Source organism: Salarias fasciatus, chromosome 12 (assembly GCF_902148845.1).
Source record: "Salarias fasciatus chromosome 12, fSalaFa1.1, whole genome shotgun sequence".
In the NCBI taxonomy this organism is placed as follows: Eukaryota; Metazoa; Chordata; class Actinopteri; order Blenniiformes; family Blenniidae; genus Salarias; species Salarias fasciatus.
This window is the reverse complement of record NC_043756.1, coordinates 11,445,809-11,589,987: the sequence shown is the minus strand read 5'-3', so window position 1 is coordinate 11,589,987 and position 144,179 is coordinate 11,445,809. Positions and strand designations below refer to the sequence as shown.

The window sequence follows — 144,179 nt, the reverse complement described above, 5'->3', positions numbered from 1 at the left end:
AAGAAAAGAATACCTGGACTGAAACACATAAATTCTTCTTATCTGAGCCGTCTGGCAAGATGAAAAAACCCAAATGATGGTAAAACTCCACACGCATCAACAACCAGTCCGCGATGAAAAAATAATAACAGTAACCTGATTTGTGAATGTAAAAAGTGCAAGCGCACACAGTATAGTCAGTATGTTGGAAGCTTTGAATTGTCATTGTGAGGATTAATAAAGAATGAGCTTCTTTAATGTTTCGCCTGAGTGAGCTCATAAAAGCCGACACGTAGCGAAGGAGGAGACGGAATACAAATAAACCTGGGACCAATAAATGTCACTACTTTCCTTTTGTGTTTGCAAGGCATGCAGGAAATAGGAAGACTTTTGTGTCCACGCGAGAAAGACAGGAGAAAGAGGCAGGGAAACTAATTTTTCACAAGCTCGGCAAAGGGCATTGTAAAATGCTCTCAATTTGTCACACACATTTCGCCGTGTGCTTTCAGAGAGCGGCGGGGAAAAAAAAGGTTGTGTTTTCATGTAAGGTCTGTGCTTTATCTGATCCCCAGCTCATCGCCAAAAAGAAAAAAAAAAAAAAAAAACTAAGATTGTACAATTACTGGAATGAAGTTTTGTGAAAGTGCAAACTGCTTTTCTGGAGCCACAGTCTGTCTGCTCAGCTGCACCTTCGCCATCAACTTATTCACACCGTCCGATTCACCTCCCTGCACGCGTTGCTGATTCAGTACCTTCACGTAACACTTCTGCACCTCTCTTGTGTACATGTTGAATGAGATGTGGATCGAGGAATGCATTCACTTTTTTTTTTTCTTTTTTTGCAAGGACATCTGTAATTGACAGCGCTTCCTCTGACGAGTCCATGTTAAAAAAAAATAAAATAAAATAAAGTCATCAGCCTTGCAGCAGGTTCACAAAAAGCTAGTTAGTGCGGTGAAGCATTGAGGGAGAGTTCCACATCAAATCTGTCTGGAGAGCAGAAGTGAAGTGTAGTTTTTGCTGTATTTGAAAAGATTTTTCAGGCACTTTTGTATTTATTTTTCTGATAACTTTTTACTTCCAGTCGACACAGATTTATGTACTTTTCACTTCTTGGATCCTGAAAAAAAAAAACCTTGAAAACCACTGAAGGGTGATTCCAATTCACTATAAAATCAAGATCAAAGCAGTTGACTCTCACTGTTATTGATACTTTGGCTGCATTTGCACTGCAAATCTTGATGTTCAATATTCTATCAAACTGATTCTCACGATTACACTTGCCAGAAACATCAGAGACACTGCGCGTGCGTACCTTTAGTGTTCACAAACTTCAGGCTAGATCTAAGCAAAGCGCAAACTACTAAGCCAAAAAAAAAAGATGATGACGTATGTTTGACTCTAATGTCGAGGTGCTTGAGAATTTCACCAAACATTCCCAAGATCTTTAGGTATAGAAACATAAAAGCTCCATAATGGCCTCTTATGCACATTAGCATTAGTGCTATGAATAGATCACTGAGATCTGGTATTGAAACTTTGAACTAAAGCTTCATTAACATGAATTCAAATGCATTATGCAACAAAGAGCGGAGGGAGATCACTGTGCTGGATGTTCCTGTAGTCAGAGAACTTCCACTGCTTCCATTGCACCTTCTGCCTTTTCACTATTTGGAGACTCAGTTTTAAGAAAATCTGATCAGCCTGGTTACACGGCGGCCACACTGGCACATCTCCGATACATGTTTGAGTTATCTCCTCATATGATACAGGGCTTTATCTGATCTCAAAATGTTGGAAATCACGCATCTTTTTCCTGCTTAAACTGTCCACAAGCAAATCAGATCGGTGCCACATTGGTAAATTTTTTTTGTAAGCGTTTTGCAACATTCAATCTGTATTTTGCATTAGAAAAAAAAAACAACCTGATTACCATGCTTTTCATTTTTCAATGTTTCTTTGAAAAATGTCAGAACGTAAGGCATGTTGGCAGAAATGAGACTGCGCAGCAAGTTCACTTTCCTGGGTTTTCTGTCTCACCACCAACTTAGCAGCTGTTGAAACCGGACGAAACACACACATGGAGAGAACATGCAAACTCCACATGGAAAAGCCCCATCAGTGTTTGAACCCTCGATGAATACACACGTTTGCCTTGTCGTCATATTGAGAGAGCTTTGTGAAGATCTATAGCACAACTATAAGACTAATGCACAGAGAAAGGTCAGAGCATATCTAAAGGATGATTTGTTCAACCATTGATCAATACTGCTTTCATTTTCTCTCTCTCTTTTTTTTTTTTTTTTTTTACACTCATATCCACAGTGTGTGCTCGATAGCGCAGCCTGGTCTGGAAAAGCCAACCGATCCTCTGAAGCTCTTCAGTTCTCACACGCAGGTGTACACGTGTTCCTCACTCTGTCACGTCTGCTCCCCAAAGCAAAAGGGACCATCAGAGGAAAACAGAAGACTCACGCTGAGCCCTTGAGCTGAAGGGCCCCGGGCCAGAAAGCAACTTAAATCAATTCCATTTGACTAGGTGCCACAGCATGCACTACATCATTATAATTCCATTAACGCAGGGATGGATTTTCAATGAATGTAACTGCAGGCAAATGGTCAGGTATAATTGTGTGAAATGAAATACAGCATAGGTTTGGTTAATGGGTGTGGATTACATTCTTTTATTCTTTTTTTTTTTTTTCCTCTCTCCACCCAGTTCCCTGATAAGGACTTTGCCTCATCCTAATGTTCTGGTCTTGATCTGTTGCTTTTTTTTTCTTTTGAAAGCATTTTGAAACTGCTTTTGGCATGATGAGCCTAAACTCTTTCACACTTTATTATATCAGCTTTGACTCAGCGGGCAAGGATAAGACCACCATGCAGTTGCCTGATTTAACCCTTAAACACTAATAAATACAATATACATCAATTAGTCACAGCTCGGTGTGGTTAAGCATCAAATCAGGTGTATTTTTAATCCTTATGTTGCCCTTTTCATTTTTATTGGACACACAGTTGTGTATCCAGTACTGTTGAGCAGACTTTTATCCCGATTCCATCTGCTACTGATGACGGCAAGAGGAGAAATAGTGTGATTTTAAAGACCGGGAATAAAACATCTATCAGGAAGGCAGCAAAAACAGCAGGATTTACTGCATGACTGCAGCAGTTTAAAGCCTCACAAGTCAACCTTTACTGTACGAGTCAAAGATATCGGGATTTTTATTTCCAACTTTAGTTTTCCTGAGCAGTTCACACCACCTCAAAAACAGTGTCATTAAATACAATAGTTGGATTTTATTTGGCAGTGTGAGGTAAATTCCCACTTTTAAAGCTACTTTCTCATGTTTAGTTTCAACATCCGAAGCAGCTAGACGGCCGCATTGTCAAACTTTCCTGGTTTTTGAGTTGGAATTGTTTGGACATTGTTTTTTTGTTTTGTTTTTTTTTCATCTTTGTCCCTTTTGGTTTTTGCAATCAGTGATCACAGTGGGCTCAGAGTAAACCGGTCCTGAAGCCGCCTCGGACTTTGTGTCGGACACTGTGCTGCATCTTTAATACAGTGCTAGCGGGGGGACTCATCAAATATTTGTGTCTCTCCTCGTCCAGCAACGCTGTGCTTACACCGACCGAATGACTCAGTGTCCCCCGCGTCCCCCGCTCAGAAAGTTGTCCCCGCGCTGAATGGATGCTGCAGACGTCTGCGGTGACAGAAAGTCAGTGATGAAGGTCAACAATCCATCAGGCTGGGGGGAGGAAAAGAGAAAAAAAAAAAAAAAGAAAAAGAAAATGGCTGGGGTCACTGAATGAACATTTAAAATGATGAATGTATGTGGCAGATGAACATAAATCCTGGGAAACTGCTGACCAAATGTTTTCTTTTGTAACGTCAATATTGTCTGCCCACATATAACAGATGAAATAAGCCACAACACAGCCGAGCAAAATTGAATCACCCCAAATTCGACTAACCTTGCAGAGCAAGTCAATAGAAAACGTGCCGGGATACCTGAAAAGAAACAGAAGAGAAAACAGAAGTGTATTTCTGCAAAACATTCACGTTTAATTTTTTTTTTTTTTTTTTTTTTTGGCTTATTTGTGTATACACACATGCATAGTTTTTATGTATTTACAGAGTTACAGTAATAGTTAAAACGTGTTTGGATTTTCAGCTGTGAAGCCATTGTGCCTGCCAGCGGAGGAACGGAGCAACAACTGTGTCCGTTTATGTTGAGCAAGGGGAAATCAAGGGGAGATTTATGAGCATAATAATGAATCCTATGCCTGCTTTAATTACAACAGTCCTGCACTCTTTGAAGTACGTTGCAGCTGGAAATCATTTGCCTTGTGTCTAAATGCTTTACAACGTACAGATAAACATGAATCAAATATTCAATGTGCATGTTCTGAAGGCTTTATAATTTATTTTCTCATATTTGTCAGCATCGGCATTAACAAATTGCAGGGAAAAGGAGCCTAATTGCCGGCTTTTGCTGCGTATTACTGAGAAAATTTTGACTTCACTTTGACTTTCATTGTATGTTAGCGAAATTGAAGGAGAACAGGGAGCTTAACTAGCTCCGTGAGAAACATTACGCGATTAGCAGTCCCTGAGTCGCAGGCACAGGTGATGCTAATGTATTTCATGAATGAATTTTGAACGTCAACCAAGCATCACTGGAGAGGCGAAGAAGCACAGACCGCAGATGCTTCTCACCCATGTTGCCCATGATGCACCTGTCCCCGCCGTATGTCAAGAGCGCCAACCACTGCAGACCGACCCAAACAAGGCGAATCCATCAAAATCAGTGCCAAAGCAGGTGTGTGACAGTTCCACCTGTGTTTCACCCCACATTCGTTTCTCGTTCTCTCACTTAGATAAAGAGTCTGATCTCTGGCAGACTAAAAACGATCCGTCAGTTCCTGGCAGGATGAGACTCTCTAAAGAATCAGACTCCCACAGCATCCACCTGTTCTCTCCAGGTAATCCAGATAAGGGAGCAGATCCGACACGGTTGGTTGATAATGGTGGTTTTGGCATTTTTTTTCTCTTTTATTTTGGAATTTCAAATTTTTTATTTCATTGCCCGAGGAATCTAAACTCTAACACCAAGATGTGCTTTTTATAGGTTACTCAGTAATTTGTCTCATTTAAATGAAAGTAGCTGCCGTCAGCTGTTGCTCAAGATGAAAATAAATTGTCCTTAAATATTTCATCTTACACATGTGCAGTTTTGGATTTGCTTCTGTCTGCATTCTTCACCAAATGCAGTTTGTATTTTAAAAATGTGCTTCTACATGAAGCTACAAGGCCCTGGAGAATCTCATCAAGCACAATGAAGAAGACATTTTTTTTTTGTTAGTAGGAAAATGAAATAGATTTACAGTATACAGTATACAGATTTTTAGGTATACAAATCAAAAATACATGCTGACTGTAAGATTACAGCATAAGACCAGTCCATGGAACATTTGGCGGCATTTAAATATGCATGGATTATATCATTTCATATTAGCACACACATTATGCACATTATGCATGAGATGTCAGGTCACTTCCTGACATGTGGTTGCATGTATGTTGCAAAACCAGCATGAGTCACTCTGTCAAATCCTACAGTCGTATAATCCTTACAGTATTCTCTGCCTGGAAGTCTTGCCTGGAAGCTATTTAAGAAAATTAATCGAAATAGGCATTGTTCCACTGGCTAACGAGATGAGAGTGTAAATTGCATCAAAATTAAAAGTTATTGTGGCAATAAGTTCAAGTAATATTTTAAAACATTTTCTTTATGTTCTCTATTAATATTTTAGTTGTTTAGAAACTAAATTTCACAAAAACTCAGTTGACAGACCCCGCATTTTTAATATTGTGACGATCTTAAAGTTTAAGGACATTTGAGTGCTGAACTCCTGGATATAAGACACGGAACAAAAAGCCTCAGCGAGGCCTGATAGATCACACAGTGATTGATGATCAGCTCAGTTTGTTTGGACTGAGAAAGTGCAAGAAGCATTTCAGCTGGCACCCTGAAGTGGAACCTGCTTCCCTGTTTATTCTTTTGTTGTGCGTTATTTTTGCTTTATATATTTCTCTCGCTCTCTCTTTTTTTTTTTTTTTCTTTTTTAGTTTTTATATTTTTTTTTGTCAGGAAGATTTTGTTGTTGTGGAACAAGGTCAGAGCCCCTAGGGAAACATGTTAAGTGAGCTGAGAAGAGCCAGAGTGAGCTTGATGGATGTTTGGCAGGTTTAGAGTGGAGCTCCTTAAGACCTCCTCTCACACACAGACACACACACACACACACACTGCACAATGCCTCTTTGACTGGCGTGCACTGCTTTTTTTTCAGGAGGTGGCCCAGGGTTGGAAGGCCTGCTGTATGGCATCAATCAAGAGCGTTCATGTGAAATTAGTGAGACCACAGGGGATGGCTTAATTTCTCTTAATGGTGTTACACTGGAATAAATGTGCTGCATCGTCCTGGGCTTATTGAAACGGTGGGGAACTTCCACCACAGTCACTGCGCAACACTGGCCTCTATCGGCAGCGCGAAGAAGAGAACCCAAGTGAAAACTACATTATTAAAAATAACAAATCCCCCCGTGTCTCTCCGTCTTTTCATCCCGCTGTATGTGTGCATGAGCTTGTGTTTGTGCGCGCCTGCCATTTACATTTGTTTGCGAACATGTCGCCGCCGACACACGTCTGTTCCCTTTGTGGCTCCGTTTGTTAATGTCACTCAAGACAGCCAAATTGAAGGTGCCATTGTTAGAGCCAGAGGGCATCGGGAGTGCATTCGACAGCTTGACAGCTCTCATTAGCGTATTAGACACAAACAGTGGCACAGATGCTCCCGGTCAGTCCTTGGTCAGCCTGGAGCCTTGCTGAACGGACCACTGACAGGTGGCTTTGTGGCGGTCCGTCTCATGGCTGACAGGGTGGCGACGCAGGAGCTCATCTTCTGTGGACTGCTGGGATCACCAAGGATGGGAGAGACTTGACAGACATGGATACTGGCGGATGATAGTGACGTGAACTGTGTGAATGATGAAGGGCTTTTCATGCACATGTATGTGTTTATTTATTTGATGAAACGATGCAAGTGGAGGAAATAAAAGGAGAAATACACTTGTACAATTTATCATCATAATTAGCTGCAATATCTGCAAATTCAAGAGAATTTATTTTTGCTTGTTCTATTATTATGACAGACTGTCGGAGTAAACATTAATATATGTGTACTTGCTGAGGCTCAACCTCATTAATTCTCACAACTTCACCCTGACACACATGGCCATTCATGATTTGTTTTCATTCATTTCAGGCCTGTTTAAATGAATCACTGACTACACTGACACTATGTTAATACATTTCTGTATACACACAGCCAAGAAGTCTCAACAATATGAACAAGTTGGGTCATATTCAGGTCTGTACAACACCAATTATTCACAAACACACACACACACACACACACACACACACACACACGCACTCACACAAAGTGACAGTCCTCCTGCCCAGCAGTTTCCTTCCGAGTCAAATCTTCATGTTTTACTGTAACTGTTGTCATTTGTTACAGCACAAAGCTCAAAGGTTCAGTTCTCACTTTCACCGCTCACTCGCGAAAAAAAAAAAAAGAAGAAGAAGAAAAAAAAATCTATGCCAGAGGCACAAAAGTTCTGTTAAACTGAATGAAAGTTGAATGATTTTTTTTCGCCCAACACACCTTTTGAAGTTCCTGCGGCGCCTCGGGGGTAAAAGAGAGTGGAGCTTACAAGTAATATAGTCGGTGATAATCCTGTACAGGCAAATAGTTTTAAAAAAATGGAGGAAGACCCATTGAAAAATAGCTAAACTGTGAGGAAGAGTGACCTTGCTAGAAAAGTTTTTTTCTTCTTCTTCACTTTCCAGGTAACAGAGTCATCTTTTTGCATAACTGTGCTTATTAAAAAGGTCTAGTCAGCTCAGCAGAAAGAAGTGAGGTAAGAGAAATCTGTCCTCAATGCTTCAAGAGGCAAGTACATGTGGTCACTTTAAGCTCTTTTCACTTCAATGAGTTCCCTTAAAGGGTTAACTTCAACCTGTTTGTTACAGGAAACACTCTATAATGCTTTCGAATAGAAGATTGTAGTTTGATTTTCTTTTTTCCAAAGTTGAAGTTTGAAGATGATGGACCACATGTATCAACCAACTCAATAATAATGGAATAATTCAGCTGAAATCAAACCAAGGAACGTATTTTTACGCTCTCTTGATGAGGAAAAGCCTCCATCAACCTACAGGTTTTATATGAGAAGATCGAGCGTGGTGCATCTTTTAGTGTAGCTGTAAATAAATTGCTGACATGTGGAAAACAGAATATGCAATATTGCTTGAGGCGGCTTCACACCTCACATAGCCTTCAAGAATGGACCTCATAAAGAGCTTGCTCTAACTGGACTGCTGCATGCTGGGGGGACAGACCAAAAAAAAAAAAAAAAAAAAAAAGACAAAATTTGTCATGTTTACCTCGAGTCTCCAGAGTAATTCTCCATCTAATTCTTTTTCCAGGCCGGCAGGTTTAATGTAGAATCCAATCATGGCTGTTCATTTTCTTTCATAAGAGGAGCAATGGCAAACAGAGTGGAGGAGGGAATGTAAGCCTTGTTTGTGATAATGAAGTGCATTAAAATAATGGCCTGCTGCCGAGAAACAGAGATGTCATGTGAACACAAATCAAAATAAGGATGCTTGCTGCTGGAGAGGCCTTACCCTGAATGTTCAGGGCCATAGGTTGGCATTCTCAAGGGGGCTAGGTCAGCTCCAAGACTGCGCAATTTCCCCTTAATCCACTTTGAAGATTAATGTCAAACCGTGCTCTGAACTCCCGCACTGACCCAGCTGCAGGCTGTGAGTCTGTATGGAGGTGGGTTTTACTGTCTGCATGCTTAAGTGAGCCTCTGCATTTACAGTAGGCATATAGGATTCCCTCTGATGGAGTGAAATCCCAGGACATGCTCAGGTGGAACGGCGGAGAGTGAAAAGCACGCTCCCTCAGAAGCACACAGAAGACGACAAGACGCGAGTGGAAGCTGCACATGGGTGCACAATCAGGCTTCAAGAATAGATGGAGCTCAATGCAACACCTGGCGAAGGGCTGTTTTGTCACTGCTCGTGAGAGCAGAGATACATTTCTGAATCTAAAAAAGACCCCCTCAGCAGTCACTCGTCGGCTCATCGCACAACCTTGCAAATTGGCTTTTGTGGACATTAGTGATGCAAAGTGCCTTAAACTCAGAAATTAATTCTGCCAAAATGAACCGTCCTTATAAATTAACGCAATCTATTACTTCCCAGCTCCCTTTTGGAGCATTACTGCACGTATAGACAAGGAGAGGGATGTTGTTTACTTTGGCAGTGGCGCTCACGATTCATCATCACACCATAGCAGAGTGTGTAATACCTACAAACAGCATTTACCTACAGAAAACTCCAGGTCATCTGACATTCTGATATACGTTTAGCCTGGCTGCAATGGCTTCGTGGTTGAGCTGTGATAATGTAGCTGTGCACTGTAATTATGCACATAGTCGACTATATTATTATGCACAGTCATGTACATGCTTGATTAAAGGTTTGTTTACAGATATGACTGAGCCGGCGTCTCGCTGAATGCTAATGGGCAGACTTAACAGACAATGTGAGTTATTATTTAAGATGGCAGCCGTGAGTATTTGTGCACACAGAATGTTTGCGCTGCTCTGTTTCAGCGTAAGGATCGCACATGGCTATTGACAGAACACTTTGGCAAAAAGCAGCCTTGCTCATAAGCCTGGCAAAAATCAATAGCAAGAAATTAAGACGGTCAACAAGCAGAACAAACACGGGACTGCCAGGACAAATGAATCAGAGGATATGAACGCAGAGTGGATTTCGAGAAATGTAACACCAACTTTCTTCGACAAGTATGGAAGAACATCAATATTTATAGTGGGATCTGCTGGCGTTGTTTGCAGTGCGCGGGCACCGGTCCCCGGGACGATTCCCACTGCCTCATTGCTTTTTAACAGATTGTGCTGACAATGAGGGGGCAGACGCGAGGCGGCGGGCCAGGTGACGACCCTGGACTGATGGATGCGGCAGCTGCGGGGGATTGGTAACCAGCTTGCAGTGGGCGACTGTTTTACAGCAGACAGAGCTGGAGATTCCTCGTGACGGTGCAGGACAACAGACTGTCATTAACTGACTGCACTAAAAGAAATCAGTCTCTTTGGACTGAGATATGATCAGTGTAACACAATTAAACACAATTTCTCATATAAATGATGAGACTCCACACATCAGTGCTGAGTTTTGAAGTAAGATCTTTATAACTCAAAGCATTATGGGAGGATGCTTGAATTAAGGACAAGGATTTTCTTTTCTTTTCATTCACACAAAAAAAAATCTAAGTGGTTTCATGTAAAAACTAAAATATCTGAGACCCACTTTGCTCTTTTCACAGAAATACAGAATTTTCAAAAGTATTCCCAAGGTGGATGTGCACAAGGATGTGTACGAATTCAAAAGACTCCGCTTTTTATCAACAACTAATGTAAGTTCCTCAGCGAGGAATCATGTATTTTTCAGCTCATTCATAACAAATGACATTTTTCTCCTCTCTCCGCAATAAATTTCTGTCTGCGTTCAGAAAATGTTTTCAGGCTATCTGATGTAGACGATAATAAACTGATTCATACATAAAATTAATATAGTCTGTTTTTCAGCATGTGAAAATAATTTTGGGTTTTTTTTTTTTTTCAACCACACAGATAGTTTTTAATTAGAAGAAGTGATTTCTCGTAATATAATTTCTGCTTTACAAGCCATTATCTCAAAATTCCCAAAATGTGTGAGATATTTATAGAGATGCCATAAGTACGTAATGTTTCATATGATATTATAACATGTCATAGGAAACAGTTACAATGTACATTAGAAAATGTACTTAATCTGTAATTATCATGTCAAGAACTGTAATGTCCTTTCTTTAAATCAAAAACTATCGAATACACTTGCTGTCCTTAGTCTTGTCAGTGACTCATCTTTGAGTCTGCTACTAAAAATAAGTCCTATCGTTTCACCTCAGCCTACTGTTGTTCTTGTTTGATTGATTGACCAAACATTGACAAAAAAATGTAATGTATACTGTACAGACAGTTCCAGTTGCACATCAGGAGCCACAGCAAGACCTCAGACAACTGTGTCTGAATTCAAGAGTCTGAATGAAGTCAGAGAAGACAAAGATCACCAACATTTACATCCACGCACAATCAGTGCATAAAGAAACAGGCTGATTTGCCCTGATGACCACTTGTTATGATATGTCCTGACTCCCACGCAGAGCACAGCACCACCTCTGATCTGTTCACGCTCTGTAAGGAAAGCATTTTGACATTCAGATGACTGCTCAAAATACTCGCTTTATTTTTTCTCTTAACATACCCCGAAGGGGAAGGAACCCTCCAACCCCTGAGTCTGGACCTTCTCAAGGTTTCCTCCTGGCAATAAATAACTTCTTTTTTTTTCTCACTTGCATTCATCAATTTTTTTTTTTTGTGGGTGTTTTTTCCATTTGTTTTGATCTAAATATATGTTTAGCTCTATGAGACAACTCTGTTGTAATTGGTGCTAAATAGAAAAAGGAGGGGAGGAAGTGAACTGAATTTAAAGCTAATGCTATTTTGTTACAAAGTAGCGAGATGCAGCTATAGCATGGTGGTTCTCCTTCTAATGACAGAGGATGAAAGCAAATATAAATAATTCCACATTTAGCATTCAAACCACATTCGTTCTTGCTCTTGCTCTTGCCAAGAGTTAGAGGGGAAAATCGATTGTGATAGCGCTGAGCTAATGTGTCGCTTGACTTGACATCAGTGAACTAATTTCTAGAAACATTAGGCAAAAGGAATATGATAACACTAAATGTCAGAGCAGCGCCTTTGCTTGAGGTTTGACGAGAGACATTTCTACTACCAGGCAGTTTGATTATATTCCACCCTGAACCAGGAGAATACAAGAGATATTCTTCTCTGTTGACAACATCTCAAGAGAGTAAAAGTCTCTGTCAAAGCAAACACAGACAGGGAGAGCATGGTTTGCCCCTTCACATTGTCACGGAATTTTCTTTTAAGTTTTACCACATTTCTTTCAAAGCCGAGCGGCTGACAAATAGACCGACATCTGCCCCTCAGCAACACTTTCACTGAGCACTTTCCTCTCGGACCATTTCTGACTTCTCAGAGGAGATATGACACGCAACAAGACTGTCTTGTCTTCAATAAACAGCTATGTGTAAAGTATTTCTATATCTAGTTTTGATTCCACTGTATATCCAACTCACATATATCCTGCTAAATCCCCGATTAATCTAAAATATCACTATTTATTAAATACATGAGTCAATCCCACCACCCCCTTTGTCAAAAAGCAGCAGGTCTCATCGATAAAGCGTTATCTATCTGCACTTCAGAAGTATTACTTGTTAATATATGCTGATCTGAAAGAAACTGGAGTCTTAAGTTCCGTCATAGTTGAAGTCTGTCGAAAGTGAAAAGCAGCAAATTGACTCTTGTCTGAGAAACGATGATTCAGCATTCAGTGCGAAGCAGTTTGCTCCTTCTGATGATGAAGTGGTTTTCAGACTTCTTTTCAATAATTCACCCTTAAATAAATGGATTTTGGGATTAGGATGAATGCTAAATATTTTGGGGGCGCAAAAGTCATAGAATAGAATAGAATAGAATAGAATAGAATAGAATAGAATAGAATAGAATGGAATAGGGGTTGCTCGGTGCAGCCTATAGTAAATGGGTCTGTGTTCAAATTGTGTGTGTGTGTGTGTGTGTGTGTGTGTGTGTGTGTGTGTGTGTGTGTGTGTGTGTGTGTGTTTTCTCCAGGTGTGTTCAGAAGCATGTCTGTGTCTCTGTTTGTCCTGTGACGAACTGGTGTGACCTGTCCAGGTGTATCCTGCCCTCACCCTTAGTTAGCTGGGATTTTCTCCAGTGGTCTGCAGCCGTGAAGATGGAAGATGGTTGTATGGAGAATAGAATGGGATAGGATACAATACAACAGAATAGAAAAGAATGTTTGAAATAAGTATATCTGGTCAGTTCATGTCAGTTACCTGAACAACTGCATCAAACTTGTATTGTATCCTTTAGGAAACTGGTCTATACACAGTATATGCTTTTTTAATTTGCATCTGTCTTCATTCAATTCAGTTAATTTTCATATAAATGTTAAAGTGCTTTGAAAGTTAAACAAAGAATGTGAAACACTGAAACATGTCCTTTTATAATGATTTGCTATGATTATTATCATTATTATTATTGTTATGATTTTAAAGAATTAACCCAATGTGAGTGGCAAGATGAGAGAAATCTGTTAAATTTCCTGTAAAACTCAACTTGTAGTCACTTGACATACTTAATCATATAACGCAAAAGAATAGAAGGAATGTTTCACTGTGACTTCAAACCTCATGTTTACAGTCTGTAAGGCAGGGGTGGGGAACCCTGGTCCTGGAGGGCCGCAAACCTACATGTTTTCCATGTCTCCCTGCTTCAACACAGCTGATTGCAATGAGGCTCGTTATCTGGCTTTTATTTCGTTTATTTATTTCTCGTATTGTATTAATTTTTTTACACTGAAAGAAACTCCACTTTGCAATTACGTTGTGTGGCAGAGCCAGAGTGGAAGCAAGGGGGCGGTCGCCCCAGGGCCCACAAGGTCATAGGGCCCCGTTTCATGTGATATGTTCACATTTACTCGTAAATAAATTATTATAGTAAAATGTGCAGTGTGTGCGAGAAGGTATACACATATGATTGTGGGCTCCAGTTTCCCAATTCTTACATTACGACTGTCCATGAATGCATCAGAGCTGTAAGCCAGCGCTGATTGGCTGTGCGGCATGAACAAGTTTTCTCTTTTGCACTTGATCTGAACTCTTTGGAGGGAAATTAAACAGTATGCTAAAGACTATGCTAGCCGCTAGCGGTACTACCCAAAACCTAACATCGGAGCCATTGGTGAGTCAGTGAAACCTTCAAAAGTATTATCTTTATCAGAATGCTGTGGTCTTAAACACCTGCCTATTTGAATGTGCCTTGTGTTGCTCTCAACTATAAGAGACCGCCGAGTCTATTTTTTCTAATATACGTGAATTCCAAAAGATATAGATAGCTGTGTCCATATCTATCTGAATAGATTGTGTAATTTTAAACCAGCTGTGTTCATTTTATATTAAGCTGTATCAAAGATGGAACAGATTTAGCCATTGAGCTTTTAATTTGATTTTTCAGCACCATGGACAGCGGACGCTCTGACACCTGTCAGGCTGCATTTGTGGGTGTGTGGGTGTGTGTGTGTGTTCGTGCGTATGTGTATTTGTTCTTCAGAAGGAGTTTGTGAACTGATTTGTGACTTTATTCTGCTTTCTGAGGCATATAGGTTTGCTTGGCTCAATAAAAGTGGGCATTAGTGTGTTGTTTGATGGTAGGATGAGGTATTGTTTGAATGGTAAAATTACTATCATAAGGGCCTGTCGAGAATGCTCCGCCCCCTCTGTACTGAGACCCACGCTCTGCCTCTGGCAGTGCTGCATACAATGACATAAGCCTATAATTGAAACGACATTTCCCAGAAGGCAAAGCGTCATTCTCACTCTCCCACAATCCTTTGCGCTGTCCTGCCGCTCACGGAAACAAGAAGGTCGCAGTTAGCAGCAGTAAACTCAAGCGGGAGAGAAATTAGACCGCAATCATGCTGGGACAAGCTGTGAGGCGCTTCACGACGTCTGCTATCCGTTCCTCACACTATGCTGAAGGACCAGGCAAGGTGAGCGGACATCTTTTCTTATCGAGGTTATTTTAGAATGAGTTTTCCATGACGGGGCCTGGTCTGTGCAGCCGACGCTAGCTGCACTTGGAGGTCACGTCCGTCCCTTGACAGCTATCTGATTGTACCGCAGCTGAACTCAGAGACACTTTTATATTTTATTGTTTAATGACGCTGCACGGCAGACTTGAGTCTTCACTTAATGTTTTTCAACCGACAGCTTCAGTAAGTCCTGCGTGTCAGTGTTAGCCAGGTTAGCTAATCATTAGCCGGGAGAGGTAGCCCGGAAGCAGAGCTGCCAGACTCAAACTCAAACTTAAGTTGATCTAACTAATAAGAAAAACTAGATAAACGGGTTCAAATGATTCCAATGTTGGTATAGTAGCATATACTTGAACATTCACGGCGATTTGGATACGAGTTATGTGTTTATGTTGCAGTAATGTAGGCTAGCTGCGGTGGTTTAAGGTCAGAGTTGTTTTTTATGACATCCGAGAGAGGGGTCAAACATCAGAGGATCTAACACAAGATCACTTGTAATATACGTACATCCTAATATATTTATATTGATGCGAACACAGGGATATTTTCCAGGGTCATTCTGATGTTACTTGTCTGCAAAGGGTGTTTATTGATGCTTCATTAACTCTAGACTTAAGACAAAATACAAGTTTATCCTCAGCGTAATCTTATCTTGACATTCAACATATGGCCTTTCTAAAAGTGCAAATTTAGTTTGTTATAATTCAAATTTGGGATTGGATTAATCGCTTTCAAACAACAAGCTACACTTTAAAGATTGAATAATGCAATAGTTTACGTTAAATGTATTGACTGCTTGACATCTGGACTCCTCTTTCTGCAAGGGCTGTTACAGTCCTGTAAGTGTAAACATTGAATTACATATTGTAGTGTAAATGATGAAAATTTTAAATCCTTCATTTGAAAATTGAAGGGAAAAAAATCAAATCTACACCTCTTACTGGCTCGATTATTACACATCCCCTGTCACACCATATTCTCTACATCGTCACTACACTTTTTTAGGTAAAATTGTGATAGCTATGAAGCAATCTAAAAAAAAAGCAACTTGAATTAAATCGGGTTACAGTGATTTTGTATTTACCATACAAAAATTGTAGACATATCTGTTTGGAAAAATCATGCTGTCAGGGGAAGGTCCCAGTCTTGACAACAGACAGTTAATGGTAGATTATCTATTGTTGTTGTAAGTTTTTGCAGTCTTGGGTTGGAATTTTGTTGTCTGAATGAAGTTCACTGCATCATCATCCTTGTCTTTCAACAGAACCTGCCATTCTCTGTGGATAACAAGTGGCGTCTGCTGGGCATGATGGTCTTGTTCTTCGGAAGTGGCTTTGCATTCCCCTTCATTGTCGTCAGACATCAGATTCTGAAGAAGTAAAATGCTCCAGCGATTCCTTCAAGGTAATTACATCTGCCATTTTTATCTAGCATATCTGCTTTCATTAAAATGTCAGTGCGATGTGGCATTTACATCAGCCTTGATTTGTGTCGTGGTCTCGGCCAATCAGAGGCCTTCGCAGCACCTCTTGAGCCTTTTTTCTTTGTGACTTGTTTTAAATAAATTACCGGCATGTCTGTGAGTGACAGTAACAAATGTCATGTGGGTTCACGTTCCTACTCTGTTGTGTAGATAAGGTAACACTTTACCAAGTTAATGTGACAGTTTATTGCCGACTTTGATGTGTATCTAGATGGGAGCCGGTCAGTGTTGTTGTCACATTTATCTTTGCTGGTGTTTCTTTATAAATTGCTTTTCATACATCAGATGTTTGCAAGTCATCCCATCACTTTTTGCTCTCTCTTGTTCTTTCCACAGGCTGTCAGCTGGAACATATTTATCTGTGCAGAAGAATGGGAATCACTTAATTTTCTTTGTAAATAAAGCCTCCTTAAGTACAAAGATGCCTCCTATCATTTATTTTATCACTTATTGGTTTTACTTTTTTTTTTTTAGAAAGCCGGCTTTCAATTATACAATGAACTTCTTAAAAAAAATTCTTGAGAATTTTGTCATTTACAGTTTCAAATATAAAATCTGAAAAAGAGCATCATTTTCGAAACACTGTAAATGTGACACGTGTTACTTTCCACGAATAGTCATAGACGTATGGTTGACCTGTTGGTGTTAAGAGAATGTTGTATGTGGAAGTTACTGTAAATGAAAGCTCTGCTGTCAGAATCATGAGGAATTAGCTGGAAGTGGGCGATTGAGAATCAGAACGAGAGGGCTTGCAGTGAATAATCCCCTCCTCTTAGAACTCTTCTGATGGGTATTGTTCTTCCTCTCTATCGCTGCAATTGGACTATATTGAATAACCTTTTCAGTTCAATTAACCCTGTGCTCGAGGCTATAATTATCCAAGGACAAAGTATTAAAAAAGGTGGCGTTGCTGCTCAGTGGGTGAAAAGGGATAATGTAAAAGTTAAAGAGGGTTTCCATGCACCTTCCTTCAGGTCTGCCTCTTGCCCGAAGTCATTTTCAGAACCAGGCGAAGGTTAGTTTTTCGTTTGCACGTACTGTGTAGCAAAGAGCGGCCCTAATGATATGAAGGGAGACATGCAGGGACGAGCTGTAAGCATAAGAAACAAGCGGCTGCGTAGCCTTTGTACCCCTGTCTCCCTGATTTTCACACACGACTCAAAGCAAATTGTAAACCTGTCAGGCGCTTTTGTGGTCTCTTGCATTTGTAATGACGTTATACTGTCTGAGCCTCTGGGCTTTCTCGCCTGGAATAGCATTCAGGTCTCGTCGTTCTCGCTAGGTGGTGATAAAGTTATCAGAGATTTAATGGGGTCAACAAGTGGGAACTGATGTTTCATGCGTGTATTGCATTTTTTCGCTCTTTGACCTTTGTTTGGTAGCTCAAGGACAGAGCCCCCACCACCCCCCGTCTCTCCCAGTGAATTAATATGGTACGTCCCATTATTACACAACTAGATCAGCTCCAACTCCTGTCAAAACACCACGACTGATAGTAGTTTGGCCTTGTAGTGCTCAAGTTTGATTGAATACCTTTTAGATTTGGTTGTTCTTCCTGTGTGTGCGTGGGTTTACTCAGGTTACGCACTCTCTGCCTCCAGTACCGAGAGAGCCGTACAGAAAATGGATGAAAGGAGGAAGTCCTTACGACATTTTTGTTCTTGTTGATAGTATTTCAGTCGCTCTGCCATCTGCCAGTTCAAGCACTCCACCCTAATCACCTTTAAATAATGATTTGTTCTCAGGATGGTTCTTGAGAAGTTGCTTCAAGTATAATTGCCTGATCCTGCTAATTGATGTCCTTCAGCTCCTCACCCCAGCCGTGCTTCAGATCGACTCAGAAAGTGCACCTCAAAGATGAATTCGCTCTGCTCACAGAGATTTCAAGCACCCGAGTGCCATTTCGAGATGAACAAGCCTCGGTGAAGTGATGCTCCATGCGAAGTCTTTTTTTTGACTATATAAACAACCCGAAAGGTGGGGTTAGCATCAATTCTCCTCGCATCCAGCAAGGCTGCGAAGTGACTGCCGCAACTTTTTCACACTTATTTCTGTCCTGAAAACAGCAAATCATTCTGTCCAGTGAGTGTCTTCGATGCCGTCGTGATACAGCAGTAAAAACTTGACAGCGCTGCTTCTAAGCTCTGAACTCAGACAGTGTGGCACGGAATGAATTGAACTGCCAGCAGCTACTTTAAATTTTACAAATGGTTCACTTCAGTGCTACAGTACGCTCTGGCACTCAAGAGTGCTACTTCGAGAATGTCCCCAACATTTGGGCCCTTTGGCAGAAAAAAAAAAAAAAAAAAAAAAACATTGAGAGATGTGCATTTGCTCCCACTGAGTGCACGAATTTAGACTCGCACTGACACTTAATGCGCTCCGGTCTCGGTGGACCGCCACATTATCTGGCCATCCAAGAGTGAAAAAACATGTACTAAGCAGAGGGACATTTTTGAAAATACAGTAGTTATAAATGATCTATTCTCTGCCATTATGCACTCAAACAGGAGCTTTTAAGAATCCTAGCTGATGCCAGCCTCCAACAATGAGGACCAATTAGACACAATGGTCCTATCTGGACAGGGACCAAGCTGCAGTGCAGTCCTGGCGACACATGAAAAGTGCATCAGGGTGTGCTGGCACGGGCCGTGTTGCGGGAGGGGTCCCATTGTGTCCACCGTTGTCGACATCACACGTTTTTAGACGGGCTCGCCATATCTCGGCCGTGTGGCACTTTGAGTGGCTGCAGGAAGAGAGCAGGGGGAGACGGAAAAAGAATACATTACGGGGGGGATTATGCAGCGAGCGTGCCAAGTCTCCTGCAGGAGTTTGTCATGGTGCATTTAGTATGTAACTATAATAGATAGGGGTAGTGCAGTTATGTGTATGCTTTACGGTTTGCTTAAGTTCACACTGTCATTATGGGCAATGCGTTGTAAATTCAGTGTAGTTGCATTTTAATCCCTTTCTCTCCCGAGCATGCATGCATTCATTAAAACAAAGCATAGCCATTACAGATTAAGTCCATTCCGGAGCGTTGCAGTTGTTGAAATCATGCAGATGTCTCCCCATAAAATGGGATCAGTTACCTGCAATTACTGCACTGAAATAACTACAAAGGTGAAAGCCTTTAACTGTACATACAGAGAGGACACGGCTGCAACATTAAAGCTTTTTATCCAACACACTAATATAGTTTTATGTGTTCTTGCAGATATGCAAATCATATTATTTGCAGTATTTGTGGACATTCATTGCAGCCTCTGTAGACTCTTCTGCATCTCACGTGTGGAATCTAATTATAGGCTCATTTGCACTTCAGAGCAGACGATAGTGGGGCTTTGCTTGGTGTACAGCATGACAACCATCTAATAAAAAGCCTTCTATTGAATCCCCTCACTAACTGTTACATTTCACACCCAGCCGCAGTCGTGTAGTCAAACAATTTGGAGCAGTTATCCGGTGTGAGGGGACTCAAAAGTGATTGATAGTTATATAAACGTTTACTTTAAATGAGAGTGGGCGTCTGACAAAGACTCTGCAGACTAAATTACCCCTCTGCTTGAGCTAGATGATTTCTAATCAGCTCTCATAAACATCCTGTGCAGCAGGGTTTTCCTGGACTGGCAATCACAGTATTCCAAAGACAACTGCAGGTTGTCTCAGTATGACCCACCAATCACATCAGTATCAAAAAACTAGAGGTCAACGCTACGGTCTCAGGTTGCTCAATGGCACTCTGATGCTTCACCGTCAGTCAAGAAAGTTTCAAGGACGAGCTCCCGAGATTTCCTCCACCTCCTCTGTTTACTGCGCTTCACCTCAAAGATGCTGACTGGTGGAGAAGCAGGGAACTGTCAGAGCAGGAAGATGAAGTGTACGTGCGCCTCCCACTTCCTCAGAGTGGAGCTCCACCGCTTCAGCTGGGAGCTCTGCACAATTAGTCTACAACCTCCAGGGGACGGACGCTCATAGGAGACGAATGCTTACAAAATCCAGAATCAACGCGCATGTGCATGTTTTAGTGTGTCACAGAGAAAACAGTGAGGATTTTACAGTTTCACGGACAATATAAATCCAGAGTGAGCGGATATAAAAGTGTTGCTACATTTTATTTCCCAAAAAGACAAATTGCCGCCTGCTTCCATTATATTAATTTATCCTTCAATGCAATATAACTTTAATGCAACACGACTGCCTTAAGGAGAGAGAGAGTGTTTACCGTGGCTCAAAATTCAAAAGAGGAAAGATTAATCATCCTTTTTCTTTTTTTTTTTTTTCTTTTTTTTTGCACACTCAGTTTGATATGAAACTATTGCAAGCAGAGACCTGGCAGAGATCCCTGTCAAGATCAGGAACTGGCATAATCTCTCTCTATCCCCTCCAGCCCTCGTTAGATCCCAGAACAGACTTCTGTTCAATAATGTAACGTTACACACTGCCACAGTTAATAGCAGCGAGTTTCATGGCGAAAAAGTTTTCATTTTAAATAATCATGCCCACTTCAGTGCGCGCTCTCCCACTTCCAGCCTTATGTTAATCGCTCTGAAGGGTCGGCTGTAGATGGATGTGATTTTTTTCCCCTCTCTTACCTCATGCAATATACAGCGCATTTTGAAGGTAGCACTGTTCTCCCTGAATGAAATGCGTTTATTTTTTCTATCTTTCACCTCGCCGCTTGTCAGTTATAAAACACTTCTCTGCACATAGAAAATCCCAGTTGGCAGGTTCTGAGAATTTTTTATTTTTTTTGGGGGGGTTGGGGGGGGGGGGGGGGGGGGGGGGGGGGGAGTCTATTGTCCAAATCTATGTGACAGATCATCTTTGGATTTTACTTCTGTGACATCTTTTTTTTTTTGTAGTAGAGCCAAAGACAGTTGTCAGAACTGGAATGAACAGATTTCAGACCAGCTCTTTCAGATTTTTTGAAAGGCCCCTCATAAAGGGCAGGGTGTTACAGATTGAGTTAAATCGCAATCAAAATCAAAAATGTGATTCCTTTCAAAGTTTGTTTTGTGTTAACATGAATGTCGTCCACATGGACTCTCGCTTCATGTCTGCCTGTCAACCCTCTAATACCCTACTAATACTTCAATCAAGGTTTTCTTCTATGTAGCCACTGCAGATAGTAAATCTGGTAAGCAGTAAGGAATATATTTCACTCAAATGAATCATCTCATGCACCTCGAGAGTTTTCTTGCTGCACTAGAACAGTGTATATGTAGTGTGGGAATATGGTCTGACAATGTGAGAACACAAAAAAATGACAATAAAGAGGAGGTTCAGTTGATCATTTCTTGTTTTCTTTTCTTTGGGTTTCATTCCCCCGCAGACAGCAAAATATTGGAATCTTTTCCCAGACAGAAACTGTGTCTGTTGCTCTCCAGTGGTCTCCCTCCCTTGCTGCTCTCTCTGGGAAGACACAACCCGAAGCGTTTCGCACGCTGTGAGCATCTGCCACAAGCCTGCATATTCACATGCGCATTAGTGCATGCAGATGCTCTGAAACAGATGCACAAACATAGTTCAAGTACGACCGCAGGAGCACTCCTGGAATATGTAAACAGTATTTCAATACACACACACACGCACATGCATCCATGATTGTGACACATGTACGGTGCGCTTTCGCGCCTTCTGGGACCTCGCATTGACGGGCGTTCGCTTTCTGAATGCTGACTGTGAGCTCAACCGTAACCACTACTTGGATAACTTCAACCGTTACCCTTTCCTTAACCCGCCCCAACCTGGAAACACGTCTTCTCATGAAAAATGGATTGATTTCACTGATGGGGATTTGCTCTTGTTCCTCACGATGTAGCACCCTTATTGTGACAGTGAGAGGAGATTTAGGTCCTCACGACAATAATAAATTCCCATCCACACACACACACAGACACAAATCTCTCATATATCTGTCAAACCTACAACCAGACTGAACTTTTGGGAGTTCATTCATATTATTTATAGTTGCATAAGTAAATGCAGCTGTTGTGCAATCAGTGCAGTTAGTCCATTTACCTCTGAAATGCTGCCACAGCGCTGGCTGCCGCAGGCTTTATTACCTCTCCAAAGTGGATGTAGAGGAAAGGCTAAATTTATAACAGAGATTGTTCCAGACAGCTGGACTGAGGAGTTCGGAGAGACACTGATGGATATGCACCGCAGAAATGGGTGAAGAACCTGCAAAGGTACACGCACTATATATTTACAATTGTTCCCCATTGGGAACAAATATTGTTCTCAACTTCAGGAGTCAGCACTTTTATAGTTTTTGCAGCTCTGTTTACCATATTCGCAAGATTTCTTATGTATCTCTGCAGAAGTCTCTCAGGACAGGGATGCAGAGGAGAAACTGCAGGCTTGAGCCCTCCTGGGTAGCCTGACAGCTCCCCCATCTGGACAAACACAAACTATCAGGCTGTGGCCGTGCAATGAATTACAGGCAGCTTTGAACACTTGTCAGTGCCAAGGTTACAGCTGCTGCATGATGAGAAAATTACCCTGCTGGAATCAACACTCCTTATAATGTATACAACACTTAAGCAGTTTTTCTTTGCCATAAGTGTGTCCTTCAATTGTCTCGCATTTATGTTAATGTTAAACAACTCAGAGAGGGGTCAGACTCTGACAAACTCATTACATGAAGCTGGGAGCAGCGCAGTAAGAGTCCATACAAACACAATTTGATCTCATCGAATACTTTTTTTTTGTGACAGTGTGTTGGTTCTCAGCGCAGGATGCAACCATAATTGTTTCCTTTGAACACAGGAACAGAGCACCAACAGGGACACAATACAAGTCACAAAGACAGGGCTGACTGTGCAGGGCAAATATGAATGAAAGGCTTGTGTCTGACAGAGGCGGGAGGGGAGGGGAGGTGGGGAGAACTGGGGCGGAGGGAGGCACGGGGTGCTCAGAATGGTTTATTTTTTGTAGACCAGTCTCCTCCAGGATGTTCTTTGGATACCGCAGATGTTTGGATGTAACAATCGGGGCTGGCCTGAGTTCAGCTGGGTCTGTGAATGCTGCCTTTCAAAGCCTCGGCGAACCGCATGGCGCAAAGCACCTCAGCCACAAAGTCTCCTTAGAATAAATCAATACTGCAAATATAATAGGATCAAGCATATATTTTATTCCAGTTTTTGATTTTTTTTTTAAATGCATAAATGTTGTACAAATTAAACAACATTTCTATCGTGGCACTGCATGCTTTGAAAACCTTTTGATGCAATCGGCATAAAATGATCTTGCAGATGAAAAACGGCGTTCAGTTCTGCTGTCAGTAATGAGCCATTTAAAGTTCTGCTTAGTGATGAATAAAACTTTACTTTTACTGCAGCCATTAAAAGTTGGAGGTATGAAGCAAGATCGCTTTGTATGTTTTTCGTCTCATTGTTGCACCGTGCATTCCAGAAACCAAGTCGGGGGGCATTTAGAGGTAGGACTCTGTGTGACCTTTACCCACAATATGACACAATAAGTTCACATTAAAGTATCAGGAAAGATAAGTAGGACTAAAATGAGCATGTAACATTAAGTGCGATGTATTTAGTGATCTTAAATGCATTTTTCAGGTTGTGTCTGGTGGCGTTTTAATGAGGAGTTTTCATGTTCTCCATGTGTATGCAGGTGCTATTTTATCTTCCAGTGAGCAAAAACACACATTCAAGGATAACTGTTGACTCTGCATGCCCTGTGGATGTGACTGTCAGAGTTTGGGACTGTTTATTTCATGATTCTTCAAAAAAACAGTCATCTCAATTACCCAGTGACTCCAAGTTGGATTAAAGTTAACTCTACTTCTGGTAACTGAAATCAAGTCGTACATTTCCCGCAGCCATTTTCTGTGACATGCAGAACAAAAAAATGAATTGACGAAATCCTCACCTGTTTACTGTGTGTACCTGCAGTTCTCCAGCGAGAAAACCACGGCGAGCTTCCTCTGTGAGAGAAGGCCGAGATATCCAATTAACAGTCAAGGTCAAAGTTGACTCTCCACTGGCTGGTCCAATCACAGTAGGTGCCCCAGTTAATTTGGTGAACAAAGTCATCGCGGGGGTGGGTGGCCACTTAGGAAATAGCAAGGCGAGAGAAAGAAGGGATGGATGAGAGGAGGCGCGATAAGGACTGAGGGAAAGATTTGGGCCCCCTGACAGCTCGGCTTGCATGGCAAATGAGGAGGCTGACTGAACAAAAACATTTGCTGAATCGGTAATGGGAACCGTCGGACCACTTGGGGAGACGGCCGTGTGTTATAACAAAGAGCAGCTCGGAACTTCTGAACGAACTGCAGCAAAAATGAGTCCGCTGCAGGTTTCACCGCGACAGAACGAGACTTCCGTAGGTCAGTCTAAAAAGAGGCATAGCTAATGCCAAAATATAACACATATGTGCATCTGGTTGTGACTTGGAGTCGGTCTCCGGTCTGACAGGCAGCTGTGGACGACGCTTACGCACATCTACGTTTTTCCTAAATCCAGATAGAGACGCTGATGATGGATTTTTCCTCAGCAGGCAGAGAAGTCTTCCCCTCTGCTGTCTTTGTTTCTCCATGCTTTATATCTCACGCTACACCCTGCTATCTCCATCACATCTTTCATGCTTTGGTTTTTTTGAATCCAAACTGTCGGCATGCAGACTCCTTTTTCAAACTTTGAGAAAAGTGACTGTGAATAGAACATGTAGCCCTTCGGCTCCCGGGGGCTCCAAAACTCAAGAGCTTTCTCCGGCGTTGCATTTCAAAAGTCGAGGAAAAATAACACTCCAAACAAAGGATGTGAAGAAAAATATATATGTATACATTTTTTTTTTTCCATGAATGTGAGCGACGATATCCCTGAAAAGCACAGGTACTAAGAGCTTTATGAAAAATGGGGGTTATAATTTGTTTTAAAATCCCCCTCTGAACTTGAGCCACAAATTGCCAGAATTTCACTGCTGTTTCATCACTTCCAGTGGAGATATAAACTATCATTATGAGATCTTAAAGAAACCATTCTCAGCAGTTATCTCGGTGCAATGTCATCATATTATGAAGTGCCCTTATTCTGAATAAATGTTTTCATCTATCCTCGAAAAGCTTTCCCTATGGCTATAACACAATATTTCATTACTTTGGTGTAATTTTCAACCGAATAAATGGAACAGAGTATGTAGGCATGATTAGATGCAGCTATGGTCCTTTAGAGTTTGAAATTGAATTTCACCTACCTTCAAAGTCTCCTAACATAATTAAGCTGAGTTCTTTGACTTTAAATGCGATTTTGTTCTGAAGTGTCTTTGTTCTGCGTGTCTATTCTTGGAAGTTAATTGCATTTTGCGCGGCTGTTGTTCAGCAGTAGAAAAATGGGCATTTTTGACACCTCGTGTAAATCTCTACTCTCAGGACGCCCTGTTGTCGAATGTCTCAATGCCAGGTGAAATTAAAAGTTTGAGCTCAGTGGAATCTGGGCTATAGCATAGTTCTTTATACTTGTAAAGAAACGTTAGGTGGAATTTTAAGTTTTGTTGTTCTTTGTTTTTCAATTTATTGGTTTTGTGCTGAATTTCAAAAGAGTCCTACTTTTATCGCCATAGAATTTCAGCAGGTCATTATTTTGCATTATTTTAGAATTCCAGAGAAAGCTTTATTAAAGGTATAGCGTGAATGGCCTGCTTTTAAGAACAAGAGAAGATGGTCCAATTAAATGTAGCCCACCACTGCTTTATTTAACCTCTGACTGTATTTAATGACTTACCATATAGGTTTGATTTATAGTCCAGCTATTCATGAGCTCACTAATGTAAAAGTGTGTTTTAACCTTCTTCACGGACCCTGATCTTAACCTAGATAAGTACATGAGGCTGAGCTGCGTGATCGCAACATTAAAATCATGCCGCTGATTACTAAGGGGGCTCGTATTAGAGGAAAATTACTTGAGTGTGTGTGTATGTATTTTGATCTGTGCATAATGATATTTGTATATCCGTGATGGGATTTAAAGTCTATGCTTAGATTTGTGCATTCATAGATTTTTCTGCGTGCAATAATTTTTTACACTCTTTACTCATAAAATTATTTAATTACTTATTATTTATTCATGTAGTAGCCATCATATATAAATGTCAGCTCAAAGTTCTTTCATATTAAAAGAAAAAAACAATGTAAAAGTTTTACAAGGGTGAAAAGGCCAAAACTGAAAAAATTTAAAAAAAAAATTCAAGTAAAAACATATAGACACTATCATCATTAACAAATCACACCACAACTTACACCTTCAAGTTTTTACAACAAATACATGAATGCACAACTTTTTCAAGCAAATGCCTCATAAGTTTAGTGCGACGGATGGAGCAAACACGAGGGCAGAAAACGCCAAACATTCCAGCATCGTTTGGTTTTGGCGTTACAGCTGAGTGTCCATCCGATTGGTCCTCGCAAGCCCGGCGTCCCTGGAGCCTCCTCAGCAGCCATCTGCATGTGACGCCGGGAGACGGTGCGGCGGGGAGTTTGGGAACTCTGGAAATGCTGAATCAAATGTGCACGGCCAGCTGGAAAAGGAGAAAAGTGAGACGCGGAGGCCTGGGAGGGAAAGAAGTAAGAGAGTACAAGAAAAAAGAAAAGACAAGCATTTTACATCTTGAGAAAATAATGCTTAAATGTTAGTATACCCGGGCTCCTCAGTGGACGCCAGACACTTATTAGACTTGCAAAATAAAGATTTTAATATTTGCTTAACTTCCCCCCCCCCCTCTCTCTCTCCCTCTTACCCATCACAAGGTTGAGCAGATTTATAAAACATGCATGAGTGGAGCAGCACTGAGTTTTTCATGAGAGAAATGCAATAAACTTTATGGAACGGCGCTGCACGCTGCTCTCAGCAACGGCCGCGCCCGCGTCTCGAGAATGAGGGAATTCAAAACAAAATGTGCATTTCTGCGCCTATTTGCATGTAATCGAGTGACTTAGGAGCAGAATGACCAGCTGAGAGGGGGGATTGGGGTGGAGGTGGGGGGAGGTGGGGGGGGGGGGAGGGAAAGAAACACACTGCTCTATCATCTCCGCCCAGACACCGCTGGGATTTAGAGTGAGAGACTGAAGAGCTGTGAAGAGACAAATCACTTCTCTTGACCTTTGAGAGAATAGCTACATACAGTAATAATCCACTGAGGGGTGGGGGAGCTGAGCCGGCCATAATATTGGGGTTTTTCATTCTTAGCTACAGAGAAATGCTCTTCCAACATACTGCTGAGAAAGATAAGAGTGAGAGGATGGAGGAGGCCCGAGCACTCCGGTGGAGTTTTGTGCTTACACGTGTTTGAGGGCGCGAGATTTCTCAGTCTTTACAGCTGCGGGGTGAATATGTGAGAAACTGTTTATCCCGTTGAGTTAAAAAAAAAAAAAAAAAAACCCAACCACAATGCAACACTGCAACTGTTTAAAACTTTGTTCCAGTTGTGCCTTTGGCTGCATTTTCACTCTAAACTAGCAGTTCACTACTAAAACTTCACTTTTTTTTAATATCCCTTCGTTAAAATCTAACCAGTACTTTACCTCTCCCTGTGATTCCAAAGCTCTTATGTGCAACTTTTCCTTCTTTATACGACAAGTCAGACACAGCCTGCCTGGGCGCACGCTGTGTTGCAGTATTATAGGCGCTTAACTTGTTCTTCTGCCACAGTAAAGAGGTTAGCATGATGGACTAGTTACCAGTGGTGCCTGTCACTGCAGTGTGCACTGCACTCTGATCTACATCGTTCTGGGCTTTAAGTACTACTTCATGCCCCGAGCAATTATGGGCTGCTTCGCCGTAGTCTGCCAGAGAGAGAGAGAGAGCGAGCTGAAGACGGATTGGAGGAGAGCAGTAACGTTTCCGCCGGTGAATTATTCAGCTGTTACATTACTGCAGAACTGATTCAGATATGTCTCTGGATCGCTTGATTGACTTTCACCTGTGATTTTTAAATAGCTGACTCTCTGGTGCTTTCAGCATTTTTCTCAAGTTCCCTTCTCAGGGAACGAGATTGAAAACTGCTACAAAATTTTGTCCTTCTTTTCTCTCCCAGCTCCAGAATAAATGATTTTCTCTCTGAGGCTCTGGCATCTTCACACTGCCTCACGTTCTACTTTTTTATCCACCAGCCAGTCTGTGGGGCCTGGACGATCGAGATTTATTCATTTTTTGCGAGATGCTGCAGCTCCTCCTCACTTGTTTGCACTTGATGCATCATCTCTAATCATCGTCCCAGCCACGCTCACACATTCAGGATGTGAGAAATCCGTCTCATTTAACCGCCGAATCTCCGGCCAGCCCGGCACAGCCGCAGCGAACATGACTTTGGGCATGTTCCCGGCGAATTTCGGGGGGCACCTCGTCTCACGGACAAATTAATAACTGCCAGAAAGGCTCAAATGACTTACGAGGCTGTGCAAAAGCATCATCTTCCATGAGCGGGCTGCGCCGTAACAACGTAATACATTTCAGGAGAGCACAAACACACGCCACTTTATTATTACAAATAATGAATGAACATTAGGTAATGGGTAATGCAACCAATTTGTCTTTCTGAGGGTCGCTAATGGTGCAAAACACTCTGCGTGAACCCACCAGAAGGAGCTTTGGATATTCTGGCATTTTCCATTAAAAATTGAAATGCAATCAGTGTTGTAATCTTCAGCTGCAACTCTTGCAGAAGTCAGTGGTGCTGAAACAACAGCCAGCCAGTTCAATCTAATATCAATCAATCATAAGAGATTGTACTCGCTGGATGAAACTGCTGAGACAGAGAGACGGAGGCGGGTTGCGCTGGAGCTGTATCCAGGCCCACCATATATTCTGCATGGCGACAAACGCCGATCGATTAAGGAACCGACCACGGTTCCCTCGTTGCATGATGATTTTTTTACAATGAATATGAGCGGGCCGCTTTGCACTCTGTCTGACCTTCCATAAATATATTTACTTGTTCTTTGAACGAGGGATGTCCTTGTCTGCGAGCTCCATCCGCTGCCTGCGCTCATTAAACATCCTCTCATCAGGTCTCAGGGTCATGGACGCTGGGCTGAGCCGTCTCAGTTGTCTGTGGTACGGAATACTAGAGAGGCTCAGTCTCAGTGCCAGTCAGGCACTCTCAACAGAGAACACACACACTCACGCACACACACACAGACACAAACTCAGCTCTAATGAAAGAGAGGAATTATGGGGTCTGAGTTTTGCAGAGTTTTGCTGAAAGTGACTTTAGTGAGTGCCACAATAAAGTGATACTTTGTGTGTGGAAGCAGAGTGACTTGCGTTGTGAATTCCGGTTACAATGAGTAGTATTTATGCGTGTAAAAGGGAAGAAAACACATGCGAGGCTGTGTGAAGGAGGGAAGTGGTGGAGAAAAAGGAAAGTGCACACACAAAACAGCAAAGCTCCTCCTGCAAGTGATTCAGTGGCTCAGTAAGGCACGGCTGTCGTAAACAGGATTTATGTCATTTAATTAAGCTTTTGTACAATTACCTTTATTTACAGCTGCATGAAGCAGGCAATGGGGAGCTCATGGCAGTGTGAGCTAAACAGAGAGGTCGTAATTTTATGTCCTTTGCCTCTCATTGTTCCCAGGATATAAGAACAACACTCGTGAGTATGTAGGCCGCATGTTTTGCTTGGTGGAACCGGATATTTACATGCATCCTGCATCGGCTCTGTTTGTATTGAAATAGTAATTGGGATGGCTTTGTTGGTCCATTTCACATTATGATGCATGGTGTTTGAACATGGACAGCCAAGTACATTCCTATTCAAACAAAACACTCCCTGTGACCGCAAAACGATTTCATCCAAAATTCTGCATTTTGTTTTGTTGTCGTCTCCTTTTAATGCACATCTTTCATTCTCTTTAGAGGCACCATGAGGCTGCTCCGTCCCATAACGGTGATGTATCTCCATGCCTTTTTCCTTTGACAACCTGAGGACACTTGCCTCAGCTTTGATGTTACAGTGCCCCCTATTGGCTTCAGCTAAAACGTGTCCCCCACTTCGCCTGGTTCCTGATACAGAAGGATAAATGGAAACATGTGATTCTGTGTACTGGGCCTGTTTGTTTTGACAACAACAGAGGCCCTTTCTGACAACTGTTCCCATCTCTATGTCAAACCATCAGAACACATGGCAGTGTGTCAGTGAGCTCTGGCTGCCCGCCATGTGGCACGCTCACACTGGAAGTCTGACTGCTGGCATTGTTGTCACTCCAGAAGGACGCCGGTCCCATCAGCACAGGCATTGTGGAGCAAGAATCACACAATATCATGTCTGTAGTTGCTTCTTTCCTGTTGGTTTGTCTTTTACAAATCAATCATGTTTCTTCTATTGTGAGAAATGCAGCAAAACAAGGCAAAGTGATGTTCACCTTTAAAAGATGCTGTCCGTTTTTGCAGATCAAAAGCATGCAGTGCCTTTTTTTCCTCCCTCAGTCTTCAGATAAACTGATTCTGTTTTTGGTATTTCAAAGGCTGACCAGAAGAGGGGGCTTCATCCACACGTTTCTCTTGACTGGAATCAGCCATGGCAGGAAGTCAGGAAGGCTGGCAGGTCACTTCACCTTTATCCTCAATTCATTTAACCGGATTCAAATGAAAAGCATTGAAATAAGAAAGCTGATGTCAAGCAAACAAGTCACTGTTACAAATCAGCAGTATTATGTGTAAAAGCGCTGATGTTCGTGTTGATGTATCCTATAAAGATGCTGTAAGCGGCACATCTCTTTATAACCTAAACACTTTAACTTACAACGTCTGCTGAGAACATCTTAACCTTAATCTTTTAACTAATGCTGATGGGGAACAGACTCTGTACCTCTTTCTCTTCACACCAAAAGCTGTGGCCGAGCCTTCTAAGAATAACCCGCTATTTATTTATTTATCTATTTTTACCCTTTCTTTTCCTTAACACTTGTTTGTGCATGACACCCTTTCATCAGTCCTTCTGAATGGGACGTTACATGAAACTCCGAGCTTGCACATGCAACAAGCCCCTGAGGCCTAATGAGTGAATGCAGAGTCTTCCTCGCCATGATGGCGCTCAGAAAGAGGCTTTTGAATGTGGCTGGTTGGGGATGTCCACGAACGGGGAAGAAAGAAGAGAAAAAAAAGAAGAGAATTTAGTTGCATGAGACACAAAACAGAGAGATGGATCATCCATCCATCCATCCATCCTTCTATATGCACAAGGTAACCATTGTGGTTTTGGCTCAGCCTTTTTTCACATCTCTTTGCAATGCAGGAACCAAATTAAGTCATTCATCAGGTATTAAATTTTGATATGAGATAAGAACCTTATAGTGAAATATATCGAGATTTCTTTTCACTTCTGACAACACAAAAATCTTGATTTTGAACTAAAAAGAATATAATGTCCTGGATTTCCTCAACTGCAACCCTGTGAAAAAATATGGGCTTATATTCTCGATGTGCACTCTGCCACTTTATATACTTTGTGAGTATTCCTACATCCTTGGATTACAAATTCATAAGATGCATTGTTGTGGAAAGTGAGCGAGGCTGCACTAAGCAATGCTCGAGTCGCCGCTCTGCACTGTGCTCAGCAGTTTGGTGCCTTTTCATAGTGTTTTGGAAGACAGTGGAGGAAAGGAGAACTAAAAATAGTTCCTGTTTCTCCATTAATGATAAAACCATACTTCCCATGCAAAAGCCCTATTCAGTCATGCACAAAACACACTGTGGTTTGTTTTTAATGCATTTTATGATTTCTAAATCCCATCATGTGTCATAAGGCCAAGAAAACATTGATTCAATTCAAAGGTATTGTCCTGATAACAGCAAGTGTGCAGCTGGAAGGCGGAGACTATAGTGTGCACTTTGTGAGGGATCTTAAAAACTTTAGCTAATAAAAGAAAGGGGATAAAGTGGTCTTTAATTGATTGCTGAACAAGTTTTGCCCCCAAGCAAAAAAAAAAAAAAAAAAAAAAACCATGCCTGCTCCTGTTTTTCAGACGGATCGCCTCGAGTAAAAATACAGACTTCTTGCTGCAGGCCTTTTGCAGTGAAAGTGGGATCAGTCTAAACATCAGCACAGGGATCAGTACAATGATTGCCAGAGAAACCATTGCTTCAGCTGTCTGCCTCAGTGAGTTAAAAACAGTCACAAATGTTTCAACAATGGTCGTTTCATATCGAATGAAGATGACATTTCTCGTCTGCCTCTGCTGGAATTCATGGGTTAAGTGCAGAGAACTCGTCTCTCCCTTCTTCTAATGGCTCGTCCTAGATTTCCCCACCTGCAGTGCCCTTATTTTACACCGTGGCGTCTAATCCTTCATCGCTTCTCCACTTAACACAAAACAAAGCCTCCAACGGCGTTACTCTAGGCAGCCCATGGGAGCTGCTCTTCTGAGACTTAACTTCATCACATTGTAAGTAGCACACTTTTACCACATCCATTCTGGGGAGAGGATTACGCATATATAGATGGAAAGCATTCACCTCTTGCCTCTGAGCACTTTGCTGATTTATAATGCAATTTATTCCATAATCTAAATTTGTTTCTGCATTATTCATGCCTGAAAGTACTTTTTTTTTCCCAAAGAGATAATTTGCTTTTTATTGAACCACTGAATGAAACAAAGCCTTGTAAAAAAAAAAAAAGAAGAAGAAGAAAAAAGAAAAAAGTGACTTTATTGGCTTGCAAGCATGTTCTTTTTGATGCAGGTCACTTCAGCTGAGGAGATCAAACAAAATTAATGTTGTCAGACTGAAAATCCAAGTGTGAGTTTAATAACAGGCACGGCCACTGTTAGTAACAGCGGCGTAAACTGCTTCTCTTGGCATCCAGACACACTTTGATCGTTCTCCTATTTCCTGTTGCTCTAGTAATTATCACAGTGAATATTTTGGTTTTTCAGGCCATGCATGTTTCACATGAATACAGCCAGTGAATCACGTTCAGGTCCAGTTTGTGGTCTTTCTGTGTGGGATTTGCATGTTCTCCCTGTGCATCCTCAAACAGTCCAAGCTGATGATTCTAAAAATTGCCCCTGGGGATGGACATGAGTGGGATGAAGCATTACAGAAGACAGATGGATGGATGTCGCCATTGATTAAATTATTTAAACGGTAAATTGTCCTGACTCTAAGTCATAGATTAATATATATTTCTTTTGAATTTCTTCCAAACAAGTACAGCTTTAGTTATATAATTCATACATATTGTCAATCATTTTGAAAAAAAATTAAATGCCTAATCTAGACCTTGAAGGAAGCATGGGACCATGGGAGGAAGCATGCACATGGAGAACAAGAACATGCAAACTCCACACAGAATCAGTCCTGCGAAATAGCCCCCAAGTCTTTCAGTCTTCAGCGTTAGCAGAAGAATCATGAGATGAAAACAAATAACCTGTGTTGTGTCACAACCAGAGGGTTTACTTTATGTTTCCCCCCACATGCTAACAAGCAGATTTCATCACACAAGCACCAAATGGGCTCTAACCATCAGCCACGGGGAGGTAGATCACAGAGAATTAAACAACACACACTTCACAGTTGAACAGGTGGGGGTTACACAGGTGGTGTAAAACACAGTAGCGGATTTGCAGAACATAGCACAGATCAATAAGCACACGCAGCGTTAGCAGGTTCTCCCCCACCCCAAGAGAGTTCATGTTGATGCAATCAAACTGTGGTTATATTTGTTTCTCCGTATCACCGTCTCACTCCAGCTGAGACATTAACATGTATGTGCACACAAGCATGGCATTTCATTTTGACGTCTCAGCTCTGTGGGGAGGCCGTGCGGTAAGAAAGCTGTCACAGTGCCGATTACCTCAGACTGTGTCACACTGTGGTCTGCAGAAAGCAGGCATCTATCTATGTGACTTCTCTAGTAAGCTTAAAGTAGTCACCCAGATGCCCCAAAATTCGTTGATGAAAAAATCCTGCAGTGTTTGTGTTGATATCACTGATAAAAGACTGAAAATATATGGACTCTGTGTCATTACACTTTTTCAAAGCCAGGGCTTTATTGTCTCAACTCGGCTCAGATCCGCTCACAAATCTATTTTTATTGATCCACTCAACACAGATATATTAAGACGTGACATTTAATTGAGACGGTGTGATCTCTTTTGTGTTTGAGGAATTCCTCATTTAAGTTTAACAAGCAGAACCTTCAAGACATGCCTCGAAACACTTCCCATGTGAGAATTGCCCCAAGACCTTCCTTACACTCTGATTTCTCATTTTTGCTAACAACAGTATTGATCCGTCCGTCCTATTATGGGGGTTTAAGAAAGGATTCCACAGCAATGCTCTGATGTGCTGTTTCTTCAATACCACCTCCGCTGTGAACAATGCCAATAAAATGCCCAGAGGTGATCAATGGTAACGATTTGAACAGTGGGAAAACGTTATGCTATTTTTTTTTTTTTTTTTTTTGCCTCTGCTAGTTTTTATGAGGTCATATAGCAAAACTGTGCAACCTATTAAAATAAAACAAGTGTAGAATGAAAAAGAATTCATCACCAACCAGTGAATTTCACTTGTATAATAATTTATGGGAATTCTGCAAAGTAAAAAATGGTCGATCACTTAGTGTGTGTCTTACACAATCAAGAATCACTCCAGTACCTTCACTTCCTCTTTTAAAATGCGTGTAAAAAATAATGTTGCGAGCATGGCGCTTGTGTTAGCGAGGCGCAGGAACACAGGCCGCGCTGAAGCCCTCCCTCAATGGGGCCACTGCTGTGACAGCCAGCATTGAACATGTCTTTGGGGATGCTCCATTATTTACACTGTGCCTTCCTGTGGCCCCGATGAGACATGACAGGAGCCACAGGAAGCTCATGAATTAAACAGACGGAGCCTAAAAGCACATGGGGAGGGTACAGGGTGATGGGGGAGGCCTGAGGACACAGGCGCAGTCACTGGCGCTGCAGATTGCAACGCACATGTCGCTGTGCAGCCCGAGGGGCTGCAGGGGAGGTGAGGCAGGAGGGGACACACAGGGACAGCAGAAGATAAAGCAGCACGAAGGTACAAGTGAAAAATATATGTTGACAGGAGTGGACTGTAATAGACAGAACATACAGGAACTCTATTGGAAATGTTCATTTAAAAAGACAGGACGAAGAGCGACGGTAAGTTAGAGGTAAAAACATGATTAACTTGCTGATGTGAATAAAATAGGATGATGTCATCCACATAGTGGGACATGTGACGTCTCAGCTGTCGCTGGAACAGGCCGGACAGCGAGCTGCTTCCAGCGTACGTCCGTATAATGGAGTAACCTCATTTAGGCTGTGACTCATCACCTGATGCAGCAAAAACAATGCGCAATAAACACTCCTTCCTGTTACCGAGAGGGGATCAAATTAGGGGACTGAGGTCAGGGCTGTGAGTGTCACATTTGGAGGATGAATTCCCAGCATATGTTTACACAACTGACAGTTGTGATCATGCATGCTGTGTATGTGTGTGTGTAGTAATGCGAAATGTACCCATCTGTGTCAGGATCAACACATGATGCACATTCTGTGTCTGTAATGGTTATTTTCTCAGTGGGACCGAAGGACACACACACACACACACACACACACACACACACACACACACATGCACACACACACTAATGCATTGTACGGAGCTGATATTTGTAAGTAACTTTTTACAGGAAGTGCCTCTAATGACAGCCCCCTTTTCATTGGCCCCCAGGGAGCAGCTGTCCATCCCCAGACGGGAAAAGGAACCGCCCAGACCACTGGTGCCAGGGTGATATCATCTGATAATCAACCTCAAACGCGGGCGCAGAGCCACGCAGTGCATTTTCATATAGTGCAAGGTCTTCATCCTTCACTTTCCCCTTTTATATCCAGTGAGGTTTTTTTTTTTTTTTCCCTGCAAATATTGATCCGCCAGAACAAGTGAAATTGGCTTGTCATATAAAATGGAGAGTTGTAAGTGTTATATATGTTCGTACTAGTGCCAAGTAAATTAGGCTTATTAACTAGAATCACTAGAGAGGAAAAAAAAAAGAAAAAGATGATAAGCCTCAACCTGAATGTAGCTTTTCTTATTGATGCAGTCCATTAGTTGTAATAGTAGTCTGTCTGTGGAGTATCAGTTGTCATTCTGCTTGTGCTTGAGTGCTCTTAATTCCCTCCAGAGCCCCTCCGGACATGAATATTTTCAAACAATACAAAAGGCTGGCCTTGTGAAAGCTTGGTTTTTTATAAAACAGTTTCAATCATTAATGAAAAAAATGTATATTGTGAAATAAAAGGCAGTATATTCAGTTAATTATGTTCATAGTGAGTATGACATTTTATTGTGTTGAAAATACCACTTATTCTCTCGTATGACCTGATCAAATGTTTTATCTGAATGTCTGGTTGAGTTCTGTTTATGAGGACGATCAATACAGAGAATCTATATGAAATGTTGCTGCTCGAGTTCTTTTGGGAATTTTCACTGCTGCAAATGTCACTTTTAACTCTCGCTGTTGTATAGCTGTGAAATCGTTAATAGCCCAGATTGTTTTACAATCAATTTCAAAATAGTCAGGATTTTGCATTCAGTGTTTTTTTAACGATCAAGAAACCAACTAATGATGAGCTTTTGCGTGCTTCTTCAAACAACGAAATCCCACTAAGTTTCCTTTGTAAAAGTTTTCCCAGATTATTCAATGGAAAAGTTGTCCATGGACCGAGTTCAACATTTTATACAGCCGTCCCTTTTTAAAAATGTGTGAGTGAGTGGGCCATGTGCTCTCTGCCCCCCCGCCTCCCGCCCCCCTCCTCACCACCACTCAGCCCGTATGTGCATTCGAGTGGCAGCTGCAAACTCCCCCGCTTGCCCTCTGAAAAAAAAAAAAAAAAAAGAAAGTGAAAAACAGCCCTCTACACTACAGTGAAAGTAGGCGAGCTTTTTCTGGCAGCCGCTGTGAGTGCCGAGAAGAAACCAGAAGAAAAGGATGGAGAAAAAAGCTTTTGAAAGCTATTGTTGCAGGAACACAGTGATTCTATCATTTGTTAGGCCTCTGTCATTTGTAAAGATGGACAGGCTCCTTTTTTTTTTTTTTTTTTTTTTTTTTTTTTGTCTTTTCACACTGTTTTAGAATTAAGTAGATGCATTAATCACATGCGTCCGCACACACACGCACACACACACAAACCTTAGTTATTCATTATAAACCACCGCAGTGGCCCTCCCATCTGCCTTCTCCGGCTCTCTGCGGGGAGCACAGGAGGTGGAGCGCAGCAGGCGCATGTGGGCACACATTCAGGCGATGCCAGAGAGGGTCTCATCCTGCACCGATTAGAATATTACAAGACAAGTGGGCAGGCAGGGACGCATATGAAATGTTGTATCGCTGACATTGTGACTCAAATATGCAACAGGCCTCATGCTTCAGTCTGTTTCACACTGTCTGCTTTGCATATGTCAGATAGTGTGAAATGTCACCTAATATATAAACGCCCGAACATTCAGCGAGACGAGGACCTGTTGCCGCCCTCTGGATAATACAACTGGAGCAACTGAGGGATGTGAAGTCATGTGCATTGCTGTCATGTGGTAATTGTAATGTTTTTATTAACTTTATTAAAAAAATGTAAATGTATTTTTTTTCTAAAACTATGGAAAACCAGTCAACAATCTATGCAGCGTCTTGACTGCTTGTGTCTAAGTAATTCCATGTAGTATTAATAGGTTAAATCAATTCTTGCTTGATGCAAATGCACATAATTCAATAGCAGACACTGCAGCACATCCCTGCAGGATCGACATACATTCAGTGCGGACTTTGCAAAAAAAAAAAAAAAGTCCAAATCACTCCTGAAAGTTTCATGCCACCATCACCGGCTCCACGTTCACATTGTTAATTCACATGTGACATTAAAGTTTAAGTGTCTGGTTAACATCGGACATGGCTCTGGAAGGGTTTCATAAATCCCATGAAAGTAATGCTGGAGAACCGGCCCTCAGCTCCAAAAGGCCTCTGCTCACGCTACCCGTCCATGTGTCACTCAACCCCCTTTCTAAAACTTTGATGTTAATCCATTGAATAATTCACACGGGTCCTGATGTGACTACAAGTATCCCCTGATTGAGAGGGCCTGAGTGGGAAGGCAAGTGGGCTTGTGCACTGATCCGCAAACTTGAAACATATGTGTTAATGTGTCTACTTCACACAGACTCTTCACATATTAACATTTAAATGAGGCTTCAAGAGTCAACTGCTTGTCACATTTTGTCTAAAAAACAGTGAGGAGGGCTTGTATCTGTGTACAGTCTGGGAAAAAAAAAAAAAAACAAGAGAGAGAAAGTTTTCAGTGCATATATAAATTGTTAAGCGTGCTGCTGCATTACAGCCGAAATCTAATGTATGAATTTTTATCTTGCTCATCATGACCACACAGGAAGAAAGATGTGCATCTCATCACTCAGACTGTGGTTACTGCAGCAGACCCACCAACTTAAACCTACCCAGCTAGAGAGCAGTGACATTTTGTAGATTATTCACATTTATCAATGGAAGATATCTGTCACCTTTCCAAATAATACAAGAAGCTACATTCAATTAAATCCTAAAGTTCATAGAAAACATACAATAAATCATTTTTAGAAGTATTTAGACTGATGGTTTACCTCAGATATTGTCATGGTCAGTCATATCACTTATTTGTTCAAAGGTTACTCCCATCTGTATAAATAAGAGCAATAAACTCATGATTAAAGGTATTCTGACATCAAACGGGAAAAAAAAGTTAAATGCTGTTAGGATTATGGGATGCATTCAAAATAAAAACAAATGCAAAGCTTGTAATTATCTTTTTTCCTGCAATAAGTTGTATAACTTTGTCTGTAAATAGAATAGATGTTTGATGACATTATATATTTTTTTATTTTTAATTGATCTATTCTTTGAATACAAGGAAGAAGGCGGAGTGGGAAAAATCCAAACCCTGCCAATGACGAGGATGGCAGTGCATGCTAAAACAAACATAATGTCTGTTAAAAGCGCGGTGCAGTTAGGATCTTCACATGCGCTGTCATTGAGGGCAATGAAGTGTTATGATAATATGACAGTGAATATGGATGAGAGCCCCCCAGTCGACACACAGCCAGGCTCCCATGGTACTCACATCAGCTCCCATCCTCATATCTGACAACACAGTTATGGTGAAACAGAGCAGAACAGCCACGCTACACAGCCATTCTCCTTCACACACCCTTTCTTCCATCCTTCAGTCTGTCAGTGCCGGCTCTCCGCCCCCCCTGTCCTGTAACACACATGCAGAGACGCAGACAAAGAGATGAAGGTGTACACAGATCGCCTACAGGCAAAATCACAGCATACATGCACGCTTGATGTTGGAGGCTGTGGTTGACTTCAGACATGGCAGTGAATCGGTGATCCACCTTCCAGCAGGTATGAAGCCGGTCCTCTCATATCATCTATCTTGCCAAGGAAAGGCGATTAGCTGCATCCTGTCTGCAATCTCATTACGCCGAGTCTGGGAGGATCCACAGGACACAGTCACACTGCTGCAGATAGAGGATGATCCCAGGCCGGCCCTGCAGATGACACCGCCACATAAGGCCAAATTAGAGCTGCCAGCAACTGGACCTGGCGGCTTAAACGACACCCTTACAGTAAATCAGGGCCGATGATGTCTTGATGAAACATGATCACACTGTTATGGTGTTTAAAGAAATCACTCACACAACGGTGCCATGCTCAATCAGCCCCCCTTCAGCTCTCGCTGTGTGTTTATTTGAGGGTTTACAACCAAGTGTTTGTGCCTTCCAAGAGTATAGCTTCTGATGCCTATATGTCAAGTCAGTGTCAGCTTTTAGATTTCACAGTTCACTGACCTTCTGTGTCACAGGACTTCAGGGAACCCAGTGCTTTAGAGGAGGACCCAGGCATCCGCTCCCTGAGTGACTGACAGCGGGGGGCAGGATGCGCTTCCCGGTGAGTGACAGTATAGTTTTTCACACCCAGCCCTGTCCACCTGTGTCACAGCGCATGTTGCAAGCCATTCATCATGAGAGGAGCACTCAGGAAACAGGGGAAGGACGAAAGAGAAAACAGGCACATCAATCAGCCAATCTATTCCAGGCTATCTATCCATCCAGATAGCTGGTGCATCTTCGCCGTCGAATTGTGGCCCGGAAAAAGAAAGAGCAAAAAGCAGAGAGTCGATGAATTAAGATAATGGCTTGAAAATTTAAGTGAAAGGAAGAAGGAAAGGGACATCCAGACATCCTTTTCACAGTGCCAGTTGCTCAGAAACAGATCAGTGAGGAGGTGGAGCGGCGATGGCAGCTGGCCCGGGGGCAAGAGTGGAGAGGGTGGGTGGAGAACAACAACAGGGGCCTGCTGCTGGTGCTCTCCTGACACAGTGAGCCCGTGGCTTTAAGAAGAGCCTCCAAAAATATGCAGGGGGTTTTAATGTGGCTTATCACTGTTAACGACTGTTCGATTTGATTATTTGATTTCATTACTGTATTCTGAGTTCAATATTTCAAGCCTAGAATTCTTACTCGATTGCTCAAAATGAAAACATGCCAAGGGAGAAAAACAATCCTACAAACAAAACTTTATGGTTGCTATGCAGTTGTTCCGCAATAGAATTTATGTGTTTGTTTTCAGCAGTTCATGTGCCAGCCTGGTGAAGCTAAGCATACAGGCTGGCCCTAACAGAACATTTTTTTGAACATTTTCTTTTCTTTTCTTTTTTTTTTTCATAGGTTCCATGGTAATTCTCAGTCATGCCTCTATTGCAGCCATCCTTGTTGCTTTCAGGGTTTGCTTTTTGTGTGCTTGCGTGTGTGTGTGTGTGTGTGTGTGTGTGTGTGTGTGTGTGTGTGTGTGTGTGTGTGTGTGTGTGTGTGTTCAGTCGGGACTTTACTTGTATTCTGGTTTGATGTATGACTTGGCCAGTCAAGCATTTCACTGTTTTGCTACAAAAAGAAACCCTGGTTGCTTTTTCAGGAGAAGGATTTGATTAGCATCGTTGTACCACTGTGTCCTGCAAAACTCAGAAATAGGTGAATGACCAGTCAATGTTTTCCCAATGTGGTCTTGTAGAGAACCAAAACAAACAAAAAACCCACTCATTTTCATACTTCACTGCATTGTAAGTTTTTGTCTGCATTGATTTATTAGAATACACAATACACAATATATAAGTCTAAATGATACAATTAAATAAAAAACTATTTCTACCATTGAAAAACAGACTGTCTCAGAGTATCAAGAGTACTTTACTTAAAGTGCCACGTTTCATTAAAACTTAGACCTGATAAAATGCGTCATTGTGCCTTTTTCACAAACCACATAAACCCTGAATAAATACAGACTACCGGGTTATGAAGCAGGGGCGTCACTAAGTTTTAAGTTCAGGGGGGGCTTAGCTCAAAGGAGATGCACAGGATGTGAGCAAACGTAGTGCACAAGCGCAAAACTCCACAGACGGCTAACAAAGAATGAGAATTGTTCATTATTATTTCACTATTTTTTTTGATACAGTACAACTATGGACCAATAAAAAATCTGATATGATTAATACATATCACTAAATCTGTGATCCGTTACTAGCATAGCTCCTGCCAGTTTACTCCGCCGGCATTGCCCACATGAGAGAAAATAAATTTGTGACTAAACACCATTTGGCTTGTCACAGTGTATAAAGCTTAGTTAGGTGCAGCCTGTAAATATCATCTCTCCTGTGGTGAAAAGGTCTCTAAACTGAGGCTGAGGCAACTAAAAAAAAAAAGTAAGGAGTCAATGGAATTGTGAATTATGAATCATGCAAAAAAAAAAAATAAAAAATGAACATGCAAATTCCGCCTACATTTATTTATCCACCTTTTGTGCTCAGATGATGTGGTGCTGGCATCAATCCCAGCTAACAATGGGCAGAGCCAGTCCATCACAGTGGTAACAAAGAGCGACGGACAATCATGCACACACATATTCACAGCTAGGCGCAACTGAGAGTAGCCATCTGCCTAAAATGCACGCTTTTGTGCTTTAATTAATGCATGTACAGGAATAACATTTCGATTCTTCATTCTTCATTCTTTATTTATTGCTTTTTATTGTCACTGCATTTTTTGTCTTCTGCAACATCTGTGAAACACTTAATCAAAAGGTGTTGAAGCTTGATTGATTTAAAACCTACAGCATTTCTAGTCTTTGTTTTCTTTGCTGTTTAGGTGTGAACTACCATCATACCAAAACACTTTCTGAAACCTTTGACAAATATGAGTTCTACAAGTGATTCAAATCACACCCCAGATCATTTCAAATAAATCTAACAGTGAGGTAACTCATGTTTCTGAAACCTTCAATATATATATATAACATATAATATAACAGCTGCTCTTATAATGTGTCAACAAGTGGATTTAACTTGCAAGGCACCAAAAAGCTTTCCAGGTAAGCCATGCTGCAGCTGAAGGCTGAACGTATAGAGAACAATGTGGTGTGAACAGATAGAGCTGTTCAGTCCTTACTGTGGCTGGAGTAGACGTCGTCCAACTCGGCCAATGACAGCTTGTCAGGAGAACAACCAGCACTGGAGCATGATGGCGGGAATGGTTTTGGTTTGCTTTATTGCCTCGGGGGCCGTGGAGCTTGAAGTCAGCTCGCTTAAGGGCAGCTCCAGGGCAGCTGTGGCTCAGGTGGTCGAGTGGTTAGACCCTCTTCCGTGTCTGTTCTTGTGACGTGTGCTGAAGGGTCCTTGGACAAGATGAAAAGTAACTCCGTCAGCAGTGGTTTGTGGGAATTTTTTTTACAGATAAATATGTGAATGGGTGAAAAACACTGAAAGCACAAAGTGCTTTGACACCAGTGCACTGGTGAAAAGGTCCTATTTCTCCTGAGTCCTATTGGATCTTGTCAAGTGTGATGATATTTAGTGCTTCATGTCTAATGTCCAGCCTTAGCTTAGGTTCATGTTCAGTCTTTTTTTGTATTTGTATTGACATTTTCTCCCCACTGCGATTGTCCAATCATCCCCGAATAAGTTTCATCTGATCTCTTTCCACCTCATGTATGAATAGTCCTTGCCCCCCTTTGTCTCATTGCCAGTTGTTTTGTTCGGTCCAAGTCGGTATTGTCACATGTTTTTTCCTTAATTTGAGCCTTTTAAGACTTTTAGATAAACTGCTACGGTTTCTGAATTGTGCATTTTAATCCATCAATTTATCTGAGGTCTTAAATCCACTGAATAGTAATCTGCTGTTAATAGAGAGCTTCAGAATAATGTTTCAACATTTCTCTGAAAGTTGAACCACATTTGGATTTATCTACTGCTTAATGACAGATCAGAAAAGTAAACCTGCACAGAAAGAACTTGTTAAATCTAAGCCTAGAATCAAAGAGAAATATTAAAAACTAGTCAAGAGAAAATACATGTAGGTATTTACTGATACATGTGGGAACATTCATCCATTTATTTTATTCAGTCAGGGCTTCAAGATGCACCATGGACACACACACAGTCAGTTTCAGTTTCACACTAGTGCCTCTTGTTTTACATGAAGGAGAATTGAAACGAATTAGAGTTAAGAGACCACCAGTGAACCACGTTCTTTCTATCAGTTCTAATCACAGCTCTTTCTATTTGATTTTATTTTAAATGAAACTCTTAAAAATCTTGTTTTTCTCAATCATTTATTCATTGATGACTGTGACTCATGGCCGTTGTTAACTCTTAATACCAAGGTTAGCGTTTTGATCCCATTTCTCATTTTGTCCACATGTCGGAGTCTACTATGGGGCGGCTGTGGTTCAGTGGGGAGAGCAGTCGTCTTGCAATTGGGAGGTTGTTAGTTCGATTCCTGTCTCCCCCTGTCTGCATGTCGAAGTGTCCTTGGGCAAGACACTGAACCCCGAACTGCCCCCAGTGGATGGACTGAGCGCCTTGCATGGCAGCCGCCTCCACTGGTGTGTGAATGTGTGTGTGAGTGGGTGAATGTGTTAATGCAGTGTAAAGCGCTTTGGGCTCTGTCAATGCAGTGTAAAAGCGCTATATAAGTGTAGACTATTTACCATTTTACTCGGGCAAGACTTTTAATCCAAAATTGATCAAAACGGAAGTTGTGTACCTGATGACATTCATCATTATTGGTTCACACATAAATCTAGCCTCATTGGCAGTACATTGACAGGATTGATTCTTTCAATGAATGAAACTCACTAATTTTCTTTTTTGTGTTTTATTTAGGAGGACCATCTGAGGTGTGTTTGGAAGCTGAGCCTTTATCAGTGGAATGCATTTCTTTGTTTAAAGGATCACATCTTTCTCACCTTGAGCTGACAGTCGTTTTGAAAGGTTTTTCTGCTGTGTAATAAATTTCAACAAGATTTGGAAAAAAAAAAAAAATTTCCATGTAATTTTGTTGCAGATCATCAATATAATGTGAATATGGGTAAATGTGGATTTTATAAGAAACTAAGCTAAACTCTGTGGGCCATAAGAGGCCCTTTGGATGCAGTGATGGGAGTAATTGCAAAACGGGTGTTACTATTTTTAGTAACGAGTAATCTGACTAATTACCTTTTCCATGGTTAAAATACAGTTATCGTTACTGACAATAATATGAAGTGTGATTCTGTTACTATGATTCACTGCTTTATATGAAAGCAGTGGCAATACATAAATAAATCTAAACTGAATTGAATTGAATTGAATAAGTTGTGCTATAATTATTACAAAGTCATACATAACATGTCATGTTTTAAATGAAAGAGCATATAGTGAAATACTGATAATATTTGCATTGCATGCTTCATAATTAAATTAAATAGGATGTACTTCGTTGTGTTTTGTAAAAAAAAAGCCAGTGTTGCTTTAAAATGATACAATGTTTCCAACTCCTCACTCAGGAACATTTGCGGTGACGTCATCATCTAATTTGCATAGCCTTTTCTTTGCATATCCAGGCCACATTAGATGACGATGTCATTTAAAACCGATACATTGTTGCAAACTCAGTCAGGAACTGTGTCACGTGGTGTGACAGAGCTTACCCAGCACCACGTGCTTGACTGGCCCTCAGGGTGTCACTGGAAAATTGCAAATCAATTTCAAGTTAGTGTGCATGCTGCATGTTGTACTTTATTACATTTAAATTTCTTTTTTCCTGTTTTAGACCACAGATGCATTATGATTGCTGCATGGTGTTTCACACCCTGGCTTGCAGAACAGACAGCTATCACCTTGCACAGTTGGTTCACAGTCAAAAAAGTAGTTTCAATTTAATAAACTACACTAAACTGAATTTAATTACTTGTTTAGTGAACTTAAAATTTAGTAAAAATTTAAATTGCAATTCAAAACAAAGACTTGGAAAGACGCCTATCGCAACAGTAGCTCATAAAAACCGTGTAACAAAATGCCTACTATTAAAAGATAATTCCTACTGAGCAAAAATCAATTGAACTTATGCTAATTATTCACGTGACTGAATGTAAAAGTGTCCTCTTTTCATTTTTAATTTGTACTGCCCCCAGCCAAAAAAAAAATAAAAAATCCGACACGGTTTCAAAAAAGGTTATACTTTTGTAGTTGTGTTGAAAAAAGTCACTTTTGAGGCACTTTGGCTCCTGTGATTGAAGATGTCATGGATCAGAGCCTGGCTCTCTGTGTTCACCTAGCCGTGTCTGCTGGGTGAGGAGTGGGAGAGGGAGGGAGAGAGAGCAGCGGGCAGCCACCAGCCCCGAAACCCAGAAATAAAGGCGAACTTAGCTTGTGTACGCAAGAAAAGCTTTACTTTGCAGAACGACATGGTAGTTCGCGGGGAACGGCGCGCCTCTCCGGGGATTTAAAAACAAAAGTGGCTCGCGGGTGGACTTCTTCTCGAGAGGGAAAAAGAAAAACAACAACACTGGAAAAACGAGAGCGAGAGAGAGAGGGAGAGAGACGGGGATTACACACACAACAGTGACAATAAAACAACACTCCTCGACAAGTGGTCTGCCTGCTGCGAGGGGGAGAAGTCTGGACATACACACAGAAAAGAGCAGGAAATACTGGCAAACCGATCCGATTGGACATCTTGTGAGTGTTTATTTCTATGTGGCGTTTTGCGCGTGAACTTTAAACTCAGGAAACAATGAAGACATAGCGAGCGAGAACTCATCAAGTGTGCGGAAAGCTGCTAGCCGTCCCGCTAGCGTTAGCTGGGCTGCCGCTGCCTCGGTGGGTGAAGCTAACGCCCGCTAGTGCAGCCAGGGGAGCTAAGTTAGCCGCAGCTAACGCTAGCTGGCGAGCTAAACGCGTTTTCCAGAAACTTTTGGTGTTGTTCCCGCACAGCCCGAACGCTGAAGGATTACTGTGAGCACGGAGGGGAAGGGCAGGTTCCCTTCTGGACTTTTCCCCCTCTACGTATCTCTCTAATATGATGGCCGCGGAGGTCAGCAGTGAGGATACGGGCTCGGTCACGACAGGGACAGGGGTGGCAGGCGGAGGAGGCCCGGAGACGGCCCCTTTCCCCTACTATCCCAAGCCGAGCAGAGTGCGAGTCACTGATCTGGGACCCGGGCCAGGTCCGACCCTCCGCCAACATTCAAACACCTCTCCGGACTCACTTCCCGACATGAGTGTGATCTACCCCATGTCTGGCGGAGACATGTCCGGATCAGTGCTGTCCGCAGCAGGGAGTGGCGGAGCAGGAGGTGGACACTCAAGCTCAGGGACAGTGGGCGGCATGTGCTGCTCTCCCTCCTCGGAGGGTCCAGGGAGCCGGATCTCACCCACATCAACCGGCCCGGATGGACCCACTGTCTTCCCCCCACTGCCGCCACCTCCTCCTCCACCTCCGGGCTGCGGGGGTCTCGGAGGCACCATGGATGAAAGCGACATGCAGGATGGGCCGGAATACGAGGAAGAAGAGGTGGTGTTCCCCCTCTCTGCACCTCCCCCCAACCAGTGAGTATACTGCTGGAGAAATGACACCTCGGTATGAACATGTTGAGTTTGGTACACTTCCTTCCTGCTGCTCTGCTCTTCAGGTCGAGTTTCACTTGTAACTTGTGCCACCCAAACATCAGATGTGATCTAGACAACCATAAGTTCATACATCTGCCATATTTCATACCTTTAGAAGTGTCCCAAGACTCACTCGGGTCAACTTTCCAGATGACAGTAACATGGAACATGGAATATTTGTCTAAGCAGTGATCAAAATGCTGTTGGACTGAATTATTACATCCCTGGAGGAAACTTTATGTGGAAGACAGAGCTGTTTCTTGTCTCTCTACCATTGTTGCCGTTCACATAAGGGTCAGCATACCGATCACTCTTCCAAAGTAATACATGTAGACAAACACAATGAGTCATTTGAGTGATAGTAAAATAGAGTCATGCTTTTTCCCCTCACGGTAAATGATCACATTACATATTTTGGAATCCAACAAGTAAAATGATATCAAAGCCACAGTACATTAAAAATGTTAACATCTTTGTGACATAAGTGATCTGGAGTATCTGCTTCATTCTTTTTGGCTTTTTGTTTAATAATAGAAGCATTTCTGCTTTTTTGTGGCCTTTATTTAGTGGTTAACCCTCAAATAGGGTCAGTTTCAAAAGGCAGCCGGTCAGCAGATCAACAAGTGAAGTGTTTTTTGATAAAACTTTCCTATGTAATGCTTTGACTCAGATACAGGTGAAGTAAGCACCTCCAGTTCACTAACATCAACATCTCCTCCTATTGGATCCAAATCCTGTGTAATCATGCCTGCAATGGACTATTGATTACATCTGCATATAGATCAGCCTGATACAAGACAATATGCATAATTGCCTGAACACACTTTATACATATGAGATGTGCAAGCCCCATCTATCGTTGTTAGCACTATATATTATTATTGGGATCTGAATTTTCTGAAATGACCTGTTCATATTTGTCATGAGTCAGGTTGCTTTGTTGTCTAATTGGCTTTTGACTGGTGCTTTGTAACATTAAGCACTTGTTAGGGGGTCCCTGCAAGTGTCCAGTTAATTGAAGTCACTGGTGAAGCGCTTTATCATCCTACATGAGGAGTTTAAATGAGGATAATAAAAATGTAATGTCTCTGCTTTGCTGCAGTTTTCCACTTAAAACCAGTGTGCGGTTGTCCAACAAGACAATATTAATCTCTTGGTTTTTCATTTAATTATGATTGAGTGAAACAGACACCAGGCATCGACACCCCCAAGCATTGTATTTTAGCATCACATCTCTAATTATAGGTATTTTTAATGAAGTTACAGGCATGCATTAAAATGCTTGTTCAAACCTCTGTATGCTTGTGTGTGTGTGTGTGCGCGCGTGCGTGTGTTGTAATAACCTAAATACAGCCCTCCCATTTGTTACAGTCTCATTAGAGAACTGCTGAGCTTTGTCATTTCTGGCCCTCATACTGTGAGATATGGAAGTGACTGGGCTTGGAGTGTGGAATCAGCTCTTATTTTAGGAGCCACCCTATATCTCCCTGTCAGATTACAGAGGAAGGGGAAGGCCAGCTTTTCACTAGTCCAGCCTGTTGTGGCAATGAATAATCTGAATTAGCTGCTCTCACATCAGTGTTCTACATGTACGACTCTTGCGGAAATAGCAGTTTTGTCAGAGAAATATAGACTTCATTGACTTGAAGTTTCTTTCCCGTTTAAAGGCGGTACAGTTGTCACTTGTGAATAACAACCATTGATTTTCTTTGCTTTTGTTTGGTTCACAATGAGACACGTGAAGTCACACATTCATTCCCTATTATTACTAACATCCGTTTTTATCATGTGCTGGTGAGAGTCACAGTTAACTTACTTTCTAGCTTTCTCTGTCTTTGACTCTCAAGACACAAACAACATAAGTTTTTCCTTTATGTCAGGTTTGTGCTTTTGGTGATTAAGGATAATTTTGTGCAATGGAACAACGGTCCACATTTGGGCATCGTTTACACCTGGCATTAACATGCATTTTGGGTGATCAGATCACAAGTGTTGAGACCTGATGCAGGTTGTTTACACTTGCTCGTATCATACCTTTTGGGCCAATCACTTGAGTTCGGATTGTATTACAACCTCTGCGTCACTTCCGCTGAATGACCCGGTTGAGATATGAGTCATCCAGCCAACAGTGTCCGCTGCCCAGGTCGCTTTAGGGCAGCATGTCTCTGCAGACCTCCAGGCATGGACATCAATGTTCTTTTCCATAGTTTCTTTGGAAAATTGGAAAGGTAGCGAGCGAATGTATAACTCAGACCGACGCATTCTCTTAAGCTGAAACACGTGCGCACTGATGACATTTAAATATTATGTCTGATGTATTTTACACATTCACAACGCCTGACTGTTCACATTGCAACGCCTATGTGGTCAGATGCTTCCCTGACCTCCTGAAGAAGTCGTTTGAGTGAAAGCTGTTTTGTACCAGTTCACACTTGTCTTTAGGGCTCACTGAATGCCAGGTGTAAACAGGCAAATAGAAATGTTGAAGTGTTTTACAGAGTCAGTCAAAACTGTTTCCCAATCCCATGGTCTTAATGGACATTTAACTTTGACAATGATTTAAATTGGTATCCAGTATTGTTTAACGCAAGATAAATCTTTGTTGACATTGGCAGTCTTGTGATAATATCAAGACCAAGCATTGTCCTTCTTATAAGCTGCACATATCACTGGATGAACAGAAAAGGCTAGAAGGTCATAATTTGGTATTCTACAGTTGATCCAGTCTGTTACTCCTTTAGGATGTGCCACTGATCTTCTGTAATGGACAGGGTTAATATGAGGTTGAGTTTTTATTCAGGGCTGTTCCCTTCTAGATGATGCCCAATTGTGGATTCGGGCTAAATGCATCACAGTCATGGACCTGTCTGACCTGAAGGCAATCAGCTGAAACTCATGGCCACATTTCGTGGTATAAAATCAATTTATCTGTGTGCGAACATAAACCCTGTCATGTAATAAGGCGTGTATTTGTTTGTGTGTTTGTGTCCCCAGCGTGCCGATGATACCATATGCCCGAGGCAAATCTGCTATTGGCAGCTATGGGCACAATGTTCACAGTCGACTGCCTCTAACTACCCTGAATGATTCTGAATCTCTCCCCGTCCCCTCGGCTATGTAGCTAGCTGTGTATGTTTTCGGCTGTCACGCTCCAAGACTATTTTCGTATTCCTCAGAGTTGTTTTAGCAAACTGGGAAGAGCATGTCAGAGGAGCGATCGCAGAAATCATTCACACTTTGGGATGCTGCTGAAACGTGCGTTTCACAGTGACTGTGGAAGCTAAACTTGGCCCACAAGGCGAGTGCAGTGGAGTGAAAATGCTTGCAAGAGTGCGCGCGAGACAAACAGCGGTCACATTCATTCACACGTCTGTACAACACTATGTCATTCATAAACAATTGCTGCTGCAGTGTGATAAGAATTCAGCGCTGACGACGGCTTGACGAAGAGGCGGGAGTGAAGATGTCAGGTGGCTTCAGCAGTTAACTGTTCCTGCTACCTTTGGAAACCTCTGGCCCCGCGTCTGAGCTTAAACAAACAGCACATTGGGAAATGAGTCGTTGATTTTGAGTTTCCACGAAGATTAGAGGGGATTTTAAGTCATAAAGGGTTTCCCTGAGGAGGTGGTGGAAGGAGGAAGGAAAAAGGGGAAAGAAAAGTTGGATTTGAAGATCAGTGGCGCTGTGAATGCGTTTACCAGATTTACCAGTTGGCCGGGGAAACTCTTACTGTACTCTGGCATTAGTACTCTGTGAGAGAAGTGACAATGCAATCGCGAAGGATCATGTCACACCGTTGAATCAGTTCATTCCCTGATAGATGGTTTTCTGAAAAAGAAAATGGAATGCTTATAATAGATTTTATTTAAGTGACTATCAGTCTTTTCACAACTGTTAAGTCTTTAATTTTCTGATTGCTTCATACAGAAAGTGTATAGACCTGTTAGTGTAGCAGTATTAAACTTTGTTTGTACTTTGCCCCACACCTCATTAACCATTATATACAAAAGGATGTCCAGGCTTACTCTACTTATTGAAACACAATTTAAAATGTTATTAGTATGAGCTCAATGCAATGCATTGATGAGGCTCAGCCTATGGTTTCCATGCATTTGCAGTGTGTTACACAATGTCCTGTCATGCCCTTCCAATACCCATGCTGCCCTGCCTTTTCTCTCCAGCATCCTGTTTTCAAGACTTCTGAGCCATTCATTGTAGCCTTAACAGGATCCTCAGAAGCGTTTCACTTGTATGTGACAATACCCAGGATTTCTGATTTGAATAACTTTTCTCCTCAGCTCTGTTTGCTGAATGATAGGTTGCTCACTTTGAATGGAAAGCATAACAGTGGTAGGTTTGGCTTAAGTATAGTGCTGCAGTCATGACTTCCGACACAACAAGCATAATAAAAGAGCTTCTTTGAACGGTGGGGTTTTTTTCAGCTTTTTTTCTTGTTCTGAAAAAATAACCACATGACTGAAAGCGTATAGTGCACATTCTGATGTTGTTCAGCAGCTTGTCAATATTTAATTGTTATTACATTCATTCTGCATTGAGTTGGGCAAGAAATTGACTCTGAGTAGAAAATGAATGTGCTTCCTGATTGAGTTCAGGATGGAGGGAATATTATTTGACAGTGGAAGCCTTTTATCACTGATGTAATGTTATTATTTCAGGGGGGCTGATTCACAGCAGAAAAGCTGAGATGTCAGTTTCGGGCCTTGTGTGTCTGGTTGCACTTTTCAAAGGCTGGTTAGTATTCAGACTGAGCAAATGTGAGGATCCAAAGTTGACCTCAACAGTTTTCCTGAATTGGGAAACAATGTGTGGCTGAAGATTACATGGAATCGAGCTTTTAATTTCAGTTGACCTTGAATCCAAGTTCAATCTGCAAGATGAATTTTTGTCCTTGAGTCAGCCTTTTATTTTAAAGAGTTTTAATTTCATTATTATTACAGCATTGGTAATGCAAATAGTGATTTAAAAATCAATTACCAGACATGTGAATGCAGTTATTTAACTCTACAGCTACAACTATGGAAATTCTACTACATTTATGGGTTACAGATATCCCATCACATAGTTTACATCAGCCTTATGACATTTATGAACCCTGTCACTTCATGATAACTCCTCCAATTCTCACTGGAAGGCTGTGCCGCAGCTACAGAAGTCCCAGATGGCAATATAAAAAACACAAGGCTCGTAACGTCGCCAGACGGTCTGTTGCATGTTTATGAATTTGTGAAATAGCAGTGTTACATTGGCAGGCCACAGCATTAGAATAACATATCATTTACCGTGTGATGTTGAGGAAATATTTATAAGTTTTGCATTTTACTGTTTTCTTGATAATTTCTTATTATAGCTCACAGTCATCCTCAAATTAAGTGATTTTGAATGATATTTCTTGCTTTCTTGATAAAGTGACGAAGCCTGTTTGTGTTGGCTGGTGTATGCATGTGCTAAAATCATGTTTAAATTAAAAGTTTTGGTGTAAATATGTGCAAATAATGCTTTTGAATGAGGTTAAAACCAAGAAGCTTCACATCATTGGACGTTTTGATTGACATCACAGTTAAATCCATGGGAAAACAAGCTGCTGTTTTAAGGTCATGAGGTTGTCTCGTGTGCATGTCGGTGCTTTGAGTCTGCATGAGCACCATGTAAATATGCGGTTCCACTTGTTTTTGTTTGTGCAGCTATGAGGATCTCTACCCTTTTGCATGGAAAACCAATAGGCAGCATGCTCATGATGCGTGTCTTTATGAGAGAGGAAGAGGAGAGTAAGAGAAAGAGAGCGTCAGAGGAGGATTAAGTCGGAGCAAAGAACACAAGACTACAGTCTGCCCCAGCAGCTGAAGGATCAACCCGTGTAATTCTTCACAAGGCTTCTCAAGGATAACACAACTAGACATGATCATTCAATTGTCGTCAAATTAGTTTATCAACTAAAGTGTATGCAGGGCAGGCTTGATCTCCGTGTCCTTCGGCTCGTCTTTCATCCACGGATGTTGCTCATTGACCTTAACTATGGAAGATGACTGAATCGGGGCTGCAGGGGGGTCACGTCGTCATGCCGCGCACGGATTTGGAGCCGTCTTTGCTGTGCTTTCCACACCGGAGCTCACAGTGTTGGTGGACTGGGTGCACCTTGTGAGACCACGGGACGACCGAGGGAGATGCAGCAGAGGGTGAACTCAGCGTAAGTGGGGCATCAAATCACCCCGCAGCTCTTACCTTGCCTTGAGCTGATACAAAAATGGCTCCTGCATTTCATTTCTGTCAGAGTACCATTTTTGGGAAATGAAAATAAGCTGCAGAATTTGGTTATCGATTTGATTATTGTGGAAAAAACGCAATGATGTCAAAAAATAACGGATCTTTCATTGAGTTTTCTGATTGTTTGAAATATTGTAAGTAAAGTATAACTTTTAGTTTCCCTCTTAAGTTCACTCTCCAAAAAATGTTGGTGTCAAATATCTGAAAATTTGTCACCTTTTGACAAGGAATTTTTGGAATTCTGGAAAAAAACCAGGAGTGTAGAATAGAGACAAAGCCATCAACATGATTATGATTTATTTTCTAGACAGGTGAATGTGTTAAGTACAAAACTTAAAGTTATTCATTTTGGTTACTTGTATGATAAACAGTTCATAGAGTACTGTCTCTTCTTTCAGTGTGTGAATACTGATTTAATTATCGTTAGTACATCATTTTCTGTAGGAGTTTCTGGTAAGATGTGCCCTCGTCAGACTTGATCAGAGGTGTTTGACCTACTGAAATCTTTGCTGAGAAGCACATTTTGATTAACATTCACAGCAGATGTGCAGAATTGAAAGGAGACGGTCCTTTCTGAAAGTTTTGTGTGCTGAGTGAGCTCTGCAAGCGGAAGTGTCAGAACTCAGGAGTCAGTTGCACCGGTGCATGCAAATAATTGTTGATGAAAACAAAAGTCTCACAGTGTGGAGATCCACAGAGGTTGCAGTTGTTTACCCACCAGATAATCATCAGCTGGCTTGTTGGCATCAATTTCCAAATGGTCTGTGTACTTGACAGTCATGTGATCATTACTGATTGCTGTGGCTTTGCTGTGAATATGGTGACTAAGCACTCTGCACACAGGTTGCTCAGTTCACATCTGCATGTGACTCAGTTTCTTTAATGTAATGAAGTTGCAGTCTTTTGCGGTTGTGTAGACTTTGTAATTGTGGCGGCAGCGATATCAATCAGCCTAAAACACTCAAGCGGAAATATTTTGTCTTGTATGTTTGGATTTTACTTATTTAATGGTTCAAGGTATCATTTCTTGTTGCCATCTCTCATTTAATTCTAGCTTTCCCAGTGTCGTCTCATCACGCAGTTCTCAAACCTGACACATGCGAGTCAAGACATGCAACGACAAAACAGCATCTAATGTGATAAGAGCCTAATACCGTACAGTGTCTCCATTTGAGAACCCTAATCGGGTTAAACTCGCATGTAGAGCATATGTTGCGTGCTGCGAGTCCTGTATAAAGTCTGTAGCTCCTTCCAGGTGCGTTGCTCATGCAACATTTCACTGCATCCTGACACTGATGAAGAGCGACGGTACGTCTGTGGAGACGTTTGAGTACAGATGTATCCATCAAGGCAGGAGAACACGGAGGAACGAGACACGAGCCGGGCAGAAAGAGCCCCTAAAAGAGTTTAATGAGAGACGGACCGACAGAGAGACGACGTCTAACTCACTCAAGTCACGGCAATCTGCGTCTCTCCTGCGTGGCCTCATTTCCCCTCCAGGCAACAGAAAATAATGTAAAAGTGTTCTGTCAGGTTCTTCCCGTATGCTCAAATGAAACTGTGGCTAAAGTGGACGTACACACAGAGAGAAGTCTATAAATCAGTGAAGTAACAAAGGTTGTCTATATAATAATCCTTAAAAGTATAATCTAAAAGATTGGTTGTTATACTTCGAACTGTTTATTTATGTCCTGCCCATTTTACCTTTGTTTACGTTCCTTTCCCTGACAAGTGGCAGCTATTCGCACCACATGTACTCCGCTCAGGCTGTTGGTTAACTCAGTTTTCATTATCTTTATTAAATTTTAAGTAATTGGCGGGTTCCTCCTGTGAAGAGCGTGCAGCATAGTGCGCCTGATGTGGCTGTAATCCAGAGAGGTTCTAAAGCGCCTAAATTATGAGTTGAGTGCACAATAACGACCCAAATAATGTGAGCGTCATTTACAATTTAGAATTCAGTTTATTATTATTATACTGCTACGTTTATGTTGCTGTGTAAAAGCGTGTCTCCATTAAACAGCTGATATCCATTTAATTAAAACTCTTAATTACATACATACTGCTCTACACACAAGCAGGATGCCCTCTCATAAATTGTCTTTCTGCAGTCGAGGATGGTCCAGCTCCAATTAAGAGTTTTGTGTTAATTTTCATATGTGAATCAAAGCGTAAGACAGAAATTATATCCTATATAAATGGCAAAATCATTTTAAAATCTCATTCTTTTAAGTAAACTTGCGATTCTGTCAACAACACTCTTATTAAGTCATTTGGGTGCAGCTTCCCAAATAAAATTTTAGCTAGAAAAAGTAGTGACGGTACTTCTTGTGTAATTTGTTTGCGATCCAGAAAATCGAAACTTGTAAACTGAAGATAAACACTGCAGGCACAATTCGAACAGTGTAGCCCTCCTGTGCTGTCGGAGCTTTTGTGATGCAATATTTTCAAGGCCCGCTAGCCTGCAGCCCTGTTTTCTGTCATCTTGCCCAGCTCGCTCGGCTCAGGCATGTTTGATTTCGGCTCTGCGCGCCAATATTGTGATATTGTTCTCGACAGCGACAGACGATCAGGTGAACCATCCGTGCAAAGAACACACAAGTACAGCTGACGATGAGGCGACGAAAAGGAGTGTGGCGTGTGAAACTGAGGTTAGAAATGTCAGCCTCGGGGGTGGCGATGCTGTGGGTGACATCTACAGTCCTAACCTCAGCAGCCTCTTGCACATTCTTTTCTCGACTGTAGCATGTAGATGTGATGTGGGTGTTTTAGAGAATACAGTCATTTACCACGCATGTCACAATTCCAGGATGCTCAGGAAACTTGTCTATATTCGCGTCTTTAACTTCTTGTAGCTGACTTTCAGAGAGCTGTTTCCAAGAATGTAAATGCACGATCCCGAGCCGAGCGTCAGTCCTGCTCGCCGTTCGTGTACCGACACGACGGACATTCCTCAAGCTCATAGTAGCGCCGCTCACCCTCACCGCTGTCACGGCTGCGATTCGTAATGTCTTTAACACCCCTCTTGTCTGATTCACCCCGTCCTTATCACATGCTGGCATGTGGCACTGTGAAATGTAACAACTGGATTATATAGCTCACCCACAAAGCCTTACTAAACCTTTTATTATTTAGTTTTGTCTAAATCCAGAGAGGGTTTGTGAAGTGTCACAACTTGAACGTGTTTGTTGTCCGAGCCTTCAGGATACAGTGCTCTCTGTTTGATGTACAGATAATCACATCAGCAAGGACATAAAAATCAAGCACATGACGTTAATTGAGCGTACGACAGCAACTCCTTACAGCGCACATTACAAGATTAAAGAGTGAAGCGAAGTAAATGAAATGGCAGGTATGACTAAACATATAGCATATTACACTCATTGTGCTTTATTTTTTTATTTTTTTTCATGTTCTTGCTTCAATCAGCTTCCAAACAAGTGATTTCGTGTTGTATATTTTAGGTCAAGTGTTGTGAACTTGACCTTTCTGAACAAGTGTATTTATGTACCTGTCAGTCATACAGTCGAGGCATCTCAGACAATAAAATAAGAAAAACATACTTTATAGCTGAAAAACTGGATCAACCCTGTTTCCATGGACATGAGGACAGATGGAGTCAGGATCGAACTACCAATCATGAGAATTGTGGACAAACCCAAAAAAAAAATCACCAACTCATGTAACCTTTATTCAAATTTTTTTATTAAAAATATTATTTCAGCATGATTCACTGCCACACCTATGAATAATAGTTTCTAGGCTTGCTCTGTAACTTTAAAGTGGTTAGCTGTACAGTTTGGTTTGGAAAGCAAAGATTAAGGTCGTCTTACTTTTTTACTGCAAAAATCGCCATGAGAAATGTATTCCCTCTTGAAAAGTCTTATTAAACCTGCTCGTATAAAGATGAGACGTTTCCCTTTGTGAGAGCGTTGTTCAGGCATATTTTTTGTTGTCTTTTAGTGAAGCGTCTGCTCTGCTGTGTTTTACCGTTTGATGGCTGAGAACAGGCGAGCTGATGCAGCGTCCGGACGTGTGCAGTCTGTCCTGCAGCAACATCAGCAGCTGGCTGTCGAGCAGCATGATGCACAGCATAATCACTTAATCAGTTTGGATCAGCATTTCCTTGAGTTAGCATGCCCTACTCTGGAAATATGCACATTTTTATTTATTGTTCATAATCATTATACCCACAAAAACAAAAAAAATTAGACCAGGTGCTTGAATAATAGAAAAAAAAAAAAAAAAAACTGGATGAATAAAACCTAATTATTTCTGACACACCCCAGATTGCCAAAAAATCACTGTTGTTTCATCTAAAAAAAAAAAAAAAAAAACAGCAAAGAAATAAAACATTGAAGAAAACTTTAATAAAATTAGATATATAAATTATTATTGAAAAAATTCTTTCAGTATACTCAGCCACAGTCTTGTTTGACCAAAAACCAGCTGTGTTACTGGTGGAAATGACCAAACCAATATTTAACTTCATTTTCCGCTCCATGCTTGCATCAGATTCTGGTTAGAGAGTCCAAAAATAAGACACAGGGGGGAAAAAGAGCTCCTTATCATCATCTCGTATGTTCCTGTCAGTTCTAATCTATGCCGCGTCATGCCTGTCCTCTCTGACACTTTCAGGTCTGGCTCGCTGCGGCGAGGAAGGTTAGCGTGATGGAAACAGCCACCCTCGTGTTTCTTCTGTGCTGTGTTGTGGTGAAACTTGACACAGTGCAGCCTTTGAAAATGTTCTTTGCCTGTTTGTTTCATCTGAAGAATCTTGTGCAATCCAATATTAGTGTAAGAGGAGTTTTTTGTTTAATTTCTTTTGGCTTTTTTAATGTAATTTCCTTGGTCGTGAGTGACCTAAATTGCATGGTGCACATTAGATTGAAGCCAGTAGGATGATGTTTAGACTTTCTGTCCTCCACTTTCCATCTGAACTGCTTCATCCCGCTTCAGTATCACGTCCCCCCAGCTTCCCCAGCTCCTTCAGGCCTGCTTGGCTCAACTCTCAAACTGCTCTCAATTGCCCTCTTCAATTCTCTTATCATCGAAATCCCCTCAAAGCGCCCTTCACGGGACACTCTTTCCCTCCTCTTCAGGAGGCTTTCTCCAGCTTACTGCCTGATAGCAGACTCGATCACGTTTTCTTTACAAGTAGAGACCTGTACTTCCCCCGGACCAGATGGGAGCCATTTAGGTCTCCCGTGAAAAGAGCTGCTGCATGCAGCGCCTCATTCATCCTCTCACCACTGGATGTTTTTCCAGTCACTGCCCTCTGTTCTCAGAAGGCACCAGTGGCCTAAATTTGGAAGAGCATGTTAATTTTTTAGCCCAGCTGGCAAGGCCCTGTCAAGTACGGCCTCACCTGCTGAAATTTTAACCAGTGTTGTTGCTCAGCCTCCTGTTTAATTCAGACGGCAAAGCTTAACTAGAGCGGTGCAAACTCGAAAAGAGAAGGAAGTCGCATTTCTGCTTTCCTGTGCACCTGTAAAAAGTTTGCAGCACAAACACCTATTGAGACCTCAAGGCTTGATATTTTTATCAATTTGGTGCCCCAACAAGTAGAAGTAGTACACTGTAAAATAAATGTTCATATTCATTTATGATAGAGGATTTGAGTTCTCTGTCATCCCTCCATCCATCTGCTGATTGACCATTTCAAGACTCTCCATTTCTTCCCACTTGATCCCTCTGCGTTGTGAAGTTGTGTGTTCTTTGTAAACAGTTGTTTTGTCTCTTCTCAGGTGGTACCATGGCAAGCTAGACCGAACCATTGCTGAGGAGCGTCTGCGCCAGGCTCGCACTCCTGGCAGCTACCTCATCAGGGAGAGTGACCGCCGGCCCGGTTCCTTTGTCCTGTCTTTCCTCAGCATGACCAATGTGGTCAACCACTTCAGGTATGATGCTTTATCCATATTCTGCTGCATCCCATGATGGGTTTCTAAAGATTAAGGGGCTTAGCTTTTGCTAACTGCTTCAGCAGAGAGAGTAGTTCTCCTTTAATACGTTCAGATGTCTGTGCATGTGTGTGTGTCACACTTGTTTTTGAGTGTGTGTGTGTGGGGGTGGACCTGGTGCCAAAAGGAGAAGGACGACACGCTCGTGTAACTACAGCACTTTGTGGTATTTTACAGCTTTGCAGTCAATATAACAAGGCAGATTACAAATTATAATCTGTCCTCCCCTTCAGTGATAAATACTTGGATTTATGCAGGAGGTTGTATGAACAGTGCAGATCGTACAGTGAAGGTGAAGAGCGCCTCCTTTAAATCCAGGTCAGAGGATGTGCCACCCTGTTCTTCAAAGGGTTTAAGCACATAGGCTCATTTTAATACGAGCAGTGATGAAGTGGAAGGATTAAATGGGAATGTACCAACCGAACGGTTAATGAGGTGATATCATTTCCAAAGGATGAGAACTTGTGATTTTACACGATGGAAGTGAGCCTGTTTCAAACCCTCAGTCAGATCCATTCCGATTTCAGGTATAGATTTTGGATTTGTAGCTCTGTAAAACATTGTTTGTCTTCTTTCTATTTCTGTCATTGTCTGACGTCCTCTTTCAATAGACATGAACCATTTCTCCCAGATTGAAGGATTGTAATATGACATCAATCTTTAGTCTTCTACAAGCTGTTTTTCATTTGCAGGGATAGAAAAATATACTTGCATGCAGACATTTCGACTAAATTAAAAGGCACATTTTTCTTTGTCTTCACTGTTCAGTGATGACTTCATTATCAAAAAGTGCTCGGCTCGTTTATTACCTGTTTTGTTTCCAACAGGATAATCGCCATGTGTGGGGACTACTACATTGGGGGGCGGCGGTTCTCCTCTCTATCAGACCTGATTGGTTACTACAGCTATGTGTCTTGCCTACTAAAAGGAGAGAAACTGCTTTCACCAGTGGCGCCTCCCGAGGTGAGTCTGAGCGTCGAGCAGGCACCACAACACTTCCAGTGTTGTTAAAATAGAACGTGTGGAGACTGTATCTTTCGCCAGAAAGTGAAATCGATTTACGTTTGTCTTCTTAGTAATTTATCAATCCACCGAAACGACAAATTGAACACAGTGCTCCTGAAATGTTTGCAAAGATATGAAAAACTGGAATAGGCTTTTTATTGCGTGTGGCCAACCTTGTTTCAAATGATATACAGTTTATTTAACTACAAGGGGTCTGCAATTGGTGTCAAAACATCTCAGCAGTGATGAAGGAAAGTGGGAGCCATGTAAGCTCAATGTCTTTGTAGAGGATCTAAATACTTGATTTTCTCACTCAAGGCAATTGCAAACATTTTAAAATGTCATTCTCACTTATTATGGGGTGCTCTATTAAGATCATTCAGTAAAAAGAAATTTATTCACTGTGAGACGCAAATATCAGGCTGCAGTATAACAAGCACAGGGAGGCTGAATTCACTGTAAATCGTTGTTTATGAACTATATTCTCCTCTAGTGTATTTTGAACCCTTTTCATCTTATGTGACATATCATTAGCCGATACCTTCAGGTTAGGTGTTGTGGTAAAATGGGGAATAGGGTTCACTTATATACGGCTTTTTCCCAGATTTAACAGCTCCCAGAGTGCTTTACAGTGTTAGTTACATGCAGCCCTTCACACGCCAGTGGAGGCAGCCGCCATGCAAGGCTCTCAGTCCTTTCACTGGGTGTCTTGTCAGTGTCTCTTGCTCTAGGACACTTCAACATATGGAATGATGGGGGATCAAACCGAAACCCTTAAGAATGGCAGACAACCCACTTCACCATGTGAAATATACCTGATTGAAAGATCTCAGGAAACTCTGAATTGGCCTAAGATGTCATGTGAGCTTGAATTGAGCAGTATGAAATAAATCTGTTATTCATAAGAAAGACAGAAATTAGACAGTGACATATAGAACTGGGTTGAAATTATGTTGAAATGTAAGAAATCTTGACATTTTCCTAACATTAGATACTGAAAAATACAGTATTGTTTATAGTAATGTAGCTTTTTACATTGAAATAATCGTTTTGAGAATTGCGTTTCCCCATTTCTCGCCTGCCTGCAGCCTCTCTCACTCTGAAGCGAGCTGTGCTCGCGGCCCGCCCCTCCCTTCACGCTCGCACCCTCTCACATCTCAAGTTTGCAGAGAGAACCAACATGGAGACCAAAAAAAAAAAAAAACAATGACATATTTGTAAAGGAAGTGTCTAGTGCTTTTGGGTGATGGGCATGATCTACCGACGGCACCGCACAAATGACAGATTCTTCATCAGCTCACATATCATCATGATGTTTAAATTGCACTTATTTTCAAGATATTACTTTTCATGCATGTGTTCTATTAATATGCGCTGAAACGTTTGGATTTGTGGATGTTTGTGCCTCATTATGCGGCCATTTCACTGGTCTGACCCCCTCTAGGTTTCCTCTGAACTAAAACGAGTTTGACACATCTGGTTTAAACCTCCCGAGTATTTTAATGCATGCCGCTTTCTCACTAGTTTTCTGGAGAGTTCGTGTTTATTTGTGCAGCTGGTGGTTAACCAAGTGGATGTGTTCCAGTTTGTTTGTGACTTTGACCGAGAATTGTATTGAGTTTTATTCCCCAGCCCTAATTAGAAGCATTCATAATAATATTTGATAGAGCTTGGCTATCAGTATGGATCACCAATACCGAGTGGGTTAAAAGTCTATGTTCCTTTGAGGGCGGAGAGAAAAAAAAGTCTCTCTTAGATATCTGTCGAAACTTCACAGCTTTTTTTTTTTTATATATATATGTGCTAAAAGCACTCAAAATGTGACAATCAGCAGTAATGTGTGCATAATGAAACCTCATTTCCTGAAAAAAGGGACTCACAGAAGTTCTTTGATCTGGTAAAATGTGCTGGGGTTGAAAGGTGTGTGAAAACGTGCACGCCTTTCAGATAACTCGAATTCAATCTCGATTCCTCTCTTCAGCCAGTTGCTCATTGAACGCGGGAGTATCTTCAGATCTTCCTTTTTCTTTTTTCTTTTTTTTTTTTTTTCTTCCCCCTTTTGCCTTCAGGCAGTATCAGAGCTGTTTAAAGCTCTGGCTAATGCTAATTATGTTTTTTAACCGGGTGTGAGCTCTCCCTGTGGGAGTTGTAGTAGAATACTTGATTCTGTAAAATAATTGAGGCATTTAACATGGATGTGAGTCTGGCAGGTCAAGTCTTAAGAATAAGGTTTTTTTTTATTCTTGGTGTTTTCACAGCCTGTAGAAGACAGGAGGAGAGTCAGGGCCATACTTCCATACACCAAAGTGCCAGATACTGATGAGATCAGGTAAGCAAATTAAATGTATTTGTCTCGGATTCATGCAACAAGACCCTCATATTCAAAGAGGCGCTTTCTGAAAAGTACTTTTCTAAATGAGAGCCGTAATCCTGCAGACGCACAAGAGCATCGTTGATGTCAGAGGCTTAGAAAAATAATAGTTTTGCCTAAATTGCTCACAAAGAGCAGCCCGGTTCCCTTTGATTCTGCGGCAGCCTGGAAAGCACATCTTCTGACTTGTTATTGAAAAACAGTCTTGTTCCTGTCATAAGCGCAGTAGGCACACTTACTGATGATCCCAGCTATCCCCGATTTCCTAAATCTGATAAACATCTGTCTCAAGTCAACCTCAATGCTGAGCCTGCCAGCGAGCCACGGGCTTAGCCGAACAGAGAGTCATGCAACGTCTACCTCGGAGGCCGTGAGCCACAGGAGACACCTGCTGGCGCTGCATTGGAATTAGATTCTACAGCAGATAGATTCTGCAAGTTGGGACACTTTACAGAACCCGAGTTATCATGGTCAAGGTTAGTAGTGTCTTGAAAAAAAGCAAGACCAATTTGAATGGGAGAAAACTGATGCAACTCAAAGCACAAACAAAAACAGAAGTTCAAGTTTAGAAAAAGTCAAATGTATTTCATATAATAGATGATATAAACCTGTAGCAATACAAGCACAAACTTGAACACATAAAATAACATCAAGAGCTTTTAAACTTGACTAAATAATTCTATTTCCAAGTAGTAGAAAAGTCACTGTTGGCAGCAATTCTGAAAAATGTCAGCGAAACAGTAGTGGTTAAAAACTGGCTGCAAACTTGAGTTCTTGTGCTACTTTTTGAGAGATTGTCCTGAAATAGAGAGTTATTGGCGAGACTGTTTTCCAGCAATAATTTGGACTGAACCGACTGTGTCTGCAGTTTCCTGAAAGGGGACATGTTTATTGTTCACAATGAACTGGACGATGGCTGGATGTGGGTGACCAACGTCCGAACGGAGGAGCAGGGGCTCATCGTGGAGGACCTGGTGGAGGAAGTGGTGAGTCGTGCACAATGAGGAACAGCTGGAACCACTAATTTCAAGAGGAATCGTCAAACTGATGCAGTAACACAAAAAAAAAAAAAAAAACTGTGGAAGCTGCGCATTCAATTGAATGAGGTGTAGAACTTGTTTTTGTGGATTAAGGAAATTGATGCTATTCACGTGTTGTAAAGATTCGACTTCATGCCTCTAAATTCACTTTCATTTGAGCAACACGTATTATATTTATAATTTAACTTCAAAACAGGTTCAATATTTGCAATTACAGAGTGATTTGGCTTTAAATCTGGTTAAATGAGTGCTTTCCTTCATCGCCAGTGAAACCAGCAATGCGCAGTTAAGTGCAGAGTGAAAGCTCTACAGCAGGGGTGGGCAATTAATTTTCCCAAGGGGGCCGCATAAAAAAAGATGACTGGAGCCATAATTTCTACTCAATCTGAATGCATCCCTTAAGAACAATCTCTGTGTTTACACATCAGCTTTTTTTTCAATAACAGAAGTGGCTCAAACAATGAAAGTGGATAAAGGGGCAGCAACAAGCATATTTTATGTACACTACCAACTTGTAGATAAAAGAAAATTAATTGTACTTCCTGTTTTATAAACGCTGGTGTCCACTGGATTCCTGATTTGTCATTTTGTTACCAGTCAAAGGGCCACATGCGGCCCTCAGGTCTGCAGTATCAACAGCCCGCAACCCACAATATGGCCACAAAGCCAATAACGATGGAGCGTGAGAGGTCATGGAAACCTCCAGACTGTAGTTATTGGTGTATTGATAGATTTCTGTTTGCTTTTCAGGGCCGGGAGGAGGATCCACATGAGGGAAAAGTGTAAGTTATGTTGCATGTTACATTTTGTTTTTTCCTCTTTTTGACACAATGTGGAATCAATAATGAATAAACCACCGCAGCAAATAAAAGTTGTACGGAGAGAAGTTCCACTGTTCACAATTAGCACTGATTCTACAACCTGTTCTTCATCTTTGCTTTGTTGCAACATGTGTTTATATCCGACCTGCTGGTTTTATGCTTATTGTTTGGCGCACACAGCCGATTTCTGCTTTTGTCCTCAGGATATAGGTGCTGTTTTCATTTCTGCTTTAACAGGCTGAGCAGCATGACGGAGCACTGAGTCACTGTTTTCTATGTCCTTCAGCCATGGCACATTTTCAATTGTGACAAATTAAACTGTGCCGCGTTTATTTTATTTGTCTTTTGATGTATTTGCATACAGTAGTGTTTCACTGTGCCAACACCGTTTCGACACTGATGAATGTCCGCCGCTGACTTTTTTTGGTCTTGGAGGACGCTCTGGCAGAATGAGCTGTGTTCAGCTGATTGAGTAAATTCAACGGTGTTTGTCTCTTTTTTGCCGTTGTTCTTGTCGTATCTTCTACAGCTGGTATCACGGGAAGATCACGAAGCAGGAGGCCTACAACCTCCTGATGACAGGTACCATTTCTCTTCTCCTTTCATTAGGCCAAAGTTATTATTCATCGGAGACACGGCCGTGGATTCTCTTTGTCAGCGATGCATTGTGAACATCAAAGTCCATTTATCAGAACCCGCCCCGATTCCTGTGCTCCCGCTGCTTCCACAGTTGGCCAGGGTGTGCAGTTTTCTCGTCCGGCCGTCAGACAACACACCTGGGGACTACTCCTCTTTTTTCGCACCAATGAAAACATCCAAAGGTTTAAGATCTTCCCCCACCCCCAACAATCAGTACATGATGGGGGGGAGGTACTACAACAGGTGTGTTTCCCACAGAGAGAAATAAATACCTATACGGTCAGTGTGGGATTTTTTCAAACTGACTTTCTTGCCTGCAGTGTGATGACATTATTGACCATTACAAGAACGAGCAGATCGTTGAGGGCTACAACCTGAAAGAGCCCGTTTCAGTGCAGGTGAGCACAGTAACTGGTATTTTTTACTTAAATGATTGATTCTCTTCAGTTTTTTTTTTTTTTTTTTGCAAAATATATTTATTTGTAGCAGCTGTTGGGATTTACAAGTAACAATAAAGAAAATCACCAGGATTTCCTTGCCGGTTAAACACTCTTGATTATGACCACAATGGCTTCATTTTTTGTGTGTTTATATCGCAGCAGCAGGAACAAGTGCTGACGGACACAGTGGATGGGAGAGAAATTTATAACACTATCAGACGGAAAACAAAAGACCGCTTTCTACAAAAATATTGTCAAGAAAGGCTACCTCTGGTTCAATAAAGGTACATGTCATTGACACTTGAACTGTTTTTTTATAAAAATAATGTGGTTTGGTTTTTGTGTTTGGGGCTGTCAGGATGTGAACTTTGATTTATTGTATTATTCTGCAGGCAAAGGCAAACGGTGGAAGAACCTCTACTTCATCCTGGAGGGCAACGATGCACAACTCATCTATTTTGAAAGCGAAAAGAGAGAGCCACCAAACCCAAAGGGCTGATCGACCTCAGCGTGTGCTCAGTGTATGGTGTGCATGACAGTCTGTTTGGCAGGTGAGACGTGGGAACGCTCCTGAGTGGGAATATGCAGCTTGAAGAGAAAGTTGACTGTGTAAACTGGAACACAAAGTCATTTAAATGCTTTTGTTTTTTCTTTATTCCTCCAGGCCAACTGTTTCCAAATTGTTGTCCAGCACTTTAGTGAGGAGCAGTACATATTCTACTTTGCGGGAGACGCTCCAGAACAGGCGCAGGTAATGAAAAAGATCAGAACTTCTTGTAAAAACAGGTGTGTGTGTGTGTTTTCTGCTGATGCCAAGTCCAGAAAAAAAAAAACTCCGTCTGCTGGAGGAATGAGCGGAGCTCAGAAAGCTTGGAACCTGCTTTTTTTCTTCTTTTTTCCAACCCTCCTATGAGGAGATCCTGATACTAAAGACTAGAAACTCTAACAAAAGAAACCAGTGTGAAGTGTGAAGTGATGCAGCACCAGCAGTCAGAATTTAATCTGTAAACAACAATAAACATGATAGGACCTGCACATCGGGTTATCATGTAACTTCTGCGTTGACCTCATGGTGGTGCTGTTGTCTCGCTGTTAGAGTCTAATCTCAACCCTCTGAGCTGCCGTTTGAGCTGCATCATGCAAATGACAGCATAAGTAGACTGAAGGTCAAGGATAATATGTTTCTGTTAGTCACAAAGCAGGACTGGAGCAGATGAAAATATTCTTATTGATTCTGAAGAGGAGTTAAGACGTCGGTTGCTCTCAAGCTTTTACCTTTAGGCACTCAATCATTTTTAACTAACAGAGAAAACAAGATTTGACAGTTAAAATCTGGTTTTACTCCGAGCTGAAGGTAACCCTTCTAAGCACACATGTTGAATTAGGTTTATTGTCCCACAGCCACACCATTCGAAAAGTCGAAAAGTCATCCAGTGTGAGTGTAGAGCGCACGAGCCAGTGTCTCTCCGGTGTTCTGATTCTGCTCTGCTTTTGCAGGACTGGATGAAATGCCTTCAAACCTTCTGTAGTAACCTAAGGAAAACCACTCAGCCCACTTCAACAAGAGGCTCAGACAGGTACGTGTCCAGAAGTTTGTTCTCACATCATCGGATGGAGTACATGCCGTTGGTTATAATCCCGCCTCCTCTCAGGTGGAGCAGCCTGGTCCTCTACGTCGAGGAGGCCCACAAGCTGCCGGTCAAGTATTCACCAACCCCTACTGCAACATCTACCTAACAGTGTCCAGGTCGCCAAAACGCACCCGAGGGAGGGCAGAACCCCGTCTTCACCGAGGAGTTTCATTTTCGAGTACGCAAATTTAAATTCATCTCACTCTTCCCTCTCCAGCGTATGTTAATCCTCTTTAGGTAGAGTTGATAATGTTCTCTGTTGTTTTCAGTGACTGTCGAGTGAAATCAAACCGATTTGAAATCAGTTTGAGCAACAAAACGAAAAAGAGCAAAGAAAGTGACATCTGTGAGTATGTCAACAAACTCTAAAGAAGCGGCGTCCTGGTCTCGGCAGTCCTCCTCACTTCTGTCCCATTTGTTGCACACGTCTTCTCTTTCCCCGCTTCCTGGGACGCCTCATTTTCCCTGCCGCTCAGTGTTCATGCGCTGCCAGCTGAACCGTCTGCAGAAGGGCCAGATGATTGACGAGTGGTTCCCTCTCAGCCCCCACGCCCCCTGAAGGGCATCGGAGACGGGCTCCCCTGCGCGTCCGCGCCCGCTACTCAATGGAGAAGATCATGCCCGAGGAGGAGTACAGCGAATTCAAGGAGGTCTGACTCGCCCGAAAGTTGCTTTTGATTGCATTGGTTTCTTAATCGCTCCGCTCTCTCCTCTCTCTCTCTCGTTGACATCCCGACCGATGTGTGTGTGTGTGTGCGCCGCAGATGATCCTGCAGAAGGAGTTCACGTCATCTACGCTCTGGCCACGTGTGCGGCCAGGAACGCACCTTACTGGCGAGCCTCCTGCTGCGGATCTTTCAGACACGCGAAGGCCGAAGCCCCCGTGCTCCGAAACATCAACGACGAGAGATTAACGTGGAAGGTGAGAATCTCACACAGCAGGACGGGAAACTTCAAATTCGGCGAGAAAGATCCTGTAGACGTGGACACACATCTGGATTAACCTCTTTGTTTGGCAGACGAAGCCACCCACGCTGTTCCGAGCCACCACGCTGGCCAGCACCCTGATGAGCAGTACATGAAGGCCACCGCCACGCCCTTCGTCCACCACGCCTCAAAGACACCATCCTCAAAATCATGGAGAGCAAACAGTCCCCTGCGAGGTGAAGATCCGCGACTCTGAATGACCCCTGACGTCAAACTGGACATTTTACAGCACAGCTGAGCACAAATGCCACGCAGCAGAATTCACAGTTTCCCCGTTTCTTTGGTTTTAAAGTTGAACCCTTCCAAGCTGGAGAAGAACGAGGACGTGAACTTGAACCTGGCCAATCTCCTCAACATCCTGTCCGAGCTGGTGGAGAAGATCTTCATGGCTGCGGAGATCTTACCGCCGTAAGCTCACATTCTGAGAGGATCGTTTTCCTCTGTACGTAGCCGTTCAGACAGAAAGCCAAACGTCTGTGACCCCCGCAGGACGCTGAGGTTCATCTACGGATGCCTGCAGAAGTCTGTGCAGCAGAAGTGGCCGACCAACACCACCATGAGGACAAGAGTCGTCAGGTACGGAAACCTCCTGTCTAGTCATTATTTATAGAAGAAACTGTTTTTCTACTGTATGATTAAAAACTAAAGAACTGAGGATCTCTGGGTTGATTTATTAGTATTTTTATTAATTTCACTTTAAAATCCTTTTAATTCTCTGTTTAACAATCAAATCAGTGATTCTTTATTTTCTCTGTTCTGTTGAGTTTGTTTTTTCTTTTCTTTCAGTCGATGGGTTTTGTATTCATCTTTGTTTGTATTCCACTTTTGATTTTTCCTTTAGTTTGTTGCTGTATTGTATTAATGATTAAAATCTTCGTCTTTGCATATTTCTATGTTATTTCTAAAAAAGTGCCTCAGAACAAAATCAGAAAAATATGAAATAACTATATAAGGCTGAATAAAAAAGACATTTGTTATCAGGATTTATCAGAAAATATAAAATGTTTGCAAAATGTCAATAAAACAGAATAAACATGTTTAGAAAGTTAATAGAAGAGGACCTTAACAACAGTAATGATGAAATCCTGAATCCTTATTCTCGTCTGACTTCCTTCCTTCCTTTCTAGCGGCTTCGTCTTTCTGAGGCTGATCTGTCCCCGCCATCCTCAACCCCAGAATGTTCAACATCATTGCAGGTGAGCATCATTTACACACACTTGACACACACAATCTTTACACTTGTCTTATTGAACGTGTTCCAATCCTCCGTTTGGCTCCGCAGATCCTCCATCGTCAACGGCGAGCAGGACGCTCACGCTGGTGGCCAAAATCGGTGCAGAATCTGGCCAACCTGTTGAATTTGGTGCCAAGGTATCAAACCGTCTCTGATCTGCAGAGAGGTGTGTGTGTGTTTGTTTGATGTCAGTACGCGTGAGCTGTGTGTCTGTTCCCCATCAGGAGCCCTACATGGAGGGCGTAAACCCTTCATCAAAAACAACAAAACCCGGATGATCATGTTTCTGGATGAGTTAGGGGTGAGTCAGCTGTCGGGTTTCGAAATTGATGATAATAGTCATATAAATTATTTTAAAAGTTGAAGTGTTAAGAAGAGACTGACTTCATATTTGTTTGATGTGTTTCGTCTGATGCATTGATAAAGAGAACAAACGATACTTGCACTGATGCGGCCGCCGCTCTGTTTCGCCGTCTCCAGAAGTCCCCGACCGCCCCGAAGCCACAGAGCACTTAGGACGGACCTCTCGATGGACCTGTCCCGGGACCTGGCCGCGCTGCACGAGCTCTGCGCCACGCCAGCGGACGAGCTCCGGACGCTGAGCAACGAGAGGGGCGCCCAGCAGGTGAGGGAAACCGGCGGCCGCCCGGCTCCGCCCCGCCCCGCCCCTGCCTTCCCAGCAGCCCGGCCTCACTCTGGTCTCTCTCTCTCTCTCTCCGCCGCACGTGTTGAAAAAGCTGCTGGCCATCACAGAGCTGCTCCAGCAGAAGCAGGCTCAGTACGCCATGTCCAACAGCAACAGGTAGTACTGCCACCCCCCTCCTCCTCCCCTCCTCCCCACCTCACATCTCCCCCATCCCCCGCGCCGGAGTGCAGCCCAGAGGAGACCTAGCATGCTCTGCCCTCATCACCATGGCAACCAGCCCACCACCCTCCATCCTGTGTTCCTCCGACGGTCCCCGCCCATCCCCACCCACCTCCCACCAGCCATAGTGTCTTGTTCACCACAAGAGAGCTATGCAACAACAGCAGCTGAGTACAAGAAACGCAGTAGAGTACTTTAAAAAAAGAAAATCAAAACAAAAAATAAATAGTGACTGACAGCTGTATGCACAAGAAACCTATTTTTTTTTTTTTCCCCCTTATAAACTGTGTTTATGATCTGACTCGGGTACATTTCATTTCCCTTCATCACGAGGGCCAAATATTCAGATTTCAAAAGGATTCTTTGTACCCGCGGCGTGTTTTGATAGCACGAGTTGCCAAAGTGTAACCCACCCACCCCCCGCTCTGTGAGAAAACTGACATGAAGAAGCGAGTTCTCTCAGTCCCCCCTTTACTGGAAACTGGATATGAGCGAGAAATGCTTTTTATACTGTAATTAGTGACTGATTTATTTTAAGTTATGACAATATCTGCAAAGTGCTGAAAACCAGCATTTTTATGTCTGTTGTTCTTTTTTTTTTTTTCCTTTCTTTGTTTGTCTAGATTGGAACACTCTTTCAGGAAAGAATATGGTTATTTTATATGAATAAATTCTCTTGCTGGAATCATGAGTATATAAGTGAGATGAGCTGAATTTTGTTTTTCCCTTTAATTGTATCAGCTTTTGTTTTTCTTTGATTATTTGGCTTGTTTTGAAACTCCCCCAAAATGCCAGACACATAATCACAGAAACCAAGTAAAATGAAAGTGTTTACAGCAGTAATTTTTTTTTTTTTTTTTTTTTTTGGAATAGTACAGACTGTATCGGACATGCATGCACTTATTAAACCTGTTTTTGTAAGTAGATTATGGAGTCATTCATTGTCCCCCTGGCAAAAGGCGGAGAAAGGTATTGTATTACGGACAGAGCAACATGTAAGAAAAAATATCTTTATTATCACAGAACTAAGGAAACCCAGTAAACTGGCTGCTGTATTTGCTGAAAACCATCAGAACATGTTCATCACCAACGCCTCATATCAGATCTTCATCCGTCCATTCCTGAAATAAAAAAAAACAAACTGATTTAGGAGGTACAATATGTAAAATTGCTTGTAACATTCAGTTTTTAACGCAGCTTAAACTGAAAGCTATGAGACAAAACAAACAAGAAAAATGACCAAATGAGGTTTGAAAGGATTGAATTACAAAAAACATACATAATGGTTGAAGTTTCCGGACAGACTGGATGCTACAGTGACTCCGAAGTGGCATTACTTCAATCTTACATACTGTACCTTAAAGAAAAAAAGAGAAAAAAAGAAACTTACTTCTTCTGCAATCCGTGCTTCTTTAGCCACCAAGGTCGTCTTCTTCGTATCCCCGCTTTCGTTGCTGCAATGCAGAAATAATTTCACTATGAGCAGCTGAGTGGTAAAATTTAGTCTGGCGGGTGCATTTGTGAGTCACGACTGGGCGTTTCGAGTAGCTGCAGCTGTTGGTGAACGCAGCAGAACCCCTCCCGCCCCATCGTCCACGCTCATGTGGGTGGCCTGTGCCGCGTCTCGCTCCATGACGGCTCCTATCCGTAGATGTAGAGCCCTCCACCACCTCATCTCGAATCCCCTGTGTCGTCCATCTAGAGCTAGTGTGACCCCCCGTGTGTGACTTGAGGAGGAGTCTGGGTGGGCCGGCGGCCCCGCGCCGTTCACAAACCCCTGTCCGCTTATCTTACAGGACAAGAGGCACCTATCATGTCACTGGCTGCTGCCATCCAGGTAATGTGAGAATTAAAAAAAAAAAACGGATTTGCGCCTGAGATCAGAGTGCTGTAGTGAGATCGCACAGCCAGCCTGCCTGCCAGCCAAAGCGTGAGGCCTCTTCCCGTGCGGTGCACGACTCCCGAGGACTGGCGTGAGTTTGTGCTTTTAAGCGTATTGGCCCCAGATTCCTGCTGGGGGTACAAATGCAATACGGCTGTTCTCGACGGAAAAAGAAAAACAAAAACAAAAACCCCACTTGCTGCATACGGTCCTTCCAAAGCCCTTTCCAAAACGCTTCAGACGGCGTGCTGATGTCGTTCGCACCGAGACCTCCGGGACGCGGGAGGTACAGTGAACTGCTGGGCGGCGGGGCCGGACCCGGCGCCCCCGACCGGCCGCTGCTCTCTTGGGACAACAGAACTTGCAGGTGACATCGGAGGGGGAGGCGATCCAAAGCATTAACGTAGCGTTTTCTGCTGTCATCAGGGAATTTTAAACATAGCACCTCTTTTCCAAGACGACACGAGCCTTAACTCCCTTTCTACTCACCTTCCTCTCACCATTTTATGATAAGCTCTTCCTCCGAAACCATTGAGAACTTCCACGTCTTTGTGTAAAAACTTCCACGCGGCACGGGAACACTCCTTCCTTTCTTTCTTTTCTAATGCCGCTTTGTTCGTTGATATGATACACTTAGGCTTGTGTAGGAGTAAACTGTGTTTGTGTATGAAGTAGCGAACGATAGCGTAACGGTAGGAGAGCTCTGTAACCCGTCCTGTGCATGTTAACCCTGAACGGATCCTTCCTCTAGTGTGTGGGCCTACATATATGCTGCTCTAACCGCCGTCACCTGAACTCCCTCAATGCCTTCTTGGATGTAAACTGAAAGCTTTTCATGCATCTGCAGTCCGTCTTCGCCGTCTCTCGGGACACGTACCGCACCGACTGTTTTCACGTAGATCCCCACCCCCTCCCCCGAGAAGGCAGCCACGCACAGATGTGATCACCTTCGTCAGTCATAAGTCATAAGGGTTTGGCCTTGTGTGCCTCCTGATGATTCCAGTCTGAAATCTGTGCCTGCCATCGCTCCCGAGTTTACCAAACTGTTTACTGTAGTTGCACTTAAAAGATACCACGGACCTCACCAAGTGTTAACGGACAACTGGCCACGGGCGAGCGACGGCGAGCGAGCCCGCCGGTGTCCCCTGCGGCCGCGTGGCGTGGGACGGTGTCGGCCTCCAGTTGTACTTCCTTTCTGTATTTCATACAGCTGATGATGATGATGATGACGTGTTCCTTCTTATTTTTCTACCTGATACTTTGAACCTTGAACCTTTTGCATCTTAGATACGACAACCTGGCTAAAATAAAGCTGTTGCTACATTATGACTACGGGACCTCGACTGCATCTGTGAGTCTGAACAGCTGATGATTTAAACATTTGATCATGTGATCTCCTTACTTGCTGGAAGTGTTGAGCTCAGCATGGATCCTCTCCAGCCTCTGCTTGTACACGTTCACCTCCTCTGGTTTGGGAAGCTCATACTTCTTCAGCAGAGTTTTCATTCCTGCCAAAACAACAAGAATGATGTCCCAAACACGAGCTGCCAGGTAGCGCAACTGCACCATCTAGTGGTGAGAAGCTGGAGCTGCAGTTCACTCACGTCTCATTAAGTCGTACATCTTTGAAAGAGTCTCTTTATCTTCTCTCAGCCCCAAACATTCAGTCAGGTAGCTGAACACAGAAGATGAAAACAGGGTCATTCTGAATAATTAGATGTTTATTATATAATCTAAGTGTTAATCTTCTTTTTATCACATTGGAAAGCAACAAATTACCAAGTCATTCAGTAGATTAGAAACTGATTTACAGCAGTTTTATATTTTGGTGTGAGACCATTTGACCCACCTCTCCATGCTGAGCCCGGCTCTGGAGGCGCTGTTAGAATCGCCGTCAGGGCGATCTGAGAGGGAGAGAACAGCAGCCCCGCATCCGTCATGGCCGCCTGGGTCAGGAAGTCGTCGGCACTCTCCTCAGAGACTCTGGGTTCTCCAGTGTGGGGTATCTGGTCTGGTTTAGGCAAAGAAAACCAAACTCAGGTGAGCTCTCGAGGGCTGGGACAGTTTTGTGTTTACGGTTTTCACAGGAGGCCACGCACCTTGAGGTCAATGAGCAGCCCCTCCATGGGCCTGTAGGGGTTGTGCACCACCAGGTGAAAATTGAGCTGCTGGATGAGCAGCAGCTCGTACTCCAGGATCTGCTCCAGAACCCGCTCCTGCCCCGCCGGGGTCTCCTGCAGAAGGTTCCCCACAAACTGAAGGCTGGACACGTTGAACTCGTCCACTTTGCAGGACAGGTAGGCACACGTCAGCCTGGAGCCAGCCGGAGAACCAGGAGGCGAAGACACAAAGAATCATTAGTAAACAATACGTAACATGCATCGTGCAACAGGCTAAATGATTACATGTTCCACAACTGATCACGTGGAAGAGAAATTATTTTTTTTCCAAGTAACATTAATCAGCCTGTGCAAAGTTTTAACCTTTGACCATTTTCTTTTTGAGATATAGCTGCTTAAAAAGGGGTCTTGCTCTGTAAAAAATTAATGCTGCTCAAAAAGTCAAAGTTCCAGGAGTCAGTACTGTTGAACTTTGAATTTTTCCAGGATTGTTGGAGAGGTTTTAGAGATGTTTAGACTTCTAAAATGACTGATTCACACTTTAAAAGTCATCACTTTTTTCAATATGGACCGAAAGAAAAATATTCAACACTTTTGGCTCTAATTTATCAAAATAACTACTGGCCACATTGAATGTAGAGACTAGGTACACATCTGGAAGAAACCTAAAGTTTGAACTGATAAAACAACAAATTTGACCCACATTGGTAATGTGGAACGACTTATTCGCCAGATAAAGCAAGACTGCATTGGTATGAACTTCTGAAACGAAATCGGTACTTTAATTCATCCATCCATCAGCAACACCCACTTTGTCTGAGTTAGGGTTGCTGCTGCTTCATCCCAACTGACCACGAGGAAAAAAGCAAGGTTGGGAAAACCATCACTGGGCATAACAGAGAGAGAATCACCCAGAAAATGTTTTTCATACAGTCTCTGTTTGCCCTGTGGTGGACTGGCTGCAGATGGATGGATGAACTCAAAGCTACAGGTCTACTCACATGATGATCCTGGGGTGGTACTCCATGATGGAGTTGTTCAGGTAGAACCTCCTGAAGTACATGGCAGCTGTGCCCTGTGACAGAGACCCGGATGAAGATGAGTATGAACACAGAGAAGAAGTTGAACCGGAGACGAGAAGCTTACCACCACAGACTTGGGCATGGCAGGCTTGAACGCGTTGCAGAAGTCCAGCAGCCTCCTCTCATAGTGTCGAAACAAGACGTCTTCTTCATGTCGCTCCAGGAAGACGGACTCGCTCAGGCCGGGCTGACTCAGAGGAGATGAGGTGAAGGAACAGCTCACACCGATGAGCAGCACAGCTCGTACATCATAATCACTTCATTCTCTTTAATTTACCTTCCCGCTTTCTTTGGCCTTCATACGAAACTTTTGGTTGGCATTGTACCTTTTCTTCTCCAATTCATCCTCACGGTTAAATGTCCAGTATCTCCTCTGGGAGCTGTTGTGAAACATGTCAGATCTGCAAAGACATAAAAAACACACACACAAAAATTGGACATGTCAGGTTCTGCAAAAACAGATGTAAAACAAATTAGGAAGACTTCAACGCTGCTGCTGAGGCACAGTGCCGTTCAAATACCTTATTCCGTGTCCAAAGTTTCCATTCACGGCGGAGGTTACGAGCCGCAGCTATATTCGTTCCTCAAAATAACGCGGGGACTTTGGCAAAAAGCTTAAAAACACATTTCCAACGAGGAACCCGCTAATGACAACACTGGCGCTCGTCGTTCTCATCTGACGTCACGACGTCGTCTCCTGTCAGTGACGTACACGCTTTTACCGTAAAGACCAGAAGCGACGCGCAGCAGAAAACACGCACGTGTGCTAAGTTGAAAGTAGGTGAGAACTTCAAGGGTCATGGAAGGACACTTGTGGTCAGTGAAACGGATTTATTTATATCCTTGAATTTAAAAAATGGCAGTACACTCAGTTAGATATTATCATAGAGTTTTTTTTGTTTGTTTGTTTCGCTTTATTTTGCACGTGCTGTTAAAAATGGTACCTGCTGTGCTTGAAAGACGACGTAAATGACATTTTTAGCTTCAATTGGGTGGTGCCTAAATTGCAATGCTCCCCTCCAAAAAAAAAAGCTGTGAGTATTCATGCATTCCATGTTCTTTTCTTTTTTTTATCATTTCTCAGCCCAAACCCACTGGATGAATTTACAAACACATCTGTTTGGAGACTGTGCTGCTGCTGCTCGGGTCGGGATCACTTTAGACGGGACGTGCGCGGCAGAAATTGAATCACACAGTGTGTTTAGACAGAGCCGCTCAACCCCCACCCGTGTTTCCGTATACCGTCATTTGCATAAACATGAGTAATTTATGAATAATAAATGCTCCTGCATTCAGAGGGAGCCGCTAATTTGCATATCACCGCAGCTACAGTTTTATTTCCTTAGTGCGGTGTTATCATGAAGCCCTTCAAGCCCGCATAAACCAGAATCAGAGAAATAATGCTTTAACAGGTATGTGCTGAAGATTTGTCTTTTTTATATATATATATAATCTTCATCTGTGTTCATGTTCATACACGCGGTAAAGATGTGAACTTTTATTTGAGCTCTGTCTGTGATCGGCTGCATGTCGGCTGCTGCTATCCCTCGCGCGCTCTTGCCCCGTGCATTGCATAAACATGAAGTGCAGATGCATTATTGATGAGACCATTGCAACGTTTTACTATATGTGAACACGTGTGCGCGCTCCGGCTGCACGCATAGGCAAACGGGCGCGTGCGTGGCCGTGTTTGGGGGCGCGCGTGCGTTTTCACGATTGATACCTTTCCGTCTGCTGCCACGCACCAGTCTTCACTGCGTGACGGCTTATTTCAGCTTCTGTGACTTGTGTTGTTTTGCTATATTGAAACTTTGTGTTGATTTTATTTATTTTTTTGTGCTCATATTTTTGTCTGTCATGACTCTGTTTCTGCATCTTGCACCTTCTTTATTTTTGCAGAGGAAATGCTTGGTTGTTTCACAAATGAAGCAGCCAGTAAAACGCAGTGTACGTCTCATTTTTTTTTCAGCTTTAGAGTCAGGTGCATCATTTACAAGTACTTAAGTATTATTAATGTATCTTGAAAATGGTCATTCAGTATTGTAAGGTTTCTTTGCACGGTTAGTGTTGTGGTCATGTCACTGGATTGAGGATGTTGGCATCTCTTTAATGAGTGACATCTTTAAAGAAAATGTGATTTCCATTTTCTAACAATTTGCTGCTGTTCTGTGGTCAAACTGACTTTGTGCCACCTTGTCCTGTCTGGATTGATTCCTAGAGTGTGTTAAAAGTTTATTCCAATTTGCTGTTCTTGTGGATTATCAGGTTTTGCAATATTAAAAGATGTGTTGGAATAAGAGAGGCGTGTTTCTCATGGTATCTGGCCAATAAAGCGTGAATGTTGTGTGAGGTAAAACCAGATCGAGACCAGCGACAGAAAGAGAAATTTGAGGTTATGCATGTGTGTCCCTGTGAGTAAAGCCTCTTCCTATATGATCTGACAGGCAGTGTTTTATGGGAAATCAGACTTGCAGTGATTTTGTGGCATTGCCAGATCAGCTGAATGATCTTTGAGCCTCCCAGATCAAGTTAGTGTCATCCCCCCGCAGAGTCAAGTCTGCACTCCTGTCTGTTTTGCTTCGGCTGCATATGAAAACCCTTCCCAGCATGTTCAGATGATTGCAATTCACGGACACAAAGTCAGCTAAAGCCCAGCCCGTTTGCCGCCGTGTGTGAGCATCACCTTGGCTGTAGGAAGCTTTGTAAACTATTCATGATGGCGATAATGCTGAGGAGGGAGAGGAGGACGGGCTGGAGGAGGATAATCCCGACCTCGCGGCCCACCTTCCCACGTCTCATTTATGAAGTTGTACTTTTTCCTACAAAAGAAGGCAGCTTGGAAATAACCTGACAGTGATGCGGATGATTTCTTTTGACCAATGAGCTCGCTTAATTTGTTTTTTTTCTCCCCCTTCTTTCCTCTGCTCGGGTTCTTGTGCAGCTGAGGTCGCTTCATTTCAGCTTCACACGCCACCAATTAAATCCTGATTAAGCTCCCTTATAGCCGCATATTAATTTTCCACCCTCCATCCTATGCAAAACGACCCCGTAGTCCCCCGCCTCCATTGGTAGCGGGGTTGCCATGGCAACGGGAGGTGGCAGCGCTGATGTCAGAGGCTCCTCCAAGGACACTCATGCAGGCGCCAGGTCAGGTGATGCATACGGGCATCACAACATCCAGGAACAAAATGGCTGCCGACTCCCTCATATTTGCATTTCATTATTTATTTTAGCGATGCTTTGACGAAAAAGAGGGGGTACCTGCTGCCTCTTTTGTTTGTCCTGTGTCGATGTGTGTGATATGGATGATGTGGGATCTTCTCGGCGTGATTGGTGCGGCTGAAACGCATCACAGAGCTGAGCTGTCTGAGCCCCCCTCAGAGATCAGCTGCCCGTCTGAAGAATTTAGAAATCTGTCTGCCTATTTAAGTGCATTCACATCTGTGCGTGCCTTTTGTGTTTGGATGTGTCCGTACACTGGTTTCCTCAGGTTGGCATTAAGCAGCCAAGGTTTTTTTTTTCTTCTCTCTTTTCCCTCCTCCTCCCTTCCCCATCCCCCTCCCCTCCAGACACTCAACGCTCCCCCACCGTCTCTTTTTCTCTCTGTCTCTAATTGAGCTTTGTGTCTACCTCCATCTCCATTCAAATCCAGACTCATTTGCATACTGCCGCTGCGTGCTGGACAGCTCCCCAGCTGTACAGTACAGAACTAAATGAGGAACACAGACCCACTTTACGTGACGTGAATACTAAGCAGCCGGGATAGTCATTTTCCTGTTTCCTGAAAATACAGCTACCTGAGAGATGAGGGGTGAATAGGAAGGAGTGCGGCTGTATCAAATCAAGTGCATTCAGAGAGAGACAGGCATTACCAGGCTGAGAGGGATCGCTGATACGGAGGGAGAGTTTATTATTTCAGTCGAACAAGACATTGCGGAAGGTATCATATAGCCTACTCTAATTTGACACACAAAAAAAGTTTCCCGGTATGTACAAAACAATTGGTTGACAGAAGCCAGTTTACATTCATGTCAAACAAACATGCTTTGATGCTTCCATTCCAGTTGGATTTTAGCCTTTTCCTTCTCCTTCTAGAGTTCCTCTCTGAGTTTATATCAACAACGTTCACCGGGGAAATGCAAGATTTAAGCAGCTTCCTTGGCACCAGCCACATGATAATTGCTTCAGCTTTGGACCGTATTTTGACAGGTTTGATTTGGACTCAGGAGCCTCCTCGACTTTTCCTCATTTCACACCGGCGCCGAGGCCCGATTCTGAAATGTCTTGCATTTCATCAGTGGGACTTACTCAGCATCGAGGAATTTTTAGGGACGTTTTTCCTGAGTGCACGTAATTGTGTTGTATTTTCGATGCACTCCAACCACACTTAACAGAATGTGTTAAGCACACCCTTAATGGGAACCTTAAAACCCCAAGGCCAATTTTCATTTCCAGCATACTGGTGGAGATTTGTGACATTTCAACTCAATTCAGTATTCAATCAAAGCCATAGCTCTAGGGAGAGCAAAGCTGGCATGCTCTTTACAGCAAATTCAGCTGTCCTTGGTTTGCCATATGCATACAGCTCCTTCCTCCACAGTCATGCCTTTGAGAATTAGACACAATTTGATGACCCATTTGAACTTTACCTTGAAGACAAACGCACACAGTGCAAGAATGTTTCTCATTTTTTTTCCTTCCTCGGCGACTCCAGATTTAAATGCTTTATTTAGAAACAAAGTCAGGCCGGGCTCATTTGTAAATGGCAGCCAGGATTTAAATCATCGGGGAGTGAAAAACACATCATGCTCCATCATTCTGAGCACCTTAGTTGGAGGGAAATGTGGAGGAGGACAGATAGAGTGATGCTATGGGTGAAAATCCAATCCCTTATTCGACAGGGCTCCAACAAGTCCTCCAAATGACCCTTTTATATCAGCAGGCGATGTCCTCACCCTTCCAAAATAGCCGGGCCATTTGGGTGAAATGTTGTCCACATGCAGCGATGTCGGACCTGTTCTCAAAAAACTGGAGTTTGCTTGTGTATTATGAACAGAACGAACCACTCGCTGTCTTTTTTAATTATTTACTTAAAATCTAATAAAACAAAATGAAATTGAAAATTCCTTCTAAATTTAAAGAACAATTATTCAGTTTGAATCTAACAAAAACCATTGTTTATTAAATATAATGCTGAAGATAAATGCATTCTTCCTTGTAATATTTTAGCGATTGCATTTTTAAATTACTACACCAGCCAAATCGGCCCCATCTAAGTCGTATCTACATTTTTAATGGGTGTTTAAAGCGAATGTGAATGTAGCCGTGTGTACTGTATGTGCTTATCAGTGTGGGTTTGCTTGCAGTGGGGGGTTTATGCATCTTAATCTAATTAAGAACAAGGTGTCTGAATATAGATGAAGAATTATGAGACTCAAATTGGGGGGGAGGGAAGCAGCGTTTGATCAAGTCCGGTTGCCCAGCAACGCAAACCATTTATTTCAGAAGGGAAAAAAAAAAAAAAGACAGAGAGAGGAAAAAAAAAAACCCTCAAAGATTTAATAATCAGGTTGTCTGCATTAAAATGCAAAACAGGGTTGACAGGCTGCACCTGAAGGACAGCAAAATTAGGGAGGGTAAATTCTGAACTTACAGGTGAATGGCTGACCTTCTGCTGCTGGCGCCTGTCAAAATGAACCCTTAGACGCAGCAAATCGGCCCAAATAAGCTTTCAAATGCAGCTTTTCAAATTGCAACGGCATAAAATTGAAGCGGTGCGTGCATATGTAAGCTGTTTCTGTCATTTTTTTTTAATTTTCTTTGTTGGCCATGTATAAGTGTGTAATTGTAAATTAAACCTCACATCCAGTTTTGGTTTGTTGCTTTATTCAGAAAAAAAAAAAAAAAACTACAAATGTAATCACAAAAAGATAAAATGACAGAAAAAAACAAACAGTATTTGCAATAATGATCTTACACTCTTTCATATTTATTATCAGGTAAATACTATTTTGTCATCTTTCACTAACATTCCCCATTTTATTTTATTTTTCTCTATAAATACAGGACTGACATAAAAGTAAATTGTTAGAAAATATTCAGTGACATTTTTTTTTTCACGCTTTTTTTTGTGGCTTCTCTAATTGACAAAGGCTGGATGCTGAAGTGCTCCTACCATGATCTGGTACCCTCCCGTCTTTTGTTTTCCTAATTGCTGCCATCCCTTTTGTTAGAGAGCTTTCTTATGAGTGCATCAATCCCTGCTGGAGAGCGGCGAAGGCGTCCTGTGGACTTCCTGTGGACTTCAACAAAAAGCCCTGTCAGGTAGATCAGCCATTAGTCACCGGTCTGCATTGTCTCTGACAAATCTGACGTTTAAAGAACACGGATCTTTCCAAAGCACTGTGTGTGCCGTACAAACTGCATGTGTTTAATCCTGGAAATGTCATAAAAGAAGGGTTGAACTTTGCCAGAAAAAAAAAAAAACCTGACATAAAATGCTGATTTGCATCCTTGTTCAGTTAGATTTTGTTTCCGCAAGAGAATGATGATGGGAAATATATCAGTGAAGTGTAATTCTTACCAACAATCACTGCTATTATCAGAATTTTATCTGGTTGTTTTCTAAAAACACACCTTTTTTCAGTTTTTCAACATTTATTTTTTACATCATACTGATGACAATAGATATTATATTAAGCTGAAAAATGTAGTCTTTTAATAATAATGATGATGATAATAATAATAATAGAGCAATCCATCATGATTATAAACTATTTTTACATTATAATATTTGAAAGTATTTTAAATTGTATATATTTCCTCGGAGGCAGTGTAATCTATAGTGTCTAGCGTTGTTTTAATCATGCCCTCTGTGGTCTTTACATGAGTAATATACAGAGAAGCTAATTTACAGTTAATAGAATCTGCTGTTTTAATGTATTTGTTCCTTTTTTAATCTCTGAAAGCAACTCCTTCACATACACACACATACACACACACACACACACACACACACACACACACACACACACACACACACACACACACATCCTTTCTCCATCACATCTCGAATTATACAGTAACATATGTTATTTAATATAATTTTTTAAGAGATCATTCTCAGACACACACACACACACACACACACACACACACACACACACAGATGTAGATGACACCGATTACTCCTTTTTATCACTAGATGGGGTGAGAGCATCATTTAATGGGTTTGAAACTGAACAAACGTGTCCCCCTCCACCTTTACAAATAATGATTTTTGATGAGATTCTGCTCTTAATTCTCCGTTTTAGTGAAAATCCGGGGTTTGAACTCCCTCATGAATTGTGCTGAGGGAGTCGGTCTTATTTCTTCCCTCCCCTTTAAATGTGATGAGGCGTGAGCCGTATTCACCAAAGTGCCTCAACGCAAAGAGAAATCCAAATAAAACAGAAACCTGCAGATACGCAGAAATATCGGTCCTGCTCTGCCTCTAAAACATATTCTACAAAGTGAGGAGGATTAGATGTGAGGATGATTCGCAGATTGTTGACTGCGGTCTGGGCAGGCCTCCTCTGCATGTTTGTTTTTTAACAGAATAACTTGCAGAAAAACACATTTTCCCACCATTCAATATTTTGGAATCTATTTTAGATTACATTTCATTCTTTTTCTCATATATTCTCCCTCTCAAAATTGTGTTTCTCCGTCAATTCATGAAGCTTTTCTCCTTTCTGTTCAGATTTTTTTTTTTTTTCTTCTTCTCTCGCAGCACCACCTCCCTCCCCGCTCTGCTTCATACATTCATTTCAGAGGAGCATATCATTAGCTCATGGTTCGGTTGTGGCCCGCTGTTGTTCGTCCCAGCCCGGCTCCTCGGAGTGTCTGAATTGGCATGGGAAAGAGAAAGGGAGAGCTTAACCAGCAGAACTGTGAGACTCTGTGGAGATGACAAGTAGCTCCTTGATTAACCCATAGGCTGGTCGAGCAGACCCACACTTTGGCCGTGTCCTTTATTCATTTCCCGTGTCCCTTTCTTTCAGAAAGAGACCCAATAAGGCCCAGCAGGTGAATGTAAAGAAACGCGTGAGGACTCCCCTCCGATCGGCCTTTCAGACCCGGACAATGGGCCGGCCCACCTCTTGTACTGCAGCATTACAACCCTGATTAAAGCTCTTCCTGTTAGCGATTGATTGAGGATGCAAAGCTAAAACCAACAAAAACTGGCACTGCTGAGGCCTGATAATGACCGGGCCCCACCTACAAAGCACGGGCTTCAAATGATTAGTGGGGTTTTGTTTTCTTAGTAGGTGTGTGTGTATGTGTGTGTGTGTGTGTGTGTGTGTGTAGAGAGAGAAAGAGAGAGAGAGAGAGAGAGACGGCTGAGGGAGGAGAGGTTGTATAACCATACCAGGAGTTCTTCAGACAGATAGCTCTGACTAATCAACAAGGCTTTCTGTGGGGGGGGAAAAAAAGAAAAGAAAACTTTTGCTTTTTTTCTTCTTTTTTCCCTTTCAGAGTCTGTATTTCATTTAGAAATAACTCTGTATATGTGTGTGTTTGTGTGTGTACAAAATATACAAACGTCTAATATATAATCTGTATAAAATCAACAGATATGAAGACATTAAATCAAAATTCTTATCGGATGTTTTTTTCTACTAAAAGTTATAGAAATGCCAATTTATTTATTTATTCGTGCTAAAATGCATAATATGACCTGGATAGCTGAGATCGAATGGGTTTTTAACTGTATTTGCAGTTCCAGGCGTCGCAAGAATAAATTTCCCTCTCATCTACAGTATGTCTAAGCTCTGTTAAAAGCTTCTCACGCTTATCTTCATCATCATCTTCTTCATCACGGGGCTTTAAACTGTAGATTTTTAAACAGTCACACTCGTCATTGTTATGTAAACAGGCTTTTTTTTTTGCATGTTAATCCTTTTATGAAGGAACATTAGTGAGACGCATGACGACATGGGAAATGATTTGCAGGGAAGACACGCAGGGAGAGAGAGAGGGAGAGAGAAAGAGAGAGAGTCTTCAAGAGTCCATAAATATTGCATTTCTTTGTTTGACGGATGTTTGACACATTTTCATGTTTCCTCAACAAATTCCACTGTCATATTTTTCCTTTTGTCAGTCATCTTCCAAACAGCAGATCCTGACAATTATCCCAGAGAAACTCCTGATCAAAACCGCCTTATTCTCTCTGCTGCTCGGCTCCATCACACACTCATTCGCCATCACTCCCCTCTGCCTCTCACGCAATCTTTATTTGATTCCAGATCTCTATATCGCACCACTCATCAGTTCAAATGCAAAAAAATTACATTTACAAAGTGTTTGTGTCATCTATATTTCACAGATTTCCTTTGTTGTAATCCCTATTTGTGGATGCATGTGAGTTATTACAGTGTTGCCGCGGAGCGATTTCCAGAGAGGCTTTTCTTTGTGCTGTAACGAAGCAGCTAATTCACACTTTGAGCAGAGAAGGACACTGTGCATTTCATTTAATAATGGGCTTCTTTTAATGATGGACTCCACGGCAAAGTAATAATCTCAGTGGTGTAAGGATGTTTTTTTTTTAAGAAGCACGTTTGGCTAATTGTTTTCTTGTGTGTGTGTGTGTGTTTGCTTTTTACAGATCTTTCATATTTAAATTAAGGAAATTATTTGCATTCTAGTAAAAAAGTAAAGGATTAGGTTTATTTGTTCATATTGTAAAGAGTGTTGACATTAAAAGAAAACTATTTCGGGATGGTGAATGTCAGTATAAATATGTTCACGCTTAAAACTAAAAGAAATGTCTTATTATTCAGAGATTTCTGGGGTTTTTGAATAGCAAGTGAGCGGAAAATAGAGACAGACAGGTAGAGGAAAGCACTGAGGAGGCCCTCAGGCTACTGTGAGAGTCCTGGGCAGATTGGCTCAGGGGCTCCACAGCGATTCTTACATCCCACACATTTATCAGAGTAGGGTTAGTGTACTACATGCTGCCTACACTTACACCGTGTTCACACACACGCACACACACACAGCCGTTTAGACCCAGACGTCCGCCTACACCCACTGTAAGCCTTATAGCCTTTTTAACTTCTCTGTGCACCTCTTCCTCCTACTCCACCGTTATTAGCCTCGCACAATCAGACTACCTGACTCCGCCTCCTGGCATGCATATGAGTCAGAGCGACTTGAAACATCAGTTATTTTCAAGAGCATAATTGCCCCGTGTGTAGTGCGCAGTCTGTCGGGATGGAGAATCGAGGAAATATTGCACAAAAGAGACATTTGTAAGACTTAGTGAATTTCAAATGACGGCTTTGCCATTAGAGTGCAGTAACATGTAAGGATTTGGGGAAAATTCACATGGTGCCGTGTATTTTCAAATGCAGCGATAGAAGTTTTTGCTTTTCTTCTTGGAAGTTAAAGCCTTTGCAGCTCAGCCTGAGCCCTGTGATTTTATATTCCTCATGGTCAAGGAGTCTTATTTGGTCTTACGTGGGGCAAGTGTGGCCTCAGGCACACGGGAGAAAAAAAAACTCATCTTATAACTGAGTCTATCTCTCTTGCATTTGCACCTTGTACATCTCTTTGCTCTTCAGAACCTTTCTTGCACACAGAAATGGACATTAACTGTACCTGGCAGGCAGCAAGTGGGATAAGAGCAGGGGTCTGTTGGTAAATCCCGCCTGGTTTGTTGTTGGACTCCTAACAATGTCTACACCGAGCTGCAGACTCAAAGGCTATGTAATTCTGCCTCTGTGTTCTGCCGCTGCTCTGCATTCACCCTGGTGATTTATTATAGATAGGACATACAGTTTCTCTCTGCTTAGAAGTCTGCTTTTCATGTGAAATTGTAGTGGGTCACAAATGAATGACCACAAGAATTACAAAGTGCACACAATGAGTCATGTTTGAATAAAATCGCAAAAACCTACCCAGTGTGCAAGAAAAAAGAAGAAGAAGAAGAAATCCACATTATATTAGTTTATACATACTCTTATTTAAATATATAAAAAAAACATTTTGCATTATTCCACTTCATGTGTCTGCTAGTGATAAATATGATAATCAACGTGGGATAAAATGGTGGGAAAACACTTCAGAGTGTGTGTTTCCGTGCCCTACAATAACCACAAAGACTGGCAGTCTCGACACAACCCCTGTCCCCGGCTCAAACCCCCACCCTTGTCCTTGCCCCCACCAACCCACCCTGAACAAACCGTAGTCCTCAGCCGCACAAACGGCAGCACGTTGTCACACACTCAACCCTCGGTGACAGCGCCGGGTCACGGAGGCCGGCTACGGGCTGTGTGTACCATCAAGCACACATGTCATTGTGAAGGACTGCCAGATTGTCAGTTACTCTTCTCATCCAACCCTAAAATATCTCTTCGTCCCCCCCGCCACACACACACACACACACACAAACAGGCACACACCATGCGGAGCGGCGGCTCAGTACCCTGGTCTGTCTGACCCTGGTGGACGTGGATCAGTGCAGCAGCGCTGACAACTCAGTCTCTGGCATGCCGACACGTCTGGCGTTGATGAAGTGATGCCTTGAATTAAAAGTGCGTTTGATGCTAAAGAGGAGCTAACCTGATTTGACTGGCTAACGCGATTTGAGCTCGGGGCGGAGATGGAGAGCTGCAGCGTGTGGCGAGAAATGGATCCCTGCCAGCTCGATCTGCTTATTCACTTGATAATGGAGGCAAATGCAGCCAAATGAACCCCAAGGTTCAGCACAGAGCTAATCTGAAATGCTAACAGTTGGCCTTGCATTGACGCTTTTCTAGGTTTTATCACTATGGTTATCTAATGGCCTCTGCTAAATGTGCTTGAGTATTACAAGCGTTTATTGAAGCGATCATAGGCTCGGTCTAATGTGTGCTCTGATTTTTATTGTCATTCAGTAAAGGAAAGAAATAAAATGTAATCCAAATGCAATTATGTGTAAGCGTTCTCTCTTCGGTGATTCAGATTTTTGGGCCCACTCAACGTCTGCGTTCATCTCGATTACTGTATTTATTTAGCACTGGATATATTCATTTCTGTATTTTTTTCCCCTCTTCTCGCCAGCACTGTGACTAACTTTATTGTGAGAAATGCTTTTGATGAGTGAGGCCAGGCTTCAGGGGTGTTCTCAGAGGTGACAGAGTGTCAGAAATGGTGAGATCCAAAGTGCAGAAGCGTTGATTGGGGCCGAGGTGGGTGTATCTGTAGATCTGGGAGAAAAAGATTTGACTATTAGGATGCCCATTTAGATCTTTGAAGAACCAGCAGCCTGCATGCTTCTCTTACAGACACTTTCTCTGTAGCGTCATTGTTACTTTGTGTGGGAAAAAGGTGAGGTGTAGTATTGAAACCAACCCAACACTTCTCGTTCCTCTCCCCTCTCCCGGCCTTGAAAAAAAAAAAAAACATTAATTATTGGTTCTCAAAGACAAAGACACAGTCTCTCTGAGTTGCAGTCGTTCACCCCGAAATGACAAGACACACATGAAAGTCATCAGAGGGATGGTGTTTGAGACGGCAGGAGGTTCAAGATAAGGTATAGAGAACCATCCTGCAGGGAAAAGCAGGATTTCCTCTTTCATTAAAGATCAAGTGCTTGGCTCCCGCCTAACGAGAACTCCTTCTTGAAGGCAAACAAACAAACAAGCACTTTCTTGGAGAGAGAACCGTAAACGGGAGAAGAGGTTTTCCATGGTGTATGAACTCCATTAAACTCACCGCTGTCACACTTGCCAGCATAAGTTGTGGATGTCTCTGCGAAGTCAAAGGTCACAGGTGGTCTTCGGAGGACGGCGAGCCGAACCCGGGCTTTCCGCTCTTCCCAGAAATGCCTTCATGAACTCCAAGTGTGAGGCCTTGCTCCTGAAGACCCACCCCTGTTGGCCCTCTAATCCTGTCTAAATGAACCGGGAAGATTTCTTCTCTGCTCCATCTCTGACCTTTGGGTCCTCCAACACCTCCCAGTATGTGAGGGGATTAGTAAAGCAGGCCTCCAGCATCCCTGCTGTCTCAGTGTAGAGCTGACCCTGCAACCCTGTGTCCAGGTGGAGCTCTGCGATGGGTGGATACCCAAGGCTGAATTAGCCTCTCTCTTCCCCACTAAATGAGGTGTCTTGAGGGGCGCCAGGTAAGACAGGTCACAAGGGGTCGTCAAACCCCTGTGGTCTGACACAAAAAGAGGCAGAGGATCACCTGCCGCTTTCCAGATCAAATGAGGGCTTAAATAGGGGGCTCTTCTCTTGTCAAATCTCTCTCTATGAATACTCAGGAAGGCCAGAGACTACTGTATAGCCTCCCCCAGCTTTGGCCTCCTGGAGACCCAAGACCCTGTTGACTGCTAACACCCCTGTACTTTAGCCCAGGTCCCCTCACAGTGGCCATCAAGCTCTTAATTCCTACTCTCAGCCCATCACTAAGTACTTTGTGCATAATGGACCTATAATCAACCCCTGGCCAATGGAGCCTTTTCTCTCAGCATGTCTGCACTCATGTTGAGCTTGCATGTCGAGTTGCAATGAGATGCTAATTAGACTTCATATCTACAGGCCTAATCTGTGTGTTCACATTCAGGTGCTTTTAATCCACTCCGTAGCCGAGCAGCTTGCTAATTTGCAGGTAGTATTACCACAGTGGTCAAGGGAAAAGGGTAAAATTATCTTATGAAATATTATGATGTAGACATATTTGAAAGGAGCTGTTAAGATATAACAGGCGGCCGTAATTTCTGAGCCTGCGTACAGTGTGTTCTTTGGCTTGAAGATTAATGGTTAGATCCTGTTCTCTCTGCCAAATAACCTCATCAAGCTGCACTGTATGACAGGGTAAGTGAGAGGTGTGGCGATCTAGGTGCCTAGCACAATGCCCCTTGTCACTCAGCCTCATTCCTGGGGGTGAAGAGGGGGGAGGGAGGGTGTGACAGAGCCAGCCACAGGCCCTTGGGTCTCTGCGATTGGCCTTAATCCGCCAGCTAATAAGTTCAGAGAGGAGCCATATGCTGCGGTGCAATGTGTGGGGAGGGGAGTGTTGCCTCATGTTACTTACACCAGGCCGGTGCTTTCTTAGGTACCGCCCTCCCACGGACTGTTCCTTTGTACTGGGGGATCAGCCCTCTCCACGCTGTGAATGGTCCGAATTGATTAAACCCCACCGTATAATTGTCAGCAAATCCTAGCGAATCATTTCCCATCCATTTGAAAAGTACAATGTGCATTTCTCTTTTTCTCCTCGCCTCCTTTCTTCACTCACCATCCCCACCCCTCAATGTCCTTCCCCTCCTGTTTTTCTTCTTCTCTTTTTTTTTTTTTGTTGTAAGGTCTCAGGTTTGTCCCTGCATGCCACTCTTGGTCCCCTGCATGAGAGAGAAAGCAGAGGCAGGAGGAGGAAGAGGATAAGAGAAGGCAGGGGAGAGGAGGCATAGGGTATGCTTGGCTAGACAGTTGGCCGTAGATGAAAGTCGGCAAATGGGAGACTTGTTTTAATCTGTGGCCCGGGCCAAGAGAGTAGGGTGCTCATCTAAGCCCGTACCTGCCTGGGCACAGCCAGAGTGCAGTCTGGTCACAGCGGCAGGCGAAGGCCAAGGAGTCAAAGTTTGAAGGAGACAGAAGAAATGGAGCAAGTATGCCAGAGATAAACAGTATTTGATTCAGTAGTCTGCTCAGATGAAGTAGCTTCTTAAAACCGCTTTGAATATGTTCTTTGATCAAATGAAATCAGAAACCAGAAGAAGTTTACACACAAAAAAAAAAAAGGATTTCATTTAACATTGAACAAATCTGCAAATTTTTCATGTATAATTTCACATTTTTCAGTCAACCTCATTCATTCCCGCGGTGCTACAAGTAACTGCAAACAAGAGCTGTTGCCACGCTTCAGATGAGAACACACTGGACACTAATGAACAACCAACCAAAATGGTGTTATCAAAAAATTATATGTCTGTTACACAAAGTGAAACGTATTTAGATGGCAAGTTATCACAACCAAACAGCAACAAACTCAAGAACAAGTTGAGTGGATTTAAGTAGCAGCGTCTGGTCGAAATAAAGTAAATCAACAACTTTGGTGAAAGATTAACATCAAGCCTGTGCAGTAACAGGTTTGATGTTGCACAAAAAGTAACTTGATCTTTGTCCAGTTTTACTTCACCAGCTTGAGTTATGATAAGCAATATTTTCAAAGTTAAAAAAAAATCATGATAACATGATATAAATTGAAAATTTGAAAACTTCTTTTTTTCTCATTTTTTTCAATAAACATTTGACCATAAGTTGCAGTTATTTTCTCAAGTTGTGATCAAAGACAGATCACCCCATCTGACACTTGTCTTCCTCTAATCCATCCACATGTTCTACAGCCTTTCATTGATCTGAGTGGTCCCCTGACAGTGGTTCGAGGCTTTCTGACCTCAGCTATTTAACCTTTGACCTCAGCCAAGGGCTGACAACACGTCCCAGTGTTCATTTCAGCTGGCCTGTGGCTTTCAGAAGCTTTATGACGATTGGTTTTTAGCACTTTCTCCCCAGACAATAAGTATTATCTCAAGCTTATTTATTCTCCAAACCATAATATCTCAGCCATCATAACCAATCAAACTTCCTTCATTGTTACTTATGAAAAAATCCATGACTATCATGTGCATTCAGAGAGACCTTGTCATGAAACACATAACCCGACATTGATCTTCAGCTTTGATGCTGGGCTCTCATGACTAGCTGAAGGGCGTTGTTTGTGAGAGTGATCTTCATGTAAAGTGCTCATAAACGATCACAGGCCGTGCTGGCAGATTTATGATCATGGGGGTTATAAGGAGACGTGGGACAGTGCAGCATCTCATCCATTCTCGCTCACGTTCTCTACATTTGGGGTTTGTATGTGGTGGTGAAGATGGTGGAGATGATATGGAGGTTAAGAACGAGGCAAAGCAGATCAACAGGAGAGCTGTGATGCTGCTGGGTGGGTATAAAAAAAATATACGAAGATGGTGCTAATGCAAAATGCCGTCATGCAAAGAACTGTTCGTGTGGATTCAAAGCGCATATTAACATGCTAATCCTGAATGTAGCTTATGGTCAGAAAATGCTGCACCCTTGGCCCCTTATTTCCATGTTGAATAGTTAACCTTGAGATCAGCGGTGGAAAATGCAATCCTTAAAGACTGTCCCTCTAAAGACCCCATCGAGAGAGTTAATTATCATTTGCCACTCACAGTTCTGCACTGTTAATGACTTGCCATGCATATTTCCCTCCTCCAAACGCTTCTTATCGTGGCGTTTTATATTGGCAGGTGTGGAGCTGGAGCTTCTGATTCTTTCTTGGCTTTAAAATCCTAATGTATTCTCCATCACTGTAACATGTCACAATGTGAAGGTCACTGGCAGCTCCTATGGACGCATACACGCCTCTGCTGTGGTGTTGTTGCTGCACAGACGTCATTAACAGATACAAATGCCTTCACGGCCGCAACCTGCTGATTGTTTGCTCCTCCGTTGCTTGTTGTCAAAGTCTCGCTGCTTTTGGTCGTAATTCCGACGGCAAGGTTGACATTGTGTTCAGGGTCATTAATCCCTCACTTGTCCAGCCTTAATGATGTTCACTAACTGGCGCAGGGAGTCCATCAGCAGGAGTCTCCTGGGAATGAGGTCATGATGCTTGGTTTGTGACCCCTGACCTCGAGTGACCACGTCGCTCTGACCCGCACATGTGCTCTAGTGGCCGTGATGCCATTAGCGGAGCCTTCTCAAGGGCCTTGAGCAAATAGATTAGGGCCATTGTTTGTAAATAGGATGACCAGCTGGCTCACTGCCCGTCACGATAATTATGTGGCTCGTGAAAAGTTTACCACAGTGTTAAGCGGTGCTGATTTAAAAGTTGTTGTTTTTTTTCTTTGGCGCTACACACTTTAAGACTGTGCTAATTGCCAGGAGACTTTTTTTTTTTTTAAACTATGCTGGTATTTAATATCAATCGACCAGATAGTTTGCAGTGACTAATAAAATGGCGCCACGAAAATTGTGGACGGGCACCGACTCAGCTATCACTCTTGACTGATGGAGGAACTGGTCATCGCCCAAGAGTCCGGGGTCAAGTCAAACTTTACTTAGTAGCAATCATCTCCTTGTTAACCCCCACTCGACGACAAATTGCCCCCCTGCCCTCGCTCGGTGGCCACCTCGCTTGTGTCCACCCGTCGCGCCGGCCCGCCGCCCCTCCCCTCAAATCCCCACGGCGGGTGCGGCTTGACCACACCGTCATTTGACCTGCTTCTCGCACGCGGGGGGGGGGGTGGGCAAATTGAGAAGACACTGTCAGAAGGTTGGAGGTTAAATGACCAGGACTGTTTACAAGGGGATGGAGGGTTCAGGCAGCGGCCTGCTGTCACTCCTTCCTGCTTGACCTGTTAGTGGCTACATTATTGACCAGAGTGTTTTTTTTAAAGTTCTACTGGTAAATAACAATCATTTGAATGATAACAAAGGTTGACTGAAGTGTGCAGTTGCTGCGTATAATGTGCAAAAAAAAAAAAAAAAAAAAAATCCATCATGCATAATAATTTCGTCACTCTGGTGAATAAGCTTCTGCCCGTCCAGACCTTAGTCCTCCACACCTTCTATACATTTTCTCACATGGGTTATGAATCTGATTATCACAGGGTCTGCTTTTGTTTGGACACCCTGTGTTTACATAAAGAGGCCCAGTGGGACCAGCCCTCGAGGTCAGGGGGTCGAACCTCGGTTGTCAGAGAGCCTTGTGACATTTCTTTCCCACGTTTCCCGGCAGCCATTGTCCGCCGCCAGGAGCCCCCGTTAACGTTTGGCCCTGGGAGGTAGTGTGGCGTGAGAGGGAGGCCTAGGGGCATTGGACCCTCAGCGGGTCCCTGGGAAACGGGCGTAACCAGGCGGGGCCGAGGCGAGCGGGGACAGCATGGGGTCATTTTCCGGCTTGCTGCCCCTCTAAAGGGCTTTGGAGCACAGTATTGGCCCCTAGAGGAGTACTGGTGTGGAAAACGGTACAAAGGGCTTTGTTTGTGCATGTGTGTGTGCGCGCACCTGTGTGTGTGTGTGTGTGTGTGTGTGTGTGTGTGTGTGTGTGTGTGTGTGGTGACAAAATCAATTTACTGGCAGATTCCCAATTTCCCGATAATTAGTTATTAATGAAATCTTAAACTTAAAAATTCACACATCCTTCACTGTATTTTGTTGAGGGCACACACACACACACACACACACACACACACACACACACACACACACACACACATCAATGAGTGATCAAATAACATAATATAACACTGATGACTTTGTAGAGGTTAAAGTGAATATTAATGAGTACCAATCATATAGATGTTTTTTTTTCCATGTTGCGTAAAATAAAATCTGAAAATAAAAATTCTTATAATACATTTTCTTTACTGAAGAGCCTTTTATTTGATGCACTTTAAAATCAGTGATTACATACATGGGGGGCAAGTTTTATGAGGGTAACATTTTAATTCTGTAGCTCATGGGTGTCAAACATACGGCCCATGGACCTGAACCAGGTCGCCGGGCGGTCTAGTCATGTCCATGAAATGACCTTGTGAAGTGTAATTGAAAAAACTTTATTGGCATTTATTTCTTCTTCTTTCTTTTTTTCCATTGTTTTAACTTTTATTCCTAATTTGAACTTTGAAGTATTTTCCAATATGTAAAAGTATTTTTTTATGGAAACATTTTAAACATACAAATTTTTCCTCATAAAATGTAGATTTTGGAATTGCTGTTGAGGGGGTTTTTATGTTTGGCCCAACTGAGATCAAAGGCAGCTCGATGTGAGCCTGGATTCAAATGAATTTGCCTGAACTGATCAAAGTTGTGTTTGTTATTCACATAATAAAACTGAAACTTATACCTTAAATGTCACATTGCCCAAATCTTCTTTTGAAGAAAGACTTCTGATTCAAATTCCTCCACATGTATGGCATGTTTATTTAGCCGAAATGCCATGTGTTTATTGTGAGTATTTACACACCATTTCCTCCTTCCTGACGCATTTCCACACTAAGCACAAGTGCATTTACATTTCTGCCTCTTGTAGTCTTTGGATGTCACCTGAAGCTAACACAACCGAGCTATTGAATACTAACTAGACATCAGCAAAATGAATAAATAAAACATATCATGCTGCCATTATCACCTTTTTCCTCTGCCTACATGCCAGGAAAAATATAACCCACACTCCTGCTAATAATAAGGTCATCCTTTTTTAATGTTAGGCTGCTGGTATCGTCGGGGTCTCTGACAGGTTTTCAGGAGTGCGCTTCCTCTGTAGAAATGACATGTACAGTAATGTCTGACGAGGGCTTTGTTGATATGAGAGGGGTGTGAGCGTCTTAGCTTTGAGAGATGATGGCAGAGAAAGACCTCCTTCGCTCCATCGCAACACACACACACACACACACACACATTTACACACGCGCTGCTGCGACGACTGTTTCCTGCGGAGAGCAAAGCGACAGCGCATCCAGAGAGGGAGGCAGTCTGAGGCGGATATAGCTCAGAGAGAACAAGTTCAATTTCTTTCCTTTTGGTACGGCGTGCATGTGTTGTGATAAATGGCAGCCATTTTGTTTTTATACATCACACGTCCACTGAGTCCTCGTGACATTTTTACACTTTTTTTTTTAGGTCATCCCTGCCCAGTAGTATAAATGTAAATAAATCCATAAACCTTTATCTGTTCACTTTTATTCAAAAGGCTTGTTTCATATCTGGCCATCAATCACAGTTTTATATCCATTAACTCATTTTAATTTGTGTACTTTGTCACCCAAACAAAAAAAGTAATGACGAGCCAACAGACCCCTCAAGGCTGATAGAGTGGAGGAATGGAGTGGGATTGGAATTTTTACACATGGAGGGAAAAACTGAACAGTTTACTTGCCTCCAGCAGACCGTGCCAATTCTTGAGTGCTATATATAAAAGTTTCAATAAAATGTTCATTCATCCCATTGTAAGTTTACCTGAACCGAATGTATTACCGGCAGCATATCAGCCGTGAGAAGTCGCCTGATAGAATCTCTCCACTCTTCCAAACCACAGACAAAACATTGCAATCTAGTGGCTGATTGCAGCTATTTTCTTGCTTCTCTCTTTAGCAGAATTGTTTCCTGGCCCTGTACGAATTGAGTTTATCAGGTGTTGAGCAATGGAATAGACATGGTTTATTCAGCGTTAAACAACTGGATAGAATTTTGTGGAAAAGGTCACTTTATTTTTTTCAAAGCAAAAAAGCCCCAAAACCGAACTTTGTTTCAATTTATGTGTAGAAAGCAGACACATAAAGAAAGAAAAGAAAGGAAAAAAAGAAAGGCCTCGATGTTTTGGAGGCGCTACAGCATTTCTACACATCTCCTGTCGAATAGCCCCGCTGCGTGGGAGGGTGCCATTTTATTTTCAGATGTATTTATTCATGGAGCTGACATTTTGAACAACCTCTGCGTGCCTGCAGAGTTACAAACCCAGCTAATTTTCTATCATATGCCATACGTTTAGAGCTCCATCACACTCCATAGGCTGTTTAGATCTGAGGACTATTCACTTGCCTGTCTCGCTCGCCTCGCCTCCTGCACTCCCAGAGCCTGAACCTGAACTTGGGAGTGCAGGCATAGATTTATATGCATGCCCCTCCTTTGATGACAGGGTAAATATTCACACAGACAGCCAAGGTGCCCCCTTCATTACCCATGTGCTGTGTGTTTGCCCACCAGTTAAATTCTTAGGGGGATTGTTTGGTGAGATGAATGGGGCCAAAGTGCTGAAGGACGTATCGGAGTTCAGCAAACAAAACCTCCCCTGATTGGCTCAGCAACAGCTCGGTCCAGTGGGCAATGTTAGCGGCGAGGAGGTGAGAGTTGGGGAGGTAGGGTGGGGGGGGGGGGGGGGGGGGGGGACGAGCCGTTGTAGGGTTTTGCCTGTCAATTAATGCCGCTGTGAATGGCAGGGAGGTGGAGAGCACCCGGCAGTGCTTGCCATCTCTGCGGTCCTGTTGGATCTGTGGAGATAGCTGAGGTGCCGTTCACCTCAAATAGGGAAAAACCCTGTCAATATTCATCTATTTAATAACCCTGTATGCTCACGCTGCCTTTTGAAGACTGTGGGGTCTGCATTTTCCTTTGATGTACTTTCATTGTCAGACTCTCTATCTGAAATCTTCGAAGATGGAATTGGTGACATTTTCTCTTTTTTCATTCATTCAATCCAACCTCAAAGGTTTCCTGCTGTATTTCTCCAGTCCGAGACGCTTTGTTGTACGGGGGGAGGGCATTCCAGTTGGCTGTAGTTCCCCAGTTGGATTTCTATCACTCAGTAATTGAAGAATGTTACTATGCACACACACACACACACACACACACACACACACACACACACACACACACACACATAGGGATATAACATAACACAGTGATAAAGCTATCTCATCATAAAACTCTACAAAACACGTCTAAATAAGTGTAATATATGAATATTATCCAAGTAAAACAGAGATGTTACTTCTGGAACTTTGACACCGAAACTCTCAGCGTCAAATATAAAATCGTAGAGTTTTGGATTTGGAATGTCTGTGGTGGAGACGATATCTGTAGGTGAAGCATGAACCCCAACATGTAGCGTACCAAAATGATGGGCAGAAACTCAGCCGAAAGCCTCCATCAAGCATTTCCACCAAAACAAAACACAATTCCACCGGTCTGTAGAACTGAGTGAGCAGTCTTCTCACAGCAGGCTTTTTTCAGATTTACTTCCTTCTGGATGGTCAAGTTTGATCGATAGAAGTGTCAATCATCAAAATCGACCAGTTGGTTGCCAAATACCTCCGTTGAGTTTCACTGTTTTACGCATGAGTTTTCAGTATGCACGTACACACACAGCAGCAAAAGACACACCTCACCTACTGTGCGGTGCGTGTTTTTGCTGTCTTTTCTTGAATTATTTTCATTTTGCGAAAGAGGAAAAATAATGGCTGGCGGAAACAAAAGCTCAATTTTCTACAGAGAGCGAGGCTAATGTTTACCCAATGTCCAGCTGAACAGCTCATTTGGTCCATTAAGAGAAGGAACCAGTGGCTGATGTGAAAAGTTCTTTTACGTTGTTTTTTTTTTGTTTTGTTTTGTTTTCCCCATTGTTTGAAGTAGAGTTGCTCCAGTTGGAGTCAAACCTAGTTTCTGTTGTATGATCTTTTGAGAAATTATACAGATAACTGAGTGAATTTTCACAACGAGTCAGAAACGGTTGTTTTTTTTGATGGGATGAATAACCACAGTGATATACCAGAGTAATAAGATTAGTTTTACATTTCTGTACCTGAGAAAGTCAAATGGCACACATGGTGCCAAAACTGACCTAAAAGTCGCAACAGGTGATCCTATTCGGACAAACCTGAGGTAAAACAAGTCTGAAATTATTACGTTTCACAGTTTTAAAACTTCCATTTAGAGCATTTGCTTTGATATTACAGTGTAATATCAACGAGATGAAGGAGTGCAAGCACGCCTCACCCTTCAGCAGAGACGTTTGCGACGGGAGGCATTTCCTCAACTGGCTCGCCACAACTTTTGTTTTACATTTAAAAGATTTTCTCTGGTGAACCTTCAATTTTCTGTGATGCTCTGATTTGTTTGGTAGCTTTCTCCAACCTCATTTTCCCAGGCTTTTCTGGTCTTAGCGCCCCATTCAATCAGTGTGTGGTGACGAGAGGCAGTTTCCAGCAGGTCGTTCTCATTTAAGCCGCCTAATGCATATAAAACTCTCATCTGAATCTGTTTGTGCATAATGTCAATCATGGTGGCATTCTTAATTGATCACCTGCAAAACACACACAAACTGAAAGCGCTCTCATTTTGTGTGCACATGTAATTTAGCACACTTTATGCAGAATCATAGCAAATCAGACCTATTGTCAACGCAGAGCTATAGGCATTAAATGACATTGTTGTTGGATGCATGTTTGAGGCTTTGACAGTAAAAGCTATTGTAAGTTTATGATGACATGATTGTTTGATTTGCATTAAATGATTACATATCGGGCAGACATTTTTTTAAAGGTTGAAATGCTTTTTGTTCTATAAAAAAGCATAATTTGTACATTGTAATTATTCCTTTTATACTGTAGCTTTTTGCAGTTACAGGCCAGTATGTAGGGACCACCATGATGACTTCCTCTTTCTAAGTACAAGTTTGAACAGCATGGCTTTAATGATGTTTTTTTCTGCTGAGCAGCTGTGAATAAGAACATTTAATGAGAAATTCTTCATGAAATACATTATAAAGCATAATTTTCTTCTCAGCGTGAGACTATAGGTGCCAAGTATGATCTGAAAGGTAACAGAATGGTTCCACTTTGGATACAACAGTTTAATATTTGTTTTTTTAATGTTTAGTCTGCTGATGAAGTTAAATCACTCAAAAAATAATTCAGCTGAAGAGCGTATGTGTCCATGTGTCACCCAGAGGTTTCAATGCAAACATTATGGAGTTCATTTTAATAATTTACCAAAAAAGTTTTTAGATTTTTTTTTTTGGAGGGGGGGGGGGGGCAGTTATAAAGATTGAATCATTGAAGTAAACTTGCTAAATTGATTAAAAGTAAGAATTTTATGTTTGTTTGGTTTTTTTTTTACAAAACATTTTGATTCAAGGATCATGGCGTTTATGAATATCTATAAATTTTCTCCTTCGTATTATAATTCTGAATAACGTGGTCACCTTCAGTTGGCAAAGCTAAAGCCGTCCAAACACGATAAAGGCAGTGAGACATATTATCAATCAATTAGAAACCCACAGGTGAGGTATCACATTTCAGAAACCGGCGCGTTTTTCTTTCTTTTGAAAATGATATCGCTAACGCATGTGGGAGAAATAAGCCGGCGCAGTCCGGGTCTTGTAATGTCGGTCAAGGTTTTCCGCCACGTTGGTTCACTCTGGCTCGGCTCTTTATTCTGTTAAAAGCTTTTTCCCGCATTTTGTGGACGAGGGCACAGCTGTTGGCTGCGGCTTGGTCGCTCTGTGATGTGGTCTGAAGCTTTGAATTCAAAAGAAAGGCAATGCTCTCCCCGTGCAGGCTGATGTATCATCCACACAGGCTCTACATGTATGACCAGAAGATTTTACAAATAGAATAGAATAGAATATAGAGTTTATGGAACCCAAGGAGAAATTATTCAAAGTACTGTCATTTTGTTTATTCTTTCTTTCCCTTTTTTCAATGAATTTGAATGAATCTCAATTTATTTTTTTTGCAATAATGTTATTGTTTTGTAACAACTAACCAGAAAATTAGATTAGATTTCTATTTAAACTTTTCAATATTGAATCACGCTGTAAAATTGCAAGCCGTGCTGTTTCTTGTTTTATTTTTACACTTAAACTGGCTTTTCACTGGGGAACATCACTGCACTCACCTGGTAAAGTAACCATAAATCCAAAGCACCTCCAACTAATCTCCTCCTGTGTGGCTTTAAAGCCACTAAAACCGCCCGGCAGACTTTATTTTAAGCGTTTAGCTTGTCTCCAACATAACGCTACATCAAAGTAGGCAGATTTGTCAGACTTACAATTCAAACGAAAACAGAAAAGGTTAGAAGAAAAAAAGCTGGCAGTGAAGAGGCTCAGCTTAGATGAAGATTTTGGCAAATTTCAGTGTTTGCTCGGCCAAAAGACTTCAAAGGAGATTTTAATCCTAATATGTTTACACAGTGGTTATATGCTGTATGACATGAGCAGAAGAAAATAATAGAGTGTGTGTGTGTGTGTGTATGTGTGTGTAGCTATAAGAATCATATAAATACGAGCTTTCTTGAATGCAGATATTTGATATAATGAAATTTTAGAGCCTCACTGGAGTCATGGGCATCATACAAACGCCTGCTCCACTCTTGGTGCCCTTTAACTCAATAATAACCCGCTTAACTGGCATGTTTTGTATACATAAACATAAAAAACATGTTTATTGGGGTGTCAAGAGGCCTGGAAATGCTCAGAACGGAGCAGTGAGTCGAGGCGGCGATGATTTACAGTTTACTAGTGCAAGCAGAACCCAGTGAAATGAGAATCATGGACTTTCCCTCACTATAAAGTATCTTTCAAGATGTGTCTGGAGGAGGACGTAACTGTGGAGCCCACACTCCTGCGCATGCAGCCGTAATGTCTAACAACTTCCTCCATTTCTCATATTTAGCTAATTTGAGTCTTCCCCGTCTCTCCGTGGCGCCGTGCGCTCTATACATCTTCACCCACCATCCCCTCACATTTTCGCTCGGTGCACTCTCACTCTGGAGGACCTATACACTCTCAGATAAGAGGAAATGAAGTCTCGTCGGCACAATTTGAAGCGCTGCTTTGAAGCTGAATGTGAAATAGCGGCTCGGTTCCTCTCTGCTCCTCTCCGGCTGGTAAAATAAGGACCCTCTCGTTAAAAGCACTTTACCTGTGCTCCCTCCATGGATCATTGCTCTCATTAAACAGATTTGGGGTTACGTTCAAATCACAATTACTCCGAGCACTAACTGTTAATGGGCACAAGGGTTGAGAGAGTAAGAGAAATGATTCTGACATTTCTTTTTATATCTCTCTTTGAGCCGGGATGAGAACACATCAATAGGTGTAAGGTGAAGCATAAACTAACCAAAACTAGAATGAGGATTCATTTCAAAGGCGGGCAGTATTGAACTGTACCTGAAATCACAGCCAAAAAATTCCTAACTTTACAGGAGATTTTAATCTTTTTGTCTGCCGGGCGCAGCGTTTCCATCTAATGATTACATCTGTAGCGATCCGTTCTTCTCTCCAGCCTGAACTGCCGAGAGGAGCACATTTCATGCCCCAAAATGACCTTTCAGTACTTTGTGAGTGAGTTTTCCTCCAGTATGTAGCACATATTACTGTGTGCCTGCGCGGGTGTGAGTGTGTGTTTGTCTGGGGAGTGTTGTATATGTACCAGAGTGTCGAGAACACCCCTGGGTCCTCCTGCACAATGCCAAGAAGAGTGCAGACGAGAGACTTTCATCTGTTCACGACAGAAATCCTGCTGGGTGTGTGTGTGTGTGTGTGTGTGTGTAGTGTGTGGTGAATGAGCGAGATGTCACCTTGGGCACTGCAACACAAAAAGGAGGCACCGATTTTTTTTTTTCCCCCTTTTTTTATTGCAGATACAGTAACTATTCCTAATTTGACACTTGATAGATTTCACAATATTTAAGTAACTGTTTGAACTTGGCATCAAGTGTTCCTCAGATAAAAATAAACCTCTATAAAACTCAAATAGTCGTCGCTTCCTCTGAGATTTTCTTTTATTAAGAAACCTGCTGACTGCCTCAGGAAAAGAGCCTCACGTCAATTTTTTTCCATTAATGACCAAAAGAATTCAGAATAAGGAGGCTTTTTGTTATGTATGTGTGAGTTTAAGAGAAAAAAAAAAACAAATACCGAATAAAATAAATAAAACAATGTGATTTGTGTGTGTTGGTGAGCCTTCCTATGGTTTCTCCACAGTGCTGCTCTGCTGCATGTATTTGTGTGTGTAGTTTGAGCGTGTGTGAGTGTGTGTGTGTGTGTGTGTGTGTGTGTGTGTGTGTGTGAGAGGGCCTCTCCTGGTGACTGCCTAGGGCAATAGCACAGGATGTAATCCCATGTATGCCTCCAGTCTCTTAGCTGCCTGCATAGATGTGGAGGAACGTTTTAGCCCCTGCAGTGTGCCGTAGGGCAGGAGCGCTGCTCACCCTCCCGTACCGCCAACGAACACACAGCGCCTGGCTGGCACGGCACCAGCACCGCTTCCTCCTATAGCGCTCGCCGTCTGTGCGTGACTCCTCCTGCACTCCGCAGCTGTGCGGTTGTGGTTCAATCTGCAGCGATGAGAGATGGCTTAAGGAGAGAGGAATTGACTTTTGACAGCCATTATATTAAAGTGTGCACACTTTGAGAAATTTGTCTCAGTGTCTAGTGGTGAAGAGCGCTCCCTTGACTGAAAATCAAATCATCTACTTAATGTATAACCTTATCTTGATTGGCAGTCGGTTGTCAAAGATGAGGAAGTATAGTGAGTAAAACATACTCAGAGAGGAGCCGGCTGTCACGCAGACATCCAGTCAGGCCCCGCTTCATAAGAAATCAAAATTATTTGGAAAATTAATTCAAAAAAGCAGTTGGTTGGTTCAGTGAGTGCATTAAGCACTGGTCTCCAAATTTTGCAAGTTAAAAATAGCAGCACAAGCCCAAGGTATGGCTATATGAGCATGTAAGAAACTGTTTGAACCCTGAATTTTTTTCTTCGTTTGTTTGTTTCAGTCCTGAATTTTTCAGACAGCAGCAGAGATTCAGTTGTGGAGCATATAAAGCCGTCCGTCATCTGTTTTAGATGTCAATCATGGAGGCATTTCAAGCAGAAGTGCAGGACTCAACTTATAATGTCTTTGATTCCACACTAAGGATAGTTCTGGATGTGACAGTGCTGACGTTGTTCAGGATTCTCATGAATAAAAACTGCAGTACAGGACCAAGTGTTGAAGAGAACAATGTAACTGAGATGTCTAACTTTATATTAAAGCTGATTATGGAAAGTTAAGTCATATGCTGCTTCGTCTCAAAGAGAAATCATTAACCAACAACAGCAAGACGAAGCTTAGAAATACACAAGACACCTACTTTTTTTCTTAAGTTTTTCATTTGGTAGATTAAATATTAAAGAAGAAACCAATGACACCTTTAATTTATACCACAATCTGTGAATCCTGCAAAAATTCTCTGGATTCGATGCTACAGTGCATGTACTTTTTCTTTCACTTGGACTAATTCGACAGCAGAAATACCTTCTCCATACTCTTGATGAGCTTATCCAATACTACAAAAAGAAATGAGTTTCTGCAGCCATGAGTAAACCTGTGCTAACTTGTTTCTTTTCTATCTGTGTCATTATCCTCTGGACTGCTTTATTATTATCAGAGTCCCTCCTGCCGGGTTTATCAAGAGCTCCGAATGGATTTTTACAGAAATCTGGAGGAATGACAGGTGGTCGTCCTGATAGCTGTCCATCCATCACCCCGCATCTCACCATGGTGCAACCGATCTCATCTCTGATGTCTCGCTCTGCGACAGAACACAGCAGAAAAGTAGATCAATAGTCATCGTGATCAATAGGTCAGAATGAAAAATCACTGGAAGGTCAGTGCCGGTCGATCGCCGCATTATTGCGCTGCAACTGCAGCGAGTAGCATGTTGTTGGGTGTTGGTCATTAACTAGGAAGCCCAGCAGGGTGCCGGCACCCCTGTCTAGTTTTAATAACACCAACTAATCCCAATTATTAGTTCCGCTCCGGCTGAAGGGGCAGACAGAGACATTTTCTCCATCGGTGTGTGATGTGCGATGTGACGATATCTGCTCGGCCCTCACACCCCTGACCTGTCTGTCTGTGACAGTTCCTCGTTAGGAGAGAGCCGCTTCACCCCCTGCTGTACGGAGCTTCTGCCATACAGCCATCATTAGTGAGTGACAGCGGTGCTTGTGGTTGGTACACCAGAATGCTCCTCAACCAGCGTTCCTGAACCATCCCGAAGCTTTACGGCGTCCACGTCACAAATCTTGCACTGTTCAGCTCAGCGGAGCTTAGCGAGAGATCCACCTGAGCTCTCGGCTCCGCGGGGGGAGAACGCAGAGCCAGATCTGATTTTCACCTCCGCCTGGACTTGTGTGAAGGCATGACGGAGTTTTGACTGACTTTCAAGACATGCGGTGTCATCGGCGTGACGAGACGGGCGCCCCTGAAACCCTCGGAATTTTCCTCTCCGTAATCGTACATGAAACACGCCAAAGAAGAGCAACGATGAAAACGCCTTTAATGAACTGTGAAACTGAATTAAAAGGATCTACAATACAAACTGGACAAATTGAAAACCAGATACTGTCATGCAACTACACAGCTCCTTTTGACCCTCCACACCCGTTTTGTCCAGCGCTCCTTCCCTGAAACTTGCATTAGCATAAATCTCCAGCACATAGAGGTAATGATGGCGTGAAATTATGGCTGCCTCAGCAGACCTTATTCCCCTCTCTGCTCTCCCTCCCTCTGGGTCCAAGGCCTCAGCCTTCGACGGAGACTGTCTCCCATGCCTTCTTTCTCTCCATCCTCTCTCTCTCTCCCTCTCCCTCTCTCTCTCTCTCTCTCTCTTCCTCTTTGCCTTCCAGTTCCATTCAAAGGGAATGTGTAACTGAATTTGAAATTGAGTGCCCTTCTTTCAAGGACCACGGCTAATGAGACGTTTTGCCTTGAAATCCAGGCTGGATGGGGGGAGACCCTGATGGGCAAGGCCTGGAGATGATAGCCGTCCTGTATGTCAGGTGTGAGGCTGTCCAGATCTCTCACCGCTGAGAAGGGGAAAGGGCCTTTCTATAGGAGTGAGAAATAAGGACCATCCTTCTCAGATTGAGCACTCTTCTCCGGGTCACCTGGGGCTGCCATTGTGAATCTAAGGGCCAGCCTGAAATCCTGAAATAGTACAGTCGTGTGATCTGCATCGATGTGCGCAGAGGAGACGGCACCAGGAAAGGCCTCCTCCACGTGCTCCCGCATGCATATATTAGAAACTATACTGGCAAAAAAAAAAAAAAAAAAAAGTCTATAAGGGTCTGGGTAGAGCGGAGGTGAGGTGACAATTAGAATTAGATGGAAGAAAGTGCGCTGTAGTGGGTCTGAGTGAGATGAGGAAGGATGGGGTAAAGGCGGAGCACGGAGAACGAGGTGGAGAAGGGGCCGAGACCATAGAAACAGGTACACTTGACAGTTTGCGGTCCGGGGATCATCCAAGAGACTCTGCATGGGCGCGGCGATGAAAGGAATGAGGAGCTTTGCGTCCTAGGGGTTCCTGCCTTTAATCAGGGGCCCTGAAGAGAGAACCTCGCGGCCGATGGGCCCCTGGTTGCTGCTAGCCACTGTCATGCTAATGAAAGAGGCTCAGGGTGTGAATGGAGAGGCTAGCTTGTTACCAGTGTGCTAATTAATGCATGTGTCAGGGGTGCGGGTGCATGCGAGTGTGTGTGTGTGTGTGTGTGTGTGTGTGTGTGTGTCTGTGTGAGGGAGGGTTTTATGCATTTTAATGAGGTGTCTGTGTACGTGAGAGAGTGTGTATGCATGTCAGGGAGAGATCAGGATTTGAAACATGGAGACGGATGTGCGTCCCGGTTTGAAAATAAGCAGATGCGTCAAAGGAAAGTGTACATTTGATTTGTTGGATGTGGCCTGTACTCCGGTTTGTGTCCCTCACACCTGCTTCCAACATCCCTGACTGCCTCATAATAACATTTTTTTTAAAAACTGGTTCGAAAATAAACACTGAGCCATCAAACAATACATTTTTTATATAATATACACATTTATCTTAAAAAAAAATTGATGTGTTACTAATCTATTTAATTTATTTATTAATTAATCCATCAAATCTTTCCAGAATCATTTTATGGAAAAACTCACTTTTGATTTATTTATCAGCCGCATCACACCGACTGCTGTTTATCACACTCTTGTGTCTGTCATGTCCCAGACTATACTGACAAAAAATGATCCTCACAGATGTGTTAAAGACCTCACTGCAGACAGCCTTTTCTGTCTAGAACGTGTTCCCACGGACGGATAGACGGAGGGACTTGTGGACGGCCATAGGCAGAGCATATGGTTCAAGACAGCAGCATTGTCTGAGCTGTTTGAGTGAGATAAAAAAAAAGGAAAAAAAAAAAAGCTGCATTGTTGCACGTGTCACTCAGACAAGACACGGGGGCGTGTGTCGGGGTAAAGGGAGAGCCATCAAAGCCCGTGACCTTTTAATTTGTTGGTGGCCTCTCCCACAGACCCCTGTGTCGGCCATACATGCCCCAGTCTGTGATTTGGGACTCTATCAATCTCATTGGGATTGACAAGGATTCGACTGAGGCATCCCAGGAGGAAAATATATAAGCACAGGTCTGATATCAATTTCTTTATCGACACATGTAGAATAATATTTCCACAGTGGGAGCCAAGAAAAATTGGGTTAAACGCTGTGAGGTTATGGCCTGTGAAAGAATTACGACGACGCCCAAATGTGAAATTGTCATCTTTGAAAGAATTTGAATTATTTTCTGAGGTATTCAATCAACATGAATGCCTCAGAGGCTTTGACCCAATATGGAGGCAATATACTAATGAAAGATGCTCTACTTTTCTCCATAAATCAGCATATGCAAGATTGTATGCAGCTTTTTTTGGATATGTTGTGGGTAGTTAACAGTCTGTGCAAAACAGCCATATGATTTAGGTTTGGTGAAATGAAGGAGGAAAAAAAAAAGGAATACTGTGTGTATTTGATTTCTTTTTTTTTTTTGCGAGCTGTAATATAAACATCTTGAATGTGATTTGCTCGGCGCTGAATGCAGGGTTACTGTCTGCGAGTGTGGGATACACTAAAGGTCCGTATACTTTGTTCCACTAGTGCAGCCTCTCTTCTAGCACCCTACCCCCAACCCCGTCCACCCTGTAAAGTGCCATTATAAAAATGTCAAGGGGTCCCTCTCTCTCGTCCTGCCTGTCAAAATCATGCGCCATTATGCAAATCACCGTGTGAACACACATTCGCAAAGATTTACATAGGCTATATGAGCTGTAGGCAAAGCTGAATTCAGATGATTATAGAATCAATCCTGCAGATACACACCGCGTATGTACACTCGTGAAATTAAGTATTTTATTACGCCGCTAAAAATATTACCATCATTCTGACGTCGCTTCAAACAACAGCGTTGCTTTTTGTTTCACACAAATTGCACTTAATTTCAGAAATGAGGTTTATCCTGATTCGCCAAGTATTTTTTTTAACCAGAAAAGAAGAGGTGATTTTTTTTTTTTAACAAACACCGATGAAGAAAAATAAACATTTCTAATATGAAGATTGCTTTTTAAAGCAAGTAGATTCATGAAAACTTCAGACCTGTTTGGCTTTCAGTGCTGCCGAAGTTAGTCAGACACATGCTCGAATTTGAATATGTTCTTCAAGTCAAGAGGAATTTCATTCATTGATTCGTTTTATTGAAAAGATCTCACAAAATGGTCCAATGACAGTACCCTTTCAGATTGGGTTTGAAGCGATTTTCATGGTGACTATTAGATAGAACTGCATATGTGATTTTATCCTTTTACATTTCTTAACTCTTTCCCTTTTCACCGGTCTTAAATGTCTGTGTTTGAATTGCCGAGTCTGGAGTAGTTTTGCAGCTCTGCAGAAATGGAGGTGGCGTGCGTGAGAAAAGAGAGAAGGGGCGGGGGGGGGGGATATAAGAGGTAAAGATATGTCATTTTTGGTGAAAAGCATGAATGTAACTTAGGCGTAGGTCAACTCAGTAATGTACCCATTTGGAGGTGGGATCATTAAAGCCATTTACCATGACTTCCCCTGCATTGCTCCTTAAGTAATGACAGAGGTCCTCCTATCGAGAGCAAGTGAAAAGAGCTATGTGTATCCTCCTGCTGCACCTGCACTATAGCGAACGTTACATTACAGAAAATCAAGAAAGGACAGATAACTTCCCTGCTCTATGACACATCAGGGTATCCATTAGCTGCGGAAAGAGCACGAGAGAGAAGAAAAAGACAGAGAGGGAGAGAGGGAAATAGCGGCCGGGCCTTCTGTTTTGACAGCCCTGAACCGGAATATTGCTCCATTGTTTGTTTCTCGGAGACGGGGAGTCATGGATGTGGTTTGAGTGACAGTGAGTGTGATGCACGCTGACATGTAGAGATGCTTCACATTTCCTCTAATTGCTCCGCGTTGCCCGAGCTTGGCACACATGTAGAGCATGGTAAGAGGCGTCTCTTTTTAGGTCAAAACAGGGGGTGCTGTGATTTGGCATACAAAGAGAAAAGGAGGCACAGGGGGTAGAAGAAGAGCAAGGAAGAGGAGGAGGAGGATGAGGAGAAGGGTTTGAAGAGGAGGCATTCTATTATTCCTGATAGACTACCCTGAAGGACGGCGAGGTGATGGCCTTGTTTGTACAACTGTGTGGCATAGTAATGTCCCGCATTAAATCTCTGGCCAGTGAAGGGATGGATGTAGTGCCAGCGTGTCAGATATCCTCCATCAGGTAGATTTTACCAATCGAGTGTCAGTTTTAGCCTGCTCTTTCTTTCTTCTTCTTCTTTTTTTGAATAACCAAACGCAGAAACAAAGAAGGGGATGTAAGGGGTGTAGTGTACAATACATTGGGAGACATGGCGTCACTTTTGATTCATGATGTGCTGTAAAGCATTGAGATTGGAGGAAATCCTTGCAAGGGAGAGGGGGGGGGGAAGCCTCTATCCTTGCTGATGCTATTTTAATTAAATAGTTGCTAGGTTACACATTGCAGAACGACAGAGGTGGCTGGTGTGGCACAGGCGCCTGGGCAAGAGGAATAATGTGTGTGTGTGTGTGTGTGTGTGTGTGTGTGTATGTGTGTGTGTGTGTGTGTGTGTGTCTGTGACAGGACATGTCCCTGAACAATGAAAGCACATCCCTTTTTTCCACACCCAATCTATAATAAGGATTTCAAATGTGAGACATATTGACATGAAATACAGTGAGAGCGATTTTACGCTTTCTAAAATTCCTCCCCGGCTCTCTCCCCATATTCGTCTGTCTTTTTCATTTTTCTCTCGCAGATCAGAGGACGGGGGGAAGCCCCCTTTCATCTTCGTGACAGTGCTTTTCACCTCCGCTGGTGACTAGTGCTCCCAGTGCATGCTGGGATGCCAGACAGTGCAGAATGCCACAGGCCCGTGTGCCCTGGCAACCGCTCCTCTTTTAGATGACCCCCCGCCCCCCCTCCCGGGTCCGAACGCAGACCCACACACCTCCTCCAGCCCGCTCCCACTCTCCGTCCAGGACTCTGACCACTCAGACGCCGGGCAGAGCGCTGACGGACGGGGCTGCAGAGAGCAGAGCCTCCCTTGATGTTGGAAATAAATCTGACAGGCCCTACTGGATAAGGCCGAGCATAATCTTTCTCACTGAGCTCTGTGAGTGTGTGTGTGTGTGTGTGTGTGGGTGTGTGGGGTTTCTCTTGATTTTTTTTTCTTTATTTTTCAACACCCGCCCTCATGCCCATCTCAGCTTTTCTTTTTTTCCCCCCACTTCTCTCCTCCATGGCAGCAGAGATAATGCCATAATTTACAGCTATGTATTGCGGAAGATGAATGATAGTTGCGTTTGTTGCTTAATATGCATTCACCGCCACTAGATAATAGTCTTTTTGTAGGAATAATAAAAGAAATACCTTCAAAAGAAATTGGGCATTTTCATGTTATATTCTCCTTCTAATGTGCTAAAAGTGATATATAATTTTCAATCTTTCATTAGAAACAAAATTGATAATGCAACATTTTCTATAGCTGCTCTTTTTCATATTATTGAGTGAAATATTGCTGGATGAAAAAAAGTTACCTTTCATTTTTTTTCCCCCGCCCATAGGTAGTCTCCAGAGTGTGTCTGGAGCTGGCTTAGGAAGAAAAGATGAAAAAAAAAAAAAAAAAAATCGCATACAGGAGCAGACACAAGAAATAATTTTGCAAATGCCTCGTGCAGAAACATCCACTCTTGAAGCATAAATATGTATTCCTCGCCTCAGTCACAAACATCTTTCTCTCCTGCATGTTCTCGCTCCCGTCCAGCAGTGCGGTGTATCAGAATGGAGCGCAGGCTGGAGGCTGCAGGCCGGAGGGGGGCCCGCCGTCCAGAGGCCACCGTCCCCCGGGACCACTCCAGAGGACCCCGGTGACCTCCCTCCCTCCCTCTTCCTGCCACAGGTCGCAGCCAGAGGTCAGCGGCTGCCTGAAGCAACAGGGTGTCGATAAGTGACCTTCTCATCATCGACCGGCGAGATCAAACAAAATGAAAAAAATCCGTGTTTAGGATCTGAGGATTGATAAGATTTTGAATTTTTATGGAATTACCTCATTCGGAGTTTGGGCAAAATATGAATCTTGTAAGAATGCAAGTTTTTCTTGTCTTTTCTTTCAGCCGCCTGCAGCTTCCAAATGAGTAAATGCTGGAAACCAGACTGACCGATCACACATTAAGTCCTCAAATCTCAGCACAAAACAAAGCTTTAGGGTTCTTGGAAACAAGTTTTTTCTCTGAAAAAAAAAAAAAAAAATCTCCAATATATATCAGTACATATAGAGTTCATTTATCAATATATAATCTGAACTGATCTGCAAAGAAACCATGCAGGTTAAGGTAAAGCTAATCGACAGGCTCCAACTAAATTTCTCCTTTTGTCCAAAGCAATGTTCAGAATTTACCACCTTCATTCCAGTCATTGCCAGTTCCTGAAAACAGCGCACGGCTGCATTGTCTTAATTAGGAACATAGGCTGACTTTACAGCGACGTGTGGGAGGACCTGGAGGTTGAAGTGCTCCGTGAATGCGGTCTGCATCATCATCCTAATAAAATATAACACTGAAAATTAACTCCATTCGACCTGAGGCACGCACGACAACAGGGTCCGCCGAGCAAAATGATGCAGATTCGAGTTGCGTGCGCGTGTCTTTATGCACGCCAATATGTGAGCGTTTGTATAAGTGCAATTGCGAGTGTGGAGCCACAAAGGAAGCAATTATTGGAAGAAATGTTTGTTACAGTATTAATTCTTTCATTGGAGTAGAAAGGAGAAAATCCCTGAGAAGGAAATGCGATGTCGGCTGCAGCTCCTTTGTCCTAGTTCGAGCGCCACGTTTGCCAAAGTGCATCAAAGTGTCAGCAACTCAAACATGAAAAATGGATGAAGACAATGGTGCATTTCTCACAATTTTTCTAATAAACTGTCAATCAGACTGCGGCGTGAATGACACTAATATCATGTGATGCAGCATTTCATATCAAAGATCTCATCGATGCTCATTCCTCCCCTTTGGCTCAATCTGAGGCCTGTCCTCCCCTCGTATTATCGCCATCATCATTTGGACATGAAAGGCGAGAAACAAGTGCTGCACCATCGCCAAGGAGAAACCTTGATCTCGGAGGCATTTGCATTCGCCACCTTGTTCCAGGGGATGTATGAAGGAGTCGCCACGGCGCTCTGTGATTGGACGGCCACTGAAAGGCAGGCATCCTGCTAATGCTCCAAACAAGCTGGCTCTCCCCCTCCCCCCCGCCACACTCTGTCACACTCAGCCGGTGGCACTAGAGGGCAGTCCACTCTGTTTTTTTATACATTATTATTGTTGTTAAGAGGGGCATCTACAGTACCTTCTGCATTCAAGGAAATGGGACACAGAAAGAGCTTTTCTTTTAAATAATTAAATATATAATGCATGTATTTTTTTTTTCCAAGCGAATTCCTTGAAAAATCTATTAAGTTCCTGTCAGCTTAATGCCCTGCTTTTTCTCCACAAGACATTAAGCTTTTGCTAATTAATTTGAAAAGCACCATTAATCTTCGGCTAAGCATATATTTTTTTTAAAGTAAATCGTGGAATACATTAAATATGAAAATCTTTTTCTTTCTTCTTTTCTTGTTGAGCACATATTTCCCTCCGGAAGAGTGTAATGCTGAATTTAAATGCGTCTTGATGATACAGGATTACAGGATGAGTTAAATGATACTAATACAGCTGGTATGAAACAAGTCCTCCCGAAACAGGTTGATGTGCGTGAACGATGAGCAGCACGCCTTTGTGAGACATTATGAGAAATAATAATCTAATATAAACCGCGATGATGATTCAAAACAGCACAATGACATATTTTACATTCACAGAGAAGCTATACATTTAGGCCCTTAATGTACACACACACACACACACACACACACACACACACACACACACACACACACACACACACACACACACACACACACACATGCGCTGCGGTACAGTGTCTATCAGGAGAGCTGCTAATTAAACACCAACAACAATGAAGCGAGGAAACCCCAGAGGACCGATGTTCATCTGAGACGAACTAATGTAAGAGCAGTGGTGATTACAGCAGGGGCGCTCAGCCGTTTCAGAGTTCCAGCACAAGGCAGCAGACCTCAAATTTTAACTATGACAAGATATAAACGTGGTTTACACGGCGAGAGGGTTATCACATTTTTGCCCCTATCAATGTTTTTGCTGCTCCTCACTGGAAGCCTCTGCAAGATGGACTGAAAAACACTAATTAATGTAGAGGGTCAGTAGAGTGTAACGATGACATGAGAACGATGAAGAAAATGCTTTAAATGGACGATGAAATGTACCAAATGTTGCAGGTTACAATGTGGAACCTTTGGATTGTTATGCTGGTGTTAATCTAAAATAAAGGAAATGATTAATTTGGACTATTTTGGGATGAAATCATGTAAAATGTGTGTATTTTGTTCAGAAAACTGTTTTTCTTCTCTGTCAAAACAGCCTCGTCGTCACTCGAAGGGAGTCTTTCTGTTACCTTTCAGTAAACTCATCTCACTTACTAATAAAATATTTCTTTCAATCATAACTTGTGTCATCTTCTGTCTCCTTAAAAAGTGAACTTTTCAAAGTTCAAAAGGAAAAATATCTGCTACATGCTAAATAAGCCTCATAACTATTTTCACCTTTTTCTTAAATGTTACTAACTTTTGAAAAAGACTGAAAAAAAGACATTTCAATGTTTTTGCTACCTGTTCTGCTTCGGATAATTACAAGTATTACATTTAAGATGATTGCTACATGCTGATCTCTGTCGGTCAATCTGTAATTGGCACTCATGTTGTGTGTGTGTGTGTGTGTTGTTGTTTTTTTTTTTAACCTTCCTTATAATTTCAAGGTATCGCTATAAAGAAAGCTTAAAAAAAGGAAAAAAGTAAAAATAGGTCAGAGGAGTTCAAGCCATGTAGAGTGCTCTCCTCGAGGCCATTCACGGTACAAGGTCAGGTCAATCATGTAAGTATGGCCGCCGCTTCTCACAATCAGCATGAGGATGGGATCACCCCTCTGTGTCGGACAGAAAGCCCACTATTATAGCGTCACCTCTTCAGAAGCTTCTCACTTCTTCTGGCGGCGTCGGGGATGGAGAAGGGGCGGGGGTCGGCGCTGCCCGTCCTGAATCGGGAGTTCCACGCCGCTCTGTGGAGAAGGGACCTCTGTGAATAGGCCCCACTCAAGGGGGATAAAGGAGCCTCTCCACTGGTTTGTTTTGGAAGCTGTCTTATTGATCTGTCTACCTATGAATGAATGCATCGGCCCAGTTTTCCCGCTCACGTGAACAATGGCACTCGAGGCCTGTATTAACCGGCCCGACGTTCTTCCCAGAGAATGGCGTGCATTAAAGGGAGTTTGGGAGCGTTTGTCGTCCCAATCCTCGATCTCCTCCGCTATCCTTTCCCACAAGAAAAGAGACGGCGGGCGGAGTTTAAAAAAAAAAAAAAAAAGCAAATCGATGGCCATTGACCGGCTAAATCAATGATAGTTTGCATGAGGATGCATTTCATGAGTGGAGTGATGCTAAAGCACAACTGCAGTCTGAGGAGTGCCATTATACAAAAGCCATTAAACGTGGCCCCCCCACCACAAAAAAAGAGGACAAAAAAGCCCTACTAATTAATTTTACTTGAGACCTTGAAGATCCGACGAGAAGAAGAAACGCAGCTTTGGAAAAAGCGCCTTAAAGGCTTTTAACCTGCGATTCACACCGTAGAAAAACAGAACTTTTGAGAGAAACATACAATTTTCTTTGATTTCACCTGAATCTGAAAGAACAATACGTTTAATGAAGCATCCAGCATCTCTCCCGTCAAGCCAAGAAGATATACATTTATAAGAACAACATGACTTTATTCAAGTTATTGAAGTTTCCCACACTCTGACTCAGTATAAAAGCAAATTAAAGGTAAGAAAAATGATTTATTTTCTTAAAACAAAAACAACAAACTAGCTCAATAAAGTGAACACCGCTGCAACACAGAAAAAGAAATGACTGTTTCCTGTGACATTTAGACGACTACAGCTGCTATGATATGGCGGGAAGGAGGGGAAACACACTGAATCACATATTTTTTTTTTACAAAGATGTCTTTGGTGAAGGATTTCTTGTGTCATTCTCTTGTATGGATCAGGATATCGCTAAAACAAATCCATGTGATTTTGAGAAAGGTCACCTCAGTACTCACAGTTCTTCTCTTTGGTCCACTGGGGGAAAGAAAGGAGTGTGAAAAAACTTCAAAACCTGTGAGAGGATAACAAAAAAAAAAATAAAGGAAACACAAAAAATGTTTCTGTTATATAAATCTAAAGTGCAGGTTGTGTTTGAAGCCGAGGTTTTCAAAGTGTAGGAGGATGAGACCCCCTCAAACAGTTTGAACCATGCACTGTTCCCCCCAGCTGTCTCTCACACACACACACACACACACACGCACAAAAACACACACTTCTGGTTGAACGATGGGCATCCTGATGTTTTTCCAAAGGGGAAATTATTTCAAAAAGCTGTTTCCATTACTAGGATATTTAAAGCAGATCTCGTATTGAGCTATTTTGATGCTTGTGAATTGTAAACATCTTTACTCTCATCATTCTCTTTAAATTTGATCATTTTATTAGTTGTACAGTAAATTTACATCTCAACTGTGCATAAATCAATTGTTTTCCTTGACTGATTTGTATTAGGAAAAAGGCATCTGCAGCTGCACACCGCGCCCCCAACACTTTGAAAACCAGAGGTCTGAAGCATAAAGGAGCCCATGTTTCCTCTGTATGTGAAAAAGAAAATTAAAAAAAAGACAAAGTAAAGAACATAATTTATTTAAGACAAAATCTAAAGCAGAAATAAATACATGAAAGAACAACAATGTGTGTATTTTTACTTCATGAGTCCAGCAATGAATGAGAATAAAACACTTTCAGTGGTAACAAAGGGCGCCTGATTAGGCTGATGAATTCTGAAAGTATCGCAGGTGTTCGAGAGCCGAGCGATCAGACAAAAAGGTTAATCCAAAACTGATTTGTCAAACACGTTTTCAAAACCGGCTTCCAGCCGTCGTACGCTGCGGACACAAAATAAAGGGCTTTACAATTTGAATTAGAAATGTTTACAGTCTCGACAAGAGTAATAAATACAAAACAAAAGAAATCAATTAATAAAAAAGTCATTAGGACACATTAGACGTTGCTTGTGAGGCAGATTTAAAACATGTATTAGAGAGAGCTCAAAAAAAAAAAGAAAGAATAGGTGAAGGATAGAGCGGGGAAAAGGAGTGTTAAATCAACTCACCATACAAATCATTTTCAATAAAACAATCTAGAAATTAGGCAGGATTGATACATTCATTATGTGCATATTCCCCATCATTTAAAACACACAAACTAAAGCTAAGACTTTCCATCGGGAGGTGTCGATATGGTGCTGCTAGGTGTTTTTCTGTATAAACCTGTTTTTAATGGTAAAATGGCAAAATAGTGAAAAGACAAACCAGAAGCTGTGATTGATCTGGCGTTGCGTACCCTACATTCCTGAAGAAACTGGACAATCACGCTGGCCAGAGTGTCGTCAGCACAATGACGGTTTTGTGCGTACATTTACCCACCGAAAGATTACAGTTCACGCCTTCTAAAACGAGCAGTTCTCTCGTTTTTATGAAGGTGGATCCACAGTTAACAGAAGGCTGCAGAGTCGTGGGTCAAGCTGGTGACTCTCAGACATCAAACTGTTTGGAAGGGAACGGAAGGGGAAACTAACTTGGCACCATTTTAAATGCAAAAAAAAAGAAACTTTACAAACCCCGACTTTGTATGAACTTTTGTTCCGTTAGAAAAGAAAGTAAAAATTGTTCTTAAAGTGAGTTAAAAAGTAATGGATAGGTAAAAAGAAAGAAGAAGAAAAAAAAACAAAACAAAGGCAGTAGCTTATCAACAGTAGTTGACATCATCTCCTCTTGATCACAATGCCCGATCAGCTGACGTGCAGCAGAGATCCCACGCATGCAGACGGACACGCCGTCCTCCCTTTCCATCATCTTGGCTCACGCTCCGCCCCCCTCCCTCAACACAGCTTCTACAATGGCTCAGCTAAAACCAGGAAGGTTACCGTGAAAGAGGAAACGTCACCGATCTCCAGGAACGCCTTTCGTTTAGAAAGTGCGTCCTTAATGGCGAGTTAACCCGTGAAGGTATTTCTGAACGGGAGCCATTTCCTCGTGAGTTCACAACGCCTCCTCTTCCAATAAAACTCCTATAACACCAGTGAGCTTACAGCTCTCTCCCTCCTCCTTCAGAGACTCACTGGTCCAGACTGAAACTTTTTAAGACTTTGTCACATTTTTATGACATATTTTATGAACATCAGGACATTTTTCTTTAGAAAAAAACAACAAAAAAAAGTTAATTTAAGGTGTTCATCAAGCGATAAACAAGGGGCCAAAGCACGGCCGTTAAGCTTCCATAAAAGTGACAGAAAACATTAAATAAGATGGTGAACATCAGCTTCAATAAAAGGCTTTGAATTATGGATCTTTTTGATTTAAAAGCAGCTTCTTCACACCGTATCAGTGAGGAAACTCAGAGCATGTAAGCTAACGGATCATTCAGAAGTGAATTTAATTTTTTAAACCGACTGTAAAGGGAAATGAGAAGGACTGTAGTCTGAATCCCGAGTCCTCCTGACGTGTATGAAGCTGTGAAGAAGCTGCATTTATGGCCTTCTCGAGGACAGACTTCTGGAAGATAAAGATCTTGATGGATGAAACTCTTTGTTGTGTCGACATAGAATAAATTCCCCCCGACTGAATGGAACCGTCAAACCACATTTAAAACGTCGGACATTTATATCATTAAATATTTCTATACGAACCGCAATCTTTTCGGTTTTTTTTCTTTTACCCCCCAATGACCATTCCAAAACACACCTGACACTGGTTACTATTATGAAACCGTATAAATCTTTCCGCCCAAATGAAAAGCTGTAGAAGTAGAAACAAAGTCAGGAGTTCACAGTCGTCTGTGGAGGAAGCACTGGGAGTTGAACCAGGAGCTCTGATGATATGATCAGTCATGAGGCGGTCGGAGGGAGGGGAGCAGAAGTCACGGTGCAGGCCCGTCAGCGGGCCCCCGAGGCCCCCCGCCCCCGGCTCAGTCTTCTCTGATCGGGCCGAACACACGGTCGGACCGATGGGAGCGGGGGGGTTTGGGGGGGGGCGGGGCTATGCCGCCATCAGATACTGATGGTAGAAGAGGCCGAAGAGGGAGGTGGAGAAGAGGCAGGCGGCGATCCACCACGTGAAGAAGGAGAAGAGGCCCCGGAACAGCAGGGGGCTGAAAACAGTCCGCAGGTTCCCCAGGGCCATGGAGAGCTGGGCCACCGACGCCCGGGCCCCCGTTTCTACCGCTGACGCCGGCGTCGGGGCCACGACGGGCGCCGCCCCCATCACGGAGTCAGAGTCCATTTCATGGGTGCATGGCAGTTCTTCTTCTGGGTAGACCCACCAGGAGTGACCACCTGCAAAACAACAACAATTAGCTCATCTAGTAAAGGAAAACAAGACAAATGGAAACCGTTTGGTGACTGGACGACTCACCTAAAGTTTTTAGCAGCAAAGTCGTATGTAGCAGCATCACGAGCGGAGCTACATACTGTAGTGCGATTACACACAAGTAGTAAAAAACACGTGCAACCTGGGAGGAAACAGGAGAGCAGGTTCAAAGAAAACGTTTCACAAACAATCTCATTATACTTTTAATATTGAATATTAATTTTTTTTTTAGCTCAACTGCCACTGACCATCTTCTGCAGGTCTACAGTACTGATTCGTCCCGCCTCCTTCTTCATCTGGTCCACGCCCTTCTGGGCCAGGTTGAGGTAGGCCTGCAGGTGATGTCTCATCATGGCGAGCCGCAGCATGCACATCAGTATGATGGCCCATAACCGCAGGGTGTCGTACGTCTCTTCAGTCATCCTGACGGCCACAGAAACACGGGAGACCGTGAGCAGAGTTTAAAGTCGTCAAACTGAGTGTCCACTTCTTCATTTGGATCATAGGACGAGACGCGGGGATCCGAAGTAAAGACGGGGCAAAAAGTGAATGAGATCAACAACTTGGGAGAAAGTCAGGACGTGAAAATGAAGCATACAAAAGGTGAAACAAGACCGGTGTAACACGAGACTTCATCAGGTTTAACCTGGATGGTATCGGAGCTGCTGTCAACACACGAAAACAGTTTGACGCGAGACGGATTTCACACTCCTGCGATAAATGGCAGATGCTATCTTAGAACAAATAATCAGACAGAAGACTGGATAAAGAGCTTTCCATCACGTATGACCAAACTTGCTCACAGTCCAATTTAACCCGTGTTAACGTTGCTTCTTTCACGAGCCGCATAACTTTTTCTTTTTTTTTTTTAATCTCATTGAACTGCTATTAAGTCCCTTCTGATGGCTGCTGTGGTTTTGTTTACATTCCTTTTTCCTGCACAAAAGCCACAATTACATCTTCTCCAGCTCGGCGGCGGCGGCGGCCCATCCCTCCGGTTTGAGTGGCAGGTAATTAGCTTGCTAGATATCAAGGGAATCCGACTGACTTGCCTACTACGTACACATCAATCAACAAGAGGTGCATGAATATACACACCCGGTAGATTCTTCATTTTATGAATCGCTCGCAGTCTCCGACAAAGTACTTTACAACTGAGACCGTCAGCCATGTTCAATTATTTGTAATTTACTCTGACTTTAGTTACACATGTTTGTTAATGCTGTGTCCTAATAAGACGATACACAATCACCAATCTCCAATAAAAAGAACATTGGACGGCGCTATTAAAATTACTCAAGTTAGAACAGAAACACTGCTGATGAAAGCGCAGGATTCATATTATTTTAACGTACAAAGGCACACTCTCCTTTCCCAGAGTGGGGTTCATGATGTAGTCCTTGGTGATGGGCTTCACCCACAGCAGGACCATGATGAGAGGGGACAGGAAGTTGATATGAAGCAGGGTCCTGCAGAAAGAAAGTCAAACACACGTTTAATAACTTCACTTCCAGTAATTATGTCACTGAAGCTCGTAGTTTTTGATTGGAGTTTGAAGTCTCATAATATCGACACTTCACTCCCTGAGAGGTGTGAGAAGATAACCAGTGTGCATATTCTGAAGGGCCTGGAGAACGCCCCTGTAAGTGACGGGGTCTGTGTAATGCGAGGAGGAGAGGAAGAGGAGGCCAAAGTAGATTATCTGAATGCAGCGTGCTCCCTGCTCCACATCCCCATCATGGTCAAAGACAGGCCACCCTGCGAGTCCTGAAATAGGAATCTGACTCTTCATCTGACTCACGGGGGCTCTGGTGCATCTCATACTCTCTGGACGGCAGGAAACAAGGGCCAACCTGATTCCTCAATGGGATAGGTTGATGTTTTGTCTTTTTTTTTTTTTTTAAACTTACAATGACCTTATTTTTATTCCCTTGTAAATTAGAAATGTATTGAAAAAACACCTGATGTAAACTGATGGACTTTTCCTAACATTTCAAACTACTGCTATAATTAAAAAGTTGCAACAGTTCTTGTGCTAGTCAGCTGCATTTCATTTTTAAAAAATTCAAATCTTACAGTAAATTAAAATAAAAAAAAAAGATGAACCATCATTGTCTCTCCCTAAAATTAAAGCAATATAAAAATCAGGCAGAGAAAAGGCTTCCCCTTGACCCCCAGATTCTGTTTCTGCTGCTGTACCCCCCACAAAAACTACACAGTCGACCCTGGAGGCCACCCGGGGAGGATTTGCTCACTGGAAGATAATTCTGATTGAATGTCATGTTTCATTTACTTTTCTTTAATTGTTCTTATAAAAGAAATCTGTGTTCAATTTGAAATACATGAGTGGCGGCGGCCGGAGCAGGAGACTCACTGTGTAAATTTGGCTGTGGTTAAATTGAGTGCGTCGAGGTGCATCTGGGCCAATCGCAGACCGGGGAACGTCAGGAACGCACCAATCAGAGAGCAGAGCAGGGCCAGGATCAACTTGAAGGTGAGTTTCGATATTGGACCCCTGTGAAAGAGAAAACTGTGTGAAATACCTGTTTAGTTTCATGACTCATGAAGAATTCATGAGCGCAGAGAAACCAAAGTGATACCATGAGAATACTGATGCTGTACTTACTGGGACTCCAGGCCCTGGTGCTCCAGAAACCGTTGAGCGCTGTCAGAAAAGTTTGCAAAACCTAGAAATGAAGAAATCGTCGACGGTGACTCACTCATCGCCATCCAAAGCCCAAGAGAAATTTGTTGTCACTGTCGGGATGATATGTGAGAAAAGCTTGTTGGACACACCGACCTGTCTCCAGACCAAACTCCAGGTAGTTTTCAGTGACGATGAGGATGGCCATGGCTTTGACGAAAAAGAAAAAAGCAAAAGTGATACACAGCGAGCGCTCGCCCCCCTCCTCCAGCTTGAAGTAGTGGGCCGTTAGAGAGAAAAGGGTCTTACTGTAAAGCGCAGAGTCAAGGGAAAACATCTTAAGAAGCATGCTGTTATATATGTATATAAAGAAAGAAAAAAAGAGAGAGAGAGAAAGAGAGCGATCTCAGCTGTTTGATGTTAAAGCGCTAGTTGCAAATCCAAGGAAAACATAAACATATCTGCATTACTGTGGTGCAGAAAATTACAAACAGTTATTCTGCACACCAAATTCTTTACAACGTCTTCACAGTCTCTGTATTGCTCACAAGCCCCATGTAACCCCCCCCCCCCAGTCTTTTAGTGCCATACAAAGCCTGCTACCACGCACATGTGGGTACAGAATGTGTTGCTTTAGCACCAGCGAGCGGCGCCGAGGTCGTAACTCCTTCCCGTCGCCGCCGATCTGGACGACTCAAGAGATGACACTCTCGCAGCGTTTCGGGTGACAGTGAGCTATTCACTCCTTTTCTGTTAAATTCATGAAGTGTATTGAAGCCGCCGGACACTTTTTCTCTCTCTAACCTTCGCTTGCTGCTGTAAAGACAGCTGTATAAACATCCGCTAGATAAGTTGGAGCCGGCGTGTGGCTGAAAAGGAAATGGCAACGTTTGAGTGATCATGTGGATAGCCTACAATCAATACCCCACCGAGTGAGACTGTCAACATTGGTTAAAGGGGAGGCTATCCAATCATGTTGAAAATTTTCAGTAAACAAGTGTGGGGGAGAAAAAAAAAAAGAAGAAGAAGAAGAAAAAAAAAAAGCAGGCTAAATTGCATATCCTTGAAGAACTCCAGTAAATGGTTAACGGGGCAGTGGCGCTGATCTCCAGGGGAAGAGTCTTAAACATGTCATCAGAGCCGAGATGGGAAAACTGAAATCAAGTGTCCCATTAACACATATATTGGGCCAACATATTCCTTCATCTTCATAGTCCCATTTTATCATTTCCCCACTCTGTCATCCCCCTCCCAGCCGTATCAGTCTGTTGGGCTGTGAAAATTGGGCCTCCAATCTCCACTGCAGGCAGGAAATGACCGCAGTGAGCCAGGTCCGGCCAGGAGGACTGGAAAGATTGATCCCTTTGGTGGGTGGCAAGGATAATGTATATTATTTAACCATCAGTCAGCATAGCAAAATAGTAGGAAGCGCTTTAGTTGTCATTTCCTAGCCTCTTCCACCAACTGCTGCATCCATACAGGACGGAGAGATTTGTCCTCTCTTATAGACAAAACTGTGCCAACCTGTGAAGAACTGCATCTATCGTGTGAATATAATTGAAATTTAAGTGTGCAGGAGAGATATGATATACAGCATCAGTATGTTACCAATTGAAAGGCCAGATTGCACCACAATACTGGAGAGACTGAGCAGAAGAAGAAAAAAAAAAGCAGCTCAAGATGTGAGGAGTGACTGATGTAAGGATACATGACAAAGGCGAGTACTAGTAGGCACCAGACCACACTGATGTTCATCTCTCCTGAGGGCTGAGCCACGCTGTAGTAGAGCTCTGTTATCAGATAGACCACAGTCGCCGCTACTGTGAAATCCACCAGCCACTGGAACTCTGGGAAGTAGTGCAATGCTGGAAGACAATCAGCACAGAGATTCATTTTCCACAACAAAATCACTAATGGGGAACAACATTTAAAACAAAACAGTTCTTTTAAATCAGACAGTGTCAATGTATTTAGATTTATACCTAATGTGTCGACTTCTGTGATAGATTTCGTCTCCAGCTGCAGGTCTATGTCCTTGGGGACTGTTAGCGGCTTACTGTCTATGTGACCATTGTACTTCCTGGAGGAGGACAGAGAAGAAAGAGGGAGTCAGCCAAGAAACTCTGAGCAATGAAAATCTTGAGTCGGATGGTGGTCTCAGGTGGAGAGCTAAAAGTTGAGATTTTTCAGAAGACTGCCAGGACACAACCCATCATAAGCAAAAAATAAAAGACAAAAAAAAAAAATGTTCAGAGTGAGGTTTAAGGCAGGTCTTGCATTCATTTAATAGTCAGCAGCAGTGGAGTTGGGTTTATTGGGGAGGAGGGAGATGCCGGTAAGGCTAAATCGCTAACAGCAGGGCTGATCTTTAACTGTCTTGCTGGCCCTCCTGAGTTCTGGACTTTGTTCAGCCCTGTGTGTGTGCTGGATTCGCGGGACAATGCCACTGTAAGACTCTCCGGTCAAACATGCCCCGGACAGATTTCATCTCTGAGGCACCTGACAGGAGGGAAAAAAGGGAGCTGAGCTCCGCCCCTGAGGGAGTCCGGCGCTTGACAAAGGAGCCGAGCTGCATGGCACGAGCTGGAGAAAGGACAGTGGTCCATCTTTTTCTTTTAGGGATTACTGAGCATGTGGCGCTGGAGTGCCTTGACCTGCCTCATACGGGGTCAGGCAGAAAGGAGCCGACTACAAAAAAAAAAAGAAAAACCCGCTCCAACTTGGGATGGGGACACCATGTGGAACAGTACGGATTATCTTTCGGTTGTGATTTTTATTTAAATTCACATTTAGAATCGAGTACAAAAGAAACAGCACTAAATTCATTTGTTCAACATATGGTTCCAGTTCCACCTGCAGCCCTTCAGAATACATTCTGGATTCTTTCTTTTTTTGAATTGCAAAGGAGATTTGAAGTAAAATCATCTTTAATAATAAAAGCTTGACATCTGACCACTTTGAAGATATAATGCTATTTGGGAAACTTTGATTTCAGATGAGATGTGATCCCTTCAAACCGTCAGCCCCCCAAAACAGTCTAAACAGTAACGCAGCCCAAGAAAACTCAGGTCAACTTTCCTCACATCCACCAGACAAGACCACTTCTGAGCTGCGTTTCTCTGGGCCCCCGCGAAGAACACAACAACAAAAAACAGACTTCTGTCTGCGCACTTCAAACGGGGCCTTAAATGAGCCACACAAACACATCGGCTTCGTCTTTTTGCAGACATGACTGTGGTTTCCATCCCTCTCAAACAGCTGCTTCACATCTCTCCCATCTCTAATGAAAGGGCCGCCTTTTCATACGTCCTCCGCATCTCCCAACTACCAAACAATGGCCCATCTTCATTTCTGCCCTCCCTTCCAAACCTACCTGTCTTTCCTCTTCTGTCCTTTTTGTTTCCCGGCTAAGCTCCTCAACTCATCTTCCGTAGGGTGCTGATACCACCGCAGACTGTGAACAAAGAAGCGGAGAGAGATGTGGAATCAGACTCCGAGAGAGGAGTTGGGGGGGAAAGAAAAAAAAAGAAAGACACAATAAAGCAGATATTTTTGAATCTTGGAGGAAAACTGACAATACGAAGCCAGCTTTTGCAGTCCCACGATGGCATTACTTGGACATACGGTATTTAATATTTAATGTTGAAAGTGAAACATGGAGAAACAATGGAAGTGGCTTTGAACATACTGTGAAGCGTGATATAATGACTTCTCTGTTCACTCCCCTCGCTGTAAGCATGAGGGGGTTTCACCTCCTGTTAAGAGCTTAAATTGCCTTTACATCAGTCTTCAAAGCAATAACAGAAATCTGAATGAAAAAAAAAAAATGCTCCTCTAAGTGGTGACATTATGTTGTGATTCTATGAACAAGTCTTCGAGCTTCAAACTGGAGCGGCTTTCTGCTTCATGATTAACTCCCAAACAAGAGAAACGCACGCTAACGGAGAAATTTCTCAAAGCTTTACTTTTCATCAGCCACTCGGATGCACATCTGAAAGGCGCTTGTGAGAGGCTTCACCAAAGCAAGGTTATTCATCCTTAAAGGTCTCAGCTTGAAATAAGAGCTAATTTAAGACACATCCATTTGAGGACAAACAATTCAGGCTCGCTCTTTGTTTAGAAACCCCGGCGTCGGAGCAACTTGACAAGTACTACGTGTTTGAGGAGGGCAGGAGGAGCATAGCTTGTGCTCCATCCCTGTGTGAATTTATTTATTATGGAAAATTAATTACACAACATTCTGAGACCTCCAGCTCGGGGCGCAAGTGTTTCAACAGTGCCCTGAAAGGCAAGATGAATAAATTAATAAACGTGTTCAGAGAAGGCTGTTTACTGAAAAACATACGTGACACTTATTAAAGAAAATAAAGCGGGAACTTTATATGTTTGTATGCTCCGTCCTCTCGGGTCATCCCAATATTTTGATGCCTTTTAGTTTTTTGGCTGAATTATTTAATGGTTCTTTTCAAATTGCGGCGCCTCAGAATAGGCTTCTTGACTTTCCATTGTTCTGGACTCGACTGGAACTAAACTCCCCGGGAGTGAGTTCGCTGAGAAGATTAAAGTGTAGCTTTTAGAGGAACTATCAGAGACGGCGTGTAAGGGATTCTACATTACCTGCCGCTGCAGAGTAGCCATCTTGCGAAAGAATAATGAGGTACGATTTTCTGAATTACACTGGCCATTACCATGGTAACCACCAGCTGCACACCGATCACACCCTGTGGAGATAGGATGAGGTTTAAATCACATTTAAATAATAATCATCCATTCCATAAAGCAATTACACATATTAAGAATAGCTTGCATGCTGAAATCTGCCTTTGAAACACATTAAAAACCCAGAATACTGCAGCAGATCTTCAAAAGCTCTCATATCAGATTGAAAACACTCTTGGAGTAAATAAATGTTTAAATCGGTCTTATGACACACAAACTTGAGAAACATCACTGGCAGGTTTTTTTTTTCTTCTTTTTTTTCCACAGCAGACATCCCAAATTGTAAAGAGTGTTAATTATATGCAATTTTATTACATTTAGAATATCATGACAATAGTGGAGCGAGTGCAGGTGGATAAAATGATAAAGATGCATATCACAAAATAACTTGTCTTTGACAGAACATCTTTGACAGAGAATACCAATAGCCAGCGTTAATGAGAGCTGCTATGCGTTGAGCCAATCATGCATCTGGAATAGAGCCATGCCAAGTTAGCAGGCAACACAGTAGCAGCTAGTAGCAACAGGTGTTGCTCCGCAGTCCAGGGACGCACAGTGATCCGATCTCCCCTCCACCGTCCCCATGTCCCACCCAGCGATGCTCCAGCACAGATGAATCATCAAAAACTCATCCAGCGACTAAGCTAACAGCCCTGAACAACCCCTAACACTAAAACATTACCACGCAGGATGTGGTCAGATGTGGTCTGACGTGAGCGGCGCTCACGGCCCCGCCCCTCCCTGCAAACTCGCCCTGCTCATGTCAGGTTTTCAGACATAATATAGTGACGGGCAAAAATGACAAAAAGTTGAAGAGGTGGTGTTTGGCACTTTTGGGTAATGAGCATGATCTCAAATCTTTAATTTGTGCAGAGGAACTGTTAACTTCACCCATCTGATGTTGAGGAGAAAAACACAATCTGCTCAGAATGCGAAAAATGTTTCAGCCCCTCCAGAGGAGCGCGGCTCTGCTGGGAGGCAGCGTTTCCGTCATGTTTTCTGTCATTGTAGTCAGCTCTGTCAAACATATGGTCTGTGGGCCAAACCTTGGACGCCAGAGGGTCGCATTGCTTTGTTGCATTTTGTTGGTAAATCTGACCAATAATTGCATTTGTGGTAAAACTTTATTGAGGAAAAAACTAGACTGAGTATATATCGTACATTGTTATTTTAAGAAAAAATTGTGAGAAATTTATTTTGGGCCAAATCGTCAAGCCCTAAGTGGAGCCATGCAAATATCCAAACTGTGATTCAGTAGTAGTCATTTCATCTGGACAATTTAAAGTGTGTCAAACATTTTTAGTTCAGGGGTGAAGTACAGCCCAGTTTCATCTTGAGTGGGCTGGAACAGTAAAACTGAACCACAATAACCTTGAAATTCAATCTTTAAATGCTTCTCTTTGTTGTAGCACAGAGTACATACAGTATTTATGTGACGACAATGTCTATTTTTTCACAAGTCCAAAGTAATTACTACCAAAAATGACAGTAATCTCAACATGAATCCAATTTTAATGAAACCTTCTGGTGCAAAATACATTGAAATATCCAACAACTGACCCCTATACCTGCTGCATTATGAATGTTTTTACAAACTCACCCTGACCGCATGGCTGCAACATGTAGCTGAGGATAGATGTGCTGACTTGACGTTGGTTGATAACCCAAAGATGAAGATGATTGAGACTTAAGAGCCAGAAAACATTTATTCTCTACAACAGGTGTCATCAACCTTTTTGAAACTTCAAGGCTACAAAGTAATACAAAAATCTACCTCTTATAGACTCTGTGAAGAATATTAATTTTGCTAAAAAGAGCTTGAAAACAATGGCTGCCCTGAGTCTATGTCCTAATTAAGACTGCAGTGACTCCTGGAATGTCTATCATATCACTGGTTGCCGTTGGTAGTTATTCAACAATTATCAATTGTGTACTCTTAAGAAAGTGCATCATTTTGGTCATTTTAATTAAATCTAAAAAAAATTTACAATGAAACACTGATGAACTAAATTGTGACGATCACCTACAATATTTGGTTGATCAACCTTTCTGAGATATTCATTTTGTTCCTAATTGGTTAAATAAAATACTGTAAAATATATTGAATTAAATTAACAAAACATACAAGGAAGGCATCAGTTCATGCCTGTGGATGGATGGATATGAGTCCATCACTGACACACACTGCGATGACACATTATACAGGCTGCTTAATTGCAATATTTTCATTGTGGAAAGCCATGATGAAAGCTGATTTAATTAATGAGAGTATAAATGTCCAATAAATGACTGCAATTTCGGTCATGTCAGAGCGACCGCAGGCCAGCGCTCCTGTGAAAAGTGCCCAAAGATTTAGCAACACAAGGAGCTCAACAGCAGCCCTGCACACTTAGATCAATATTCACTTAGGCTTAAGAGGACAGAATCATTCCCATCACGCGGTGCCTTTATCCACTCAATGTGCGCTAAGATTTGTGGGCTGGCAATCAGTAGGAATCATTGATATCTGTACCGCCACACACTTGAGCAAAGAGAGCAAATCGCCAGACTAATCCTCAATAAAATATGTTTATCTTTTCCAATAACAATTTTATATCTGGGCTAGCCCTGAGCTGGTGCCAATGAATCACAGTTTGCAATTCATCACCTGGAAATGAGCGAATAAATCCTGTGGCCTTGAATGATGTTTCAACATGTCGTTTGCTCCATCAATGATATATGGCTAAACAAACCTCAATGCAATCTACTCAACCTAGACCCGGGAGCCCCAAAAGTGAGTTTCAAAATGCTAAATTCACTTTTTTGATCCCCTACTGCCTTCAGCATCTTTACATTTATTAACACTGCAGTACGCCTTCGTTATATTTCAGACTGAAGTGGATTTCATCAGATTAATAGTTAGATGACGATGTTAATTTAGGATCATATATTTTCAGACAAACAAACATAACGATGATGCAGCAGATGATCATTCAAAGCAGCTTCTGAGTGATGGCTGAACTGAACTGGAATAAGTAATCCAGCCACACCTGTGTGTCAGACCTACATTTTAGATTGGTTATGGGCATCCTCAGTGACACCCAGCATGGGGTAAGCTCCAAACTCAAAGTCAATACCTCTTCTAGAATCTCATAAGGAAGTGTGGGTGCCATTTATTTGGCAATCACACTCACTCAGATGTGATGCGTGACCAGACACAACCTCTCTGACTCAAGACATTTCTCCATGTGAGTTATGGTCATGCAATGTAGGTCAAAAGCACAAAGTCTGAAGTTTGGTGGGTGCTGACCATCCTCTGTGGGGGACTTGCTGGGATGTCAGGCCTGGGGGAAATTAAGCCAGCATGGACTCCCTTATCTTGCCCTGTCCGCTTGACCCCCTACGCACAACAACCAAATGAAATCTGTAGGGGGTGGGGAGTGGGAGCTGCAGTGATAACCACCGTACAGAACAGCTGAAACACTTTCCCTCTATTTTACTCCAGGGACTAACTTGGAAACCCTCTAAGTGGACTGCTGTGTTGACCAATACGTCTTAGTTTTCATTCAAAATGACTACTGTTGAGACTACTTACTTCTTCTTGTGCAATATAATGTTCTAACGCTAGGTATTTGAAGTTTGAGAGTGTCTTTTGGATATTTGGATGTATCAAATGGATCGTATTTTGTCAATGTGGGCCCACAGTCGGGGACATTCCTGGTCATCGATGGCCCTCATAATTTTTAGACTACCTAGATAGGTTTATTTCTTTAATATAAATGCCTGATCTGCATGACATAAAGAATGAATAACTAGATAATTGTGTTTCATGTTGGCCACCATTAAACCGCATCATATGCCATCCTGTTTTGCATAGCAAAGCAAAGTGTTTAACACTGACAGCTCAGAGAAAGTGATCAGGACTAAAGTGTGGCCCCGCGAGTATGTAAGTTCCTAAAACAGATATTAAAAGCAATAAAGAAATCTAAACAATAAACAAAGACTGATTTTCTTTTTATTAGTAATAACTTGCTTCAGTTGCACTGGGATTTACAACCAACGTGTTTTGGAGAGAATAAATTGGTGCTTTATACAACAACACTATCATAAACACAGTCGGGACTGCTCATTCGTTGACTTCTTTACCAACATAGTAACAAATGTTGTGCACAGTATGTGGATAACATGTTATTGGCTTTCGCCTGATAACATATTGTTGACAGGAGCAACTGAAAGCAGCTGTGTTTGTTTTGAGAACATTACATGTGTTTTGGAGGGAATAATTACAGGACACAGGACAAAGTAACTTAGTTTACATACAATTCTCTAGCTTCACGCTTCAGTCACTACAACTCAATTAGCTTAAAGTGTTTGGTGACTGAATATTCTAATTCACTATAATAACAATTAGAATTGCTGTTTGTATACTCTGACTTAAGAGCTGAAGTTACTAAGTCTGTGGACTGACTGGAAAAGACCAGCCTGTTTTTTTTTTCCAAGTGCTCCATTCAACCTGCATCACTTGTTGTCACTGTCACTCTCTGAAAGCTGACATAATTTGATAACAAGCGCTACAAACTAAGACAAGAATCAGCTTGCCAAACATCATATGCAAGCCACCTCACCTTTACATTGTTCTGCACCATAAATATTCTTTTTTCATTTACATTGTCAATTCTCTGATTATGTATTTTTAAAAAGGCTATGACAGGACCTTTTTCGAGTGGGCATTTGGATAATTCACATCTACCACACGTTGCGTCTCACATTGCGTACTGATCTTTTTTTCTGTGTGTATTGCTTCTTTTCTTTGTAATGTAGGAGTGAATGCAAGTGTGTGTGATTGATTGTCTCTCTGCGTTTGCTCAGTGATGGGCAGGGGACCTGTCCAGGATTTGCCCTGCATTGGCTCACTGTGACCCCAGTTCAGCTCCAGCACCCTGCAATGCCTGCGTAAACTCTGGAGACACTTACTGAATTGAAAGTGAGAAAAACAATGATATTCCCAAAACATACCTGAGTTGTCTAGTTGCTGTAACAGGTTCAATAGATTTTAAATTTACAAGTATTTTATGTGCTTACTGTACTGTTAACGTGGTTACTAACATGCTTGTTTGTTGCTGGTATTTGTGTGTGTGTGTGTGTGTGTGTGTGTGTTGGGGGGGGGGGTCTTATTGTTCATTTGTTGTATGTTGGCTGCTGAATCCTTGAATTTCCCTTGGAATTCATAAAACATCAGTCCATCTGTCATTCTTCTAATTAAAGTAATCAGAAACAATGAATGGTATGAATCAAATACTTACAAGCTCCTTGCAACAACAGAAGCTTTACATTCAATGATGAATCTGATGCCTTAAAACTGTATGACACACCCTTGGAGAAGAAATCCACCTAGTGACAAAAGGCTTTCACAAGTGCTAAACATAACTTTCTCATCTTTGACATATGAAGGTGGTGGTTACTATGATGCTTCACATGAAGTCAGTGTCAACTATCAGTGTGAGCAATACAAATCCATGTGCCCTCATTCAGTGATGAGTCCAAAAGCCTCTCTGAGGGCAGGATGAAGTCTGACTGCAGGTCAACAAGGTGAACAAGGTGAACACACCTCGACTTCCCCCTCAGGTATCTTGAGGCCAGGTTAACGCCATGCTAACTGCTAAATGAATGAGATTCACGCTGCGATGTATTCTTAATTTAGAACACAACACAATAAAGCCGATTCTTTTTAATGATGCTAAACAGTGATGTGAGTAGACAGTGTTTACACTCGTCACGATTAAACCACATCTTTGGACTGCAGTCAACATCCAGCTTTGGCTAACGCTAGCAACATGCTAACAGGCTAAGCTTATGTTACACCCCGTTCACGAATTCTCTGCATGTTTTAACACAACTCCTTAGAATATGTCCATGCATGAATCGATTCCAAGTGTCGGTGAAGTGCATTAAATAAGAGAGACCGTGATGTGCAGGTGCTCGCTGTCAGACTCACCATCTTGATGCAGTGCAGCTAACACGGACTCTACCCCGGCAACACTGAGCTCCCCGAGTCGGAAATCAAGCGGCGAGGAGCACATAAGCCCTTCTTGCGGTGGCTATGCACAAATGAACGGGTTTTTCATTCAGACTGACACTGTAACCTCACAGGAACGTGTTTCATCGTACATGAAGTATCAATGGATCCGATAGCAAGTATTTTCAACTGCAGTAGAGGTCACACTGAAACTCCTGGTATGGAGGTGCCCTGAATTGTGCCTGCATGAAAACATGAGTGTGTCAGGATTCTCTTATTCATAAATATTCAAAAAAGAAACAGAACATAGTTTGAACCAACTTTTATACATACATACGTTGTTAATATTTAACTATTTATATAAAACAGCACACATGGTGTCAGATTTCATGCAGGCTTGCTCAAGACTGCTAAAGGCATCTGCAAGGGCCACTGCGACCGGAAGACAGCACAGAGTGAGCCGCACACATGACAGCTCTTGTCTCATTCAGGAGTCTGATGCTGGAGTCTTATCCAGAGGTCTGACCCAGGTGTCTGTCTGATTCGAACGTTTGATTCAGAGGTCTATCTGATTCAGGGGGTTTTATTCGGGTGTCTGTCTGATTCAAGTGTCTGATTGATGCTTCTCTCTGATCCAGGCACCTGACTGTTTACTAATACACAAGGGTCTTCAAAATTACATAATTCTTTAGGTCATGGGTGTCAGACTCATTTTCATCGTGGGCTACATCAGTATGGTTGCCCTGGAAGGGTCAATACTGTAACTATAAGACAATACAGAACTAAATTGTATAACATTGTATTACTAAAAGTAATACAATATAAAATAAATGTAACTTCCATAATTTTGGTATGTATTACTTTATCACATAAAAAATATTACCTGTACACATATGTTAGGTTATTACATATGCTATCACAAGATGAAACGTTTTAATTAACTTGGTTAAGGAACTTACATAGGTGGCATCGTCTTATGCTAAGATAATCATACACCTTTCAAGCTCTCGCGGGCCACATTTTGCCCTTGGGCCTTGAGTTTGACACATGCGCTTTAGGTACTCTACCAGCATATTAACCACAAACTACTCCAGCTGATCGGATTTAAGATAGCATATGAATATACTTTTTGCTTTTATCGCCTTTCTTTTCTTTAAATTTGATTTCGTACTGGCGAGGGTACATTAACATTTCTGGCAGCATGGGCTACTCCGTGAAAAATATGTTTTGGTTTTCCAAGTTAAACCATCGTTACCTTGGTTCCCTCACACGTTGTCATCCACAAACCATGATCATGAAATTTATTGTTTTAACAGTGATCTCTTACTAAAGTACCTGTATACTAAATACAAGTACCTGGATACCTGTAAACATTGCTGAAATAACATGACAGCTAGACAACTGATAATAGCTATGATGTAATGAGATCCAAATCAGAAAATAAACTGAGTGATGTGTCCTTTTCCCCATATATTTTTGCTCTAGTGTGTCTGTTCTGGGATGGACTATTGAGTGTGTCTAGTAAAGGTTCACATTTGGGGTGGAATTAAGAATTTTTCAAAATGACTACATGATCAGTCACCACATATAACTGGACTACTGTCTTTGTTGTGGAACATACGTGTACATAATTTATCATCACCATCACCTTAGTGGGGATAAGTGGAACTGTGCATCTTCCAGCTAGTCAATATTGGGTCATTTCTGGTTCACAGACCACACAGATATGCAATAAGAATCTAGCAAGTGTCTCTGTATCCAAAAAATGTACTCCATCAGGTTTTGCCGTGTGCATTGTCAACTAGATGACTTGCTGTTGAATTTTCAGGAATTAGAACATGTGCAGTGCACCTTGTCCATTCTGCTCCATGTAGTTTACTGGAGTATACATGTAGTGTACTGGAGTATATTAAGCTTCACTCATGTTATTTGGATGTTAGTTCTACTCTCAATTACATTTGAGCTCACATGTACTTTTAAAGTCCATTTTCAGTTTCAGTTGTTCAGCTGTCCTGTAAGCTCAGTGTGTGTAGGCTGATGTGCTGATTGGACTGAGGATGAAGCCAGATGACCTACCCAGCTTCTTCTTAATTCTAGCAGGTAAGAGTCACAGTGGGGCTCATGACACTCGAACACTCGTTCTCAGTCATTCAGTTTGATGATCTGTATTTATCAACCGATCACCTGAATAAACTGTGACTGACAAGGCATAATTTGTAATCTATTTACTGATCCCTTAGAGGAAAGTGTCTTGTTGTTTCAGTGTCTTATGATGACATTTTAATGATTTTCAAATTGAAATTGAATCATATGAAACACTGTTTAAGAGAATGTTGACGACTGTGTTGTTTATTATCGCTGATTTAGTGTTTCTGATTTGAGTCTTACAACTGAACAGAAGTGTGTTTTTTCCAAAATGTTGTTGTTTCTATTACTCTTTTTTCTGTTTTATTGTTAGTTTGTTTTCTTTTTTAATTTCAAGTCCTACAATCACTTACACATGGTCCACCTTACAGTAGCTGTGATACATTACTGTGTTTATGGCTTTTTCTGGCACATTAGAGAGATTTAGTCCGCTTGATAATACTCTGAGATGGTAAATTGGCAAATGCATACTAACAAAACCCTCCGGTAAATATAAATTAACAGCTAAATTCACAGCTAAATTCACAATGAACTCTGTGAAATATGTTTTTCATCATTTTCAGCAAGTGATGTTTGAAATGAAGTTACACTCTGTTTACATCACGAGTGATCAGAGTGAAACACGAGACACGGGTTTTGCATTTGTGTCTTGCACCTGTATGTGCTGCATCAACATGTGGGTACATCAGAGCTGGGGTTGTATTTGCACATGCGCATATATCGGCTGAGCCCTCCTCTCTTATTGCAGGGATACCAACCCCACCCCCTTGATGCATCGTGCTAGCCCCTCATGGCACGTAGGCACACACATACACACATACACATGCTGCGGGAGTGTACTGGCACCACGGCTCAATCTACTCTCACATGCTCCCCTATTTAAAAAAGAAAAGAGGATCCCCCGAGGCCCTGCGGTGTCTCTTTAATGATTTCTGTTTACTAATGATGATATCAGCAGTAAACGCAATTAAGCTAAAGTGACACTCATTCACATGAGAAAAACACATAGGAGATCTTTACAATTTAAAAACCGAGGACGTAATCCCACAGAAGTGCCTCTAAAGAGACGCAGCGCTTTATTTCAGCATGTAGGTTATTCTATGAATTTCAGACTGATTTGCTTTTCATTTCTAATTGAAGGGAGCCTCATACTGTACATTCTCCTCGCCGTATTCCGTAACACACTCAGCACTATCGCTGCTGCTGTTTGAACTCTGTTCTCTCCGGAGCTTATGTTATTTTTTTTTTTCTTCTTCTTCTGCTCTTTTCTTATTCAGTGTTGTCTGTTCTTTTTAGTCAAGCTTGTTATTTTTAGATGAAACATAATAGCCAGGATCTTCAGTGTACTGTGAGAGTTTCGCACCCTTTCCTAGTGTTTAATCCATATGACATCTCCTCTGTGCCTACTGATTCTTTTGAGTTTTCGACTCACAAGCCTTACAGTATAAATAAAGATGATGAGAATATTACAGGAAAAATCTCAGCCTAGTCAATCAAATAGACTCATTGTGGAATGTCAAAATTCATTTTTAATGGTAGGGCTTTTGTGCGTGAGAGCTGGTGAGCATTATACATCGTTTCCTTCTTTTATTAATCAAACAACAGTTTGAAATGTGTGTCACTGATCTCAGCAGTATACCTCGAAGCAGAGGAGGAAAATAGAACAAAAATCCGTGTCAACTCCTCACCAGTAGGAATGAAAATGGCTCAGAATGTAATTCTCTTTGGTGCGGCGTCTCCTTCTTCATTCTCTGTAATCTACAAGAATGCAAATTACAATGCAAATGCAAATACTGCTGAATAATTGATGTATAGCGTAGAGTTCCTTTGCAGAAACTGGAAGCTTTTTCTTAAGTAGAGTAATGTGGCATTTGGAACACACATTTGGCTAACGGCAAAAAGACAGCATAGAAATTATCACTGTAAAATCCTCTTCAACAATTTAGTGAGGTTTATAAAGAAATCAAGATTAAATATCTGGGATGCAAAAACCCTCTTATCAAATCGCATTATGCAATTTTCACGTTAGCTCACATTGTCTTTTTGAGTCGCTGATGATATGTTTAGCTGTAAATTCGCATTCCTGCGGTTGATGTATCATTTAGCTCATTTTGACCCAATAGAGCAACGAGAGAGAACAACATTTATCCTAAAGTTAATCATCTTTCTTATGGAATCATTCATTTATGCATTCCGACATTAATTTATTTCCCTGTTTGCTGTGGCTGATATTTAAATCGTTCCTGCATACTGTATGGAAATGTCAGTCTAAACCACTGTTGACGTTAGATCCCATTCTGAGATACCACACGGTAACAAGGCCTTCCAAGGTCCCCATTCAATACATCAATTTAATTCCTGTAAGTTAAACTCAAGCACACACAGAATGCTTTTGTCTTTTGTTGTGATGCCAGAAAAAAAAATAAGGGCTATTTGCAATTAATGGATTTCATATACACTCGAGCGCATGCATTTTATCTTCCTTTTTAAAGGGGGGGGAAAAAGTGTTTCTATCCTAACATGTGGCCGTGTGCAGGCTTCTCCCTCAGCAGTTTTTCCATCAGGGATTGTAATTAAGCAAACGCATTCATGAGTGGGCATGCTCATTTAGCCTGCGTCTGGGTTTAGACAGCTTTAGAGGGATGGAAGAACAAATCCTGGTGGAACAAGGCAGCGTATGCTATAGCCAAAGCAAAAACACTGCCGACAGAATAACAACGACTCCAGAAGTTGGTAGCATTATGTTGTTTGCAGCGTACTCTCTCTTCTGCTTGTTTTTCAACAGAGTACATGCATTCTCTCTCTTTTTCTTATGCAATAGCAACGAGATCATAGGATTGCTGTTGCTTTATTATTTTATTAAATCAGAAATTGTTTGGTCCACCTATTGAGAATCTGTTTCAATTTTAATCGACACATTTTTGTATTTTGGCCCTTTTTTTTTTTATTACTGTGATCAACATGAAAGGTGAAACACCACAAGACGTTATAATCAGATGTTATCATTTATTTATAAATTTGAAGCTGTATGACATAAAATATGTTTAAGGAAAAAACTGATGAAAATATTCTGCGGCCATACAGTCATGGATAATGATGTCATACTGAGCACATTTGAATATAAAAGAGGCGCTGCCTCAATAACAAAAGCTGCATGCCTCTTCGTAATTAGGTTCTGGGCGTTTTTGTATAAATTATGAGACTGGATGTGTTTGACCTCGCATTCAGACCAACGTTAAAGACAAAATTTTATGATTTTGTTATTTCATAGTAACATATAAGACCTAAAATATAGTGGTGGATCCTTAAATGTGTCATTTACCGTCCCAGGTAAGATAAAGATATTCAGCAGTTTTAACATTTCAATATGTACCTAAACATACACTTCAGATATTTTTAATCTTTCTTTCAAATGGAGAAAGTGCACAAACAATGCAGCATTAGGCACCCTGCCACGAGCCTGGCATCAAACCGGCTTGCCTCGCTGCCACTCTGTCTCAAACCACAAGAAATTAAATGTCTGAGTGTCAGGTGGGATGTCACCCAGGAACATTTTAGTGCAAATAGTTATTTTAGTGTGTGTGTGTGTGTGTGCGCGTGTGTTTTTTAAAATTGCTACAAAAAAAAAAATTAAAAAAAATAAAGAATCTCAATTGTCTAGTTCAATCACAGGAAAATGTCAGGTTTCATCACACATTGCACATAAGCACTGCAGCAGCAGATATTATTAATGCAGATTTTTTTTCTCCCTATTCAATTGAAGACTGATTTATATCAGAATTAAGCGACTGTGTGTGTGTGTGTGTGTGTGTGTGTGTGTGTGTGTGTGTGTGTGCGCGCGCGCGCGTGTACGTGTGCGTGCACGACAGCAGACACACTGAGAAATAAAGGCAGAGTGAGAGTAAGAGGAGAGAGAGAGGGAAGCTCATTATAATCAGGCAATTATGCTGGCAGAATTAGAGGCGTCCTTATTTTCTCTTGTGGCAGCCTGAGTGTGGATACGGCTTTTTAAGTGACTGCAGACTAATCCACGGATATGACTGACTATCCTGTGTTAACATGGACAATCTGTAGTCGTATGTGACAACAAGATCTGGAAGTGAAAGCCTGAGATTTTGGTGATTTTTTTTTTTTTTTCCTCCAGAACTGGTGAGTCAATCCAGACTCTCCAGGTTGTGGGCTCGAATTTGCATTGATGATTTTTTTTTTTTCCTCTCTCTCTCTTTCCTGGTTGAAATTTTGGCTCAGCGCAAGTGAGTGAAAGATGAGGACTTGGGTAGCTGCCCCCTGCTCAGGGCCGTGGCTTTACATAGTCAGTCTTTTCTAAAGTGGTGTATAATGATGTTGCATGTTCATTTTGTGGGTTTTAATGTGGGCTTTGCTGCTGTTGTCATTCATGTCACGAACAAAGAGCCTGCGCTGTGCACTGTGTGTTTGTGCATCATCTGTGTTTATGCCATAATAAAAAATGTAGTTTTTTTTTTTTTTTTTTTGGTCAGTAATCACAATGTCGGGCTTCATCAAAACTGTTTAGCAAAAATATGAAGACTGAAATATTTTGTGTCTATAAACTGTAAATCATTTCACAATGTGTGCAAAATTGAATAAAGAAATCTTAATTTCTCCATTTATTTGTTGAAGTTTGTGTGTTTGTGCACTGATGGCATGCTGAGGCTAAACACTTTGACCTGAGGTCAAGGGTGTTTGACCAGAATTTGACTCTTGACCTTTAATACATGTCTTATCAACTCGCCTCCTAATTTGTATTGATTATCTCTCCCATGAGGCAGAATGGCAAGAAAATTCAGTTTTTTTTCCTTTGTGGTTTCCTCATTGTTTGAAATATATATAAAAATATCAAAGTCTGAATATTTAAACACTATTGGACAAAAATTCCAAATAAAATATTGGCATTTTCATCAGACTCTCTTATGTTCACGTACAGATTCGACACCACACGTTCCCTTTACGATTAATCAAAATGTCCCTGGAAGTGTCTGTGTGTGCTGATGTGTGTGTGTGGAGGGCGAGATGAACGGTGGAGCGATGACTGGCTGGAAGTTCTCAGGGAAGTGCTTGTGTCTGAGGAGGCAGCTGATTTGGGATACAGTGTTAGCATAACAAAGGCCCCGAGCCTGTGAACTTGGGGCACCTTTCGACCCCGGCGCCGTGGGGATGAATAGTCTTTGGGCCTCCCTACAGAGCACCCCCACGGCTAGCCTGATCGTGGCTAAATTGTTAATCAGGGTAATTTAATATAGTTTTCAATATGCCTCATCTCTCATCGGGAAAGCATTCAGCGCCTTCTCGCCTTCCCGCCCAAAAAAAAAGGCCCCCCATTCAAACAGACGAGACAAGCAGCTGCAGGTCTTCTAGCTTCCTCAATTGAAATGTTCAAACATCAACAGCTAGAAGGCCTCGGCACTGTTTGCATGTGTGTGTGAGTGTGTATGCAGTGTAGTGTGAGCCGCTCATCTGTCTTTTGTCCCGTCTTAAGCATGGTGGACGATGCATGTGTAAATCTGACCACAAATACTTAAACTCAGTGAATGATGGTGTGTGTGTGTGTGTGTGGCTGAAATAAGGCAAAAAGTCACTTGTGTGATTTTGCTCCACTGTTCCTGTCTGATTAAACAGCTGGAGCATCACAGGTTTTGTTTTCTACAAAAAGCAAATTGTGGGACATGAAACCGGCGCTGCGTCTCGGTGTCCCTGGTACGAAACGCGTCGTCCTCCGGCACTTTTCCTCTCAGGCCTGGATCGGAGTGAGCTCACTCCGAGCAGTAACTCTGTCTCAGGACAGGTGACGTCAACCCTCCCGGTGGCAGCGTCCAGCAGCTGAGGTGAGTCATCAGACGATGGGCCGTAGTTTTAGACAATGCTTGTTGGACCCACACACATGCACACACGCGCACACATACACACACACACACACACACACACACACACACACACAAGGCCGGGTCCTGACTCTCTGTCTATAAATACATACTGTAATCGAGGATGACTCACACACTTGGTAGCTGTCGATGAAGAGGCAGAAGATGGCAAGAGGCGGACGGGCGGTCTATAGGAACAATGGCGGACGGCGAGAAAAACCCTGCATAGGTGGTGTTTGGATGCTGTGGCGCTCAGTGAAGGCGGTGGCAGAAAATGGAGGACAAAGAACAGGATTACATGATGTTTCATTGTGATGTGAAAAGAAAATTGAATTATGGTGATCATGCTATTTTCAGCGGGTGATTATAACACATCTTACTGACACACAGTCACATATTCTAAACACACTGCAAAAAAGAAAATCAGCTTTTTTCTGCTTTTGGGATTAAAAATTATTTAATTTTGGGGTACAATCATGTTGAAATTAATTTATTTAACATGTTTTGACTGGTTTGTCTTTGCATGGCTGTTTGAAAAGTAGAGCTTTTTTATTGGAGAATATACTTTTGAAAACTTGGTCTTCCCTCAACTTAAAATCGCATTAATGACATTGTACACATGCACGACCACGAGCTCGTTATCATTTCACTCCGCCATGAGCAGCGCTGAAACAGACTCTGCGAGATGTTCCCATGTTCCCTTGGACCGCTGAACAGAAGAGGTCTGGTCTTCTGAGCTCTGTCTGACGTTCGGTGTTAATTTATGCCGTGTGACTTCATGATAATTCATTTCTAAATCGCCAGACAACACACACACCCCACCCTCCACCCCTCCACAAACCTGAACTCCAGACATGTGTGTATGGCCTCTGAGAGCTGAGGGAGACAAAATCACCAGCAGAAAGATTCACATCACTCAAGATAAAGGGAACCAGAGCACACAATATGTTGAAAAATTGATTAGTGTTCTTTCTTTTTTTATTTACATTTCATTTATTGTTGCAAAGTGATCTGTCTTTTGCGTTCTTCGTAAGCAGAATTCACTTGAAACACTTTTTTTTTTCAGCAACAATATTCTCACACTGTCGTTTTGCGTTATTTCCTTTGTCTGCACTGAAGTTTCTAGGTTCCTACATGCCTGTGGTGCAAGTTTTAAACTTTTGATGTCATGGTGTTTGTTTGTCCTGCTAGTATGACAGGAAATAGAATTTATCAACATGGAAACAAAGGTGTTATAGGCCCCTGGGGGGACGGGGTCTAACCGGGGTCAGGACTGAGGGGCCTTGTCTAGACGGCCTGCTTTTGTGGTTGCAGGGTTTCAGCCTTTATGTCACCCTTTCAATGGGAGAACTTGACCCGTGTCTGGCTGCCGTGGGACTCGCAGGCGAGCAGACAGGGAGACATGGGCTTGATGAGACGACGCAAAAGCAATGGATGTTGAAAGTTTCTGGCGCAGTTGCACGTTTGTCCGAGTGGGTCAGACGTATGCGGGGAAACTCTGAAGCTTTTCTCTGTTTCAGTGTTATATATTGTGTTGTGGTGATCTGAACCCTGAATGAAGGAGATGAACATTTGGAAAAGTGTTTCAAAATGATTCCAGCGGCTCTGTATTACTGCATCTGTCGACTGGACACTAAATCCGTACGCATTAGAAGCAGTTCCAGATTGTTCCCCTGTCTTTTGCCCTCTTTTGAGTCACAATTACTTCAGCACTCCACACCCTAGTCTGGATAAATCACATATAAAAGATAGATTGATTAATAGAGGTGTTCCTTTTATTTGCTTGGTCTATTATGTGCAGTTTTAAAATGTAGAAATGTGGGCTTTATTAATACAATACTGATTATAAGCCTACACAGTCCAACTAATTGTGAATAGAATCATGATGAATACAACTTTATCATTGGCATTGTTGCCAAACGGACATTTTTAAATGCACTTCAGTGAAAAACAGTAATGAGATTATCCAAGTGATCGACACATTGAGCTGCACTGACGTGAAGCACAGAGATGGCCTGGCTATGGGATTGAGAAGTTTCCCCCCAGCTACACCTCCAGTCGCTCTGTTTGCTGTATTTCTGAAGCTGGTGAAGCCAGGCAGTGGAGGAGGAGCTAAACCGTGCATAATCTCATAAACTGGCCAGACATTTCGGTGTTTGATGATGTTTTCCGAGCTAAGTAGATCTTTAGAGTATTGCAAAGCGGAAAACCGAAAAAAGCTTCTTGTCTTTATTGTCTTCTGAGACTCTGACAGCTGAAAGGCAAATTCATTGGATTTTACTGTTAGCTGATGAGCACTTTGCTGTAAAACACACATTTCTCTCACTTAATTTTACTTTATTATACCACTTTTACATGCTGTTTTGAGTCAGGGTTTTAATTTGTCCTGTTAAACATTTGCATTGAGAAAAAAACTCCACATTTATATTGGGATGGCAAACATATGATCCATGAGTTGCAGAAAAGCTTTTCAAAGCTGACCAAATTCATTTTTATCATACATAAATACACTGAAACTATACTGTACTGCAAACATCCTATTTGTGGGATATTTTACAATAAAACTCAAATAAAAATCAGTGAAGTTATAGAATAATTCTGCGAGTGTGTTCTTTTAATGAAGCCGTATGGTGTGTAAAATCAATTTGAGTCCGAGATGTTTAACGGCACCATTCAGTTACTCATTATCCAACTGCTCTTTATATTACAATCCTGCAGATCGATCTCAGGAAGAGGGCTGGACTAACAAGAGTGACTGATGCTTCAGACTGTTCTGTTATGAAAGCTGACGTGTCTCCTCCGTAGACCACGCTGAGGTGACAGGAGGGATCTGCAAGGCGACGTGGTAAATTTGTGTTCTGGTTTTTGAGCTTGAGGAGTCTCTGAAAGGAGCATCAGAGGTACAAAAACAAAGACAAATTGATGGAAAATGTCACTTTCCCCATAAAGACAGCAATAGTTTCATATAAATCAAAACTTATAACATATAAATTGGAATATTTTGTCTTTTTTTTTTTTTAATAATTGAGGTTATATATCATGGAAATCAAAAAATACAATACACAAAGTCAAAATATTTGTTAATATCAAATTTCTTCTTGACTTTTTTTCATTGTCATCAATAAAAAAGGTGGTATTCACATTTCTTTAAACAATTTCTCAGTTATTCCTTAATTATATTTTTTAGATCCATTGCTTATCAGGCACGTGTGTCACAGTTAGCACACCACAGCTTAATAATGAGTGCAGAGGCAAAGGCCCCATGAAGATCAGCGATCATAGATGGAGTCAGCTTTTCACTAAAACAGTAACAGGAATGATTGATTGTTTCCTTCTTTTTTAAAAAAAAGAAACAATCCATATTGATTTCACCTTTTATTCTCATTATGAATGATATGAGAGGAAAACATCTTCTCAGTGTTGACGTTTCTATTTCTTTTTGAAATTTTGCATTTTTTAATTAAAATTTCTGCTTAGTAAAAGAAAAATCATTCTGAACAATAGTTTATCTTCTGTTATGCAACTACATAGCTGTTTCGACATTAGATTCACTGTACTGCTTGTCTTTTCTCTTTCTTTTTCTACTAGTGCATTGTGTTTGAAGTGAGTAACTTAAAGCAACATCAGAATGAGACATATGTTGACTTTGAAAGCCCCCTCTTGTAAATACCGAGAAAAATACCTCGCAAATATGTTTGGACGAGGCCTGGAAGTTGAAGTTGTGACCAGTCTCACTTTTTGGTCCAGTGTAGTGACTGAATTCTCTCTTGTGATTACTGCACAAATGAAAAAAAAGCCACAGATGAAGATATCCCTGTAAAGTGACGATTCTCAAAAACAATTGTTTCAGTATTTATTTATTATGAAGGGAAACTGTTGAGATGGATTGATGTTGGCCCATGCAGAGCAAAAGAGCAATTATGTCTCTGAAGCGACCCACCGTCATTCTGGAATCCCCTCAACAAGTCACAATACCAACACACACACATACACACACGCACACACACACGCACACACACACACACACACACACACACACACACACACACACACACACACACACACACACACACACACACACACACACACACACACACACACACACACACACACACCACGGGAACACCAAAACACTAGATGCCAAATTCAAATCAATTCCTCCTTCTCTTTTAGCTCCTGTCTTGGTTTGTGTGCAGGGTGCTGCTACAGGGCATGGTATAATTGAAAGACCGGAGAAGAATACAGCTTGTTTAAACCAACCAGCAGGCAGTGAGGGGATGATGGGAAAACAAAGCCAGAACACCAGGAGTGGGTGACTCCACATCACTACCAGTGAGGCAGGAAGGATCGCTGCCTCTGCTTCATTTTCTTTAGTCCTCGTGACAACCAGCAGGTCTGAGAAGACGACGCAGTACAGTTCAGGATTTTAACACCGAAGTTTGGTTGAGTTGGTTCAGTGGGATGTGAGAGAGCTCTACTGGGAGCTGATTCCGGCTTTATTGTGGAAATAGCTTCTCAAACGCAAGTCAAAGATCAGCGCGGA

The 144,179-nt window shown here is 42.3% G+C and overlaps 4 protein-coding genes across 6 annotated transcripts; 2 read left to right on the top strand and 2 right to left on the bottom strand.

Annotated features, from left to right (window-relative positions):
- Window positions 1-14,668: 14,668 nt before the first annotated feature.
- cox7c (cytochrome c oxidase subunit 7C) lies at window positions 14,669-16,791 on the top strand. Of its 2 annotated transcripts, XR_003932560.1 has the most exons (3): window positions 14,684-14,846; window positions 16,153-16,292; window positions 16,708-16,791. XR_003932560.1 is itself a non-coding variant. In XM_030104905.1 (2 exons), exons 1-2 carry the CDS (start codon window positions 14,772-14,774, stop codon window positions 16,267-16,269), a joined length of 192 nt encoding a protein of 63 aa, XP_029960765.1. In that variant the 5' UTR covers window positions 14,669-14,771; the 3' UTR covers window positions 16,270-16,271. The 2 variants fall into 2 exon arrangements, 1 of the variants encoding a protein (XP_029960765.1); XM_030104905.1 differs by lacking the exon at window positions 16,708-16,791 and having other exon boundaries at window positions 14,669-14,846; window positions 16,153-16,271.
- Window positions 16,792-46,067: 29,276 nt separating this feature from the next.
- rasa1a (RAS p21 protein activator (GTPase activating protein) 1a) lies at window positions 46,068-71,418 on the top strand. Its single transcript, XM_030104227.1, is given in 42 exon segments — window positions 46,068-47,302; window positions 59,389-59,541; window positions 60,429-60,564; window positions 62,865-62,935; window positions 63,846-63,963; window positions 64,768-64,799; window positions 65,368-65,420; window positions 65,570-65,623; window positions 65,626-65,669; window positions 65,671-65,720; window position 65,762; window positions 65,798-65,875; window positions 66,077-66,151; window positions 66,153-66,201; window positions 66,310-66,389; window positions 66,392-66,475; window positions 66,582-66,668; window positions 67,415-67,494; window positions 67,570-67,619; window positions 67,622-67,648; window positions 67,651-67,726; window positions 67,818-67,894; window positions 68,025-68,128; window positions 68,130-68,198; window positions 68,313-68,328; window positions 68,331-68,348; window positions 68,351-68,403; window positions 68,405-68,470; window positions 68,568-68,613; window positions 68,616-68,657; window positions 68,660-68,703; window positions 68,706-68,711; window positions 68,828-68,943; window positions 69,025-69,111; window positions 69,663-69,690; window positions 69,692-69,731; window positions 69,818-69,906; window positions 69,994-70,012; window positions 70,015-70,074; window positions 70,253-70,299; window positions 70,302-70,393; window positions 70,491-71,418. Coding segments are annotated over 42 exon segments (3,132 nt in total). The 5' UTR covers window positions 46,068-46,772; the 3' UTR covers window positions 70,576-71,418.
- Window positions 71,230-76,387, bottom strand: ccnh (cyclin H). The gene is given in 12 exon segments (XM_030104226.1): window positions 71,230-71,755; window positions 72,025-72,088; window positions 73,919-74,024; window positions 74,121-74,191; window positions 74,366-74,399; window positions 74,402-74,485; window positions 74,488-74,527; window positions 74,616-74,829; window positions 75,638-75,711; window positions 75,783-75,905; window positions 75,996-76,119; window positions 76,240-76,387. Coding segments are annotated over 11 exon segments (954 nt in total). The 5' UTR covers window positions 76,113-76,119; window positions 76,240-76,387; the 3' UTR covers window positions 71,230-71,728.
- A 32,523-nt stretch (window positions 76,388-108,910) lies between these two features.
- Window positions 108,911-131,823, bottom strand: tmem161b (transmembrane protein 161B). 2 transcript variants are annotated; one of them, XR_003932535.1, is made up of 13 exons: window positions 131,592-131,823; window positions 125,516-125,619; window positions 124,272-124,352; window positions 122,881-122,978; window positions 122,607-122,763; window positions 121,055-121,206; window positions 120,881-120,941; window positions 120,629-120,769; window positions 119,610-119,723; window positions 118,503-118,677; window positions 118,300-118,396; window positions 117,605-118,220; window positions 108,911-108,926 (listed from the first exon to the last, which is right to left on the bottom strand). XR_003932535.1 is itself a non-coding variant. In XM_030104349.1 (12 exons), exons 1-12 carry the CDS (start codon window positions 131,592-131,594, stop codon window positions 117,925-117,927), a joined length of 1,479 nt encoding a protein of 492 aa, XP_029960209.1. In that variant the 5' UTR covers window positions 131,595-131,823; the 3' UTR covers window positions 115,857-117,924. The 2 variants fall into 2 exon arrangements, 1 of the variants encoding a protein (XP_029960209.1); XM_030104349.1 differs by lacking the exon at window positions 108,911-108,926 and having other exon boundaries at window positions 115,857-118,220.
- Window positions 131,824-144,179: the final 12,356 nt, after the last annotated feature.

Coding starts and splice junctions, on each gene's coding strand:
- cox7c (XM_030104905.1), top strand. CDS start 14,772: ATGCTGGGACAAGCTGTGAGGCGCTTCACGACGTCTGCTATCCGTTCC. Junction 14,847..16,152: donor ATGCTGAAGGACCAGGCAAG/GTGAGCGGACAT, acceptor GTCTTTCAACAG/AACCTGCCATTCTCTGTGGA.
- tmem161b (XM_030104349.1), bottom strand. Junction 119,724..120,628: donor ACCACAGCCAAATTTACACA/GTGAGTCTCCTG, acceptor TTCTTTCTGCAG/GACCCTGCTTCATATCAACT. Junction 118,221..118,299: donor TTTGCTGCTAAAAACTTTAG/GTGAGTCGTCCA, acceptor GTTGTTTTGCAG/GTGGTCACTCCTGGTGGGTC.